At 40.7% G+C, this 105,059-nt stretch overlaps 1 protein-coding gene and 1 pseudogene across 1 annotated transcript; one reads left to right on the forward strand and one right to left on the reverse strand.

The window, feature by feature from the left end:
* Positions 1 to 5,451: 5,451 nt before the first annotated feature.
* ELOVL7 (ELOVL fatty acid elongase 7) lies at positions 5,452 to 82,332 on the forward strand. Its single transcript, XM_027520113.1, has 8 exons — positions 5,452 to 5,617; positions 54,020 to 54,098; positions 63,845 to 64,035; positions 67,514 to 67,594; positions 68,670 to 68,726; positions 71,469 to 71,574; positions 77,102 to 77,238; positions 79,488 to 82,332. The coding sequence occupies exons 2-8, from the start codon at positions 54,035 to 54,037 to the stop codon at positions 79,695 to 79,697; spliced, it is 846 nt and encodes a 281-aa protein (XP_027375914.1). The 5' UTR covers positions 5,452 to 5,617; positions 54,020 to 54,034; the 3' UTR covers positions 79,698 to 82,332.
* On the reverse strand, positions 33,421 to 33,706 carry LOC113878933 (annotated as a pseudogene).
* Positions 82,333 to 105,059: the final 22,727 nt, after the last annotated feature.

Consider the following 105,059-nt stretch of genomic DNA (forward strand, 5'->3'; position numbering starts at 1 on the left):
AACTTCCTGATGTTCAAGAGGGTTTTAGAAAAGGCAGAGGAACCAGAGATCAAATTGCCAACATCAGCTGGATCATCGAAAAAGCAAGAGAGTTCCAGAAAAACATCTCTTTCTGCTTTATTGACTATGCCAAAGCCTTTGACTGTGTGAATCACAATAAACTGTGGAAAATTCTGAAAGAGATGGGAATACCAGACCACCTGACCTGCCTCTTGAGAAACCTATATGCAGGTCAGGAAGCAACAGTTAGAACTGGACATGGAACAACAGACTGGTTCCAAATAGGAAAAGGAGTACGTCAAGGCTGTATATTGTCACCCTGCTTATTTAACTTCTATGAAGAGTACATCATGAGAAATGCTGGGCTGGATGAAGCACAAGCTGCAATCAAGATTGCTGGGAGAAATATCAATAACCTCAGATGTGCAGATGACAACACCCTTATGGCAGAAAGTGAAGAGGAACTCAAAAGCCTCTTGATGAAAGTGAAAGAGGAGAGTGAAAAAGTTGGCTTAAAGCTCAACACTCAGAACACTAAGATCATGGCATCTGGTCCCATCACTTCATGGGAAATAGTTGGGGAAACAGTGGAAACAGTGTCAGACTTTATTTTTGGGGGCTCCAGAATCACTGCAGATGGTGACTGCAGCCATGAAATTAAAAGACGCTTACTCCTTGGAAGGAAAGTTATGACCAACCTAGATAGCATATTCAAAAGCAGAGACGTTACTTTGCCAACAAAGGTCCATCTAGTCAAGGCTATGGATTTTCCAGTGGTCATGTATAGATGTGAGAGTTGGACTGTGAAGAAAGCTGAGCGCCGAAGAATTGATGCTTTTGAACTGTGGTGTTGGAGAAGACTCTTGAGAGTCCCTTGGACTGCAAGGAGATCCAACCAGTCCATTCTAAAGGAGATCAGTCCTTGGTGTTCTTTCAAAGGAATGATGCTAAAGCTGAAACTCCAGTACTTTGGCCACTTCATGCGAAGCGTTGACTCATTGGAAAAGACTCTGATGCTGGGAGGGATTGGGAGCAGGAGGAGAAGGGGATGACAGAGGATGAGATGGCTGGATGGCATCACCGACTCGATGGACATGAGTTTGTGTGGACTCCAGGAGTTGGTGATGGACAGGGAGGCCTGGCGTGCTGCGATTCATGGGGTCGCAAAGAGTCGGACACGACTGAGCAACTGAACTGAACTGAACTGAACCATCTCCTACCTTCCACAATCTCTGCCTGTAATTCTACCTTCCTTCTATTGCCTACTAGTAAATGTACATATTCATATCTAAGGCAAAGTTCCTATCCTGTGTACCAAGTTCCACTCCTCTCACATACTCAAGGGCATCACTACAACAATTGTCCTCTCTTTGCAGCATTATCAATTGTTCCTTGTCTACTAAAATTTTCCAAAATGTACAAATATATTTTAGCTGTCATCCACTGACTCAGTGGACATGAGTTTGAGCAAGCTCTGGGAGTTGGTGATGGACAGGGAAGCCTGGCATGCTGGAGTCCAGGGGGTCGCCAAGAGTCAGACACAACTGAGTGACTGGACTGAACATTTTAAAAAAGACTCCTTAGACTCAATTCTTCTTCCTGCCATTACCTCATTTCTTCTTTTTACCACAAAAAGCCTTGATAGAATTGTCTAAACTTGTTTTCTCCAATGTCCCTCTTCCCAGTCACTCTTTTAATTTTTAATTGTGTTTATTTATTTTTGTCTTTGTCCAACCCAGTCCAGTGTTCTTGCCTGAAGAATCCCAGGGACGGCGGAGCCTGGTGGGCTGCCGTCTATGGGGCCGCACAGAGTCGGACATGACTGAAGCGATTTAGCAGCAGCAGCAGTGCTGGGTCTTCGTTTCCAGTTGCTGTGAGCGGGAGCTACTCTCTTGTTACGGTGCCTGGACCTCTCACTGCGGTGGCTTCTCTTGTTGCAGAGCACAGGCCGTATGGTGCAGTGGGCTGCAGTAGTTGCGGATCTTGGGTGTGCAGGCTCAGTAGTTATGGTGCACAGACTTAGTTGCTCTGTGGTATGTGGGATCTTCCCGGACCCAGGATCAAACCTGTGTCTCCTGCAATGGCAGGTGGATTTTTGACCACTGAGCCACTAGGGAAGCCCTTCCCACTCACTCTTGAAACTCATCTCATTTGGGTTTTTGCTCCTTCTGTTCCTCCAGACCTGTTTTTTATCACAGTTAACCAATGACTTCTGTATTGCTAAATCAAGGAGCAATTTCTCATTCTCAGTTGATCACTTCCCCTATCTCAAAACACTTTCTTCCCCTGCTGTGACAAATGTATAGATTTTTTTTTAGCAAATAATCTTTCTTCTCACCATTCCGCTGTGGGTTGAATACATTCCCCACTCCCCTCTGATGTTGGATTTACCCATGTGCCCTACTCTAGCCAATGGAGTATTAACAAACTTGATGCGAGCAGTGTCCCCAGGAGCAAGCACGTTTTGGACTGGTTCTTGTACTCCAGTTATCTACCATGGGAAGATCTTTTCCCTGTGGCTACTGACTCTTCATTCTGGGCTCCAGAATTAACACACATGGAACAAACTGAAGCTAAATCTGCAACCTAAAGCAGAGCCATTCATCTAGGTCCACTGAACCTCAACCAGCCTGCTGACTTGCAGGCATTAGGTCAGGTATATTGCTATAAGCCATGGATTTTGAAGTGATTTGTTATGCAGAACTGTTGTGGCAATAGCTGACTCATACATTTGCCTGCCAGGAGACCACACTCTTCTGATTTTACTCCAGGCTGAGGACTGTTCCTTCTCACTTCTTACCGCTTAAAAGTGGGGTACCCCAGGATGAAGTCCTAAAATCTCTTCTCTAGTCCCCTTCGTGGTTCTCTTAGCCATTCTCAGACCATTATATATCATGTGAAAGCTGACTTCTCCCAAATTTATGTTGCCAGGCCAGACCTCTTTCTTGTACTCCAGATTGGTAGAAACAACTTCCTACTTGACACTTCCACTTGGATATCTAATAGGTGTCTTAAATCAGTCCCACAAACAGTTCCTGATGTCCCCCCTCCCAACAGTCTTCTCTCAGTCCCTCTTTTCTTAGTAAATAGCAGCTCTTTCCTTCCAGCTACAAACACCCTGGAGTCAACCTCGACCTCCCCCCGTCCTTCACACTGCATGTCAGCTCCTCTGGAAATCCTTTTGATATTACCTTCAGTATATATATGTATATGTATAACTATATATATATATATAGTTTTTCTGTTTTTGCCTTGTAGGATCTTAGTTCCCCAATCAGGGATTGGCCCTGGGCCCTTGGCAGTGAAAGGGTGGAGTCCTAACCACTGGACCACCAGGGAATTCCCTAGAATATATTTTAAAATTTTGATTCTCTCTAACCACTCTCAGTCAAGCCGGTCCAAGCCACCTTCCTTTCTCACCTGGATGTTGAAAGAGCCTCCTAATTACCAAATTGCCTCTACCGTTCCCAACCTGCTCCTGCCCTACTCTCAAAAGTGTTGTCTTAGTGCTCCCTCTAAAAACTTCAGTTACGTGATGTCACATATTTACTCAAAATGCTTCCCTTGACCCTTTGGCCTCATTTATTGAGGTTCAACCACTCTGGCATCCTTGCTATTCTGTGAACTTGATCATCCGATCCTCACTCCTGCCATTAGCCTCATAGTTCCCACTGTTTGGAATGCTGTTACCCAGATAGACACACAACCTTGCCACTTATCTGTTTACAATTTTGGCTCAAATGCCTCCTTCAACTGAGGACTTCCCTGGCCACTTTAACATTCCAACTCCCTGTCTCCAAAAGCCCGTATCTCTTTCCCTTCTTTATTTTTCTTGGCAGCACCGATCATAACATGACAGTTGTATTTCACTTGTTTATTTATCTGTGGTATGTCATCCCCAACTGGAATGATGCTAAGTGAGGGTAGATTCCACAAGAACAGAGAATTTTTGTTGTTGTTGTTATCTGTTGAATCTCCAGAGCCTGGAACTTAAAAGCACTGAATATATATGTTAAATGAATGAATCCACTTGATTTCTGCCTACTTGAAATTTCATAATTATACGTAGGTGTATGGATAGTGACAAACACAAAAGCAAATATTGTTAAGCAACTATCTCTAGTTCCCAGTAGCCACGTCTATTAAATGGCATGTTTTTATGATGAAAGCAAAGTTTATCTAAACAGAAGGAGAAATCTTTAGCTTCTCTACTACTTAATAACCTATTTTAACAAAGAATTCCAGGCTTCAGGATCACAATAATCAAGAAGCAAGAATATCTAAATGATTAATAATATTATTTTATTTCCCTTGCCTTTAGTTTCGCTGAAGCTGGGATTCTCTTAAATTTGAGCTTTCATGTTTGTTGCTCACCCCCTCCCCAGTGGCTACTATGAGGGCTCTCAATATTTTGTATAAAACCTTTAAAATCTCCTGTTGATGCAGTAGGATTAGGTGGTGGAAGGCCACATCTGTACCTGAGTGAAACATGCTTCTTCTCCCTCCCCTTCCTCCTGGGTAGTCTGGACCTTAAAACCACAGCAGAAACTCACAGACTATGTTTGTGAAGTGCAGGGGGTCAGGACTGCAGCCCCTCCTGCTACTTTCTGGCTTCTAGAAGACAACTCAATTTTCGTTCTTGAGTTTTTGCCTCCACAATCATTAACTTCTTAGGATTCTTATTTTACCTTCCAGATATTGATGCCAGGATTTCCAAACACGAGAGCGGTTAGGAGGATCAAGATCAGACACAAAGCAAGGCAACGCCTAACATTCATTCTCACCCCACCATTCAGGCCAACCCAGGATAAGGAGAAGTCAATGTGCTGGAGTGTGCTGGCTGCAGCAGCTGCGGTTACTAATCAGGACAAGAAAGTTAACTTGGATTATATACGATTTCCTCTTCATTGCTCTAATAGTCCCCTTCGCTCCCCAATATTTGCCGCAACTCTAGTTTTTAATAAGTAGGGGTGGGGCTGACCCGCACTGGGCCTCTCACGGCCATCGGGTCTGGTCACCATTTTAGGCAATGAATTAACCCTCCGAAAGAGCCTTTCCAGGAGCGAGAACTCCCTTTTTTTTCTACCACTCCGCCGCCAGCCTCATCCTCGGCCAGGTTTCCCTCATTTCAGATTTTTCTGCAACTTAATCCTGAGTCATGCTTGACAACAGTTTTCACATTATTTAAACCTTTATTATTTAAGCCTCGAGATGACCTCAGGTGATGACATCTGTGCTCAGAAAGAAATGCCCAGAGGTCAGAACCGATCTTGCCGAGCAACCCTCGGTCCCCGGTCCCAGCGGCGATGCGAGCGGCGGGGCGCCGAGCCGAGGCCGCGCGCACCTCCCAACGGGTCCTTCCCAGCGGGCAGCTCCTCCCCGCGCCCCCTCGCGGGTACCTGGCGGCCGCGGAGGGCGGGCAGGGGGCGGCGCTGCGCGGCGTCACGCGGCAGGGTGGGAGAGCGGGCAGGTGACACCCCGGCCGCCTCCGCCCCTTTCCCAGCTTAGTCGGCGGCCAAGGCAGCAGGGGCCGCTGTGAGGAGCTCCGCGTTCGCGCCGCCGCCCGCCGCCGCCCTCTGCTCGCGCGCCCAGGCGCTTCGGCTCCGCTCCTCGCGGGGTGAGTGCAGGGCTCCCAGCCGGGGGGCCGGGGCCTAACTTTTCCGGGGCGCAGAGGAGGAGAGATGGGGAGGAGAGGGAGATGACCCCAGGACGGGGGGATCGAGGGCAGCCTAGTGGAAGGAACTTGGGCGCGGCGCGCGAGGAGTGGGATCCGGGTCCGAAAGACTCGGGAGCCCGGCCAGGCCCTGCCTGGACTCTGGGGGGCGCTTCGGAAGTTGTGGCCGCGACGCCGGCGAGTGCCCAGGGTCAAAGCCCTTCCCGCCGGCGGGCGGGGCCGCGGAGCTCACCTGCGCCCTCCCTGGGAGCCCCCCAAACCCCCCCCATCACCCCGCCAGCATCGCACAGGGACGGTGGTCCCCGCCGTCCCTGGGTTTTGAGCCCTCCCCTGGCTTTCCCGGGGCACTGGGCCCCGCTGTTCCAGGCGGGAGGACAAAGGTGCTTGCTGGTGGGACGGGGAGGAAGAGAGACCTCCTCGACCTTGACCGCCGAGGTCATTTTCCCAGCTCCGGGATCTGGCCTTGCTCGCCACAGCCTACCCCTACCCCGCCTGCCCGAGCCCCTGTCTTTCCGCACCTCAGGGGTGCTTTTTGTGTGTCCTCGAGGCCAGAATTAACTCGGGGAGCTGCTCTTGCTTTTTGGCTCCCTGAACTGCATCCTGTCCCGGCAGCGGCTGCTGGCTGAGGAGAGTGATGAGTACAGAGCGGTAGAACAGGTCGTGCCGGAGATGGAAATCGGAAAGCCTGTTGTTTCATCTTCCGAGGTATCGTTGGTTAGAAAATGGGCCTTCCCCCCAATCAACCAGCGCTGATTCAAACTTACCGGATGCCAAGGGAGCGTTCTTTAGAGCTCCCTGGGGAAGGCTGGGACAGGAAGGATCTGGTCTCTACCCCTGTCCAGCTTGGGGAAAACAAGTCCCACAACGACTGAAGAATAGTTTTGGCGACCAAGCCTTTTTCCTCTTACTGATCTATTCCCTCGAAAAGCTTTTTCACTTAACCCTATATTCTCAGGTTACTCTTTCTCACTCTTACTGTTTCACTGCCTTGAAAGAGTCATCATACTTTTGATTGTCCCCAGTCTTCTTGCCCGTCACTTGACTGTTAATTCCCTTACGTTGTAGTTTTTGTTTCTACTGCTGGCTTGAAATTGTTCCCCTCTAGGTCACTGAGGATTAAAAAAAAATCCCCTCCACCCCCAGTGGCAGACATGTATTGAATGCTTCTTGGTCTGGCACTGTTCTAAGAACTTGTATCAAATCTGTTAATTCTTACAGCAGCCCTATGGAGTAAATAAATGAAAACATGATCCTTTTTCAGTTAAGGGAACTGAGACACAGGAACTTGCCCAAAGGCACACAAGTAGCAGGAGGAGATTCCAACTGAGATGCGAACTCAGGGGCTCTGGTCCAGGGCTGAGGCTGGTAACAACCTCTGTGGGTACCCACTCACCTAGAGTTCCTTTCTTTCTTCTCTGACTTTCCTGAAGTCCTGTGCTGTTTCATGCTTCACTGACCAGGCTCTCATTCTCTGGTTCCTTTTTTCCTTCTTGTGTAACTTGGTACTCATTTAGGTTTCCCTTTCATAGAATTTTGTTACTTAGGTTATCACTGCTACTTACTCGCCTTAAATTCTGTGGTTTCCATGGATCTTATTCAGTTTGAGTGTAGCATCTATCAGTGCATATTGTAATACAGCAAGTCCCCCTCATATGAAGGACCTTCCCGATTGTGAACTTTCAAAGGTGCAAGTGTGCATCTGGTTCCCGCAAGAAACAATCTGCGCCGTCAACATCAGGTGTGAATGAAATAGCAGCTTGCTCTCCATTTCCTTTTGCTGATGATACTTCAGTTCTATCATCTCCCATCTCTTCTCCCTCCTCCAGTCAGTGACTCTTCTTGCCTGTTCACTTGATGCCAGCCCATGTATGCCAGCTGTTGTACAACTGTACACATTTTCTTTGTGTTTTTTGTGTGTGTTTGTTTTTTATGTATTATTTGTGTGAGAAGTATTATAAACCTATTACAATATAGTACTAACTCTGTTGGACTTACAAACACTCTTGGAATAGAACTTGGTTGTTTGTAGGGGACTTACTGTATTTCATTTGGATTTGTCTTGCTTTATGCCAAAGCATTTCTAGTTAACACCAGTTATGTTAGCTTCCCTCCCCTTTATCATAGTCACCCAGGTGCAAAACTCAGAGGTTGTGTCTCAGATCACACTTTTCCCAATCTGAAACCTCTTTTCAGCTTTTACCTTGTCTCTTCCTTCTAGCCTTCCTCATTCTCACCTCTGTTCCCCTCTTCTCTTTACTAGTCTCCCTCTTCCCCACTCCTGAACATTTGTTTATCACTTATATCATTTTTTTGTTGTTGGTTAGCTTCTTTCATCAATAGTCATGGTCCATAGAAAGATTGTAAACAAAGTAAGGCTAACTTTTCAAGCCTTGCAACTAGTATCAGCTTGATAAATGGTTGCAGAATATGATACAAGATGAATTAAGGTAGCATATATTGGGTGGGTTGGATGATGATAGAAAACTTAAAAGTTTTTAAGCTGGGTTTTAGAGAATGTTAGGGAGTTTGTTTCAGTAAACATAGGGGAGCTGGCAGACAATGCGGAAGAAGAGGAGTTGGCCTCTGTCAGCTACATTGCTGAAACCCGCCTATCCCAGCTAAACATTCCACTTAGAAGTGTAATGAATAAGGACCATATCAACAGAGAATCATGAATCCTAACCTTATCCTAGCAAAATAAGATATGAAACCACAGTGAGTTACATGAAAACCCCAATTTTACTGACAAATATAACACATACATAAAAATGCAGAAAATATAAATGAAGAGATTACCACAGTAGATAATTTAGAAGTAGAATAACTGTCTTATTCTGACAGTAGATATGATAGTTGGATATTCTGAAGACAGGCTAAATGGGAATCTTTTCTCAAAACCTCTGTGTAAGGTGATGTGGGCATGGATTAATCCTGAAAGGCATTGTTGAAGAATAACTGGCTGTGCTTGGGGAGGTCTGAGGTGAGGAGAAAAGAAAACTGGAAGGTGTTAAAGTGGTGAGATTGGGGAGCCAAAAAGAGAATTTCTGCCCCCGAGCATGATTCTACCACAGTAAACATTTTGCCATTTTACCTTTGTCTCTCTCATTTTTTAAATACATATTTTCCTCTGTCATACTACATATAGAGTTTTAATATTTTATATTTTCCTTGTAATATATAGTAAGCATTTTTCTTATAATTTCTAAAACTCCTATTATTTGCATTTATCCCAATAATTATAATATGATTTCCTTAACTAATCCTCTGTTGTTGGATAGGTGTATTAGCAATAATTGTAAACAACTCACATTGCAGTAATGCTTACCTTTGCAGATATGTCATTGTACAAATTGGGATTTGTTTCTTTATGCTAGGCAATGGAATGTACATAAAAGAAAGCCTCTGTCTTCAGGTAATTACTATTTGAGTTGAAGAAATAAGACTTTTTCTAATCTGTTTAATTGTTTATTCTTCTTGGTGTGCTACATGTGCAAACATCAGCTTTAGAATATGGAAGAATTTTGGAGCCTTTGTATATATAGTTGGGTAAACTCTGGGAGTTGGTGATGGACAGGGAGGCCTGGCCTGCTGCGGTTCATGGAGTCGCAAAGAGTCGGACACGACTGAGCGACTTAACTGAACTGATATGTAGTAGCATGTTAAATTGAGAACTGATCTTGAATTTCAATAAAATACATCATAAAGCAGGGAAAGAAGCATCCCATAAACAAAATTGGACTCATCCAATTTGGACTACTCACATAATGAAAAATTGAACACCCATGCACTTTATAGGATCAGTCTTTTTTTAAAATTGAGGTTTTTAATTACTCCTAATTGATTTAGATAGGAGAAGGGGACGATAGAGGATGAGATGGTTGGACGGCATCACCAACTCAATGGACATGAGTTTGAGCAAGCTCTGGGAGTTGATGATGGACAGGGAAGCCTGGTGTGCTGCAGTCCATGGAGTCGCAAAGAGTCAGACACGACTGAGTGGCTGAATCAAACTGATTTAGATATATCAAAAGCACATGTTATTGCCTCGACAAGTAAAATTATCCTTTTTATTGGTGATAAATATGTCCAAAGAGATAGATATTTCCATTATTCAGATGAACTAAGTTACCATATAACATATAACTTGTAAGACTGCCTTGTTAAAGACAAATCTGCATCCACTTGGAGAAGCAGCCACAGGCCTTGACCACCAGCAGCCCAGCTCCTTTGTTTCCTCCAATATTAAGTATAGAGTCAAACTCAGCCAAAATTTGGGAATTGCAGAAGTTCAAATTCAGTAAACATCTGAGTGTCAGGTTTGCATCAGGCAAAGTGGTTGGCAGGATGCTGAAGCTCGTCCAGGTCTGTGTGGGTTCAAGGGAGGTAAATATAGTACAGTGTGAAAAACTGCGATTAACACAAACAGAGCATGGGGGAAGCCAAACGGGAAGGCAGGCAAAACTGCCCTTCTGAGCCGAAAGAAGGAACGCTGGAAGTAGAGAGGGGCTGAGGGCTGGAAGTCAAATTCAGGCTGTGGTGCATTCAGAGAACTGGAAACACTGGAAACATCACTGCAGAGCAGGGTGTGATAGGAGGTTGCTAAGCATGCTCGGCTTACTGAAGGCTGCGTTTCACCTAGTAAAAATTTTGGATTTTATCCTACAGGCAATGGGGGTGCTTTGGAGCCCTTTAAGAAGGGAAGGGACCTGTTCAGATCTGTATTTCGAAAGCACCCCTCTGCACTTGCAACTTCATCATTCTGGAACCTCTCCCTCTCCTGTGGAGCTTTATCTCTTTTCTCTATCTGACCCTGGAAAGGACAGCTCCCTTCACTGTTTACATGAGATATCTTGATTATGCTCAGTGTACACAATAATTTGGGAACAGAAAATGAGCTTGTGCCAACTGTTTATAGAATGCACACTCTTGCTAACGATTATGAGGGGAACAGTTTGGGCATCTTTTAGGTATCAGTCAATAGTTGCAGTCAGGCACTTTCTGTGCATTTTTCTCATGAATTGTCTGCAGACAGCAAGGTCTGCACCAGAATCCTTATAGCACACATGGGTGCAGAAAAGTGAAGAAAAGTGCTCAGGTGAAGAAGCAGAAAGTGTGCTCAGTAAGGGTCCAGGGTTACAAGTGTGCAGCCAGGATTTAAACCCAAGTATAGTTACAACATTCAGGCTCTTCCGCCTTAGTATACTAACTTTGTGGGTTGATTATTTAGAGGGTGTCTCTTAAGACACTAGAGTTCTGATATCCAACACTAGTTTTGTGAGGTTCCAAGTAGCTAAGATGGTAAAAAAAAAATCTGCCTGCAATGCTGGAGACCTTAGTTCGATCCCTGGGTCGGGAAGATCCTCTGGAGAAGGGAATGGCAACCCACTCAGTATTCTTGCCTGGAGAATCCCATGAACAGAGGAGCCTGGCGGGCTACAGTCCATGGGATCATAAAGAGTCAGACAGGACTGAGCGACTAATACTTAATAATACTTAAGGACAACCATAAACATAAACCTTATTTTAGACTTTTTAGGGTCAGTTGTAGAAATATGAGAACTAGAAAAAGAGGGTTTGGCAAGTTGTCCCTCATCTAAAAACAGCCCCCCGTTCCTTTGTCTCCTTCCTTTCCATCCCAAATTGTGGGATTTTTGTCTTAATAGCACATTTATGATGTATTTGTTTGCTTATTATAGTTACATGGCATAACACAGACAGATCAGAAGGAAAGGCTGCTTGTATCTCACGGGGTCTTACCCTTAGTCTGTCCAGGGCTTCTCTGCTCAGTCCTCTTCTTACCACTTCCTGCCTTCTTCTCTAGGCAGACAGTGCTGTGCTGGATCCTACAAGCCCAAAGATGTGTGTCTGAGAAGCAAACAAATGCTGACCTCACACATTAGACCCTCTGCTTTTATCCTGCAATTCGCTGCAAGGCATATTCTTATACCTTCAGTCTTTGAAAAATTTCTTTGAAATTCTAAGAAGTGAGACTTTAACCTGAAGAAAGAAAGAAAATAGAAATCACATTCTTAGGAAACCAATGTCAAGTGACTGCTTATAGAATAACTTATTCCTGAGCAAATGTGGAATTTAAAAAGTGAAGTGTAAGAACCACAACCTCCATTGTTCAAAGGGAGGAGCAAGGGGGTAATAGATATAATATTAAACATTAAGTATAGTCAATATTTTTACAGTTAAAAAATAGAAATATATTAGGTTGAACATATTCAGTTGACATTTCTCTAGGAAAAACCACTTGGATATTGGCAGTTACATATGATTCATCCTAATATGGGGCTTCCGAGGTGAAAATAGTGGTAAAGAGCCCGCCTGCCAATGCAGGAGACATAAGAGACAGGGGTTCGATCCCTGGGTCGGGAAGGTCCCATGGAGGAGGGCATGGCAACCCACTCCAGTATTCCTGCCTGGAGAATCCCATGGACAGAGGAGCCTGGAGAGCTACAGTCCATAGCGTCACAGAGTTGGACACGACTGAAGTGACTTAGCATGCACACATCCTAATATAATCTTCTTGACATCTAACTGGTTGACCCTATGAGCCCTTGTTCATTTCTCCGTAAAATACACCAAATGCTGCCCAGATATGATGAATATGGGCTTCGAGTAGCCTGTTCCCTGCTCCTACGACTGGGTCAGTGACTGTCTTTATTGCAAGCCTATTGATGTCAGTTACGCTTGTTATTATGATTAGGTAATTTAAATGTGTGTAAATCTATAAAAGTACAAAAGGAAAGAGTTTTATTCCTGTGAAGAGAATGTTGTGTTCTTTGGAAAGTTTCCTTTAAAGCGAGTAACTTAAAAAGTAGGCAGGAGAACTGTAAAGAATTGGAGAGATTTTGAAAGCTTGAGAGATAATATCCTAAGCTTGCTTTGCAATTTTTTTCTGTTTGTTTTCTTTTTGTTTTTTAGTTCTCCGTCCACATAGAACACTAAAAGTGAGAATTGTAGAAAATAAATTCTGACTATGGTTTATGTGAGAAAAATATTGGGCAGGAATTCTTCCTCAAGGGAAATCTTGAAACTACTTTGGAAAACTGGGAAATTAGTGCTTATTAATATGTCTTAAGGTAAAGTACATATTTATGGTATATATATAATTTTTTGATTCTTCAGTGTTTTTTTTGATTAATCAACCAGAACCAGTCAAAATTGCAGCAGTATTTTTATTTTAATTACAGCTGTTAGACTATAATCATTTATGCTGTTTCATAGTAGATTGTCAGAACCTTTGCCTCTGTAGGTATTTTATGCACCTCATTAATAAAAACAAGTGAAACTTTGCCATTTAGATTGTAAAAATCAGAGTACATGTAGATTTTTTTTCCTTTGCTTAGCATACCATACTAATGGTACATAGTCAACTCTACTTCTTATTTTAAATTAGGCTTTTAGTATCCATATAATATTTAAGCTTATTTTAATAATGTGAACCCATACATAGAACCTAGAGCTGGTTCCTACCTCCCTTAAATGACTTCCATAAAGATTGAAAGCAAAGATACAAAGTCTAGCGTTAGCTAGAATCAGTTAAACTTGATCAATTTCTTAGTGTTATTAAATTGGTAAGTTGAATTAGGCAAGGTATAATTTATTCTAGATTCAAATGTTTGTTATAGTGGTATGATAATTACTTTCTGAAACATTATAACAGGTTAGTGAAAAAAGACCAAACATAAAATGTGAAAAATAAAAATACATTTTCTAATAATAGTATTTATTGAACACTTGCTGTATGCCAGGCACTTTGCTAAATTCTAATGTGCCTTATCTTATTTAATCTTCACAGAAGCCCTACTAGGAGGATGGTAGTGTTTCTAGTGTATAGACAAGAAAACTGATGCATGTAGAAGTTGAGTGACTTGTCCAAGATCATGTGGTTAGACACAGCATCGGAAATCAGACCCAGTTCAGTCTGAGCTCCAATGCCCACATGCCCATGCTCTTACCACTTTATAATGTAAGTACTCTTAATCGGAATTTGAAGTATAGATTTTTTTTCTTTTTGTAAGCAGTTTATTTGAGAGGTGGTCCTAGGCAGTAATAGCAGGGACAGGGGAAGGGAGGCAGCCAGTACAAAGAGTGTCAATGAAGATGGTACTACCACTGCTGCGGGCGCCTAGGCCTCCTTCCCACTGGGACACTTCTCAGACTCATCTGTCCAAGCGGCAAAGAAGTGAAAACTTTGTTGGGACATGTGCATGTCTTTTAAAAGACACGTTAAAGTGTTTTGCACTTGGAAAGGACCTTAGAGATCCTTTAGATCAACTTCTTCTACAGATGAGGAAACCGAGGCCCAGCAAGTACAGGTCATTTGGCCAAGGCTGTGTGTGTGTGTTAGTCAGTCATCTCCAACTCTTTGTGACCACATGGACTGTAGCCCGCCAGGCTCCTCTGTCCATGGAAGTCTCCAGGCAAGAATACTGGAATGGTTGTCATTTCTTCCTCCAGGGGATCTTTCCGACCCAGGGATGAAACCTGGGTCTCCTGCACTGCAGGCAGATTCTTTACCATCAGAGCCACCAGGGAAGTCCAGTCAAGGCCATAAGCCTGTTTAAAATGTGGGACCAGAGTCATATATGTAAAAAACTAACTTATGGTTACCAGGGGGAAGAGTGGGAAGGTATAAACTGGGAGATTGGGATTGACGTATACACATTACTATATATAAAATAGATAACTAATAAGGACCTTACTGTATAGCACAGGGAACTCTGCTCAATAGTATGTAATGACCTATGTGGGAAAGAACCTTAAAATGAGTAGATACATGTATATGTATGACTAATTCGCTTTGCTGTATACCTGTAACTAATGCAACATTGTAAATCAACTACAATTTTAAAACAATTGTTTTTAATTAGGAAATGAAACAAAAATGGGGGACTAAAAATGAGTTCTCCTGATTAGAGTCTAAATGGTTTTCTGACTTGCTAATTATTTTGTCTTCATTAACCTTAACTCTGAATATGACTTCACTACTGAATCTGGTTTTTTAAGATTTTTTTGATGTGGACCATCTTAAAATTCTTTATTGAACTTGTTATTATATTGCTTCTGTTTTATGTTTTGTTTTTTTGGCCCAAAGGCATATGGGATCTTAGCTCCCAACCAGGAATCGTACACACATCCCCTGCATTGGGAGGCAAAGTCATAATCACCACCAGGGAAGTCCCACTACCGAATGCTTAAAGCCCCTAAATTGCCCCATCCATCCTTGTCTGTAAGTAACAGCATTAATTAGTCCTGTAGATTTTACTGTACATCATGACCCGGACAAGGATTGCGTTTCCCCTGTGTGATGAGTGGGACACACAAAGCAATGTGATGTTTCTCATTCTAAGGCCCATGAATTATAGAACCTAACCCTGAACCATGATTGAAAGTGTAAAAGAAGAAAAATGCATTATCTTAGCCAACACAGCTAAACCATCTGGCCCAGCCCATGCTAGCTCATCTAACAGCCCCCTAACACTCATTCTCTGTCCTTAGCCACAGTTCATCACCTTTAGGTGACTGCCTGAGAATCTCATGGCAGTAGCATCTGTGGGACTGGATGGGGTGAGGTCAGAGGAGAGTTGGTGCCCACTGCTTTTCTGGGCACCCCCTAAAAAATCTGTCAACCTGTAATCTTTCACTATTTCATCAGTAGACAGAGCAAGGATGGGTTGTTAACCATTTCCTTACTACCAAACAAGTAGGTGCTGCTGTTTTTCCTCCTTGTCCTTCTTTGCTTGTACATGCCATGAAAGAAATTCTTTGCATGCATAATCTTAGTTCTTAGTGTAACCCTGAGTGATGTGTATCTCAACTCAATTTTAGAGACAAAAATTTGAGACTCCAAGAAATTTAGGTGATTTCTGCTAAGGTCACTGCAGGGTGAGTGGCAGACCTGCATCTGTGCTTAGTCACCCAGTCATGTCCGACTCTTTGATCCCGTGGACTGTAGCCCACCAGGCTCCTCTGTCCATGGGGATTTTCCAGGCAAGAATACTGCAGTGGGTTGCCATGCCCTCCTCCAGGGGATCTTCCCAACCCAGGGATCAAACCCAGGTCTCTTGCATTGCAGGCAGATTCTTTACCATCTGAGCCACCAGGGAAGCCTGGACCTGGGTCTAGAATGCAGATATTCTGATTACATAGCCTGCCATTTATTCTGTGTGACCTTAGAATCTATTTCTTCCTCTTTAGTAAAGAATCATGGAGGATGGCAGATAATGTGCTTATGAAATAGGACAAAGTTTGTACGTGATAATATATAATTTACATTCCACATTAAAAAGAATATTTGAAATGCTCACAATACATATATTATGATTCAAGCACAGAAGGGGGAAATCTAGGTGATAGAATTATGATAATGGAACACTAAATTTTAACTACTAGCTGGGAGTAGATGAAAGAATAAGATGGTATTACCACAACTCTACTGGTTTGGTTTTTTAAAATGAAAGATCAGTTTTTAAGGTAATTTTTTCCTCCTAGAAATGAATTATAGGAGGAATTTATTTATCAAGTAGGTTCTTTTTTTTTTTTTCAAGTAGGTTCTTATGAAAAGCATCTTGAATCACTTCATGTAAATATAATGCTTTCAATAATAGTTTTGGTAAAGATGGGAAAATATTCTTTAATTAATATTGGTTCTTTATTTAAAGTTTATTTCCTTTTGGCCCAGCCATGTGGCGTGCGGCATCTTAGTTCCCGATCAGGGATCAAACCTGTGCCCCCAGCAGTGGAAGCATAGAATCTTAACCACTAGACCACTAGGAAAGTCCCATATATTAATATTGGCTCTTGATAACTAATTTATTGTGGACAATAATGAAGGTAAACTCTGAAGCATCTCTTCAGGTAAACTTTGAAGCATCTCTTCAAAGGCGTCAGGGTTAGGCTAATAAAGTTTTATTGTTCAGTTGCTAAGTCATGTCCAACTCTCTGCAGCCCCATGGACTGTAGCACACAGTGTTTCCCTGTCCTTCACCATCTCCCTGAGTTTGTTCAAACTCATGTCCATTGAGTTGCATGATGCCATCCAACCATCTCATCCTCTGTTGTCCTCTTCTCCTCCCTCCTTCAGTTTTCCCCAACATCAGGGTCTTTTCCAGTGAGTCAGTTCTTCCCATCAGATGGCCAAAATATTGGAGCTTCAGCATCAGTCCTTCCAATGAATATTCAGGATTGATTTCCTTTACATTGACTGGTTTGATCTCTCTGCAGTCCAAGGAACTTTGAAGAATGTTCTCCAGGACCACAGTTCGAAAGCATCAGTTCTTTGACGCTCAGCCTTCTTTATAGTCCAACTCTCACATCTGTACATGGCTACTGGAAAAACCATAGCTTTGACTATACGGACCTTTGTCAGCAAAGTGATGTCTTGACTTTTTAATACTTTGTCTAGGTTCGCCATAGCTTTCCTTCCAAGGAGCAATCATCTTTTAATTTCATGGCTGCAGCCACCATCTGCAGTGATTTTGGAGCTCAAGAAAATAAAATCTGTCACTGTTTCCATTGTTTCCCCATTTATATGCCATAAAGTGGTGAGACTGGATGCCATGATCTTATTTTTTGACTGTTGAGTTTTAAGCCAGCTTTTTCACTCTTCTCTTTCACCTTCATCAAGAGACTCTTTAGTTTCTCTTTGCTTTCTGCCATTAGGGTGGTATCATCTGCATATCTAAGATTTTCTCTTGGCAATCTTAGTTGTGATCCACACAGTCGAAGGCTTTCGCATAGTCAATGAAACAGAAGTAGATTTTTTTTGAAATTCTCTTGCTTTCTATCATCCAGTGGATGTTGGCAATTTGACCTCTGGTTCCTCTACCCTTTCTAAATCCAGCTTGTACAAGTGAAATTTCTCAGTTCATGTACTGCTGAAGCCTAGCTGGAAGGATTTTGAGCTTTACCTTGCTAGCATGTGAAATGAACGCAGTTGTACGGTAGTTTGAACATTCTTGTAGACTTCCCTGGTGACTCAGATGGTAAAGAATCTGCCTGCAGTGCAGGAGACCCAGGTTCAATCCTTGGGTCGGGAAGATCTCCTGGAGAAAGGAATGGCTACCCACTCCAGTGTTCTTGCCTGGGAAATCCCATGGACAGAGGAGACTGGTGGGCTACAGTCCTTGTGCTGCAGGCTATAGTCCAGGTGTCAGACACAACTGAGTGACTAACACTTTCACATCTGAACATTCTTTGGTATTGCCCTTCTCTGGGATTGGGATGAAAACTGACCTTTTCCAGTCCTTTGGCCACTGCTGAGTTTTCCAATTTGCTAGCATATTGAGTGCAGCACTCTAACAGTATCATCTTAGGATTTTCAATAGCTCAGCTGAAATTCCATTACCTCTACTAGCTTTGTTCGGAGCAATGCTTCCTAAGGCCCACTTGACTTCCCACTCTAGTATGTCTGGCTCTAGGTGAGTGACCACACCATTGTGGTTATCCCAGTTATTAAGACCGTTTTTGTGCAGTTCTTCTGTGTATTCTTGCCTCTTCTTCTTAATATCTTTTGCTTCAGTTAGATCCTTACAGTTTCTGTCCTTTTAACCATTCAACATCACAATAATCCAAGTCTATGCCCCAACCACAAATACTGAAGAAGCTGAAGTTGAATGGTTCTATGAAGACCTATAAGACCTTCTAGAACTAACACCAAAAAAGGAGTCCTTTTCATCATAGAGAATTGGAATGCAAAAGTAGGAAGTCAAGAGATACCTGGAGTACTAGGCACATTTGACCTTGGAGGACAAAATGAAGCAGGGCAAAGGCTAACAGAGCTTTGCCAAGAGAATGCACTGGTCATAGCAAACACTCTCTTCCAACAACACAGGAGTTGACTTTACACACAGACATCACCAGATGGTCAATACTGAAATCAGATTGGTTATATTCTTTGCAGCAGACAAGGGAGAAGGTCTGTACAGTCAGCAAAAACAAGACCTGGAGCTAACAGTGGCTCAGATCATGAGCTCCTTATTGCAAAATTCAAACTTAAATGAATTAAGTTTAGGTTCTTATAATGATTACAGTAACAACTCATGCTAAGTAAAGCAGGTTTTTTAGACCTAAGATTAGTCTAAGGATGGGCATTAGAGGGTTCATACCATCTCAAAAACATCAAATCTATGTAGGCATTGTTGTTTCTGGAGTGGTAGCCCACAGCACCATAGTCTCAAAGCCTATTGATTTAGGAGAGACATGAAATAAAATATATAAAATGCTTAATAAAGTTTCACTTATAAACATCTACAAGGATTAGCTTTTAATGTTAATGTTAGAATTAGGCATATAATGTTTTCACAAACTAACTGTGTAGAATTTATCCAAGTTGCAAGGACACAGCACTAACAGCGAGGCCTCTCAACAGAGATGACCTTCTTCCATGATAGTTTTCATTTCAGTTTTCCTGGTTCTCTAGGAAAAACGACTTCTGTTTTAAGTGGTAAATCAATATTCACTAGTTTATGAGATAAACCTTGACTATTTTCTGTGGGTTAGACACTGGAGATGTAGAAATCTGGAAGTCAACTCCCCTCCTCATTTCTTTCTATATCTCATGCTCACATCTGATTTAGCAGGCATCATGTCAGGTACGTCCCCAAAGTGTATCCTGAATCCATCTGTTTCAATAAACTCCTAATCCTGCTGCCTCCCTACCATCAATTCTCTACCAAGCAAGCAAGTTAATTTTTAAACACATAAATCAGATCATGTCACTGCTTTGCTTAAAAGCCTCTGATGAGAGTTTCAGTTTTATAAGATGCAAAGAGTTCCAAAGATGGATGGAGGTAATGGTTGCTCAACAATATGAATGTACTTAATACCACTGAACAATGCACTTAAAAATGGTTAGTTGGTAAATTTTATGTGTATTTTATTATTTATAATAAAATATAATCATACAACAACAACAACAAGTCTTTGATGGTTTCCCATTGTACCTAGAATAAAAACTCTGACTCTTTCACTGAGGGCTCAAGACCCTGTGTACTCATTTCTCCGAGTCATCCAGCACCAGTCTCCTCCTTGACTCTGCTTGCTATTACTCCAACATACTGTTTGTCCCTGCCTCTGGCCTTTGCCCTTGCCTTTGTCTCCTCCAGGACTCTTTGCTCCTCAGATCCTTTCAAATGTTCTAGAACTTTCTGACTCCCCTCCTAGTGTTGCTGTCTTCTGTCTCTGTTGACCCAATCATATCAGTCTGTCATGTTTCATTTCTTCATAACTTTTTTTGTTTAAGTTTGGATAATCTTTGTTTTGAGCTTCCCCGATGGCTCAGCGAGTAAAGAATCCACCTTCAATGCAGGAGACACAGGAGACGCGGGTTCAATTCCTGGGTTGGGAAGATTCCCTGGAGAAGGAAATGGCAATCCACTCCAGTATTCTTGCCTGGAAAATCTCATCGACAGAGGAGTCTGGTGGGCTACACTCCAAAGGGTCATAAACAGTTCAGTTCAGTCATTCAGTCCTGTCTGACTCTTTATGACCCCATGGACCACAGCACGCCAGGCTTCCCTCTCCATCACTGATTCTTGGAGTTTACTCAAACTCATGTCCATCGAGTCAGTGATGCCTTCCAACCATCTCACCCTCTGTTGAACCCTTCTTCTCCCACCTTCAATCTTTCCCAGCATCAGGGTCTTTTCAAATGAGTCAGTTAGGGTCTTTTCAAATGAGTCAATTCTTCACATCAGGTGGCCAAAGTATTGGAGTTTCAGCTTTAGCATCAGTCCTTCCAATGAATATTCAGGACTGATTTCCTTTAGGATGGACTGGTTGGATCTCCTTGCAGTGGAAGGGGCTCTCAAGAGTCTTCTTCAACACCACAGTTCAAAAGCATCAATTCTTTGGCGCTCAGCTTTCTTTATAGTCCTCACATCCATACATGACTAATGGAAAAACCATCACTTTGACTAGATGGACCTTTGTTGGCAAAGTAATGTCTCTGCTTTTTAAGATGCTGTCTAGGTTGGTCATAACTTTTCTTGCAAGGAGCAAGCGTCTTTTAATTTCATCACTGCAGTCACTATCTGCAGTGATTTTGGGGCCCCCCAAAATAAAGTCAGCCACTGTTTCCATTGTTTCCCCATCTATTTGGCATGAAGTGATGGGACCAGATTCCATGATCTTAGTTTTATGAATGCTGAGCTTTAAGCCAACTTTTTCACTCTCCTCTTTCATCAAGAGGCTCTTCAGTTCTTTGCTTTCTGCCATAAGGGTGGTGTCATCTGCATATCTGAGGTTACTAATATTCATTTCTGTGGAACACTGCAATCCTGGATTAGGCTGGATAAATTAATTGTAGGGGGATGACAGAGAATGAGATGGTTGGATGGTATTGCTCAAACATGAGTTTGAGCAATTCTGGGAGATGGTGAAGGACAGCAAAGCTTGGCATGCTGTAGTCCTTGGGGTTGCAAAGAATCGGAGACGACTTAGTGACTGAACAACAACAAAATCCAGAAATAGAAAGCACAATGATTTAATTTAATCTTACTGTTGGTTGCTTTCCTTATACACACTTCTTTTTGAGGACCATTTGTTTTTCTTCCTTTTATGGACTTATCTGTATATGTTGTGGGTGTGTGCTCTTATGTACATGTATGTTATAATACTTTTCCTATGTTCTGATTTGTAATGGGAAAGACCAGTACGGTTTTTGTTCTCTCCAGGAGTTGTTAATCCACATGACCTACCCACCTACTCGGGGTACCATCTCCCTTCCCTGATAAGACACCATACTCTATTCCCATCCCCAACCACACTGAAACTGTTACTGCTAATTCTGGCTTGTCTCAAAGATTTGAGGTCAGTTCATTTCCCACCCTTGCTCTCATGATTCTTGGTTACTGCCTAAAAGAGAAATGCCTTACTAGGCATCACAGCCTTTCTGTTGTCTCCTCCTGCTGTTAACCACACTTCCACTGTCTTTTCTTCATTGAAGCCCTCTTCCACTGTGTTCAAACTCTGTCATATACTCATTGCTATCACCTGCCAAAAATAACTGAGTCATGGCTCTTCCCCATCCCACTTTCACTTTCATCAAGAGGCTTTTTAGTTCCACTTCACTTTCTGCATATCTGAGGTTATTGATATTTCTCCCAGCAATCTTGATTCCAGCAAGTATCTGCAAGAGAATTCCACACTGTTGGGACGGTGGTTTCAGATGTTCTTGGAGTGTTCAAGAAAGGACCAGGAGCCCGGGGTGGCTGATGCCCTCTGTGTCAGAGGATAGGTGAGAAAAGGAGAGGTCGGAGAGGTAGTCAAGGCCGCTTAGGACCTTGGAGGCCATTATAGGAACTTTGACTCAGTGTGAGTGAGGTGGGAAGACATTGGGGTGTTTTAAGCAGAGAAGTGACGTAAGGGTTTTCATTTTATTTTGTTTTTTTCTTCGGTGTGTTAAGTATGTTGAAGAGGAACAAAGGTGAAATAAGGGAGACCAGCTGAGAAGCTATTGCAGTCATTCAGATAAGGGAGGACCACTGTTAAGTGAAGATCAAATTGCCAACATCCGCTGGATCTTCGAAAAAGCAAGAGAGTTCCAGAAAAACATCTCTTTCTGCTTTATTGACTATGCCAAAGCCTTTGACTGTGTGGATCACAATAAACTGTGGAAAATTCTGAAAGAGATGGGAATACCAGACCACCTGACCTGCCTCTTGAGAAATCTGTATGCAGGTCAGGAAGCAACAGGTAGAACTGGACATGGAACAACAGACTGGTTCCAAACAGGAAAAGGAGTACGTCAAGGCTGTATACTGTCACCCTGTTTATTTAACTTAAATGCAGAGTACATCATGAGAAACGCTGGGCTGGAAGAAGCACAAGCTGGAATCAAGACTGCCGGGAGAAATATCAATAACCTCAGATATGCAGAAAGTGAAGTGGAACTAAAAAGCCTCTTGATGAAAGTGAGAGTGAAAAAGTTGGCTTAAAACTCAACATTCAGAAAACGAAGATCATGACATCTGGTCCCATCACTTCATGGGAAATAGAAGGGGAAACAGTGGAAACAGTGTCAGACTTTATTTTTTTGGGCTCCAAAATCACTGCAGATGGTGATTGCAGCCATGAAATTAAAAGACTCTTACTCCTTGGAAGAAAAGTTATGACCAACCTATATAGCATATTGAAAAGCAGAGACATTAGTTTGTCAACAAAGGTCCGTCTAGTCAAGGCTATGGTTTTTCCAGTGGTCATGTATGGATGTGAGAGTTGGACTGTGAAGAAAGCTGAGCGCCGAAGAATTAATGCTTTTGAACTGTGGTGTTGGAGAAGACTCTTGAGAGTCCCTCGGACTGCAAGGAGATCAAACCAGTCCATTCTAAAGATCAGTTCTGGGTGTTCTTTGGAAGGAATGCTTCTAAAGCTGAAACTCCAGTACTTTGGCCACCTCATGTGAAGCATTGACTCATTGGAAAAGACTCTGATGCTGGGAGGGATTGGGGGCAGGAGGAGAAGGTGACAACAGAGGTTGAGATGGCTGGATGGCATCACTGACTCGATGGACGTGAGTCTGAGTGAACTCCGGGAGTTGGTGATGGACAGGGAGGCCTGGCGTGGTACGATTCTTGGGGTCGCAAGGAGTCAGACACGACTGAGTGACTGAACTGAACTGAACTAAACTGTTAAGTGAAAAGCGACTTGGATTCCAGAATTTATTTAGAAGGGTGTTGTCAGGATTTGCTAGTGGATTTGATGTAGGGGTAAGAGAAATGGAGGATTTTTTTTGTACTCTAAATTACTACGTGTTTGGATGGACTGGCCAGAATCCCAGTATCCTGCCATCGCCACATCTGAAGCAGACTACCTTTTCCATTTTCATATGCGAATAGAACACAGGGCTCCTTTTTTGATGCTTCCCTCTGCAGCTTTACTCTCTCCTGTTCTTAACCCACTTTGTCTATCATTGCCCCTCCTGAGTCTCACATGCTTTGGACTTTGACATCTGACTTGATTTGGCATCTCCCCATCAGCTATTGCTCTGGGAAACTTCAAAACCCTTTCAGAAGCCAACTTAGGAGTAGCCTTCTCAGAAAAGTTCATTGTCTGACCCAACTGTGATAAGTTCTACCACACTGAGACTGCCTGCTTTCATAGCCTATCTCTGGGACTTTTAACCTGGATATGTGCCAAGAAAAACATTATCAGTTCTAAAAGCCCTTCTTCAAACCGTAGTCTCTGGTTTATCGGCTCTCTTACACCTCCCCTTCTTTATTTTTCCCTTCCAGTGTTATTGAGATACAATTGACGTACATAAACTCTGTATAAGTTTACAGTATAATTATTTGACTTATACATCCTGAAATGATGACCTCAGTAAGTTTAGGGAGCTTTTCAGTGAACTTTAGTGAACTTTGCAGAACAAATCTGAAACTTGGGGGTGGGACTCCAGCATCGGTAGTTCTTAATGTTCTCCATCATCTCATAGTTACAAACTTAAAAAAATAAATTATTTTACCTTGTGATGAGAACTCTTAGGGTTTACTCTTGTGACAACTTTCCTATATATAAAACGTACAGCAGTGTTAACTATATTTATCATGTTGTTACATCCCTGATTCTTATCTATCTTATAACCAGATGTTTGTACCTTTGCTGCCTTTATCCAATACCCTCTCCTTACATCCCTTGCCTCTCAAGCCACAAATCTGATCTCTTTTTCTATGACTTTGTTTTTGAAATACAATTGACCTACAACACTATATTAGTTCCTGGTACAGCATAGTGATTTGGTATTTCCATACATTTCAAAATGATCACTGTGGTAAGTCTAGTTACCATCTATTATCATGTACAGATATTACATAATTACTGATGATTTTCCCCACACAGTACCTATCATACCCGTGACTCATTTATTTTGTAACTGTGAGTCAACCTCTTAACTTCCTTTACCTATTTCTCTCCTCCCCTCACCTGTCCTCCTGTACTCATAGTGTGCGTGCTAAGTCGCTTCAGTCATGTTCGACTCTTTGGAACCCTATGGACTGTAACCCACCAAGCTCCTCTGTCCCTGGGATTCTCCAGGCAAGAATACTGGAGTGGGTTGCCACGCCTTCCTCCAGGGGATCTTCCTGGCTCAGGGATCGAACCCACATCTCGTATGTCTCCTGAATTGGCAGGCGGGTTCTTTACCACTAGCACCACCTGAGTAGCCCTTTTACTCTCAGAAAGACCTTCATTTTCCCTTAGTCTCTCAGCTCTCTACTTCTGTGTTTGTCTGGCAAAACCCTAACTCCAAATTAACCCTATAGTCTTCTTCTGAACATATACCTAGGCAGCTGAACAGAATTGCAGAAAGCTGGGTAAAAAGGTAAATTGATACTCTATTAATGTATAGTTTCCAGACTCAGGTATACTCTGACCAACATTACTTAATCCTTTCACTCCGTGACTCTCAACCTTGGCTGCAAAACAGAATCTTCTTGGAACTTTAAAAAAATCTCAATACTTGGGCTGTCTAGGCCAATTCAGTCTGAAATTTCAGGGTGGATCTCCAGCACCAGGAGTTCTTAATGTCCTCTGGGTGATTCCAGTATGCAACTGAGATTGAGAAACACTGCTTTCAACTTGTCCTTGAAAGATTTTCATTTTCTACGCCACACAAAACCTCTTTCTTTCACTACCCTCCAAAACCTTCCTCCCTAACCCTGTTTTATCTTACTAATCAACCTCACCTCCTACCTTGCTAGAAAACTTGAAGGTTTTGTTGGTGAATCTTTCAATTTCTTGTCCCCATTTAGTCAACTGAACTTTTTAAGCAGTTTATTTATTTTTGGCTGTGTTGGGTCTTCGTTGCTGCACATGGACTTTCTCTAGCTGCGGCAAGTGGGGGGCTACTCTTCCTTGAGGTGCTCAGGCTTCTCATTGCTGTGGCTTCCCTTGTTGCAGAGCACAGGCTCTAGGCAGGCAGGCTTTAATAATGGTGGTGTACAGGCTTCAGTGTCCCGCAGCACATGGAATCTTCCCAGACCAGGGATCAAACCCATGTCCCCTGCATTGGCAAGTAGATTCTTAACCACTGGACCACCAGTGGGTAAGGACCACTAGGACCACTAGGAAGTCCTAGTCAGCTAAACTTTGAACTGGGGCATGGTTAGTGCCAGGCGTTGTGCTGGGCATTGGGCATAGAGTGGCGGGCAGGATCAGAACAGTCCAGGCCATCCTGGAGCTTTCAGTACAGTGCCACAGGCAGGCGGGTAAATTGTGACACGTGGTGAGGCAATCAGGTGTCACTGGAGCACACAGGAAAGGCCCTAATTTAAACTCGTGCCAGGAAGGCTGCTTCCCTGCATCAGCTCATCTATGACCTGTCCTCCTTTCTCTTGCCCTTCATGGAGGATGACCTGCCAGACTCACCATCATGCTGGCCTGTGTCTCCATCCCTTCTATTTCTCCTCCACACATTCCTTGGTTGTCCCTCCCTGTTTCTGTCTATTGTTTCTTCCTCTCACTGTAAAAATTCTTAAGGTTTTACCAGAATGATAAAGCTTGATCGTGCATCTCTTTCCTCTTCTCTAGCCTTCACAAGCTGTCCTTTTGGACTCTTCCTTTTTCATCTTCTTTGTGAGATTTCTTCCCTCAGCCTACCTGTTAAATGATGGTATTCTCCACAATTTTTCTCATTCATCCATAACTGATTTTAATCACCATCTAGACATGTGCTGTGTGCTAAATCACTTCAGTCGTGTCCAGCTCTTTGCGACCCCATGGACTGTAGCCTGCCGGGATCCTCTGTCCATGGGGATTCTCCAGGCAAGAATACTGGAGTGGATTGCTGTGCCCTTCTCCAGGGAATCTTCCCAACCCAGGGATTGAACCCATGTTTCTTACGTCGCCTGCATTGGTTGGTGGGTTCTTTATCCCTAGCACCACCTGGGAAGGAAAGCTTCCCAAATCTGTATCGATCTTCAGCCTTGACCTCCCTCCCGAGTGCCTGCAGCCATCTCGACCTGAATGTCCCACAGGCTTGTCACATTGGAATTTATTAATTCCCTATTCCTCTTTCTGTGTTCCTTATCTCCTCTGGTGACACTGTCATGCACATAGTCACCCCAACCAAACCAGTAAATTCCGTCACGCTACCCTATGTCTTTATTGTGTCTGGTGAACCACCAAGCCCTTCCTGCATTGCCTCATACATTTTCCTTGGCTTTGTTTCTACTACCGTGGCATGTCAACAGATCATCTCTGTCTTTGTTTAGGCCTTTCAGCATTTCTCACTTGGATGATTGCAATTAAATCCTAACTGGTCTCCCTGCCTTTAAGGCTCACACCCTGACATTCATCCTTCATCAGGTAGGTCACAACACTTTTTTGGGAGACATCCTTCAGAAGCTCCCTCTGCCTTTGTTAAGGCTGCACACTGTACTGAGAGGGTGCTTCTGGGGTGAGGGCGCGTCTTGAGGGTGGGGGTCTAGGGGATGGGGCTCCAGCAGAACCGTGTGGTTAAGTTCTTTTATGTCATTGTGCTTCAGCATAATATTTTGCCTTTTGAAAGCTTTCCATTGCCTGTGCACCACCTTTTCTTGCTCTTTCTCATTTGTACTTCTTCCTCAATGCATTCGTTATCCCAAAGTGCTCAGTTCCTGCCAATCATTAAGAAGTAGCTCAGATCTCATGTCTTTTAGGAGGTCTTCTTATCATTCACATCCTTATTAATTTATTCACTGAGATTCATGGGACATCTGCGTTGTCTCAGGCAGCCAACAACATCAAAAAAGGTGTAGAAGATGGGAGCGTACCTGGGTGTATTCGAGCAGTGCTCCTTAGATTATCTGTGGTGATAGACCAGTTGAGTTGTTCTTTGTTTTGGCTCTATCATGGAACAATAAGTGGTCCTGTTGCACATGATTAAAATGCAGTTTGCATCACATGTGACTCACCGGATTAATTCAACAACACCCAAACTGGTCTATACCTTGTTCAGCAAGTATCACATACTTAAATGTCACTGAATTGTCAAGCTGCCATAAACATTTCCAAATACTTGATTTCTGGACTAACCTTGGACCAGAATGGTAATAAACCATTCGGACATCAGCACCAGTCCACTGGCCAGCTTTGAGTAGCAATGTACTAGAGGGTTGGCTGTAGATGCTATGGTAGGAGAGAAGACAGTCACACCAGGGACTCAAAAGACTAGACAGAGTAGAGCTGCAAGGTGGGCAGAGCCCTGTTCAGTTCAGTTTAGTTGCTCAGTCGTGTCTGACTAATTGCAGCACACCAGGCCTCCCTGTCCATCACCAACTCCCGGAGTTCACTCAAACTCACATCCATTGAGTCGGGGATGCCATCCAGAGAAGGGCAAAAAAAAAATTTTTTTTAAGATATGCTCACCAGCTAGGTGAACAAGTCATTTTAGCCACAAGGAAAAATTGGAGCATAGAGAAAGGGAAGGTGGAGTAGGCTGGGACCACAAAGACTAGGATTGTTGTTTTTGTTCAGTTGCTAAGTCCTATCTGACTCTTTGCAATACCACGGACTGCAGCACAACAGCCTCCCCTATCCAGTGATGCTGATAAAGTGCTGCACTCAACATATCAGCACATTTGGAAAACTCAGCAGTGGCCGTAGGACTGGAAAAGGTCAGTTTTCATTCCCATTCCAAAGAAGGGCAATGCCAAAGAATGTTCAAACCACCGTACATTTGTACTCATTTCACATGCTGGTAAGTTTATGCTGAAAATCCATCAAGCTAGGATTCAGCAGTATGTGAACTGAGAACTTCCAGGTGTAAAAACTGGGTTTAGAAAAGGCAGTGGAACCAGAGATCAAAATTGCCAACGTCTACTGGATCATAGAAAAGGCAAGGGAATTCCAGAAAAGCGTCTACTTCTGCTTCATTGATTAAAGCCTTTGACTGTGTGGATCACAACAAACTGTGGATAATTCTTACAGAAATGAGAGTACCTGACCACCTTACCTGTCCCCTGAGAAACTTGTATGCAAGTCAAGAATACCAGTTAGAACCAGACTTGAAACAACTAATTGGTTCCTAATTGGGAAAGGAGTATGACAAGACTGTATGTTGCAACCCTTTATTTAACTTATATGCAGAGTACATCATGAGAAATGCCAGGCTGGATTAATGATAAGCTGGAATCAAGATTGGCGGGAGAAATGTCAATAACCTTAGATATGCAGATGATATCACTCTAATGGCAGAAGGTGAAGAAGAACTAAAGATCCCCTTGGTGAGGGTGAAAAGAGGAGAGTGGAAAAGCTGGCTTAAAACAACATTCAAAAAAGTAAGATCATGGCATCTTGTCCCATCACTTCATGGCAAATAAAAGGGGAAAAGGTGGAAACAGTGACAGATTTTCTTTTCTTGGGCTCCAAAATCACTGCAGACGGTGGCTGCAGGCATGAAATTAAAAGATTCTTGCTCCTTGGAAGGAAAGCTATGACAAACCTAGAGTATTAAAAAGCAGAGACATCACTTTGCTGACAAAGGTCCATCTAGTCAAATCTATGGGTTTTACCAGTAGTCATGTATGGAAATGAGAGGTGGACCATAGAGAAGGCTGAACTTCAAAGAATTGATGCTTTTGAATTATGGTGCTGAAGAAGACTCTTGAGAGTCTCTTGAACTGCAAGGAGATCAAACCAGTCAATCCTAAAAGAAATCCACCCTCAATATTCATTGGAAGAACTGATGCTGAAGCTGAAACTCCAGTAATTGGGCCATCTGATGTGAAGAGCTGACTCATTTGAAAAGACCCTGATGCTAGGAAAGATTGAAGGCAAAAGGAAAAGAGGATGACAGAGGATGAAATGTTTCAATAGCATCCCCGACTCAAGGACATGAATTTGAGCAAACTCCAGGCGATGGTGAAGGTAGCAGGAGCATAGTAAATGGGGGTGCTATAAGGTAAGTGATGAGGCTTCAGAGTCAGCAGGAGTTGATTTTATTCATTCAGCAAATACTTTCCAAGAATCAACTATGTACCAGATCCTTCCTAGGCACTGGAGACAGAAGCCAAGCAGAGACAGTTTTCTATCTAGTTTTCTATCTAGCTTAGGAGGGTCTCTAAGAGTAGACAGAGTTAGGCTTTAACTGCAAGCAGTCTTTGAAGCATTTTGAGCTGGAACGTGGCATAGTCAATTTAATCCTTGGGAAAATGACCCTGGTGAGTTGAAAGAAATGGATTTGGGGAAATGGATAGCTATTGAATCAGGAAAGTTAGTTTAGGGGTGGTTATAGTAATCAAGGGAAGAGATGATAAAGATCAGAAAGTAGCAGTCAGTGGTTTGGGGAAGAAGTGAAGGTGAGGGAAAGAGACGTATGAGAAAAATTATTGGAGTGATATAAATTAGTGGTCTTGAAGGGTCAGTTGAGTTTAGGATGGCTTTCAGTTTCTGACGATTAGGTTGCTGTTCAGTTGCTAAGTCATGTCCCACTCTTTTGTGACCCCATGGACTGTAGCCGCAAGGCTCCTCTGTCCATGGGATTTACCAGACAAGAATGTTAGAGTGAGTTGCCATTTCTTTCTTCAGGGTTTTTCCTGACCCAGGGTTAGAACCTGGGTCCTCTGCATTGGCAGGTAGTTTCTTTACTGCTGAGCCACCAGGGAAGCCAGATGATTAAGGCTGGTGGTCCAATTAATTCATTGGAAAAGGGTACAGTGAAGCACAAGCTGGAATCAAGATTGCTGGGGAAAATATCAATAACCTCAGATATGCAGATGACACCACCCTTATGACAGAGGATTGAGATGGTTGGATGGCATCACTGACTCAATGGACATGACTTTGAATAAACTCTGGGAGTTGATGATGGATGGGGAGGCCTGGCGTGCTGCAGTTCCTGGGGTCGCAAAGAGTTGGACACGACTGAGCGACTGAACTGAACTGTGGGTGCAAAGGAAGGGGAAGGGATTAGAGGAGTGGTAAGTACAACATCTGAGGACGTTATGCAGTTAGGTGCCTCTTCTCTGTGCTCCTACACTGTGTTGTGCTAACCTCTATCATAGAATTGTTTACTGGGTTTCTAAGCTTATAAACTCCTTGAGAACATGTACTTACTTTTCTGTCCTAAATGTTTGGCAGCGAGCCTAACATGAACAGGCTCCTCAAGTGGTTCTTTAGCTGAACAGAAAGGGAGAATCTTGATTTTCTATTGCTGCCATAACCAATCATCACACACTTAGTGAATTAAAGTAACAGAAAGTTACTATATATAGGTCTGTAGATCAGAAGTCCAGGTTGGTATGGCACATGGAACTGTGCTTAATATTATGTGGCAGGCTGGATACAAGGGGAGTTTTGGGGAGAATGGATATGTGTATATGTATGGCTGAGTCCCTTTGCTCTTCACCTGAAACTGTCACAACATTGTTAATTGACAATACCCCAATACAAAATTAAAAGGTTTTTAAAAATTAAAAAAAAAAGAAAGAAATCCAGGTTGGGAAGGGTAAATGATGTGCTCTGTGTTTTACAAGATGTTGGCCATCTTTGCTCTTATCAGAGGCCTCTAGAAAGAATCTGTTTCCCAGCTCATTCAGTTTGCTGGCAGAATTCAGTTCTTTGTGGCTGAAGGACTGAGGTCCCTGTGTTGACTGTCATCAAGGGCCACCTTAGCTCCTAGGGGAGCTCTTTCCAGTCCTTGAATGTGGGCCTCTACATTTGAGCACCACCCACAATTCACTGAATCCTTCTGCTTCCAGTCTCTGTCTTCCTTTCTTCTCCCAGTCAGACAGTTCTCTGCTTGAAAGGGCTCATGTGATTATATTGGGCCCACCTGGATAATCCACGATAATCTTCCTACTTTAAGGTCTCTAACCTTAATTCGATCTATAATAGAGTCCCTTTTCTATGTAACATAGTCGCAGATTCCAAGTCTAGGGCATGCACATTTCAGGGGAGGTGGTAACATTACTAACCCTATTAGTAATTATCCACCAAGTTGTGTGGCGATTAGGATCATGTTTCTTAATTATTTATTAATTCCAGCATATCCCATTTGTACAGGGGAGGACAATGAGATTGAGGCTGGCCCAGGTCAGAGGGAAACGGGAGCTGAGGGAGATGACAGTCCTTCAGTGTCTACTATTCCTTCCAGTCATCTGTCTTTTTATCTGTCCCATCCATCCATCCCATCCAGTCATCCTTTCAACCTGTCATTCATAAACATTTGAGTACCTGCTTTGTTATAAGAGTCTATGCTAGGTTGGAAAATGCAGGAGTGAGTGAACTACAAAGATAAATGACTCCTGATTTCTGTTAGCTTGTTTTCAGTATATTGATGTCTACATCAAATTTTCATTAGTTCATACCATGTACTGGTGAGTTTGGCTTGTCTTAATAAGTTTTCTTACCTGCTTTAGTGAATAATCTTTTTTTAACATGCTTTAGCTTCATATCTTATACCAAGGATTCAGTAAATTTGTGTGATTATGATCATTACTGCTTGGGTCATTCCCTTTTATGTGTGGCCATAAAATATAGGAAACATTAATAAATGTATATTTTTGCTGTTTTAATTTTTAACTTTATTAAAATGAGTAACCATTGTTACCAATTTCTTACCAATTTTTCCAGAGACAAGGAAGTATTTATGTTGTACATGGTAATAATTTTATTTTTAAGTGATTATTTCATTGAAGCTTAAAGGTACTTCATTCCTTCTTATATCTACATAGTATTTCCTGATATGAATATGCTAATTTTTAACAGGTCTCATATTGGCAGACATTTAGTTAGTTTCCACTTCTTTTGCTATTAAAAATTGTGAAAAATCTTCTACGTGTACCTTTCACAGTGTTAAATACATAACACCTGGAATATTGCATTGCAACAATTGCCAAATCACTCCCACAGAGGTTGTACCAGCTCAGATTCCTACCAGCAGTATACAAGGGTGTTTATTTCACTATATCTTGGTCAGCACAGTGTGTTATGAAACTTTATGGTCTTTACCAATTTGATAAATAAAAATGGCATTTCACTTTAAATTTGAACATCAGATTGCTGAGTAAGTGTGGACATCTTTTTTGCATATATTTTAGAGTTATTAACATTTCTATTTCTTTTTCTATAAACTATCCACATTTCTTATCCATTTCTCTGTTGGGTTGTTGGCTTTTTTCTTATTAATTTGCTGGCAACCTTTATGTATTAAGGAAACTAGCCATTTGGGAGATAAGCTGCATCTATTTTTCTTTCTGTTTGACTTGTCTTTTCTTTCCCTCCTCATGTTTATTTATTTGACTGTGACAGATCTTAGTTGTGGAGGTGGGATTTGTTGTTGTTGTTGTGGCATGCAGAGTCTTTAGTCAGTTGCAGCCTGTGGGATCTAGTTCCCTGACCAGGAATGGAAATTGGGCTCCCTGCATTGGGAGTGTGTAGTCTTAGCCACTGGACCAGCAGGGAAGTCCTTGTTTGACATGTCTTTTGATTTTGTATAACTTAGGCTTTGGACACACACACACATTTAATTTTAGGTGGGCTTCACATGTTTACAAACTGGACATGTCTGACTTCTTGACTTTGTGTCGTGGTTGGAAAGACCATTCCTCATTTCAGAATTATGAAAGAATTATCTCAGATTTCACAAAATGTTTTTTAAACTTTTTATTTTGAAATAGTTATAGAATCATAGGTAGTTGCAAAATTAGTATGGAAAGGTCCTTCACTCGGTTCCCCCCAGTCACCAGAAATTTTTATAGTTTCTTTTATTTTTTTGTATGCAAAACGTGCTTATGGGGATGGTTTCCCATTCATCTTGATACAGGGGAGTTTTAGTGCTGCTTCCGTCTGAAAGAGCATCCTTCTGTAGCCTTGCCTTTCCTCCTGTAGGCCGGCAGTGGACAGTAGAGCAGCCAACACACAAGACTACTGTTTGTGCATGGCTAAAGACAGTGGTGATTTTATAGCATCCTGGGCATTTTACATCCATGAAATAGGAATTGGGGCTCTGCACCAGGCGCTTCTTCTTGTGTTTCATCTTCTCTTCTGGAGAGGGATGAAGAAGATCCTTTTCGAGAGGCATGTTCTCGTGAGGAGGTCGTCACCGCTGGAAAAAGCAGTTTCATTTTTTAAATGTTTAAATTTTTTATTTCTCTGAAGTTTATTTTGGTATGAGATGTGGATTCCAATTTCTTTCCAATTGGTAACCCATTTGTCTAACATTATTTACTGTCATCTATATTTTCCCCAATAATTGAAAATGCATAGGGACTTCCCAGGTGGCTCAGTGGTAAAGAGTCTGCCTGACATTGCAGGAGACACAGGTTCGATCCTTGGTCCGGGAAGATCCCACATGACTTGGAGCAACTTGTGCACCACAAGTGTTGTGCCTATGCTCTAGAGACTGGAAGCCACAACTGCTGAGCTTCTGTAACACAATTATTGAGCCTATGCTTTACAACGAGTGAAGCCACCGCAATGAGAAGCCAACACACCATAACTAGAGAGTAGCCCCTGCTCGCGGCATCTAGAGGAAAGCCCGTGCAGCAACGAAGACCCAGCACAGCCAAAAATTAAAATTTAAATTTAAAAAATGCATCTGTCAATCATATGCTAAATTCCTGCATATACTGGTTAATTTTTTCAAATATTTAAAGTATCACAACCAGGGAATTCCCTGACCATCCAGTGGCTAAGGGGCTTCCCAGGTGGCGCTAGTGGTAAAGAATCTGCCTGTAAATGCAGGAGACATAAGAGATGCAGGTTCAATCCCTGGGTTGGGAAGATTCCCTGGAGGAAGGCATGGCAACCCACTGCAGTATTCTTGCCTGGAGAATCCCATGGACAGAGGAGCCTGGTGGGATCGCAAAGAGTTTGACATGGCTGAAGTGACTTAGCATGCATGCATGCCAGTGCTTAGGACTCCAGGCTTCCCTTGCCGAGGGTCCAGATTCAATTCCTTGTTGAGGAACTAAGATCCCACAAGCTGTGAAGCAAATAAATAAGTAAGGAAGTATCATAACATGAAGAGACACTAAACTCTCAGTGTATATTTCCCATGAGCTACATGTTGAGATGACCAGAGTTGACCTTGTTTCAAAATTATTCTGGTATAATTTGGCCTGTTGGTCTAGAATTAACTTTGTACTGTTGTGGGTGTGCTAGGATACAGGTAAATAATTCACTCCTTGGCCTCCAGGAGTTCATCTTAGCTTATTGATCCCAATCTGTTAAAGTAAGGCCTTTAGAATATGTAGTAATTAAGGTGAACCACACAATTAATCTCACAAAACCTTTCTGAGGGATGTATATTATCTCCATGTTGTAGATAGGAAATAGAGACTTAGAAAGATTAAAATTGCCCAGACCCAGGTCTAGAACAAGTGGGCAGAGCACAGACATGTTCTGGCCTTGTTATTAGCATTATCCCACACTGTGCTAGGACATGCCTCAGGCCTGCCGGAGATGTCTCTTTACTCCATCAGTCTAAGATAAAAACTGACATCACTTCTAGGCTGCAACATAACTCCATTGTTCCCTTTTGCCTTAGCAAACCTAAATCACCATTTTTAGTTCTTGCTTTCCAATGAAAAGGCTAAGCAAAGACAGATAACTTTTCCAAGGTTTTTCTGGTTTCACTCTGGTTTTCCTAAAGGAAAAACAAAATACTCATCTGCTTATTGAGTTATCTGAATTTAAGGAATAGATTTAGATAATTCTTAAATTATTTTCCAGTTCTGTGATTCAAGATACATGTTTTTTAACCTTGCTACTTGTTTTCCATAGTTTGCTGTGCCTATATAGGAGAGAGTGAACAAAAGCATTTAAAGAATGACAAGTATTTTTATGTGGGTTATTTAAAGGGAAAACATGCTAGAAATTCTTTAATCCAATTAAAATCACATCTGTTAGGGGAAGTCCCGTAGGCTGATTATTGTGTAATACAATAGCAGTCTTGATTTCAGTTCGTTACATTAGCTTGCTAGGATATATTTAAAGTTGTTCAGTCGCTAAGTTGTGTCTGACTCATTGGAGCCTCATGGACTGTAACACACCCATCTCCTATGCCCTCCACTATCTCCTGGAGTTTAATCACATTCATGTCCATTGAGTCAGTGATGCTGTCTAGCCATCTCATCCTCTGCTGTCCTCTTTTCCTTTTGCCTTCAGTCTTGCCCAGGTTCAGGATCTTTTCCAATGAGTTGACTCTTTGAATCAGGTGGCCAAAATATTGGAGCTTCAGCTTCAGCAACAGTCCTTCCGATGAATATTGAGGGTGGGTTTCCTTTAGGATTGACTGATTGGATCTCCTTGCAGTCCAAGGGACTCTCAAGAGTCTTTTCCAGCACCACTGTTTGAAAGCATCAATTCTTTGGCATTCAGTCCTCTTTATGGTCCAACTCTCACATCTGTACATGACTACTGGAAAAACCATAGCTTTGACTATATGGGCCTTTGTTGGCAAAGTGATGTCTTTGCTTCTTAATACGTTGGCTTTGCAGGTGGCACAAGTGGTAAAGAACCTGCCTGCCAATACCGGTTAGACTTAAGACACACAGGTTTGATCTCTGGGTTGGGAAGATCCCTGGAGGAGGAAATAGCAATTCATTCCAGTATTCTTGCCTGGAGAATCCCGTGAACAGAGGAGCCTGGTGGGCCATAGTTCATAGGGTCGCACAGAGTCGGACACGACTGAAGCGACTTGGCACGGTACAGGTTTGTCAGAGCTTTCCATCCAAGAAGCAAGGCTCTTTTAATTTCATGGCTGCAGTCACCATCCGCAGTGATTCTGGAGCCCAAGAAAAGGAAATTTGTCACTGCTTCCACTTTTTCCCCTTCTATTTGCCATGAAGTGCTGGGACCGGATGCCTTGATCTTAGTTTTTTAATGTTGGAGTTTCAAGCCAACTTTTTAAAGGCTGCCACTTAAAATTCTCTATGTGCTTTGAGTTCAAAGTTATCAGTTCACACACCCTATATGGTCCACTTAAAATTTCTGTTAGTTGCAGTGTAGTGCTTGAGATGCTTTTCATGGGATAGAGGTTTAAGGTGAAGTAAAGCAGGTGAGTCTCTAGCTCTGAAGTTTCCTTTTACTGTTAAGAATTATCACAGTAGCAAAGCAAGGTCTTCCAGATGATGAGAACTTCCAGAATGGCCCAGATGTCTTGGAAGTTGTGTCTGTGTGTGGTCTCTGTGGATGGTCCTCACACTGGCTAATTTCGATATCTAGATACAGAAGTCATTTCATGTATTTGGTAGCGGGGAGTATATTCTTAGGGTCTAGTGAGCCATACCCAAAGCTAGCCATACCCAAGAAACTGGTTCCTAAACTAGAATTCCAAGTCATTCATTTAAAATTGGTCATATATATAGACAAAACCAATATTGAGTAAATGTGCAAGTGGATAATCCTGCTCAGGAGATCCAGGTCTATGTGAGAAGATTGTTTGTTAAAATCAAAGTAAATATGTCCGATTCCATTCTCCTCTCTAGAGATGATTCTTTCTTTTAAATCCTTCATTCAGCACACCCTTCTCTGTAGGGCAGGGAAACCTAGTGAATGCTTTACCAACTGTGTTGTTGAGACTTTGAGGGGACCTCTGTTGTTCAGTTTGCATTCAGTTTTACATCACCTTCACTAATTTAAACAGAACTATCACAACCTGCAGGCATACATACCTTGGAGATATCAAACGTTTGGATCCAGACCACCCCAATAAAGTGAGTATGGAGATAAGGCACATGAATATTTTTTTTCCAGTCTATATCAAAATTAGGTAACATCAAAGATCACTGATCTCAGATCACTGTAAAAAAATACAATAATAAAATGCAAAAGTTTGAAATATTGCAAGAATTGCCAAAAGTGGCATAGAAACACAAGGTGGATCAACACTGTTGGAAAAATGGCGCCAACAGACTTGCTTAATGCGAGATTGCCACAAAACTGCTTTTTGTGAAAAACACAGTATCTGTGAAGCGAATAGAATATATGATGATGAGACAAGGTATACCTATATTTTGATGAACTGCTAAACTTTTTCCCACGGTGGCTGCACCATTTTACAATTCCAGTAACAATGTATGATTGTTCCTCTTCTTCCCTGGTTATTGTCTGTCTTTTTGATGATCACCATCCTAGTGGCTATAAAGTGGTTCTCTGGTCCACTTCCGAATCCCCAGGATAATCCTGGACCTGCTTATGGTCTTAGTAAATGTTGGTTGACCGGCTAAGTTTGTTTTGACATCTTGTGTCTCTTACCACACTGGAAAGCTGTGTGCTGCGGTGAATAGGCACGGACCAGAGTCCTGTTGAACTTTGAAAACCTGCTCTGTGACATAGTAACTGTGTGATTAGGGACAAGTCTCTTAAGCTTCAGTTTCCTTATCTGTGACATTAAGATTGTTGTTGTTGTTCAGTTCCTAAGTCATGTCCAACTCTTTGTGACCCTGTGGACTGTAGCCCTCCAAGTTTCTCTGTCCTCCACTATCTCCTGGAGTTTGCTTAAGTTCGTCGGTGATTGACGAATTTGCTTCAATTTGGCGAATTGACTTCACCATTGAGTCGGTGATGCTTTCTAACGGTCTCACGCTCTGGCTCCCCATTTAGATAATATCCTTTCCCTAGAGTTGATATGAGGGTTAAGTATTGAATAGATAATGTAGTGAGATCCCTAGCATAGGACTTGACCCAGAGCCCTTGATGAGTGGGGAATGTTATTCTCTTGGATAACATGGGTAGCAGCTTACCCTACTCCTGTGCCTCAAGAAATAGAAGCAACGGTTGATTTCAGATACACCTAATTGTACTGCTAGTGGTAAACTGGGTCAGCTCCCTTTCTTTCTTTATAAAATCTCCCTGCAAATCTACTCCCAGAATCTGTTAATACTTCTTCAGTTTTTGAGCAAAAACCACTGAGGTCTGGTGAGATAGTTGATTGTCATTTGTGGTTTTGCTTCTTCCTTGGGATTTTCTGCTTAAGCTTTAACCAACCCATTGCTAGATTTGCTTGCTTTTATTAACTCGTTGTTAAAACGGCATTCTTTTCAGAAGCACCGGTTTTAAACACTTTAATAAAAGCAGCTTTTTAATTGCAAAAAAACTGACTGGTAGAAAGGCATGAGGCCGGTTGGAAAAGTGCTGTGTTCTGAAAACCAAGGTCAGGGTTTCAAGCTGCTGCTGCTGCTAAGTCACTTCAGTCATGTCCGACTCTGTGCGACCCCATAGACGGCAGCCCACCAGGCTCCCCCATCCCTGGGATTCTCCAGGCAAGAACACTGGAGTGGGTTGCCATTTCCTTCTCCAATGCATGAAAGTGAAAAGTGAAAGTGAAGTCACTCAGTCGTGTCTGACTCTTAGTGACCCCATGAACTGCAGCCTACCAGGCTCCTCCATCCATGGGATTTTCCAGGCAAGAGTACTGGAGTGGGGTGCCATTGCCTTCAGGAAGAAGCCATAATTGTGGGATGGCAGGGAAATGCATATAGATAAGGACCCATGAAAAGCCTTTTCGAATTGCGCCTGTGAGTGAGGACACCTTTAAGCAAGAGAGACAGTTAACTGAGGACAGTCACACCCTTTAGTCCATGAAGCACCCTTTAGAGACAGTAGGATCCAGAATCTTCACCGTGATGAATTACAGTATGTCAGATCTATTCAGGAACAGTTCCTCTCTCTTATCATATGCCCAGCCCTTATTTTTTCCATTTGCCTTATGCTCCAGCATGGCCAGGGGCTTGTTGCTGTGGTTATTGATTTACCAACAGAGGCTTCAACCAGTTAAACTTTTCCCTATCACAACACATGTCTCATGATGAAAATTAAATGTACGCCAAATAATAAGTTTGGCTCTATTGTCAAATTTTTTGGCAAGGCTCGTTTTGCTACTCTGTGCTCTTCCCTTTCAAGTTTTTATTGTTTATATCTCTCATTTTTCCTTTTTTCTAGAACTTGTGTTACATTAACACTGAGATTAATTAAACAGAGAAGCATTCTCCAAAGAGAGCAAAGGAGAGCTACAGTCGTTCGAAGGGTAGGATGACAGTCATGACTGGGAAGGGATTTTACAGACTAATGAAAAGAGACTGCATTGTTACTGTCCTCAGCCTTCCAAGAACCCCATGAATGAGGTTTGACTGAGATGTAAGATCAACACACTTGATCTTAATGAGTCAAGGTTATATTCCTAAATTTTATTTGGAGGAATCACAAACTCTCCACCTCAGAATTAGCTAAAGCTAATTTAGCATACTGTATATATACTAAATATACTGTATATACTAAATATACATACTATACAATACATAACATTATTATTGTTTAGTTGCTCAGTTGTGTGCAGCCCCATGGACTGTAGCCCGCCAGGCTACATGGGATTTCCCAGGCAAGAATACTGGAGTGGGCTGCTATTTCCCTCTCCAGGGGATCTTCCCGACACAGGGATCAAACCTGCATTCCTGCACTGTAGGTGTTCTTTACCACTGAGCCATCTGGGAAGCCCAAATAATAATATTCTTCAGTTCAGTTCATCTCTCAGTTGTGTCTGACTCTTTGCGACCCCATGAACTGCAGCACGCCAGGCTTCCCTGTCCATCACCAACTCCCGGAGTCCACCCAAACCCATGTCCATCGAGTCGATGATGCCATCCAACCATCTCATCCTCTGCGTCCCCTTCTCCTCCTGCCCTCAATCTTTCCCAGCATCAGGGTCTTTTTCAATGAGTCAGCTCTTCGTATGAAGTGGCCAAAGTATTGGAGTTTCAGCTTCAACATCAGTCCTTCCAATGAACACCTAGGACTGATCTCCTTTAGGATGGACTGGTTGGATCTCCTTGCAGTCCAAGGGACTCTCAAGAGTCTTCTCCAACACCACAGTTCAAAAGCATCAATTCTTCAGTGCTCAGCTTTCTTTATAGTCCAACTCTCACATCCATACATGACCACTGGAAAAACCATATCCTGACTAGACAGACCTTTATTGGCAAGTAATGGCTCTGCTTTTTAATATGCTGTCTAGGTTGGTCATAACTTTCCTTCCAAGGAGTAAGCGTCTTTTAATTTCATGGCTGCAGTCACCATCTGCAGTGATTTTATAGCCCAGAAAAATAAAGTCAGGCAATGTTTCCACTGTTTCCCCATCTATCTGCCATGAAATGTTGGGACCGGATGCCGTGATCTTAGTTTTCTGAATGTTGAGCTTTAAGCCAACTTTTTCACTCCTCTTTCACTTTCATCAAGAGGCCTTTTAGTTCCTCTTCACTTTTTGCCATGAGGGTGGTGTCATCTGCATGTCTGAGGTTATTGATCTTTCTCCCGACAATCTTGATTCCTGCTTGTGCTTCCTCCAGGCCAGTGTTTCTCAAGATGTACTCTGCACACAAGTTAAATAAGCAGGGTGACAATATATAGCCTTGATGTACTCCTTTTCCTGTTTGGAACCAGTCTGTTGTTCCATGTCCAGTTCTAATTGTTGCTTCCTGACCTGCATATTGGTTTCGCAAGAGGCAGGTCAGGTGATCTGGTATTCCCATCTCTTTCAGAATTTTCCACAGTTTATTATGATCCACACAGTCAAAGGCTTTGGCATAGTCAATAAAGCAGAAAGAGATGTTTTTCTGGAACTCTCTTGCTTTTTCGATGATCCATCGGATGCTGGCAATTTGATCTCTGGTTCCTCTGCCTTTTTTAAAACCAGCTGGACATCTGGAAGTTCACGGTTCATGTATTGCTGAAGCCTGGCTTGGAGAATTTTGAGCATTAGTTTACTAGCATGTGAGATGAGTGCAATTGTGCGGTAGTATGGAGAAGGAAATGGCAACCCACTCCAGTATTCATGCCTGGAAAATCCGATGGACCGAGGAGCCTGGTGGGCTACAGTCGATGGGGTCGCAAAGAGTCAGACACGACTGAGCGACTTTTCTGCTTCTTCTTCTTCTCTTGAGCATTCTTTGGCATTGCCTTTCTTTGGGATTGGAATGAAAACTGACCTTTTCCAGTCCTGTGGCCACTGCTGAGTTTTCCAAATTTGCTGACATATTGAATGCAGTACTTTCACAGCATCATCTTTCAGGATTTGAAATAGCTCAACTGGAATCCCATCACCTCCACTAGCTTTGTTTGTAGTGATGCTTCCTAAGGCCCACTTGACTTCACATTTCAGGATGTCTGGCTTTAGGTCAGTGATCACACCATCGTGATTATCTGGGTCGTGAAGATCTTTTTTGTACAGTTCTTCTGTGTATTCTTGCCACCTCTTCTTAATATCTTCTGCTTCTGTTAGGTCCATACCATTTCTGTCCTTTATTGAGCCCATCTTTGCATGAAATGTTCCCTTGGTATCTCTAATTTTCTTGAAGAGATCTCTAGTCTTCCCCATTCTGTTGTTTTCCTCTATTTCTTTGCATTGATCACTGAGGAAGGCTTTCTTATCTCTTCTTGCTATTCTTTGGAACTCTGCATTCAGACGCTTATATCTTTCCTTTTCTCCTTTGCTTTTCGCTTCCCGTCTTTTCACAGCTGTTTGTAAGGCCTCCTCAGACAGCCATTTTGCTTTTTTGCATTTCTTTTCCATGGGGATGGTCTTGATCCCTGTCTCCTGTACAATGTCACGAACCTCTGTCCGTAGTTCATCAGGCACTCTATCAGATCTAGTCCCTTAAATCTATTTCTCACTTCCACTATATAGTTTTATATAATATATATATGTATATAGAATTATATAATATTTTTAAACATATATAATAGAAATATAGAATATATATATGTTATACTCTAACTTAAATGTTCATGTCTTCCTTTAAGCCATGAGAATTTCATTAAATGGTCACAATTCAAATGAGTGAAATACAAATAATTTTATTTCTAGAGTTAAATAGAGAAAAAAAGTACAATTGACCTTTAATGAAAATAACACTCCTCAAGTTTTTCAGAATCAAATCCCATTAAAGGAAATCTTTTGAGAGATCAAGTATAACATCTCAGAAAAAGGCAAAAGGCACAAGAAAATCCAATTAAACTGCAAGTAACTGAGAAGTTGACCTTGTCAATGAATTATTTACAGGTAAACATGCCTCATTTCCCTATACTTGAACTTAATTTGAAGTTGAGAACATTGGACCTTCCTGCTAGTCAGTGCAACAAAGTGTCAACATTAGCTCTGATCATTTACTTGATTGATTCATACCATGGACATTTATTTCTTGCCTTCCCTCCCCTGGTGTAGTTCTGTGTGAGATGTACATTTGTACATGACACCCCTCTTATTACTCCACAAGAACTTACTAGAGTTTTAAGTGATGCAAGATGTGTCTACAGATAAAATGTAGTGTGGTAACTACCTAACATAGAGGTACAGGTACAAGCAGGAGTGAGAAGCAAAATAATGGACAGCAGTGGGGCATGAGTGTCCAATCCACCAGACAGAAGACCCCCCGTGAAAACCGACCTGGCTGTCCCAATGCACCAGAGGCAGGTATCAGTACTGGTTATTATGCTGTGCTGTAGGACTGCATATAATGTGGATAATTCCACAATGGATTCAGCTAAATAATAATATATAAAGTGTTATCACTCAGTTGTATTTGACTCTTTGTGATCATAACAATTACAAGTGTGTGTCCAGCTCTGTACTGTCTATATTTATGGATTTATAGTGTGTAATCTGTATCATCAGAGACTGGCACAAGATAGTCCTAAATAGCAGACATGTAAGGGTCACTAGAAAGTCTTATATGGTATTGCAAAACATGCTTAACTTATCAATCATGTTTTTTTAAACAAACAAACAAACAAAAAATCAATATTAGTCTATCCTGAACACCCATCACCAGGATGAGCAGAGAGCACTTAGATGGGTAGGCTCCCTGTTGGAGCTTTGGTTCCTATTTGAAATGCCACTGAAGAGTGATCTCTTCAAATCACAATTTAAGCAGACATTGTTTCTCAAAGCCAACCCCTCTTTCTTCCTTGTGGGTTATCAAGTCTTCTGCCTTTTTCAGACTCATCCTTCCACCCTCAAGCCATTGTTGTTCAGTCACTAAGTCATGTCCAACTCTCTGCGATGCCATGAACTGCAGCACGCCAGGCTTCCCTGTCCTTTCCAACCATCTCATCCTCTGTTGCCCCCCTCTTCTCCTTCCCTCAATCTTTCCCAGCATCAGAGTCTTTTCCAGTGAGTCAACTCTTCACATCAGGTGGCCACAGTACTGGAGCTTCAGCTTCAGCATCAGTCCTTCCAATGATTATTCAGAGTTGATTTCCTTTAGAATTGACTGGTTTGATCTACTTTCTGTCCTAGGGACTCTTGAGTCTTCTCCAGCACCATAGCTGAAAGGCATCAATTCTTTGGTATTCAGCCTTCTTTATGGTCCAACTCTCACATCCATTCATGACTACTGAAAAAATCATAGCTTTAACTATACAGACCTTTGTTGGCAAAGTGATGTCTTTGTTTTTTAATAAGCTGTCTAGGTTTGTCATAGTTTTCCTTCCAAGTAGCAAGCATCTTAATTTCATGGCTACAGTCACCACTCAGGGTGATTTTAGAGCCCAAGAAAATAAAATCTGTCACTGCTTCCACTTTTTCCCCATCAATTTGCCATCAAGCGATGAGACCAGATGCCATGATCTAAGTGTTTTGAATATTGAGTTTTAAGCCAACTTTTTCACTTTCCTCTTTCCCCCTCGTCAAGAGGCTCCTTAGTTCCTCTTCACTCTCTACTATTAGAGTGGTGTCATCTGTATATCTGAGGTTGATGATACTTCTCCCAGCAATCTTGATTCCAGCTTGGGATTCATCCAGCCCAGCATTTCACATGATATACTCTACATTTCCTAGAGAACGAAATGGCAACCCACTCCAGTATTCTTGCCTGGAGAATCCCATGGACGGAGGAGCCTAGAGTCGGACACGACTGAGCAACTTCACTCACTTCACTCAATGGGCTTCCCTGGTGGCTCAGACGGTAAAGTGTCTGACTGCAATGTGGGAGACCTGGGTTCAATCCCTGGGTCGGGAATATCCCCTGGAAGAAGAAATGGCAACCCACTCCAGGACTCTTGCCTGGAGAATTCTATGGACAAAGGAGCCTGGTGGGCTACAGTCCATGGGGTCGCAAAGAGTCGGACACGACTAAGCCATTTCACTTTCACTTTCACTTTCACTCTACATATAAGTTAAATAAACAGGATGACACTATACAGCCTTGCCATACTCTTTTCCCGATTTGGAACCAGTGCATTGTTCCATTTCTGGTTCTGACTTTTGCTTCTTGACCTGCATACAGTTTTCACAGGAGACAGCCATGTGCTTCCCCAAATGTGCAGGGTGGGGATAAACACAATATCAATTACCCTTTAGAAACCACTACATGCCCAAACCTTTTTCAGTGCTTCATTTAAATATGGAAATGTGATACAGTTCTGGGAGGAGGTGTTTAAGGGGCCTCTGAGAGCATTGGAAAAGGTTTTAAGTCTCTTAAAAAGAGACACAAAGAAAAGACTCTTCTACTACTCTGGAAGAAGGTGTATGAGAATGTGATATTTGGAATGACGATCACCATCTTTTTCCACAAAAATGACAAAGTAGAAATGAACTAACTCAGAAGAAATTTTCCTACCTTTGGACTTCTTTTTCTATGTTTCTGTGTAACAGCTCTTACTGCTTAGCACTTCAAGTTGTGTTCTGTTATTTCCAAATGAAAGCATGATCCTTGATACTATAACATTCCCATTTGAAAAACAGAAATTAGGTGCTTAGTATCTTTGTTTGATATTTGTGTTGATCACTTTTGTTTGCCTAAAAGACAAGGCTTATATTCTAATTTTCTGTAAGTTACTAAGACCTAAGATGTAGCAATAATTTCTCTTTTCACAAATGCTTAAGAAACTTATTTCACCCTTGACACAGTTTAAATACTTTACATTTTGGGTGTATATGCTGACTCCAAGATGCTGCAGATTTCATATCTGTTGCAATTATTTTGAATCATCAGAGAAATTGTTTCCGTTGTTGATTGCACCTCCTGTTCTTCCCGTTCTTGACCCAGATATATTATCATATCCAAGTGACATGCATTATTGAATCTTTTATCATGAATCATGTGTATTTCTCATACTGTGGATATTGTCATGTCAGAGAACAGTTTGTGCAGTATAAAGAAGAAGCTCTTAAAAAAAAAAAGAAGTTCTCAGTGGGAGGGAGATTCAAGAGAAAGGGAGATATGTATATCTATGGCTGATTCATGTTGATGTATGGAAGAAACCAACACAATAGTATAAAGCAATTATCTTTCAATTAGAAAGAAATAAAAGGAAAAAAATTGTTCCCAAACCTGGCCCATCATCAGTGTCTCCCCAGACATACTAATCTTTCTCTAGGTGATTAGCAATCAACCAGGTCTGGCAACCGCTACTTTTAGGAGTAGAGGAGAGAGGAAGTTTGTACTGTCTGATCCCATACGTAAATGGTTTCAAACCTCTTTTGACAAAGTCAGCCATGTAAGAACAAAATCTCTCAGCAAGTTACAGAAAGCTTGTGTATCAAGTGAGTTGGAAGAAGGAGTCCTTTGGTCTCCATGTCCTCTGTCTACACGGCCATCCCCTGAGATGTCCAGGGTCCTTCAGGTCTTTGAGCACCAGTCCGTGTAGGTCTGCGTTGTTGCTAGCTACACGGCTCCGTCATTTTCTGCAGCTCTTCTGCAACACAGCCACGTCCACTGAGGGCACTCAGGAGACTTTATGCTGCCCTTTCACCTCATGGGAGACACTCTCCATGGCTGCCTAAGGCCATATCAGCCACCTGTTCCCCCTCTACCCAGGCAGCTGAGCCTGATCCCTCTCCTCTCTGTTTCCTTAATCCTACTTGGCACCTCACCAGGGCTTATTGCCCTTTTCTCTGAGATCAGCACGAGTTGCCTTCCCTCTGACTCTCCCCTTTCCCAAGCCTGAAACATGCTCTTCTGTGCTAGGAGGCATGGAAACTCCCAAGGTTTCCTTCCAGATCTCTTGTCTAGGCCCTTGAGTTCTTCTGTATGGCTATGTAACTAAGCTTTTATAACTCAGAATCTAGGATAAATCTTTCTGGTTTTTTGCCTTCTCTGTTGTGTTTCATTCCCAAGGTGATTTGCATAATCTAGCTGATTAAGGAAATGCCAAAGAGAAACACAAATGTATATATGAAACATAAAAATAAAACACAAAACCCTGTATGGTAAGTGTAAGGAGTATGATGTACTTTTCGCTTCTGCTCTGTGTGTGTTTATGTGTATATACGTATAATCGCAGTACACACAAGTATATGGTAATTAGCAAAATTGAAAATCTATCCTTTGAAATAATTTTTCACTGAGTCTGTTCACATTCTCGACTTACTTTATTTAAATTTGAAGTTATAATAGATGACGAAGGGAAAAAAGGATTTAAAATAATACGCTGAGGGCTTTCCTGGTGGTCCAGTGGTTCAGAATCTGGGATTCCCCCATGCAGGGCACAAGGGTTTGATCCCTGGTCCAGGAAGTTCCCACATGCCATGGAGCAAGTAAGCCCGTGTGCCACAACTGCTGAGCCCGTGAGCCACAACTGCTGAGCCTGTGTGCTACAACTGCTGAAGCGTACGCACCTAGAGCCCATGCTCTGCAACAAGAGAAGCCATTGCCATGCGGAGCCCGGGCACCACAACAAAGAGTAGCCCTTGCTTGCTGCAGCTAAAGAAAGCCCATGTGCAGCACCAAAGACCTAACATGGGCAAAAATAAATAAACAAATAAATCTTAAAAAAATACATGCTGGAAAATACACATCCCACATAGTCACCTCAGGCTACTATACATATATTCCACTAATATTACCATAGCCCTAAACATTTCTGGATTTGTTCCTTTGCAGTTTACAAACTATAAGTTGAAAATGTTAGTAAATTATGATTAATCCCACCTACTTCCCCCATTCCAACTCCACTTATCAAGACATAGCTCAGCTTGATCCACTGACTTTTGAAACTATTCTTAACTTTTGATTAGTTCTGGGCATGATTTTTAAAGCAGTAGACAAAGACTTTTCTCCCTTAGAGCCAATTAAATGAAATTCTGAAAAACTCTGATGTTGATTTGTAAAGAAAAGCTCAAAAACTGCTTTGAACAGCAGTACCACTGAAATGATATAATTACTGAAGTGATTACTCTGAAGCATTTTATTTCAATGAAAAAATATTGGTCAGTCAGTTCAGTTCAGTTGCTCAGTTGTGTCCGACTCTTTGCGACCCCATGAATCGCAGCATGCCAGGCCTCCCTGTCCATCACCAGCTCCCGGAGTTCACTCAGTTGTTCTCAACTAGGGATGGCCTTACATGCTAGGGGACATTTGGTAACTTCTAGAAACCTTTTTGATTGTCTCAGCTAGAGAAGGAGTGTTCTTGGCATTTGGTGAGTGGAGGCCAGGGTTGATGCTGAGAATCCTGCATTGCTCAGGACAACTCCCCATAACTTGTTTGGCAAAAATGTCAATAAAGCTGAGGTTGAAAAACCTGGTTTAAACAAACAAATGATCACTTTATAGTCTTTCTCACATTTTAATACACTTAAAATTTCTGATCGCCTTACCCCAGCTTCAGGTAGGTCAGTTTTGTTCTCACCCTGCTGCCCAATTTCCATTACAGACCTCCTTCTCTCCGCTTGTACCTTCCTACAGCTCATTTCAGTTTATGTGTCCCTGAGCAGGGTCTGCAGCTAGCCAGATCTGTTCTTGCAGATCTGATGTCTGACTTCTAAATCAGAGATCAGTAGGGAGCCCAGGGCTTCCCAAATATCAAAAAGAAAGGGAGAACCATATAGCCCTTCTGGGATGACAGGCATGCCCTGGGAAAGCCAGATGCTGACTTTACACTCCTTTCCCTCAGGGAGAGTGTCCCAGTATATTTTGCAGGATTTGGATAAATCCCAATACATGAAGGTTCATGTGGAAGTGGTTGGCAAAGGTTTTCAATTTATGGACTCCTGCCAAGTACTTCCCACCACAGGCAACCTTATGGTCACAGCCCTATCTGAATGAATTTCAGAAAGTCCTCAGCAGAGTGCTGCCTTCTGAATCCTATTGGCAGATCTCAAAGTGATCAGATCCCTCAAATTCATTATGTGTCCTGGTGTTAGTATATATGTGGCTTCAAAGAGTCTCCAGGTAAGCTCTTGGAGCAGGTACATATATCACATTTGAACCTGACATCTTTAATTTCAGGACTAAAGAAGCTAGTCTTTTTGCCTTTTCATACTGTTCATGAGGTTCTCAAGGCAAGAATACTGAAGTGGTTTGCCTTTCCCTTTTCCAGTAGACCACTGTTTTGTCAGAAATCCCCGCCACGACCCATTGTCTTGGGTGGCCCTGCATGGCATGGCTCATAGCTTCATTGAATTACACAAGGCTGTGATTTATGTGATCATTTTGGTTAGTTTTCTGTGATTGTGGTTTTCATTCGTGAGGCCATGGGGTTGTAGTTCTTGCTTCTTCTCTCTGCCCTCTGATGCATGAGGATAAGAGACTTGTGCAAGCTTCCTGATGGGAGGGCTGTGAGGAAAACTGATGCTTTTGAATTGTGGTGTTAGTGAAGATTCTTGAGAGTCCCTTGAACAGCACGGAGATCAAACCTGTCAATCCTAAAGGAAATCAATCCTAACTATTCATTGGAAGAACCAATGCTGAAGTTGACGCTCTGATACTTTGGCCCCCTGATGTGAAGAGCCAACTCATTGGAAAAGACCCTGATGCTGGGAAAGATTGAAGGCAGGAAGAGAAGGGGATGACAGAGGATGAGATGGTTGGGTGGCATCACCAACTCAATGGACATGAGTTTGCGCAAGCTCCAGGGTATAGTGAAAGACAGGGAGGCCTGGCGTGCTGCAGTCCATGGGGTTGCAGAGTCAGACATGACTTAGTGACTAAACAAAAACAAAGGAGCTAGTCTAGGCAGATTAAGTCTCTCCTTCACCAAATGATCCAGTCACGAAGTGATACTGTCCACTACAAAGAGTGAAATTCATGGTTTGTTGCAGGTGCTGGTCAATGAAATAGAAGCACCAGTTCCCCATCAGTGAGTTCCTGTTTACTCTCATCCTGACACATATATCCAAGGCCTTTGGAGAAGGGCTGAGCTCTGGCAAAGGAGGCTTTTTCTGTTCCCTGATAGCACCTGCCTGTCTTATCCACCCGTTATGGAGGTGTGGTCATCTGTCTACTGTTGCTGAGTTTTAAGTCTCTGCTTTACATGTATGAGAACCCTGACTATTCTGGCCTCTCCAGACCTGAAATTTTATGCCACTGAGTATTTTAAATCAGTTATTAAGGCCCTAGTTCTGCTATCAGCTAGAAGATATCTCTATACCTTCACCACATAAAATTTATTTCTCTCCTTCTGAACAGTACATTCACTAAAAAAATCAAAGGTCTGTATTAAAGGGCGGGTGAGGAGGGTGTCTGGGTTAGGAGGGGGAAGGTATGCCTGGCTGTAGTCTGGGGGTGCTGTATTTACAGGACAACTCAGGTTGCCCTCAATTCATTTACTAACAATTTTCTAGACTAGACCCAGCAATGTAATATTAGCACCGAGTCCATCACTGAGTCAGCTTATAAGGAAATTCTCAGCAGTTTATTTAGTTCCAACAGGCTAAAGGGATCAGGTTTTCTTTTCTTGCCCCATTTTTATACAATGATCCACGTTCCTTTTCCTCTGGTGGGTCCACAAGGGTTAAAGACTATTGGATAGCAGGTTATCTTCAAGCAAAGGATCAGTGAGAGTTCCACTCCAGTAAGCTTGAGCCACCAGGTCCCTTTTCTGTCTCTTCGGTCTTCCCTCACTTGGTGGGTATCTGCTTCTGCAAATTCCCCCTCACAGACCTTTCCAGTGTGAGTTACTCCTCTGATGACCTTCTCCCTCTTCCTCCATCTCAATCTTGCATAGTCTTTTAGATTAGAAAAACCAGCTCTGTTTGCTGCCTGTGAGTATTGCTGACCTGCATTAGACTGCTGTGGTCTCTTTGAGGCTTTGTGCTTTAATGAGGGCTGGGGAGAGGAGAAAGGCCTGAGTGGAATGAGTAGGGGAAGAAGAGGAGGCAGGGCTTGCCCAGAAAACAGCTTAATACTTAGAAATGTAAGTCCACCATTTGCCCTATAAAATTAGAATCCTTCACTCTGATTCTGAATAATTTAAACAGCGTTATTTTGGCAGTTTAATTAGGAGAATAGTGGCCCAAGGTATGTTACATCAGTGGTTAAGGTGAGCGGGAAAGGAGCTTTTATCAGGATCTAAAACACTTATATCAAAACCACTGAAAAACATCAAGGGAAGAATCATGTATAATTTGTGACATACCAGCTCTAAAAATGAAAGTAGTAGAGTTTTCTCTAGATCTGTTCCATACACTGCCATTCAACTTGGCCAGATGCTTTCCATTTAAATTTGTATAGCTTATCTCTACAAATGATAATATCTGATTTTGATTGAATGTTCATTTTTTATCAGATTCTGTGCTCTAAATTTCATATATATTATCATATAAGTTTCATGAATTTTATATATTAACTCATAAATTATTCCAAACAATTATTCTAAAACAATGAGTTGTTGTTTTTTAATCTTGTTAGGTTGTAAATTGCCATTTTTCAGATAAGGAGGTTGAACTTTAATTTTGCCCAGGGTCACACAGCTAGTCAGTGGTGGGATTCAAACCAAGGTCTTTGTGATCCCAAAGTTTCTGCTCCTACTCCCATATCATACGTTTGGTATAGACACAATCCACAGGAAAACTAGAGTCCAGGCTGACTCTGGCAAAATCCTGGCATCCCCGCAGCCAATCTTGAGTTTGAACTCAGCTTGAGGACACAGGATGTATCAGATCAGAGGTCATGCTGAGATACCATCCTGTATTTGGAGAGCTCCTCTGAAGTGTGCCAGGTGGTACAATGGTAAAGAATCCACCTGTCAAGGCAGGAAACATGGGTTCGATCCTTGGGTCAGGGAAGATCCCCTGGAGAAGGAAATGGCAACCCACGCCAGTATTCTTGCCTGGAGAATCCCATGGACAGAAGAGCCTGGCTGGCTACAGTCCACAGGGTTGCAAAGAGTTGGACAACTGAAGCAACTTAGCATGCCCTCTTTAATAGACATTTGGCTTGTCTCCAATCTTTTACTGACTGATACAATGAATAAGCTTGAATATATGTCATTGTGCATATGTGCATATATTTCTATAGGAGAAGTTTCTAGAAATAGGATTGTTGCCTTAAAAATGTGGGTTTATATACTAATTTGCACTGCCACCAGCAATATGTGAGTTTTCCACAATCCTTCCAACAGAGGGAACACACTTTTGGATTGTGGAAAACTCATACATTACTGGTGGCGGTGCAAATTTTGGCTAATCTGACTGATAAAATGTTTGGACTTTAACCCATCCAATGCAATAAAATGCAGTATTATAGATTTTTCTTACTATGGTTAAAGTTAAGCACTTTCTATATGCTTATGAGCTGTTTGCACTTCCATTTCTGTGAAATTTGTCTGCTTTATTCTTGGTTTATAGGTGTTTCCTTATCAGTTTCTAAGAATCCTTAATATATTAGGGAGAGTATCACTTGTTTGTATTATGAATTGAACATATTTCTTTCTCCTTGTCATTTGCCTTTTTCCTTTTTTCTTCTTGATTTTCATATGGTTAAATTTATTAGTCTTCTTTTATGTTTTATGAACTACTAAGTCAAATTTAAAAAGTTTTTTCCTACTCCAAGATTATAAAAGTGTTCTCCCTGTTGTCATCCAGGACTTTCATGGTTCTTTAAAATTTTTATTTAAATCTTTGATCTATTAATACTTGGAGTTTATTTTGGTTTATAGTATAATTTTTGTATCCCACTTTTTATTTTCAGATGACTCTCTAGTTGTATCACACCATTTACTCAACAACTGCTGGTAATTCAAGTGCCTACTGCTTTCAAGTGCACGTATATCATATACAATATGTCTTTTAAAAATATACATACATATTATATATATATAATATAAAATGGCTTTATCTTAGAGTACCAGAATAAAGTCTAAATTTTTCTGTTGCAGACCTAGAGGGTTTATTTTTTTGTAAAATATACATAATGTAAAATTTACCATTTTAACCATTTTAAGTAAAATTTCCCATTTTAACCATTTTTAACTTTAACCATATAAAGTTCAGTGGCACTAAGTATATTTGCATGCTTTGTACAACCATCACCACCATCTACCTTCAGAACTTTTTCGTCTTCCCACCATATGACTTGAAATCAAACATACTGGTCGTTTTATGATGTCCCATTCCTTTGTACGGTGTTGGCTGTTTTCAGAGATGTTAAAATTTGGGAAAGTGTATATCTTAGAATTTATGAAATATGGTACTAAATTCCCAAATGTTTTTGGTATGTTTCTTAGATGTTCTGTTCTGTGCCACTGTTTTGTTTCTTTATGTACTGCTGCTGCTGCTGCTGCTAAGTTGTGTCCGACTCTGTGCGACCCCATAGACGGCAGCCCACCAGGCTCCCCCGTCCCTGGGATTCTCCAGGCAAGAACACTGGAGTGGGTTGCCATTTCCTTCTTCAACGCCTGAAAGTGAAAAGTGAAAGTGAAGTTGCTCAGTTGTGTCCGGCTCTTAGTGACCCCATAGACTGCAGCCCACCAGGCTCCTCTGTCCATGGGATTTTCCAGGCAAGAGTACCAGAGTGGGGTGCCATTGCCTTCTCCCTTCATGTACCAATGTCACACTATTTTAATTACTAAAGATTCAAAATATCTTTTAATACACGATAGAGCTAGTTTCCCCTCATTGGTCTTCTTTTTCAGAAGACATCTTTTTCCATCTGTTTTTGTCTATCTGTCCAGATAAACTAGGCACCTTCTCTTTGGATCTTGTAGATCTTCTTTTCCTCCCTCTGTCTACCTCAGTTTCACTTAAGTTATATAAACTTGAATACAGAAGAACTTCTTACACCTGAAGATCAGCTAAAAGTTTGGATCAGAGTATCTTTTCTGAAAGTTTATCTTCTTGACTTGGTTCAACCTTGCCATGGAAGGCACAGTCCATTCCTGACCTATTTTGCTGCCATAAAAGGAAGATGGATGCTTCTATGACAGTTCTTAGAATCGCTTACCCCTTTTGTATCTGGTACATAGAATATCAGCCTTTTTAAGTGAATTCAGCATTGTCTTTATGATGAAAAGTCTTTTAAGTGATTACAGTTGCATCAGGGTTTACTGTGGTTCACTAATGCATTTACCCCCGGTAGGTTTGTTGTTTTGCCAGTTATTCCTATTAAATTTTTAGCATATTTAATATTGTATTACTAGGAACTTGGCTTTATTTGCATCTATAGATCATAAACCCATCTCTTTTTTTTGTTTGTTTGTCAGTAATTCCTGTGGAAAATGGCCTTCAGTGATCTTACATCGAGGACCGTGCGTCTTTATGATAATTGGATCAAAGATGCTGGTAAGTAACCAGATTTCCTAACTGTGGCTCATCCTTCCTTTTTTAAGTAACCAGATTTCCTAACTGTGGCTCATCCTTCCTTTTTTGGTTGTATTCTCGTACTTAATAGGATTTCATTGAAACAGAATGAGAGACTTAGCAACTTAACACTCCCTTACAGACACCCCATAAATTGATTTTTTAAAATTTTTATTTATTTGGCCACACCGGGTCTTAGTTGTAGCGTGTGAGATCTAGATCCCTGACCAGGAATCGAACCCAGGCACCCACATTGGGAATGAGGAGTCTTAGCCACTGGCCCACCAGGGAAATCCCCTTGATTTTTATTTTAATTAGTGAAGAAGTATCAAAAATTTCATTGAAGATATGTATAAAGATAGAGGTATTAATACATAGCTGATGTTCAATATGATGTTTGTAATTGTGAAAATAGCTTTATACCCAGGGAAAGGAATTGGTCCATGCATGGTGGTACATCATTCCAGCTCAGTAGCCATTAGAAGTGATTTTGGGGCACTGTGCTCTTAGGCTTGATTCTGCCCTAATGCTCTTAAGGGAAATAACAGTTATCACCAACAATGACTCTGTCCAGTAACTCTTGAGTGGGAAGGGCCACAGCCCCCAGGGGTATGTCAGAAAGCAGGGGCATTTGCTAGGGTAACCCCTGAGTAATTCTGAAATGCCCACCTTCTCCCATTGCCCATTAAAAAAAAATCAACATTGTTGAAAGGCATTTAATGCCATAGTGAGTGGTTTAAAATCATTAAATGCAAGCAGGTTATAGAAGACCACCTGTATTTCATACATGCATGCTCAGTGGCTCAGTCGTGTCCAGTTCTTTTGCAACCCCATGGACTGTAGCCTGCCAGGTTCCTCTGTCCATGGACTTTTCCAGGCAAGCATACTAGAATGGATTGCCATTTCGTATTCCATTTGTGTGGTAGGATTATGGGTAATTTCTATTTACTTTTCTGTGTCTGTCTACTAGATGTTTGGGGGTTTCGTGTTTTGTCTTTTATTTGTTTGTTTGGCCACAGTATGCGGTGTGAGAGATCTTAGTTCTCAGACCAGGAATTGAACCCTCACCTCCTGCAGTGCAAGTGTGAAGTCTTAACCACTAGACTGCAGGGAAGTCCCTGTCTAGATGTTGTTAAACCACATCAATATGTGTTGCTTCTATAACTGTTATAAAATGTTTTAAACAAACATTTATAACAAATGTTTTATAATACTTAAATGTTTTATAACAAAGGTAGCATTTTTATTTATTTATTTTTTTTCCCAGCCACACCAAAGGTAGCATTTTTAAAAGAATAGACAAGGAATCAGAACATTTCAGAGCTGAGATGGACTTAGATATCATCAAAGCTACCTTCTCATGTTGTTGTTCTTGTTCAATAGGGTCTGACACTTTGTGACCCCATAAACTGCAGCAAGCCAGGCTTCCCTGTCCTCCTCTAACTCCCAGAGTTTGCACAAACTCATGTCCATTGAGTCGGTGATGCCATCCAACCATCTCATCCTCTGTTGCCCCTTCTCCTCCTGCCTTCAGTCTTTCCCAGCATCAGAATCTTTTCCAGTGGGTGGGCTCTTCACATCAGGTGGTCAAAGTATTGGAGCTTCAGCTTCAGCATCAGTCCTGCCAATGAATATTCAGGGTTGATTTCCTTTAGGATTGACTGGTTTGATCTCCTTGCTGTCCAAGGGACTCTCAAGAGTCTTCTCCAACACCACAGTTTGATATGAAAAACTCTCATATCTGCACATGACTACTTGAAAAACCATAGCTTTGACTGTATGGACCTTCCCAACATCATGGTCATTTGTCAGCAGAAAGATCAGAACATATATTTTCTGGTTATGATTAGTACTCTGGTATTTCACATTTGAATTCCTTTCCACATATTCACCACCATCACCACTTTAGATTAGTTTGTTACCTATCAGTTAGAATCACATATTCACCAAATTCAGGAGGAAAAAGTGTCACCTCTTGCTACCTAGCACAGTTGAAATTATATTTCTGTTTACACTGATTTCAGCAAAGATACACTGTTTCATGGTTGCTATCTTTCTCAGTGGACTTCCTGGATGATTCAGTGGTGAAGAACCCACCTGTAATGCCAGAGACCCAGATTTGATCCCTGGGTTGGAAAGGTCCCCTGGAGAAGGAAGTGGCAACCCACTCCAGTATTCTTGCCTGGGAAATCCCAGTGAAAGAAGAGACGGGCAGGCTACAGCCCTTGGGGTCTCAAGAATCAGACACAATTTAGCAATTCAACAACAACAAATCTTTCTCAGTAGATTAAAAACCAATCTCATTTCACTGAAAAAGATGCTATAGTTTTGCCCCTGAAGAATGCAAAGGTTCTTAAAAGGATCCTAAAAAGGATCCCATAAATAGAGAAGTTTCACTCTGGTGAATGGAGATTGAAGGGAATTTTTATATATATATATTCAATTTTTTCTTATTTTTCAATTTACATAATGACACAGAGAATGTATAGATTTCTTTAAAGATTATCTTTCTCTGAAGATTTACAGTAGTTCTCATAAATTCAATATTTAATTTAAATACTATTTTTTGTCTGTTGTAATGGGTTTTATTTATTTATTTAAAAATATGAATATTTTCTTTTCAAGGTAGAGGTGTAACTGGCTACCTGAACTCTCATGATTTAACCTTGGGAACCAAGTAGATTTGGATAATTTTTTGAAATAGACATGTTTGGAAGAACGGATCACTTGCTATCCAACTCTTGCTACTCATTATCCCCATTGTAAGAACCCAAGACATTCAATTAATCAATATCCTAATTCAAGAGCCAAATGGATTTAGGTGATGATGAATATCTATATAGTGCTCTAAGTATAAAATGTTTTAAGATGAACTACTTCTGAATTCCACTTCTAATTTTATTCATGGGTCAACTCTTTATTTTTATTATGAATACTTACATTGAAAAGATTATGAATACTTACATTGACCTAGTATTAGGTCAGAAAAGGGAATGACAAAGGTGAGAAGTGGTTCAGGATAGACGAGGAAAGTCCTGGAAGCAGTGTTGCAAACAGCGTGGGGAGGATGAAAGGAAGAGGCAGGCGATGCTACTGATCTGAAGCTATGCTAATTTAAAGTCTTCAGGGAGGAGGGAAGGATGGAGATGTGTGGTGAAAAGACCTTGATTTAAGTTCTGCCACTATTGTGAACCAGCTCAGTGATCTTGCACAAATTATTTATTGTCTGTGAGCCTCAGTTTCCTTGTTAGCAAAGGAGAGTTGAGCCTGGTATCCCCCAGGTACCAGATAATACGCATGAAAGTGTTAGTCACTCAGTTGCGTCTGATGCTTTGTGACCCCATGGACTGTGTAGCCCACCAGGTTCCTCTGTCCATGGAATTGTCTAGGCAAGAATGCTGGGGTGGATTGCCATTGCCTAATACGCATGAAAGTGCTATGTTATTTAGGAAGTATCCCAACAGAAACAGTGGTGGTGGTTGATGACTTATAGCGCATTTCCATGTTCAAATACTTTTAATATAGCATATCTTTTTTTTTTTAAGTTTCTTCATTCTTTTTCCTGTTGAAATCTAGAAGGGTTAAAATGGTTTGTGTTGAGATATATATCTTTATGAGAACACTATTGGGTATAACAAGAGGGGTTTTTTTTGCTCTGTGTAGTGTGATATTGATCTCTGAGAACCATTAGGAATCATTTTTGGCCATGTTAGTTCTGTTTTACTTTGCCTATACTTCAAAGGGCTAAGGCCATGATCAAGTGCCAAGAATTTCAAGTGTATTCTTGGCTTTGGCCCTAATTCTGAATAGACTTTGGGAAACTTACTGATACTCATTGGCTTTCTGATTGTTAGAGAAGTAGGAGGCAGGCATAGTTATTTCATGTGGAAAATTCCACAGCTACAGAATTTTAAAATGGTTTAATTAATACTTAAGCTATAAGAGGATTTATAATGTTTTGATGTTTAAAAAGCAACTTTCCTTGTATTTGAATAGTAATGATTTTGACCTTTCAGACTCAGAGTGATCTTTTTGCAAGAAGACAGAAAATCTGCTGCCACTCTGAATCTCTAGTACTTCACAAAGTACCAGAGGTACATGTTTGTTTCTCCTTCCAGCTTCTTCATCTTATTGGCACTTAGAATTTTAAAGGGTGTACCCTTTGAGCTAGTACTGCTACTTAAGAAGAGAACACATTCTTAAAAGTGGTTGATGGAAAAGCTCATTAATATTCTATGTATGTGACCCTTATACTCCCCTGTACTCACTCTCCAGAATGCTCTTAGAAAAGTATTATGGGGCTAGTAATAAGTCAGAACGTCAGAGCTGAGGTCTGGACTCTCAGACAGCCTGCCCCTCCATCCTCTGCCTTTATCTGTTGGTAGTACTTAAACGCAGCTCTGATGCTGAATAGAAGGTACATGAAACTCTCCCTCCCTTATCAGCCTTTTGTCTCTAAAGAAAACAGAGCACACTTCACCCCAGAACCTTTTGCGATTTGTGAGATCATAGACTGAGGCAGAATTACCTTTATCGAGCCACCAGCCCCATCTGACTTGCAGATGTCTCATCAGTGGGAGCCCCCTGCCTCACATGAAAGTGGGCTCCCTATTTGGAAAGGTATCTGCCAAGAGAGAAGGCAGGAAAAATGAACAGTCATCAGAGTCATGGACATATTAAATGCTTTATTTGCTCAGTAGGGAGAGCTAATTTAAGCAAAGGAATAATCTGAGCAAAGCTTTACTTCTAGAAAGTAAATTTGGTCATTATATAGATGATAAGATGGTGGCAGATTGGATCAGGAGACAGAGAAACCACATAAAATTACCGCAGAGCACCTAGCAGTGGGGTACTGAGGGCCTCAGTGTTGCTGAAGGAAGCATTGAACTCCTGGTTTATAACTTTGATGGAACGTTCATCATGGTCATCGCAGCAGCTTATTTCAAAATATGAAGGCCTGGGGAATTCCTTGGAGGTCCAGTGGTTAGGACTCTGCTTCCACTGCAGGGGTACAAAACCAAGATCTGCTGAAATAATAGTAGCAATGCTTACTGAGCACTCAAGTTGTGCCAGGCTCCTTACTTGTAATAACTCACTGAATCCTCTCTGAGATACATGTTGTTTGGTGCCCAGTTCACAGATGAGGAAACTAAGCACAGAGAAGTCAAGTCAGTGACCCCAGGTCACATAATGAGTCCGTTGGAGGGCCAGGATCAGTGCAGGCTGAGAAAGGATTAAAAAGCTGGGTGAATTGTTCTGTTATTTGCTTTGAAAATAGTATGAAATTAAATGAACTAGCTTTTCCTCAAAGATAAGATTTTTTTAAAAATCTGTAGAACTTGAAAGGCACACTCAGGATTTTTTTTTTAAAAAGTATGTGCTTATAATGTTAAATTACAGGAAACATGATTTATTTAAATATTATTTTCTTTTGCTTCCTGAGCCAGCCCAGCATGCTTTTCCTGGCTTTTTGTTTTTCCTGCTGCTACCAGCGGAAGACCAGAAATATGGTATCATTTGATACCCCCATCTCACTACCCTCACTATCACACTACTGTCGCTGAACTAATAAAAGAATGAAATAAAATATCTCTAATTCAGAAATTCCTTTACTGACAAAAACAAAAACCGAAAACTAGTTTTCAACCATGCCTATGATACCCATTCATAACAGAAACATTTAAAATTTCTTAAAAAGAAAAATAAAAATCACCCATGTTGTCACCATCCAAAGGTAATAATGTTGACATTCTTCTAGAAGCCTTCTTTTTTTTTTTGTTTTTTAGAAGCCTTCTTTTAATACTGGTTTTATATGTTTATTTCATTGAAGATAAAAGCTAGACATATTAATATGGTTTATATTCATATATTTAAGGTTTGGATTACTCACTGATGGGGGAAAAAAATCCACCAAAGTTTTGGTCATTTCTAAAACCACAATGAGATATCACCTCACACTTGTCAGAATGGTACTATCAAAAAGAACAAAAGTAACAAATGTTGGTGAGAATGTGGAGAAAAGGGAACCCTCACGCACAGCTGGTGGGAATGTGAATTGGTGCAGCCACTACGGAAAACATAATGGAGGTTTCCCAAAACCGAAAAATAGAATTACTATATGACCCAGCAATTCTACTCCTGGATATATATCTGGGGGAAAAACAACAACACTAATTCAAAATGTACATGTTCACAGCAGGGTTATTTATAATTGCCAAGTTATGGAAATGACGTAAGTGCTCATCAACAGGTGAATGGATAAAGAAGATGTGGTATGTGCACACACACACACACACACACTGGAATGCTACTCAGCTATAAAAAAGAACACACTTTTGCCCCTTGCAGTAACATGGGTGAACTTTGAAGGCATCATGATAAGTGAAATGTCAGAGAAAGACAAATACTGTATGATATAACATATGTGGAATCTAAAAAATACAACAAGCTAGTGAGTATAACAAAAAAGAACCAGATTCACAGATACAGAGAACAAACTAGTGGTTACCAGTGAAGAGGAGAGAGAGGGGGAACATGGGGTGGGAGAGTCAGAGGTACAAATTACTCGGTGTAAGATCAACTGCAAAGATGTTTGTACAGCACAGGGGGTGTGGCCAGTATTTTGTAGTAATTGTAGATGGAGCTTAACCTTTAAAAATTGTGTTTTTAAAAAAGTGTGATCTGGTCCAATTCTGTCCTTTGGTCCCCAGTTCTGTGACAATTTTCCTTACTCAAACTTTCCTGGTGAGTTACTAGACTGTGGCTGGGGTTCCTTAGGGCCTTTCTAATTGCATACAGCACCCAGATATCCTGGGAAACTTGGTACAGGAAAGGCAGGGAATAAATCGAAGTACACAGGGAGGTATGCTGCCTGCATAGCTGATTTCACGGCTTTTCCTGTTCTAAAACGGTGACGTCTTACTACGAATTTTTTTTTTTTTTGAGACCTTTGTGTTCTTTGTGTTCCTGCGAATGTCTTTGAGCAACGTTTGTTGAACATTTGTTTCGCACACGATACTTCCTGAAATCGTTCCTGCTAGGAGCATCAGTCCAGGGGCACTTTTCAGCCCACATTGTCCTTTCCCTGTCTGCCACGTTTGTTACCTTGATTGCTTCCAGAAGTCCACTCTTCCTCTGGCTTAAGGATATCACACTCTTGTGGTTTTCCTTCTCCATTTTTGCCTAATCCTTCTCAGTCCTCAGTCCTCTCTCCTCCTTTGAATGTTGAGTCCTCCAGAGTTTGACTTTGGCCACTTGCTCTACTTACTCTACTCACTTTTCCTAAGACAGTATCTGAACAACAACAACAAAAAACTCAAGTGTTTTTCTTAACTTCCACCTCTCATTCCCCATGATTAAATGATTTATGAAATTTTATGTTTTCTACCTCCTTACTAGATGTCAAAATGATTGATCCTATTGATTTTCTCCTATCACTACCTAATTTTTAGTAGTTTCATTATGACTTCATTTTCACAAAGGGCTATCTTTCCTAAAGATAGGAACGCTCTGCATTCCACAGAGTGTTGTGGTGTTCCACAAGATGTTAAATAGTATTCTATTGATGCAAAAAATCAGGGCTCCATGGCCAAGTAAGTTTGAGGAATGCTGCATACCACCATTCTCACCTTGGCAATTCAAAACAAACATGAAGCACTAAGAAATTCTGCTGAAAAGTACTTTGTTTGCTTAACTTAGCATTTCTAGTAGACTTTTCCTACTTTTTGGGGTGGTAGTTTAGTCACTAAGTCTTGTTGCAACCCCATGGACTGTAGCCTGCCAGGCTTTTCTGTCCATGGGATTTCTCAGGCAAGAGTACTAGAGTGGCTTGCCAATTCCTGCTCCAGGGAATCTTTCTGACCCAGGAATCAAATCCAAATGTCTGCATTGCAGGCAAATTCTTTACCGCTGAATTTAAATAATTCTTTAATATCTTCCTTGTATCACATAGTTTGGGACATGCTTTGGTAGGATACAAGGTAAGGCACAAACTCATTTTTCTCCCAAGTAGTCAGTTTTCCTTTTCAATGAATTATCTCTCCCTTTCTTCTTGCTTATATGGCTTTCTTTATCATATATTAAATTCCTAAATATCTGAGGTCCACCTTAGAGCTGACTTTTAGCTTATTATTTTGAGATAAGAATTGATGCTTTTGAACTGTGGTGTTGGAGAAGACTCTTGAGAGTCCCTTGGACTGCAAGGAGATCCAACCAGTCCATTCTGAAGGAGATCAGCCCTGGGATTTCTTTGGAAGGAACGATGCTAAAGCTGAAACTCCAGTACTTTGGCCACCTCATGCGAAGAGTTGACTCATTGGAAAAGACTCTGATGCTGGGAGGGATTGTGGGCAGGTGAAGGGGACGACAGAGGATGAGATGGCTGGATGGCATCACTGACTCGATGGACGTGAGTCTGAGTGAACTCCGGGAGTTGGTGATGGACAGGGAGGCCTGGTGTGCTGTGATTCATGAGATTGCAAAGAGTTGGACACGACTGAGCGACTGAACTGAACTGAACTGAACTGAAGGCATCTGTCAGTTTTTTTGAAGGAAGCCCATTTGAGTGTAGAATAAATCATCTTTAATCACTACAGATATGCCCCAGTATATCTGAGTATCAAATGTGAGCTTTCCAGCAATAAAACTGAGGCCGAGTGAGTCATCAATCATGGAGTCTATTGAAGAAATTTTTGACTTGGATAAGAAGTCAGACTTGAAGGGATATTCAACTTTTTTTGGTAATTAGCTACATCATCAGCAGTCTCAATGGGCAAGGGCTGTATTCCCCCCACCGTCCTTTCCAATTAACAAGAGTGGTATTTAGCAACCTAGGGTTAAAGACTCAATTTTGAATCAGACACACTTGGAAATTTGTCCACACATATTTGCCTTTATAATATTCTGGCTTTGTGAAACAATTTTGTAAAATTACACCCAAGATTACACTTAAGATTATGAAATTAATCACATTTCACCTTGAGTTGCAGTTTTTTAATTAATCTAATTCTCATAGCCTGGAACTAGCAGTAATCATGTGAATTTCTTCTTTACATGATTGTGAGGCTAATACTGTTCTGTTTTTCTGTTTAAAATATCAGATGGGTTAGCCCACATTCTGGACACCTAGAACCCACAGTTCAGATACTTAAATGATGCTAAAGTCCCTTTCAATTGAATAATCCAGTACACAGAAGACCTTTCCCATTTTCTTGGGGAATGAAGAAAGTTAACAAACAGCAAACCAAAACATATTTATATACATGAAAGAATGTCTGGGTGGAGAAACTCTACTGTGTTACTAGTGGTTATAGATGGAGGATACAATTTTTCCATGGACTTGCTCCCCTGCGATGTGGTTTCTTGTTGGGTTCAGCTAATAGAGAGATAGGGAGGAGGGTGAGGCTAGGGTTTTGATTTCCCTGGCCCCTTGTTTGCAGGATTGCTGAATCCCTCCACTGAAGGACATGGCTCCTCACCAGAAGGGCTTCTCCACGTGACTCTTTCCTGAGTTCTGGTGACCAGTACCTCCCTTTGCCCCTTGAGCCTCACTGTTTCTATCTCTGTCCCAATCCCTCGTGATTTCCCTTGACACGAGCTGAAGATGGTAGTCATCACTGACCAAACAGTTCACTGACAGCATTAGGATCTAGGTGCTCACTTAAATGCTGGTTACTGTCAGTTACCACGGAGCTAAATGGCTGTGCACTTACATCTTGTTTTTCTCTTAGATCCTAGAGTTGAAGACTGGCTCCTCATGTCCTCACCTCTGCCACAAACCATCATCCTAGGATTCTATGTCTATTTTGTCACGTCCCTGGGACCAAAGCTCATGGAGAATCGAAAGCCTTTTGAACTCAAGAAAGTGATGATAACATACAATTTTTCCATAGTACTCTTTTCTGTGTATATGTTTTATGAGGCAAGTATCTTCAGTATTCCTAATGGGAGAATTTTACCTGAGTCTTTATGTTCGTCTGTCATGATGTTTCCTGATATGACTTTAAGGGTAACTCTCCAAGATTTAAGAAATTTCAGAAACTTAGCTCACTAGAGCAGATATTTGCACCCCTCCCCAAAAATATTGTTTTCTATAGACCAAATATTGAACTCCTTAAAGGATCTTGGTATAGTCTACCTTGCAGATAGTGAGAATTAACATTAAGTCCAGGGACTCACACACAGTTAACCATAAAAGATGATTGAATCCATAAATGTTCAACTTTAAGGAAACTCACAGCTGGAGAAATTAGATACACCCAAGACAGTGTATTGCCTGGAAAACTCCATGGATAGAGGAGCCTGGCAGGCTCCAGTCATGGGGTCACAAAAGAGGCGGACACGACTTAGTGACTAAACAGCAACAACAAAGATAGTGTAACTGCAAGTGGAGGACTGATATTTGAGTCCAGGTCTGTCTGACATCGGAGCTCATTCTGACTCTAATGAGTTGTCATCATCATGGTAGTAATTTGGGGTTCAGAATGTATACACACCCTGATGACCTGTTAGATGGTAGACTGTTTTGGTTTAGCTGAGTTTTGTGGGGAACAGAGAACTTAGACTTGTACAAGGCAATAGATGAGGGAAGCTGTCCCTTACCTGTCAAAGAGAGGTGGAGAATTTCCAGGACCACAAGCAGACTCATGAATTCTCTCTCTCTCCCTTCTGCTGATTATAAATCTCAGCTACGCTCCCTTCTCTGCTTTTCTGGGATTCCTTGCTTCTCTTTCAATGCTGGCTGGCTTCCTCCTCTTCTGCTCCTTATCCACTTCCTCTGCAGCACAGCCTGTGCTTCCCCATTACCAGGACCCGGGAGGACCTCGCATGGCCTCTCCAGCCTCTCCAGACCTCATGGCCTCTGCACATGCATCTCTCCAGCCTGATTCTTGCTGTGGATTCACCTGACTAGCTCACCTTAAATCTGCTCTGGCATCATTTCTCACAGGCCTTCCTGAAGTCTGAACTTACTTTGCTGCCTTCTACTTTATTTCCAGACTTAACTCACAGGTCACCTTACTGTCCTTTCGGAGCATAAGCAACTGAAAGGGAGGGAGTAATAGAATAGAGCTGGGGTGGGGGGTGCAGAAAAATACATGCTTTTGGCGAGTTATCAGAGATAGAATATAACCTACTATAGGACAGACCCAGAAGTACTAAGAACAGACCTGGAAGCCAGGAGACCAGGGACTAGTTAGTCCCAGTTACACTACTAACTAGCTACCTGATTTTGAACTAATCATTTTACTTCTGTGGGCCTCAGTTCTCTCATTATATAGAGTCAGGATTGACCTTGTCTCTCAGATCCCTTTATGCTCTGCTATCTAATTGTGTCATTGAATGTGGTGTCTCCAAATGTATACTCTGGAAGGAATCCAAGTATAACCAGTAAGTTTTGGTTTCAGCTTTAGAAATTACAACATAAAAGGTCTGAGAATGTTTGAATCTGAGAGTTTCTATCCCCTGTTAACCAGTAATACCTGAGTAACTTATATGCCAGTTTGGAGATTTATTACCTACCAAAGAGAAATGGTTACTCTTCCTTTGTGAAAGTCTAAAATATAGACATATATGTCAAAAGCTCTGCAGACTTTTGGAATGTTCTTAAATTTAATATCAGGAAAGCATTGAGTTCTGCTTTCTGTTTAATCAAAGGTTTTTGACAGCTGAGCAGTGTGTCAGTTCCAGGACACATTCACACATGGTTGATTGGGTGGAGCACAATTGCATTTGGTCTACATCCTCCACTAAGGATGTTAGGGCAAATGTGCACAAGGTGAAAGGAAGTACATCAGACTAAAGGAACCCACGTGCCTCATTTTATAGTGATGGCTCGAATGTGCTAGTTACTTGGCAAAAGTTGAGTAATAAAGAGAGACCAGCAAAGGCCCCACAGATGGTCACATCACAGAGCTTCTCCTATTCATCGCAGTGCTTATTTGGAGTAGGGAATCAGTCAACCTCATCTAAATGAAAGGAGTTAGCCTGTTACCTCAATCAGTCAGAAGTGAGTCTGAGTACGAGAGTATGAAGACTCTCACTGACAGATCAGGACTTTGTAAAACAGATTTAACTATTTCTGTACTTTCCTTTGTTCCTTCCTTTGAGAAAATTTATTGACTTGTCTTTGTAAGATATTTTTCTCATCCATGAAATATGTTTTTATGCTTTTCTGAATCTTAATTTTTAAGATTTCATAATTTACCAAGTTGATGGTGTTGATATTACAAGTCAAGCTAGGAGCTAGTTATCAAAAAAGGATAGTGTTTTTAAATACTATGGTCTAAGTGGTTTTTCTTTCTCCTTCATTTCTTTTCACCATTAAAATGTTATTCTGATTATGCCTCCTAAACTTTTGCCAAAAAAGTTAACTTACTGTAAAGTTGTCATTTCAGCTTTAATAATAATTAAAAGTACAGACTTAAAATGTAATGGAATAGAAAATGGTATAATCCTTATGCTGGGAAGGAAGACATCTTTCTTAGGGAAGATGCTGGCTTTTGTGAGAACAGGATGCCAGAGAAGAAACTGGTCATATTGTCAGAGCCCTAACTTAAGCCAACCATTTAATATAGATATTAATTTAAAATTAGAGCCCTTAGCTTTTCATTTTCAGATGCTGTTTTAAAAGGAGAACTTCCTACCACTAGACCAAAAGAATATCAATGTAATCTTTGAATTGTGGTCCAGACTTAACAATAGGCCTTTTCTTCTCACCACTGGCCTAAAGTCACTTCGTGGGTGTGTTGGAATTAAGGCTTGCCAGACTGTATTCTCTTGTTAATATTTTTGTCCCTTACTTGTTATGTGAATTCAAAGCAAAACTAATATGTGAGTCTTGTGTTTGGTCTGTCTGGATTTAAAAGCCATGGACTATCACTTCCTATTACATCCACTAACTGAAACAAGAAAAATCTAGTTGTTATAGACATTGGATGAGTACACTAAGAAGGTTGGTTTGCTCATTTATTTGTTGACTAATTGCAAAGATTTGAAATGATCAAAAAAGGCTGATTTCAGACTCAGTCACCCCTTTGAGAATACACAAACATGCACAGGCACAGAGATGTACATAAATAAAGTCAAATACTTACCAGTGTTTGCTGTTTAAACAAAACATTCCTGGTATTTTGTTCTCCAGTTTATTAGAATAATCATTCCAAGAAATAGTCATTTTAATTAGCACACAGTTTATATAAGTGTGACTTTACAACTTTTAAAACTCTTGATGCTTTGATATGAAGTGAGTTCCTGGTTTGTGATTGTTCTAGTCCACCTTTCCCTCTGCACTGACTGCTGAGTTAGCTGAAAATGTAATGAGGAGACGTGGCCAAAACTACCTTTGTTGTAGCTGTTGAGCAAGTACTTTTCTTCTGTGATATGCATGTGCTCTCTTACAGTTTATAATGTCTGGCTGGGGTACAGGCTATTCGTTTCGATGTGATATTGTTGACTATTCACAGTCGCCTACAGCACTGAGGGTAAGTTTCTTTTCAGAAAAAACTCTAAATCAGTGTTAAAACTTTGTGGACTCTATTTTTAAATACTGAATGTGAAATCAGAAGGAGTAAATGACTCAATTATCACATATGTGTTGAGTGAAAAAAGCTAAAAATTACAAGAAAAAAAATTCAGGTGTGGGGTTTTCTGTAAAATGCAAATTGGTGCTTTTCTTTTTGAATTTCTTGGATTTAAAAGTAAATTTGTACCTGGTTCCTCAAAAATGGAATTACCATATGATTCAACAATTCCACTTCTGGGTGTATACCTAGATGAATTGAAAGCGAGGATTCAAATGACACACATACCTATGTGAAATAGATAACTAGTGGGAAGTTGTGTAGGGCAGGGAGCTCAGCTCGGTACTCTGTGAAGCCTCAGATGGCTGGGATGAGGGTGTGGTGAGAGGGAGGTCCAAGAGAGAAAAGATACACATATACACATAGCTGACTGACTTCATTGTACAGCAGAAACTAACACAACATTGTGAAGCAATTATACTCCAATTTTTAAAAAAGATATTTGTACACCAGCTTTCACAGCATTCTTCACATTAGCCAAAAGACGGAAGTCAACACACATGTCCATCAACAGATGAATGGATGGATAAACTGATATATAGATACAATGGAATATTTTTCAGCCTTAACAGGAAGGAAATTCTGACACCTGATACAATGTGATTGAGCCTTGAGGACATTATGCTGAGTGAAATAATCTAGGCACAAAGGGACAAGAAATATTGTACGATTCTGTTTTATGAGGAACACAGAGTAGTCAAATTCAGAAACAGGAAGTAAAATGGTAGTTGTCGGTGGCTGGATTCCCAGGTGGGGACTTACTGTTTCATGGGTACAGAGTCAGTCCTATGAAAGGAAGAGCTTTATGGATAGTTGTACAAGAACGTGAAGGTACTTAATGCCACCAAACTATACACTTTAAAATGGTTGAGATGGTAAATTTTATGTAATGTAAATTTTGCCAAAATTAGAAAATATAAAGTTCTTTCCCATGTTAAAAAAAATAATGAATTCCTTTCTATGTGTGTTTCTGCAGATGGTACGCACCTGCTGGCTTTATTACTTCTCCAAATTTATTGAGCTATTAGATACTGTGAGTATATCATCACCACATTTGGTAAATGTTTGATGTTTCAATGAAAGTGATAAACTGTGAGGGTTCGGTTGTCTGATAACTTTGGTTATCTCTCTTCCTCAGGCAGACTCCTATTATCTATTATTTTTTATTATCATTTTAGAGAATAGATAGCATTAACTTATTTTTCAGTCTTTTGCAAATGCCAAAAGATTTTTTTGTGTATCTACCATCTGGTTAAGATAAGAATGTAACTGTCACATATACTACAAAACTGAGCATCTTTATCTAGATGGATGACGGTTGTTCTGTGAAGTAAGTTCAGGAAGCAAAGAACAGAGAATATGTTACCTCTGATTCTTTATATCAAAGCAGTGTGTCATCCACACTCCTTTAACAGGACACATGCTTCAAAATTCATAAAGTCACACTAGAATGTTGTTATCTCTGGGATATCAGTAATTTTGGTAATATCAAAACTATATCCAGCTGCCTTTCTGAAGTCTGTCTTATTGGGTCTTCTCCCTTCCTGAGGATCAACTCTGAGTGGCTCCTGCGAAAAGCAAGTGCCATGGATTAGGATCCATGATGAGAGGAGAAAACCTTGTACCTTTGTTTCCAGAAACAACAGAAAGCTGGCTATTATTGTATCTTTGTGGCATGTGGACCTTATTTATCTGTAATCCATTCTGGCCTAAGACTGCCAAGTGTGTTTTCTTCAGAATATATTCCACTACATCTCTAGTAGCAAATCTAAACATGCTTTACCTTCTCAGCTGGCTACACATAATATTAGAATTATTGATGTGTGTGTTAGTCGCTCAGTTGTGTCCGACTCTTTGTGACCCCACGGACTGTAGTTCAGCAGGCTCCTCTGTTCATGGAATTCTCCAGGCAGGAATACTGGAGTGGGTTACCATTCCCTTCTCCAGGGGATCTTCCCCACCCAGGAATCAAATCCTGTTTCCCCCACTGCAGGCAGATTCTTTACTGTCGAGCCACCAGGGAAGCCCTGAATTATTGATAGAAAGCAGAACTTAGTAAGCATAGAATCCAGGGGTTCTCAAATTTTAGCATGCATTAGAATCACCTGGCTGGGCTTCCCAGGTAGTCCTAGTGGTAAAGAATTCACCTGCCAATGCAGGAGATCAGAGATGTGGGTTTTGATCCCTGCGTGGGGAAAATCCTCTGGAGGAGGAAATGGCAACCCACTCCAGTATTCTTGCCTGGTAAATTCCACAGACGAAGAAGCCTGGTGGGCTACAATCCATGGGGTAGCAAAGAGTCGGGCACAACTGCGCATGTACGCACGCACGCACGCAATCACCCAGAGAACTCATTAAAAACACACATGCTTCAACCCCACCCTCAGAATTTCTGACTCAGTGGGTCTTAAATGGAGCTTAAGAGTTTGCATTTCTATCAAGTTCTCAAGTGAAGTTATTGCTGTTGGTCCAGGGTCCACACTTTAAGAACCCCCACTGTCGTCCATTGGTTCTCAACCCTATGGCACTGTAGACCTAATTGCCTTAGAAAACAAAAAGCTGGGCCCCACCCTAGAGATTTGGTGTCAAGATGGTCTGGAGTTACAGACCAGGCATGGTTATTTAAAAACAAAAGACAAACCTTCTTGGACCTAGTAATATGCAGACAGAGTTGAGAACCATTGATCTAGCCCAGAGGACTTAATCTGAAAAGAAGTGGAAGCCAGAAAGTTTTAAGGCTTACCCAGAGAAATGCCGCCACGGTCTGGGAGTAGGACCCCAGATTGCTCGTGTATGGCTTTTTCTGTTGCACTGCGTTGCCTTCCTCTACATGCATAAGCAAATGTGCTTTGACATCATTGTTCCTGCTTTGCGTGTTCTCAGTTTCAGCTTCCATAGGAAACTGGTGCTTCTCTGTGTCCTTCCCTGAACCACATTTCTCAAATACTCTTACGGATACTTTTGTTTCTGCCAGTCTGTTTAGTCCTGTACTTAGAAGTCTAACTTAGCTCTGGTTTTCTACATTTTGAATATTTTTGAACATTTAATTCTGCTGTTGAATATGTTTTTGAGAAGAAAAAAGTCCCGTCCCCCTGCCCCCAGCTTTCTTATTCTACCTCTTTGTTTATTATAGAAATTATAGAGTTTCTGACTAGATACGTTCAATCTGGATGAGGGCTTTAACACCCTTCTCACTTTTCCTAAGCTGCTTTGCTTTCGTTTCCACCTTACTTCCCTAATTAATTCTTCAAGTGTTTCCCTCTTCATCTTTCTTTAATAATAATTTGCTAACTTCTGATTTGCTGCAAGTCTTCTTTCAATTTGCTTGATCCTTTATCTAAATTGGTAGAATATGTTAGGGAGCAGTATAGAATTTCAGTCCTAGGACTTCAAAGTCTGCTTTTCCATATATTTCAAAGTCTGCATGGGTGGTGGTGGTGTTGTTTTTTTTAATTTGAACCAGTAACATTTTTTCAATAATTTTTGGTCATATCCTTCACTTTATATCTTTGATTTTTAAACACGGCATTCAGTATCTTTTCACCTTTTTATTGATTCTTCCGTGACTAGGCATCACACCTAAGTTCTCTTGTACTAATTATCTTTTGAGTTGCCTCTTAGAGAATCAGCTGCTTCTGTAGATTCTATAAGGCAACTCTTTCAAAGCACATTACAATATGGAATAGTAATAGTTTGCACTTGGCCGATATTTTTGTAACATTAGAAAATTATTGGATGATTTTATATGAACTTGATTTTCTTTAAATTATTTCAGATCTTTTTTATTCTGCGTAAGAAAAATAGTCAAGTGACTTTCCTGCATGTCTTCCATCATACCATCATGCCATGGACCTGGTGGTTTGGAGTCAAATTTGCTGCAGGTAGCCAAGGGAGAGTTGGGATTATGTGCTATAATTGGTTACATTTCTGTATGCTCTAAGCATAAATTCTATCTTTAAGTGTGATTTAAAAGAATCCTAAAACATCAAAGAATCACTTTGATCAAACTTCTGACTTTCATTAATTATCTGAAACATAAACACAGGACTCATAACTAGATCTTCCCCCACTCCCCAATACTCTTTAATATGTATGACCTTTGGGTATAGTCTTCTACTCATCCTTTAGTTGTTTTGCTTGGATTTTATTCGTTTCCTATATAATTCTATACATATTTTAAAATAAGTAATAAATGATAAAATGGTAAAATCCTTCATTTTATAGAAATATAGTTAGATAACTATTGCTTATATGTTTCCAGGAAGTTAGAATGCTTATCTCAAGTTCCATGTCTTCTTTGCTTTCAAATTTCCAAAAGCTGATACACCAACAACTCTTTAAAGATGTGTCAGATTACAATTGTCCCACCTTCCCTAAACATCCTACCATATTAAAGGATGCTTTGATTGTTTTTTAAGGTCAAAAATAGTTTAACTCAAAAGCTTGGCGAACAGATTCTTTAGTTGATTTTTATTTTAGGCTTCTGAACATCTAGAATATGAGAGAACAGGAAGGTAAGTACTTTTACCTATCATAAAGTTTTCAATAAGTGATATCCTCAAGGTTATAGTCTTATTAGCAAAAGTTGTCTGGGGGATTTATTTGTTCTAGTTTCTTCAATTTAAGAAGTCTTCCTGTAGGCTTGCAGGCCATTCTAGGCAAAGCTTTAACATTTCTATGGACAGCTTACCTCTATTGGGCACTCTGACTTTTAAGACTAAAGGAAAGAGAAACTACAATTGAGGAACTCTTGTTTGAGTTTTAGACTCTCTAGACATGGGGAGGAGGGTCGGGGGTGGAAATCTGCATGTCTCAGAGCATGAAGGGACATAGATAAGCCAGTGGCTAGAATAGGATGCCAGAACCTAGGGGAGCTGGAAGGGCTGGCCCTACTTTGACCCAAGGGCTTCAGATTTTCCAGTATGTAAAGTAGCTCCTTGCCAAAAATTGGCATTTATCTGTTGAAGACTTTTTTTTAAAGGAAATGTAGTTGTTTTTCTTATAATGTATATATATGAATTTAAAAATTTAACCCACATTATAACAAGTAGGTCTCATCTGAGTCCATTTCACAAATCGAATGTAGTTACATTATTTAATCTCCATTATTTTACTTTGCTTTCCATGCTTTTGTTTTCTCTTGCACGTATATTGCGCCTCTCAGTTCTTTTTACAGTGATATTTCTTGACACTATTTCTTTTGGCGGAAATTAGAAAATACCTAAACATCCAGTAATCGAATGGTTGTGATGTCTTGTGTTTATAATTGTGAAATGCAAATGATTTTGAGAAACATGTAGCTCCAACTCCTGTTAAGCAGCTTGGCTCCTAAATTTATCAGAAATAGATGGCTATTCTTACTATTCTATTTTTAAAGTATGCTAGACAAGGTGTTTTCACACTCTTCAGTTCCGTTCAGTTCAGTTCAGTTGCTCAGTCGTGTCCGACTCTTTGCGATCCCATGAATTGCAGCACGCCAGGCCTCCCTGTCCATCACCAACTCCCAGAGTTTACCCAAACTGGTGATGCCATCTAGCCATTTCATCCTCTGTCGTCCCCTTCTCCTCCTGCCCCCAATCCCTCCCAGCATCAGGGTCTTTTCCAATGAGTCAACTCTTTGCATGAGGTGGCCAAAGTACTGGAGTTTCAGCCTCAGCATCAGTCCTTCCAATGAACACCCAGGACTGGTCTCCTTTAGGATGGACTGGTTGGATCTCCTTGCAGTCCAAGGGACTCGCAAGAGTCTTCTCCAGCACCACAGTTCCAAAGCATCAATTCTTCAGCGCTCAGCTTTCTTCACAGTCCAACTCTCACATCCAAACATGACCACTGGAAAAATCATAGCCTTGACTAGATGAACCTTTGTTGGCAAAGTAATATCTCTGCTTTTTAATATGCTATCTAGGTTGGTCATAACTTTCCTTCCAAGGAGTAAGCATCTTTTAATTTCATGGCTGCGATCACAGAACTTATTTATTCAGATATCTTTCAAAAGACCAGATTATTCTATTCCAACACTGAAGAATAAGTATAAATTAAAAATAAATAGGAAGACAGTACCCCCAAATACAGTAATTAAGAGATACTGACACAAGGGGTCTCCCTTTCCTTCCTTATCCATCACTGTATTTTCTAAATTTTCTTGTTTGAATATCTGTTGATTCTATAGTGGACTAGCAAACACTTGAACAGCATACCTAATATCTGTTCACTGACAAATACAGCAACAAGAACAAGGGTGTTTCCAGAAATGTGGTGTGGTGTTGGCTTTCATTCCTAGAATAAAACTGTCCAGCTTTATCTGTCCTTTCAAAAACCAGAGCACAGCTGATCTCTATCTAGTATTTAATTTCCTGTTTGCCTATTGTACTCCTCCCTGGGATAATAGCAATCCAGTTTTTCTTTTGAATGTGATGAAAATATTTCTGTGGCAGGTTTTTATATTAATTATGTATATACTCCCTTTCAGAGATACGGAGAATTGTGATAATTACCCAGGTGGTTCCTTTATATTTTTTCCAAACCAAAGAAGTAAAATGTGATGGTACTAATTATAATTCATTTTTTGCAGAACTATTGTAAAGAAGAAAGCAAGCTTACAAAGTACTTTATAAGAAAAGTCTTCCAAAGGAGATATGAGAAGTATTACTAATTAAAATGTGATTGCTATGTGAACAAACATGAAAGTAACTCACCAGAAAACAATCACTACTAGAGAAAATAAGCAAGCTAATTTGATTTGATAGCTTATTTTAATCAGTAACCCTAACTATAAACACTCTTAGCTACACTATGGCCATGCTAAATTCCTGTCCATAGGAGCCTCATTTTAGGACATTCAAATGGTGAAAGTTTCTGAATGGAAAATAGAATCTGGTCTGATTCATTATCAAGCATGAAATAGATTTCCTGTGTATCTGTAATTGTGAGACAATGGATTTGAAAGGCAGCTGGCTTGTCCCCATTTAAGTAGCTTAACTCATAAACTCTTCTATTTTTAAATTACCCTAGAAAAGGTGTTTTTACACCACACTAATTTATTTATTTATGTTTCTTTTGGGAAAAAGACTAATCCAAATGTAAATAATAGAAGCTGGAAGTTTGTTAATAAGTTTCATTAGTTCAGTTTCTTCTTACTTGAAATTTGTGATAATGAAAGGATTAGCTGAAATTTGATTTATTCTATTCAGGAGAGGAAAGTTTATGAAATATAGTATAGCATGAAAAAGACTTTTCATATTTAAATATGAAATTTTAAAATATTTATTTTAAAACTACTTACTTTTAAGCAGTTTTAAATATTATTTAAAACAGGTTATTTTAAGGAGTACTTTGGCAATGGTAACATTTAGAAGTATCTAGCATTGTTGCAATTATGGATGATTTTTTTTAAAGTAATTATTTCTGCTATGAAGCAGTTTTTATGACATTTGTCCTTAGAAGATTGTAGTCAAAGTAATACATTTCAGTTTTGCTTTAAACTTTCTATAAATCACAGTGTTCATGAATTCAGTCCTTTGTCTAATGTAATTAGGCAAATTTGTGAGATTTTGTTTTATTTCTGAAATCAAAGAATATTAGAGTAAGTAAAATAGAATATTTTTAGAAAAATTTAAATTCCAAGTCAACATTACTAAGCTGAATCAGGCTGTATGTAAAGAATGAAGGTTCTTCTAAATTGTTCATCTTAGGAAGGAGACACTGGGGAAGAGTTTTGTTTCCTTCCCCACCATCTACTAATCACTTTGTTTCCCCTTTCCACTGTACTACTGATTCAGTTAGGGCTTCCCTGGTGGCTCAGCTGGTAGAGAATCTGCTTGCAATGTGAGAGACCTCGGTTTGATCCCAGGGTTGGGAAGATCCCCTAGAGAAGGGAAAGGCTACCCACTCCAGTGTTCTGGGCTAGAGAATTCCATGGACTGTATAGTCCATGGGGTCGCGAAGAGTCAGACATGACTGAGCGACTTTCACTTCATTTCACTGATTCAGTTAAAGACAATTGAAAGAATCTTGGCTTATATTTACTTCAGGGTCTTCTATCCTAACTTGCCTGGAAAATCCCATGGACGAAGGAGCCTAGTCTGCTGCAGTCCATGGGATCGCTCAGAGTCAGACATGACTGAGCAACCTCTCTTTCACTTTTCACTTTTATGCACTGGAGAAGGAAATGGCAACCCACTCCAGTGTTCTTGCCTGGAGAATCCCAGGGATGGGGGAGCCTGGAGGGGTGCTGCCTATGGGGTCGCACAGAGTCAGACACGACTGAAGCGACTTAGCAGCAGCAGCAGCAGCTTCTATCCTAAATCGAAGGTGATCAGTGGGAAATGTGGTAGGATTAGAAGAGGAAACCAAGATAGGAAGGCACAATTAATAATAGTCAAATGGAAACAGCATCAAAATGGTTTAACAATTAATAAATGTTTATTTTGGAAAAACAGTGATTGATTAAAACAAACTTAACATAGCTTACTTATGAAAGCCAGTGGTTCTACTGCCAAAATTTTGTGGCACTAAAAGTATTGAAAACTATTAAGAGTGAAAAAAAGTTAATTTGATTTTACACAATAATATGTAAGAAATGTATATATAGATTCTTAGTGGCTTAATCTGTAATAACTCAAATTGGAAACAACTCAAACATCTTTTGATTGGAGGGTGGATAAATACGTTGTGATGAATTCATATCAGGTAATACTACACAGCAATAAAAGGACAATTTATGTGGATGCATCTTAAAAACAGTATGTTGATTAAAAGAAGATAGCCACAAAGAATACATCCTGTATTAATTCTAAATTAACTACTTAATTAACAAAAGTAATTAATTCTAAATTAATTAACAATTAATTCTATTTATATGAAGTTTGTAATGGGCAAAACTAACAGTTGATGATGGAAGTCAGAATAAAAGTTACATTGGAAGGAGTATATTCATTAGAAGGGGCACATGGGAACTTTATGTGGCATTAGAAATGTCTTATATCTTGAATTTGGTGGTGGTAACATATTTTAAAAAATCATCAAGTTATACACTTAAGATTAGTGTACTTTGTGGCTTTATATGTTAATTCTTACTAAAAATGAATTTGATTACTATTATTTAGCAATATATTATATTTAAAAGGTAATTCCACTTAGTTTGTTAAGGTAGGTCCAAATCACAGGAAAATCTTAGTGTTAAGATAGAATAAATAAAGTCGTGCTAATTTATTTTCCAGGATTTTATTTTATATTTTACAAAATGAATGTAGTATCCAGCTCCCTCTAATTTTATAGATGTTTAATAATAATGATATTTCATATTTATTTTTCTTCCCACTAAAATTAAAGAAATATACTAAAAGTTCAGACCAAAATATATCTCATCTTAAGGAACAGTGCCCCTATTTTATGATATTTTTTTTCCAGGTGGTTTGGGAACATTCCATGCCTTTTTAAATACAGCTGTACATGTAGTCATGTATTCCTACTATGGACTGTGTGCACTGGGACCAGACTACCAGAAGTATCTGTGGTGGAAAAAGTATTTGACGTCATTACAACTTGTGAGTAGTTAATTTTCTTTAAAAGCAGATATGAAACTAAACTGGGAGTCACTTGACTTCTTTATGAATTAGGATATTAACGAAAGGGCAAAGTTTACACAAGATAGGAATATAAATTGCCTGGCCTCTAAGGCATCCCGGGTGGCACAGTGGTAAGGAATCCACCTGCCAATGCAGAAGATTCAAGAGACACGGGTTCCATCCCTGAGTAGGGAAGATCCCCTGGAGTAGGAAGTGGCAACCCACTCCAGTATTCTTGCCTGGGAAATCCCATGGACAGAGGAGCCCGGCAGGCTACAGTCCATGGGATCGCAGAGTCAGACATGACTGAGCACACACACATGCATGGCATACCATCATTCTTTATATCTTCCGTGAACTTTTGTCAGGAACTTTATTGAAAACAAAGTATATTTGGTAGCCAAGAGGCTCAGACAATTAAACTAGCATGTGTGTTTTTATACCATCTTTATATTATTTTATGCATTTATATGAGGAGGAAATGGTAGCCCACTGCAGTATTCTTGCCTGGAGAATTCCATGGACAGAGGATCCTGGCAGATTACAGTTCACAGGGTTGCAAAGAGTTGGACACAGCTGAGCAACTAACACATACACAACATGGATTTATATAAAATAAATTTATTTATGATCAAAATAATCTCAAAGTTATGTGAACCTCATTAGATATAATATTAAATTAGAAGTTAGAAATTCCATATGCTAGGTCTAAATGACCTTGAGGGAATGTAACTTTCATGAGCCTTCCTGTGTGCCTGCCTGCCTAGTCCTAACATTTACAAGTTTATCTTTCCTCCAGTTAGTAAAGTATTGTGGGAATTAAAGGTGTAGAGTGGCGCTGTAAAATACATGTTGACAAAAGTGACAGCACCCTAAATAACCAAACGGAAGGAAATTATTTTAAGTCCTGCTTGGAAATATTACAAAGTTCTGAAAATTATTCACAAGTCCTTTCTTTTTAAGCATTTTATGCAAATGGAAAGTAATATATGTTTATTGTAGAGAAATTAGAACATCTATACTGCATATAGAATTTGTCTTAGGCGTTTTTTATCACTTAACATACTCTTAAGTGTTGTAAAAACTTTTTAATAATATGGAAAAATACTTATATAGGGAAGATACATGCTGTTTATTATTTTTTCAAATGTGTTGATAATATTTACACAAACACACCTGCATAGAATGCTGAGGATGCTACTTTGACTTTCTAAAGTTTCATTTTCTCATCTGCAAAATGAGAGGAATAATTGTAGCTACAGCACAGAAATGTCTTAAAAGTTCCTTGAGATAGTGCAAGGAGAGTTGATGATGATAATAACAAGAATGATATAAAAATCATAACTATGGTTAGAATAGATTGTGGGTAATCATTATTTATTTTTATGTGTAGATTTTTTTTTTTTATATGTGTAGATTTTTAGTTTTCCAAAATTTCTACAGAACATGTGTTACCTTTTAGTCATGAGAAAAAAGATATCCAAAAAATCTGGACATTAGCCCAAAACATGTAATATGTTCTTTTAAGACTGTGCAGAACGTTCTGGGACACAGAGCCCTTGGTCATATGATGCTCTCTTACTGCTTGAAAATTCTCTGCTATAGCTGGCAGATAGGATATATTTTTGTCTACGACAGTGGAGGACTGCTGGCAAATATGAAGACTCAGTGATGCTGTGGTTCCAATAAAGTAAATGAATGGGTCTCTAATTAGAATGTTTTTATTCCCCGCCCCACCCCATCCTCAACTGAAATAGCCAGGTTAACAACAGGATGGAATGTTTGAAATCAAGCTGTCATAGAAAAATTAGGCCATAAGGTAGTGGCCCTGAGTGTATTTCTTCAGACAAGACCTCAAGTTGAGACTGACGGGTCTCTGAGTGTTAAAGCGCCGCTGCGCCGTTCTGCACGTGTGCGTGCTCAGTTGTGTCGGACTCTTTACGACCCCATGGACTGCAGCTGTACAGCTCCAGGGAATTTTCATAGCACTCCCTGGAGTCGTGTGCTTTGGCACCACTGAACAATGTTCCAAATTCCCATCTGCATTTTGACATTGTTCCACCTACTCTCACTCCCTTGGAGGCTAGATTGAAAGATAAAATTCCCTGTTCAACAGTGGCCTAGATGCGGTTGGAGAGTGTTTAAATATAAGCAAAGAATGTGTTAAATAATTGCTCCATTGTGACTCTTGGGAGCTTAACAGTACTTTCCATTCTTCTATCTGTTAGATCCAGTTCGTTCTTATCACCATCCACATCAGCCAGTTCTTTTTCATGGAGGATTGCAAGTACCAGTTTCCAGTCTTTCAGTACATCATTATGAGTTATGGCTGCATCTTCCTGCTGCTCTTTCTCCATTTTTGGTACCGTGCTTACACCAAAGGTCAGAGGCTACCCAAAACTGTGAAACATGGAATCTGCAAAAACAAAGATCACTAAAGTTCAAGTACAACATAAGTCTATGAAAAAGATTGATATCTTGTCTTCCTTGACAATCAAGAGATATTTCCATGTGCAGTGCATTTTGTATATTTTTCAAAACCAAAAGCTTGTATTTTTATGATAAGTTATTGGGGTTGCTGGTATTTGAGAGCCCAAAGCTCCCAGAGAACAGTCTTCTGATAATTAGAGCCTAAAGCAGCCAGTTTTTCAGCTGCTTTTAAACCTAAAGATCTTATTTAGCACATTTTTTAGATTGAAAGAAGGATGTGAAACAGTACAGTAATCTTCAAAGAAACCCAGTATACATGAAAAATATCATTTGATATTTTGAGCATGGGAAGAGATCCATGCAGTACAGAAGATTCCTTCTGCAGGGTCTGAAAACCTTTAACTATGGGCTCTGGCTTTGTTGCTTGTTGACTATATTCAGAAGACACTGTATTTACTCTAAACTTAACTTCCCATTCTAAAGAGCTAACGTGGTTTTGATAAGTTATCATTTAAAATCACTAAGTCATTTTTAATGAATCTCTTAAATAGCCGGCACCAGTTTTGCTTGTAAGACTTCCTCCCAACACTTTTGCTTGGTAAACTGTTTAAAGGTAACAATCCTTTAGGTTAGTACATTGATGTACTTGATACTAAGGTGGAGTTAATATTTTGAAAACAAGGTGATTTGTTCTGATGGCTTAATGAACACTTTACTGTTACTCTTTTGCACTGAACTTTGCATATTTCTGGGAAGCGGTGAATTTGGCCAGGGAAAAAATACATAGTTGTCTGTAGTATTGATGTAATGTCACTTTCTCATATGATCATGGTTTAAAGGATTATTTTGGTTAAATATATATTGGTTAGATGTGTAAGTGCTCATATCATTAGCACACATTAAATGATTTTATACATAGTTTTCCAGGGGTGGGTGAAGAGTGGCTTGTGAAGCAACTGGAAGCAAATGGTGGCACAGAGACTATCCAGGGAAGACTTGGTGATAGGGGTCTCTCATAAAGAGAGCGAGGGAGAGAGACTGTGTAACAGTTATTGTTATAGATTCACTACATGGAAAAATGTTTTCCAGAATTATGAATTAATTAACAGCCTAGAATTTTTCTTTTTACATATTTATGAGCTATATAATGAAGAACTGCAATGCATTTTGTATAGCTTTCATTTCTTTAAAATTGCTGCTTTCTAAAATTCTCTTGTTTTCACATTTTGTTGGGGAACCCAACTACTGATCAGTAGAGTTTCACCCAAGAAATAGCAATAGTTGGGCATTTCTGAATTTTTCCATATCGCTCTTTTACTTGTTATACTTGATTTTAAAAGGTTGCTTATGCTTGTGTCAGTGGAAGCAATCGGTACCCAGTCATTGTGTAACACATAATGATACTTATTGAACAACAAAGACTGAGTTTCTACCAACTATACATCCATAGAGTTAAGTGTCTCCCTCCTAATCCATTCATTTATACCATGGCCTTTTCTCTTCACATTCAGCAGGTTCGTAAGTTTATTTGCCTGTAGTGATTTCACTTTCTTGCAGTATGAAATGATGAAGGTTGGTAAAAGGAGAGATTACATTTAAAAATAAATAAATAATAACAGGAAAGCAAAGGTAGAAGAAACAGCAGCTCTAATTTATTTCTCTGTGAGAGTCTTAGGGTCTCCTTAAGTGTTTTCCTGTTTTGGCTCTTCAAATCCAGCCTAAGCTAAAGTGAAGAGGTATGGTAGATGCTGTTACACACACGCACAGTTCCCAAAGACCCCAGTCGGGTAAAGACCCAAAGGAAGCAAAACTAAACGAAGATAAAACAGGAGAGCTGGGTTCGATCCCTGGTTTGGGAAGATCCCCTGGAGAAGGGAATGGCAACCCACTCCAATATTCTTGCCTGGAGAATCCTATGAGAAGAGCCTGGTGGGCTACAATCCATGGGGTTGCAAAGAGTCGAACACGACTAAACGACTTTCACTCACTTGGTATCTTTGCATACTTTCTGCCTTGTACTGCACAACCTCCCCTCATCTTCCTGTAGCCTTTAAAATGATTGAGGTGCCTATGAACTAATAGCCACATGTGATGGAATCACACTGTACACTGTATGAATAGGAGTAGAGAGCTAGAATGTTACATGAAAAGAAATCACAGCTGGCAGAGGCAACCTCCATGTGAATGAACATCAGCAGATCAGAGTGCCACTGGATGCAGGACTGGGTGGGTATTGTTTTCTTAAATGGCTCTGTGGGTCACAGAAAGTTTCTGTTGGACTTCCATCCTGCTTTTCAAGACTTCCTTGCCTTTGGGTGTGCTTTGCTTACCTGACAAATAAAAAGGCCAGCTACAAAACCTGGCTTCTGATACAAAGCTGAATTCTTTAGAACCTATAGCTACATTATAAATAAATACAAATATAAAATTTTAAATATCTGTGGGACATTGCCTTTTTACAGTCTTAATTGAGAAGACTGCATTGTTACATAAATTATAAGATTATGAAGTTGCATTTCTTCAATTATCCCTTATTTCTGTTAACTACTTTAAAGACTGTGGAAAACTCTGTGGAAATTGTCAAAGTTTGGGTCTGATTTTCAGTGTGTGTATTATAATAATAAATTCGTGGTATTGCATGTCTATGTGTGTATGTTTTTCATTTTGGAATCTTAACTACGTATGTTTGCATGGAAAGATGGTGTTTTAATCTGCATATTCATTTAATCAAATCATTTCACACACTTGTTGTACCCTTGCTATGTTTAGAGCCCTGTGCTGGACACTGAAAGTGAAAGTGAAGTTGCTCAGTCGTGTCCGACTCTTTGCGACCCCATGAACTATAGTCTACCAGGCTCCTCCGTCCATGGGATTTTCTAGGCACGAGTACTGGAGTGGGTTGCCATTTCCTTCTCCATGGGATCTTCCTGACCCTGGGATCGAAGCTGGGTCTCCCACACTGTAGGCAGACGCTTTACTGTCTGAGCCACCAGGGAAGTCCTGGACATTAGAGTGTTACAAAATACAAAGATGCCTACCTACCACATGGGACTTTCCTGATGGACCGGTGGTTAAGACTCCACACTTCCACTGCATGGGGCACAGGTTCAATCCTTGGTTGGGGAACTAAGATCCCACATGCTGCACAACACAGCCTAACAAACAAAAATCAAAGATGCCTACCATGTAGTTGATACCCCCTGGAGCTTGCAGGATGTCAGAGAAGATTGTGTTACAGGGAAGTCTATGGTTGGTGTCATATGAGTAAAGGTTCTGGCACTTAGTAGCAGGGAAGGCTCCATGAAGGTATGTAAATGTGGGTCATGTACAGATTATCAAAATGGGAAGTGGGTTAGTGGAAAGAAATAACAAATCGAGGTCCAGAGGCAGGAAGTGTAGGAAATGGCCAGCAGACCAAATTAGAGCAAGGCATCCTCAGATATGCAGATGACAACACCCTTATGGCAGAAAGTGAAGAACTAAAGAGCCTTTTGATGAAAGTGAAAGAGGAGAGTGAAAAAGTTGGCTTAAAGCTCAACATTCAGAAAACTAAGATCAAGGCATCTGGTCCCATCACTTCATGGCAAATAGGTGGGGATACAATGGGAACAGTGAGAGACTTTATTTTTGGGGGTCTCCAAAATCACTGCAGATGGTGACTGCAGCCATGAAATTAAAAGACACTTGCTGCTTGGAAGGAAAGTTATGACCAACCTAGACAGCATATTAAAAAGTAGAGACATTATTTTGCCAACAAAGGTCCGTCTAGTCAAAGCTATATATAGTTTTTCCAGTAGTCAGGTATGGATGTGAGAGTTGGACTGTAAAGAAAGCTGAGTGCTGAAGAACTGATGCTTTTGAACTGTGGTATTGGAGGAGACTCTTGAGAGTCCCTTGGACAGCAAGGAGATCCAACCAGTCCATCCTAAAGAAAATCCGTCCTGAATATGCATTGGAAGTTCTGATGCTGAAGCTGAAACTCCAGTACTTTGGCCAACTGATGTGAAGAACTGACTCATTTGGGAAGACCCTGATGCTGGGAAAGTTTGAAGGTAGGAGAAGAAGGGGACAAAAGAGGTTGAAATGGTTGGATGGCATCACTGACTCAATGGACACAAGTTTGAGTAGGCTCCGGGAGTTGGTGATAGAGAGGGAAGCCTGGCGTGCTACAGTCCATGTGGTCGCAAAGAGTCGGACATGAATGAGTGACTGAACTGAACTAACTGGTGAGACTATGAAATAGCATAAGCACAGACTTACCAGATTTGAGTGGGGAGGAAAAGAAGATTGGTCCTTACCCAAGAGGTTGAGGACCCTTGGGTTATGATACTTCCACTCCAGAAGGTAAGTGTATTGTTGACTGGAGAGGAGATGAATGGGTGGGAGATGAGAACAGAAGTTTCTGTAGACATTTCTAGCAGATGCAATCACAATGAAACGCTTACAACACGTCCTGTTATACCAAGTTGCCCCAGAGAGAAGACCAGAGGGCTCTTTCTTTTAGTGGCTAACTGGGTGTGGTCATGGCTTTGACTGACAGCTGCCATCAGGTCAGGCTGCGCATGCATATATGATCCAACCAACAGCACCCTTATCATCTAAGTGAGCACCTATATTCAAGCTGCAGCATTTTAAAAATATCACTGTACTTTGCATATATTCTAAAGTCAGCAGGATTCAGTCCATTTAGGGAACAGCCTGGTTACTAAAGACAGAAGGTTTGGTACAAGGTATTATTGGCTACAAGTGTCCAGGCTGTTCAAGGGGACATTCTGTGCCCAGGTTGCTCACGGGGACTTACAACTTCAATAGGCCTGATGTATGCATCTGACTACCTGAACGTGCAAGCTCTGGATTCAGAGCTGCTGTCTTCTATCTTAAAAGCTGAATGAACGCTTGTCAGCATGTCTTCCACCTGCTTTGCATTGTCCTGTTCATGAATCTGTTTCTTTTTATTCTCGTGCCAAATATCCTACTTTGAGTCCAGATAGTTTTGCCCAGATGAGAGCATTATCCTTGGTCTTTTTGCATTTTTACCCATCATAAGAACTTTGTATCCAGCTAAGCCACTGTCATGGAGGGCAGCTGGGGGCAGGAGTTGAGAGCACTGACTCTGGAACCAGCCTCCTGGTCAGATCCTGGCTCTGATACTTAAAGCTGTATGACCCAGGTGACCTCTCTGAGTCTTAGTGTCCCCACTAAAAATAGGGACCTTGGTACTACTTCCTTCATCGGTTCAGTGTGGAGATTAGATAAGTTAATACAGGGAAAGCTTTTAGGGCAGCACCTTCCTTCCAGTTCAGGCCCCAAACCTCGAAGTCATCCTCGACTCCTCTCTCTCACTCAACAACAAAGGCTTCCTCTTAAAGTAGCAGCAGAATTTGACCACTTCTGGACCCTCATCATGTCGGCCTGTATTTTTAAAATAGTTTCCTCTCTGACTCACTGCTTTGGCCCATGTCTCCATACAATGCATTGTCTACACAGCACCCAATGTCATCTATTAGCAAATTGATGCACGTCACATTTTTACTCGAGACCCAGCAATGGCCTGTGATTTCACCCAGAGATGAAGCCAGAGTCTCCACGATGGTCTACAAGGCCTTCCATGGTCTGTCTCCACTGCCGTTGCCCCTCTGTCCTCATTTCCTATGACTCCCTACTCGGCTTCCTCTGGCCCAGACATGCTGGCTTCCTTGTGTTCACTGGCCTGTGCTAAGCACAGTCCCATCTTAGGCCCTAAAGTTTAGCTTTTGCATCTGCCTCAGGGTCACTTCTTCTTGGCCAAACCCTTCATTTCCCTCCAATCTTTGCTCAGATCATGCTTTCTCAATGAGGCAGGCCCTGTTTACCCTATTTTCTACTGCAACAAGCACCTCCCTTTGCCTTGTACTTTCTTTGTTCCATACAACTATTATTACCTTCTAACATGCCCTACAATGTGCTTAGTTATTATTTATATTGTTTGAAGGTGAAAAGTGAAAGTGTTAGTCGCTCAGTTGTGTCCAGCTCTTTGCAACCCCATGGACTATAGCCTGCTAGGCTCCTTTTGTCTATGGAATTCTCCAGGCAAGAATGCTAGAGTGGGTAGTCATTCCTTTCTTCAGGGGATCTTCCTAACCCAAGAACTGAACCAGGGTCTCCTGCAATGCAGACAGATTCTTTACCATCTGAGCCACCAGAGAAGCCCCCATTTATATTGTTTTTTTAGAATGTCTTTCTCATTAGAAAATAACCTTCTTGAGGGCAGACATTTTTGTCTGTTTTGTTCACTGCAAGTTCCTAGAAAAATGCTGGCGTATGACAGGAGCTCAAAAAATATGAGGTTCTCTTTCTCTGCTCATTCTTTTACTGACTTATTCATTCATCCAACAACAGTTTATTAAACTAGTATGTATCAGATTCTGTGCTGAACACTGAGCATAAAAAACAAGTCAAATAATAGCAATCCCCACAGAGATTTGCACTTGGGTAGAGGGAGACAAGTAGGCAAACAAGTCAAGTATCCCAGCGGAAAGTGATTTTTAATCTGCATGATGTAGTGACACAAAGGAGAGAGAATTTTCCCCGGCTGAGGGCAGGACTTCAGAAAAGGATTGAAAGAAGAAGTGGTATCAGCTGACTTGTGAAAGATGAGAGGCTGTTTGTCAAAGAGAAAATGAAGACAAGAGTGTGCCCAACAGGCAATTCCAGGTGAGAAAAGGAAAGAAACGGCCTGGCATGAGCTTAAGGGAGCTTTGTAAGGTGAATGCAGTGTTTCCGCTTCAAGGGTGCAGGCCCAGGCCCAAGACTGATTGGGAAGCAGGAAGGAGGAACATTGGTGAGTTGATTTTGGACATGTTGAGTTTGAGGGGCATCCCTCCATCTAATCTTTTCTTCAGCCACTAGTGTGATTAGTGGCTGTTTAGGCACTCTGTTTAGGCAATGAGATGAGGAGAGAAGAAGCAAGGGTGGTAGGTAAAGAAATGTGGGATTGAGGGAATTTTTTTTTAAAGAAGAAGAAGCATACACATGTTTATTTCCTCTAGGGATGGCTTGAGAAGAAGAGTGAAAAGTTGCATAAACACAGTGGGGAATGGATGCAGCCAGGGACAGAGGCAGATTTCAAATAATCCCCAGCCTCTAGCTGAGGAGAGCATACATTTGTAGTGGTCCCGATGCACATAATTGTGTTAGCCCATGATCGTGTGGGCACAGAGAGGCTTGCATTGACCAAGGTAGGGATTTGCAAGAAGGATGCAGCAGAACAAGGAAAGGAGAATATTAAGAATGACAGTAAGAGCAGATGAAGTGATGGAGGTGAGTGAAATCAGGATTCTCAAACAACAGTGGTGCTTACTAAGCTCCTTATGTGTCTCATGCAATTATATCCTCAGAACATCCCTACAAGATAGGTACAATAAGGAAAATACAGATAAAGAAATTAGCACTTACAACATCTAGGTAAATTGCCCAAGATCAGGCAGTTATTAAGTGGTAGAATGCCTGCATGCTCAGTCAGGTCTGACTTTGCAGTCACATGGACAGTAGCCTGCCAGGCCCCTGATGCCAGGCTCCTCTGTCCATGGAATTTTCCAGGCAAGAATACTGGAGCAGATTGCCATTTTCCTACTCCAGAGAATCTTTCTGACCCAGGAATCAAATATGTGTCTCTTGCATCTCCTGCATTGGCCACTGTGCCACCAGGGAAGCCCATAAGGTGGTAAAGCTGGTATCAACCCAAATCTGTTTGATTTCTTACTCCTACTCTTAAATCATCGTGCTATAGGGCTAGGAGGGGTTGATGGAATAAGGCTGTGAACTGATTTGTAAGTTCAACCAGGAATGATGAAACCCAAAATAACAGTTACTTTTGCGACCCCATGGACTATAGCCCACCAGGCTCCTCAGTCCATGGAATTTTCCAGGCAAGAGTACTGGAGTGGGTTGCCATTTCCTTCTCCAGGGGATCTTCCCAACCCAGGGATCAAACCCAGGTCTCCCATACTGCAGGCAGACGCTTTACTGTCTGAGCCACCAGGGAAGCCCAAATAAGATAGAAATTCTTTCTCATGTAAAGTTCCAGCCATATGCAGTCAGAGCCGAGTTGGTTGCAGTCGAGCATGAGACCTAGAAACTTTCTATCTGGTAGCTCTATCATATGTCACTTCCATTCCCATAGTTATCTCATGGTCCAAAATGGGTGTTGGAATTCCAGCCATTATTCATATACACATGTTTCAGCCAGTAGGAAGGAGGAAGAAGATAAGAGAAAGACTTGATCCCTCCATTTAAGGATGCATAGCAAAAGTGACCAGAGAAGGCGATGGCACCCCACTCTGGTACTCTTGCCTGGAAGATCCCATGGACAGAGGAGCCTGGTAGGCTGCAGTCCATGGGGTCACAAAGAGTTGGACACGACTGAGCGACTTCACTTTCACTTTTCACTTTCATGCATTGGAAAAGGCAATGGCAACCCACTCCAGTGTTCTTGCCTGGAGAATCCCAGGGACGAGGGAGCCTGGTGGGCTGCCATCTATGGGTTGCACAGAGTCGGACACGACTGTAGCGACTTAGCAGCAGCAGCAGCATTATGTATAGTAACACTTGACGATACCCCCTTGAGAGCTAAGCTTCTGCATAAATTATCTGGAATTATTCTGCTTGAGTAAGTTGCCTATTCTCTCCCATTTATTCATTCTCTCATTTATTCATAATCGTAGGGACTCATGAATATCTATTGTATACTTTGGGTGATAATCTAATACTACCTCATTTAATTTGTTGCTCAAATTCTTCCAGCTTTGGCCATTGGGAGCTCTCCCAGGTGGCTCCTGTGTCACTTGGACATATCTCTATGTCCTTACTGCCTGGCACTGCAAGATGCTCCAAACTTATCTTGCATATTTTCTGCCCTAGTCCTAGAATCTGCCAGTTCTCCAAGGGCCCTGGTTTCTTTGACTGGAGAATGGTGTTAGAGATCAAGACGTAGCACCAGGTGTGCTCATTACTACTGGGGTGTCATTGCTTCCAGACCCTCTCAGCTGACAAAGCAAGGAAGTATATGTATACACTAACCAGTTTATATGCATATGTCTATAAATGTTTCTATACGTAACATCTGTATCTATATGAAGATAAGCAAAGTTCATATTAATATCTTCAATTCTAATCCATTACTAAATGGATCACTCTAGCTTTGCCCCTTGCTTATCTGTAACTCCATGAGAAACCTGACTGCAGTATCTACCATGCATTTACTTAATAGTTCAGTTCTAGTATACATAGGTAACAGTTTCAGAACTGTTAACCCACAGCCCACTTAGTCAACTAGAGTTCCTTTTCTGTTTAATTTAGAAACTCTACTCATTCCCACAATTACTTAGATCAGCAGCGTTGCCCCTAATCCTCTTCAATGAGGTTGTTTCATATATTTGTAGTACAGTTAGATTATTTGGTCACATTCTACCTTCTATCTTGGAAGCCTCTCACCTTCTAAACAATTTTTAAAATGTTTTGCATCCCTTTAGGTTGACTCTTCGTGCTTTAAAAGTCTTTTGAGTTGTGACAAATATGTGGTGTCAGATATCCACCATTATCATGCAGGATAGTTTCGCTGCCCTAAAAAATCCTCTGTGTTTCACCAGTTCAACCTTTTCTCACTTCGAATCCCTGATATTCACTAATCTATTTACCATCTCTATCAGTTCAGTTCAGTTCAGTTCAGTTGCTCAGTCGTGTCCAACTCTTTGTGACCCCATGAATCGCAGCACGCCAGGCCTTCCTGTCCATCACCATCTCCCGGAGTTCACTCAAACTCCCGACCATCGATTCGGTGATGCCATCCAGCCATCTCATCCTCTGTTGTCCCCTTCTCCTCCTGCCCCCAATCCCTCCCAGCATCAGAGTCTTTTCCAATGAGTCAACTCTTCGCATGAGGTAGCTTTGCCTTTTTCAAAATGTCATATGAATAAAATCATGTGGTATGTAGCCTTTTCCAGATTAGATAGTTTCACTTAGAAATATGCATTTAAGATTCCCCCTTGTCTTTGTGTGGTTTGAGAGTGCATTGCTTTTTACTGCTCAATAATAATTCATTGTCTGCATGTACCACATTTCTTTATTCATTCACCTATTGAAAGGCATCTTTATTGCTTCCAGTGTGGGAAGATTATGAGTAAAGCTGCTATAAACATTCATATGCTGATTTTTGTGAGGAAGTAGGCTTTCACATCAGGTGAGTGAATGCCTAAGAGCACAATTATATAGTAAGACCATATGTTGCTTTGTAAAAAAACTGCCAAAATTTCTCCCAAAGTGGCTGTACCACTTTGCATTCCCACCAGCTATGAATGAGAGTTCCTGTGGTTCCACATTCTCTTCAGAATTTGCTAGATTCAGATTTTTGAGTTTTAGACGGTCTAATAAGTATATAGTGTTATCTCAGTGTTGTTTTATTATTAATTTCCACTTTCCTTATAACAGGTAATATTTCAGTTTAGTTCAGTCACTCAGTTGTGTCTGACTCTTTGAGTTTCCATGGACTGCAGCACCTCAGGCTTCTCTGTCCATCACCAGCTCCCGGAGCTGGCTCAAACTCATGTCCATCGAGTCAGTGATGCAATCCAACCATCTCATCCTCTATCGTCCCCTTCTCCTCTTGCCTCCAGTCTTTCTCAGCATCAGGGTCTTTTTCAATGAGTCAGTTCTTCACATCAGGTGGCCAAAGTATTGGAGCTTCAGCTTCAGCATCAGTCCTTCCAATGAATATTCAGGGTTGATTTCCTTTAGGATTGACTGGTTGGATCTTTTGCAGTCCAAGATAATATTTAGTATAATCAATTTCTTTTTGTTCCTCACATGGAATGCCTTCTGTTTTCTGATCTTTGCAAATTTCCACACATTATCCAGCCTTTGTTCAAGTGCTTTCTCATCTGTGAAATCTTTACAGGCCTTATGAGCCCTTATCATCACCTTTCTCATTTGACTTTCTATTGGCGTTAAGTGGAGTGACATCATGCTTGTATCTAACTTGGTCACATTCGGCTACAGATCCACAGTCTTTACCTGTGATTATGAAGCCCAAGCTTTTTAGTTTGCAGCAAATGTATTTGGAGGCCAAACCTGACTTGGGCAATGAGAAACCACCTTTTTATTCATCCGCACAGGGTGAATATTTATATATTTTACTGCAGATATATGGATGTGTTTGATTATGTAGTGCTGCCCGAAACTGTACTGTGATGTTAAATGATATACTGCTCATGTACCACATATTCTCCTTAAAAACATCCTAGGTTACATTTAGTAATCCTCAGTGGAGTGGCATTATTTAAATTGCAGGACAGGGGTGGGGAAGAAATGGATCTGAAGAGCTAAGAGATTCCTTAGGCTTCTGAGAGTAGGGGAAACCTTCACCTTCCTTTGATAGTATCTCTGGAGAGAAATGGCTGCAGGCCATCAGACAGGTCCAGAGAGAGCCTCATAAAGATTTCTGGGCTGTGAGGCTGATCCTAATGTAGAAAGGAGCTACTGAATCCTTGGGGAGAGGGAGAGAAGGTCAGTGGGCATCATGAGAGCCATCTCTAAGATCAGATGACAAAAATTATTCTCCCCTACCCAACCTTCCCATACCTTGAGAAAATCATGGAAAGAACTGAGGGTATGTTTTAATCTGTTAAATAGGACCAAACAGATAATAATAATAATAGTCAGGGTTAGAAATTAAGTTGGACTATAAAAAAACAGAAAAGGTTCTATTTCTTGAAGTCATGAGTTTGGGGGCTAAGAATCATCCATGATATTAAGAAGAAGTTACATCTAGTCCTCACAGAGAAGTTGATCCATGTTACTGAAATAAACTGCCTAAGGTCTCACATCTTAGATGTCCTTGAATCAGCATCCAAACCTGAGTACCCATTCACAGATCTGTGCAGTTTCTGGTTTCCATTAGTAGACATCCCTGTGGCATCATGTGGTCTGATTGCTTATGTTATGGTTCTGTTCCATCTATTTTCCCCACTTGTGTACTGTGTAACTCTCCAGCTTCCTTCTTTGTACCATTTTTCAAAGTTAAGCAAGATAAATGCTTTCCACAATTCTCTTACCCATTGTAAGAGTAATCACAGTTCCCGAGAGAGGAGCTCTAAGACTGTGATTTTTAAGAATATAAATCAATTTCATACCTATAGGCAAACTAGCCTAGTATGGCAATTCTTCATCTAAAATCTATTTCCTTTGACATTATTTACTTCTATCACTGGAAAGGACTTTTGCATAAAAGTGCAATATATTTTGTCCTCTTTTTGTTGAATCAAAAACAGTTACTTTAAAGGAGTAACATCTAAATTCTTTTCTTCTGCTATAGGAGAGAAGGGGACATCTGTTGTTGCTGGTTGGTGGTGATGGTGGTGGTCGTGGTCTGGGCGTTGGTGATGGTGGTGATGGTGTGGTGGTGTGGTGGTGATGGTGGAGTGGTATTGGTGTTGCTGGGTGATGGTAATGGTGGTGTTGGTGATGGTGATGGAATTGTGCTGTGTGATTTTTTTTAATATCTAGTGGCTTCCTTTGACACTTCATTGACTTTTCCAACTGCTTTTCTCTGGACTACTATTGACTTAGTTCAGTTCAGTTGCTCAGTCGTGTCCGACTCTTTGCGACCCCATGAATCGCAGCACGCCGGGTCTCCCTGTCCATCACCAACTCCCGGAGTTCACTCAGACTCACGTCCATCGAGTCAGTAATGCCATCCAGCCATCTCATCCTCTGTCGTCCCCTTCTCCTCCTGCCCCTAATCCTTCCCAGCATCAGAGTCTTTTCCAATAAGTCAGCTCTTCCCATGAGGTGGCCAAAGTACTGGAGTTTCAGCTTTAGCATCATTCCTTTGAAAGAACATCCAGGGCTGATCTCCTTCAGAATGGACTGGTTGGATCTCCTTGCAGTCCAAGGGACTCTCAAGAGTCTTCTCCAACACCACAGTTCAAAAGCATCAGTTCTTCGGTGCTCAGCTTTCTTCACAGTCCAACTCTCACATCCATACATGACCACTGGAAAAACCATAGCCTTGACTAGCTGGACCATTGTTGGCAAAGTAATGTCTCTGCTTTTGAATATGCTATCTAGGTTGGTCATAACTTTTCTTCCAAGGAGTAAGCGTCTTTTAGTTTCATGGCTGCAGTCACCATCTGCAGTGATTTTGGAGCCCAAGAAAATAAAGTCTGACACTATTTCCACTGTTTCCCCGTCTATTTCCCATGAAGTGATGGGACCAGATGCCATGATCTTCATTTTCTGAATGTTGAGTTTTAAGCCAACTTTTTCACTCTCCTCTTTCACCTTCATCAAGAGGCTTTTTAGTTCTTCTTCACTTTCTGCCATAAGGGTGGTGTCATCTGCATATCTGAGGTTATTGATATTTCTCCTGGCAATCTTGATTCCAGCTTGTGTTTCTTCCAGTCCGGTGTTTCTCATGATGTACTCTGCATATAAGTTAAATAAACAGGATGACAATATACAGCCTTGACGTACTCCTTTTCCTATTTGGAACCAGTCTGTTGTTCCATGTCCAGTTCTAACTGTTACTTCCTGACCTGCATACAAATTTCTCAAGAGGCAGGTCAGGTGGTCTGGTATTCCCATCTCTTTCAGAATTTTCCACAGTTTATTATGATCCATACAGTCAAAGGCTTTGGCATAGTCAATAAAGCAGAAGTAGATGTTTTTCTGGAACTTGCTTGCTTTTTTGATGATCCAGCGGATGTTGGCAATTTGGTCTCTGGTTCCTCTGCTGTTTCTAAAACCAGCTTGAACAACTGGAATACTGTAGACTAATTACACAGATTCTTGTTGGTCTTCCCTCCTGGGGTCAAACACATGAATCCCCAAAGTGAATGTTGCTATTATTTTTAGAATATTTTACCTGTGATTCACTATCACATAGTCATTTTTGTACAGTAGTCTTTCTTGCCATTTGTTAAAAGTTCTAACACTTCAGGGTTGTGACACCTGTACTACAATGAACTTGATCTTTGCCTGATTCATTGTTGTATGCCTGCATAGTTTTCCTTCTTTGTTTTCAGCTTTATTAAGGTATAAATAAGGTATAAAGGTATGCAACTTGATGTTTTCAATGCATTGTGGAATGTATAAATAAGGTATAAAGGTATGCAACTTGATGTTTTCAATACATTATGAAATCTATAAATAAGATATAAAGGTATGCAACTTGATGTTTTCAATACATTGTGAAATGTATAAATAAGGTATAAAGGTATGCATCTTGATGTTTTCATTACATTGTGAAATGATTAGCACAATCAATCTAATTAACATATCCATCACTTTATGTAGTTACCGTTTTCTTTTTTCTTCTTTCCTTCCTTCCTTCCTTCTTTCTTGCTTTTTTTCTGGTAAGAACATTTAAGACCTACTCTTTTAGCAAATATCAAGTATTTAATAACAGTATTGCTACTATAGTTACCACATAGTACGTTAGATATCCAGAACTTTTTCATCATGTGTTGCTGAAGCTTCGTGCCCTTTGCCAATATCTCCCCATTTTCCCCTCCCAACTAGCCCCAAGCATCCCCCATTCTAGTCTCTGCTTCTATGAGTTTGGCTACTTTAGGTACCTCATATTAGTGGAAGCATGCAGTATTTGACTTTGAGTCTGGTTTATTTCACCTAACATAGTATCTTCCATGCTCATTTATGTAGTCAATAATTTTTTCAAATGTGTCCTTGTAAGGGGTATATTTTTGTGGCTCTACATTCCCACCTGGCAAATATATATGACACAGTTTTTTAAAAATTAATTAATGTATTTTAATTGGAGGATATTTATTTGCAATGTTGTGTTGGTTTGTTGTACAATAAGAGTCAGTCATAACTACATATGTGACTCTTGAACCTTTCTCTTGAACCTCCCTCTGACCCATCCCTTACCTGAACACAATTTTTAATAACTGAAGATAATCTTGGATAATATGAAAAAGACATGGACTGCATTGATAAATAACTGTTTACTCTGATAACTGAGGTAATAAATGTGGCAGTGCTACTGTGGCTTATAAATAGATGGTGGATTTTTCAACACTATAAAATCTACATGTCAGATCTTTCCCCCTAATTAGTTGGTAATTGAATTACATATTGATTCTTCAGTTTCTCCTTTCCTTATTTTTATAATTGTTTGAAAAATGGAAAAGATTGTTAGAATAAGACAGAAATGTGTAGTTTATGTGTTTAGAGGCAGTGGAGGAAAGAAGGGTCTGTGTATCTGTAACTGGGAAGCCTTCGAGGAGAAGAGCAGAAGGACGAGTCCATAATGATTTGATTGTTAAAATGTCATTTTTTTTACAATGTTTACAATATGAAACTTCAATGCTTAATTAATTGTACCCTTGCAGTTCCTGTAGAAAGTAAATAATTTTATTCTAGTTTACAGAATTAGAAAGAAGAAGCAGCTTGGTTATTTCCATTGTTTTTTTCCTCCTAATTCTTTTCAAATACATTGTTTTTCCCAGTCTAATTTAAAAGATAGTAAAAGCAATAAGTAGAAAATGTGGAAAACACAAAAAGTACAATTATAAAATGAAAAATCTACTTATATTCCCCTCCATCCAAAGAGGTCCACTGTTAACATTTTTATATAAATTTTGGATAAGTACTGGCAAATAATGCTATGTAAACAACCTCAACATCTCAGTGGTTTACAACAACTAATATTGATTTTGCAACTCATGGGTCTGTGGGTTGGTTGGGTTGATTTTGGCTGGACTCAGTTAGGCCAGGCTATCCGCATCAGGTCAGGGCTGAGTCCATCTCATGTGACTTATTTTGGGCCCCAGCTTAAGACACAGCACAAAATTTTTCAGTAAAATGATATGAAGAGGGTATAAGCTAGGCTGATAAAGAGTGGGTAGGGCTACAGATGAAACAGCATTGGCCATAAGTTGCTAATTACTGAAACTGGGTTTGCTACACTATTCTCTCCATTCTTTCATATGTTAAAATTTTTACATAATAAGGAGTTAAATTTGTATCCAAATACTGTTTTTACTATTAGAAAATTCTTTAATCCCAATCCCTTAAGCCTGCATACCATATTATTAGTAGTAGTAGTATTGTTAATACTTTGTAACAAATACTGTGTGTCTAACCTATAATCCTGTAATGGTCAACAGTTGATCTTAAGATCCTTCCAAAGGTCCATCAATTTTTATTGACACTCCAGACTTGTTGTATTTGTTTGGTTCAGTGTGTTTTCAATAATAGATCCAGATAAAACTGGAAAATCTCTTAATAATGAGCATACCAGGATCACCACTCTCTCTCCTGCCCCTGGGAGGAATAATCAAATCAATTCCAAAGCAGTTCTACTGTTTTTTCATTTATAGACCATCTGTCATCCTATGTATTTTCTACAGATTCCCAGGGTTTATCAGCATTATAACCAGCCATTCCATTCTTCTGTTAAACCCCAAGAGGACTCCTGGGGACTGACCAAAAGGGGGCTCTACTAATCCTGCCCAGCTCTGTCCTCTCCTGCATTTAATAAAATAAGTCCTCATTGAGGGGCTGGCTCATCACACTCTCTTCTAGACTGAGGTTCTGGGAAGCTCACAGCCACTAGGAAAAAATCTCCTTTTTCCCACATGGAGAATCATACAGGACATCCTCTTTGTCATCTAACATTATTGTAAAGATCCCATCAGTTCAGTTCAGTTCAGTCGCTCAGTCATGTCCGACTCTTTGCGACCCCATGAATCGCAGCACGCCAGGCCTCCCTGTCCATCACCAACTCCCGGAGTTTACTCAGACCCATGTCCATCGAGTCAGTGATGCCATCCAGCCATCTCATCCTCTGTCGTCCCCTTCTCCTCCTGCCCCCAATCCCTCCCAGCATCAGAGTCTTTTCCAATGAGTCAACTCTTTGCATGAGGTGGCCAAAGTACTGGAGTTTCAGCTTTAGCATCATTACTTCCAAAGAAATCCCAGGGCTGATCTCCTTCAGAATGGACTGGTTGGATCTCCTTGCAGTCCAAGGGACTCTCAAGAGTCTTCTTCAATACCACAGTTCAAAAGCATCAATTCTTCGGCGCTCAGCCTTCTTTACAGTCCAACTCTCACATCCATACCTGACCACAGGAAAAACCATAGCCTTGACTAGCCGGACCATTGTTGGCAAAGTAATGTCTCTGCTTTTGAATATGCTATCTAGGTTGGTCATAACTTTCCTTCCAATAGGATATTTCCACTGATGGGAAACTCACCCATTAGACCAAAAATAGTCTATCTCCACAGCCTATCAGGGTTTTCACCCATAAGGATAATCTCTCTGTGGAATGAAGACAGCATTCTTAGAAAGTGACTGCTAGCTGAAGAGTCTGTGTTCTCTGATTTTTAGGCACCTATAACTACACTAATTCTTCTATTAGATGCGGTGAATCAATAGTCAACCAGTAGTTCAAATTATTTTCTTTGTAGCACTAGTAATTTAACTGTTTGGTTGGGTTATCTACTGTTCCTCAACAAATGATCCCAAAACAAATATATGTATATATACATATATGCTTGCCTGCCTACCTGCTAAGTCACTTCAGTCATGTTTGACTCTTTGTGACCCTATGGACTGTAGCCCACCAGGCTCCTCTGTCCATGGAATTCTCCAGGCAAGAATACTGGAGTGGGTTGCCATGCCCTCCTCCAGGGGCCATGGATCTTCCCAACCCAAGGACTGAACTCCCATCTCCTGCATTGCAGGCAGATTCTTTACTACTGAGCTACTGGGGAAGCCTATATATATGTTGTAAATAATGCTGCTGTGAATATTGAGGTCATGCATCTTTTTGAATTAAGAGTTTTCTCCACACATATTTCATATATATATATATATATATATATATATATATATATATATATTTGGCAAATGATCCCAAAGACAGTGACAGTGGCATTGAAAGACAAAGGTCCACAGGTTTTTTGGATCAGGAATTTAGACAGGACACAGCATATATTGTTCATTTCCCTTCCATGATGACTGGGGCCTCTTGTTCTGAAGATTCAGAAGGTGAGGAATGTCTTGAAAGGCTGAGGGCTGAAATCATCTGGAGGCTTCTTTATCTACACGTCTGGCTCCTGGGCTGAAATGTCCCCAAGGCTGGGCTCTGCTGTGCTGTCAGCCAGCACCAACACTTAGCCTCTCCCAAGCTTGGCTTTTCACAGCATGGAGGCTGGGTTTCTGGAGTGAGGACCCAGTAAAGGAACTTCTGTAGAGTGAGTGGTCCAAGAAAACTGAGGGGAACTGAATGGCCTTTTAGGACCCAGTTCCAGAAGCCGTATGGAATCACTTCTGTCATACTCTATCTGCTTCAACGGTCACAAGCCCCCTGGATTCACTGGGGAGACCCACCTCTTTAGGGGAGGTGCTTCAGTGCATTTGAGGGCTTGTTTCCAAACCACCATATAGCTTCAGACTCCAGTAGGAGTCTGTGCCATCGGCGTTCCCCTGGTAAGGTGCTTTGCTCCCAGTATGATAACCGACAGGTAATGCAGAGCAGACTATTGTCTAGCATCACAGTATGGACAGAGTGCTTCATATTCTTGCTTTTCCAAAATTGTTTCCCAGCATTCTTATCTCTAAAACAAAATATGTGCTGTAACCATATCATTTGTGTTTTTGGAGATTTTAATGGGCTCAGTTCATCTCTGTACCTTCTGTGGAGCATTCCAAATATATCATTGGTTTCAGAGTTAGGGAAGGCAGTGTTTCCTTTGGCTGTCTAGCTTCCATTTTCCTGTGTTCAGTAGATAAACCAGTTGGGGTTACAGTCTGTACAGGACAGAACAGAGTGTCTTTGACACCCCTCCAGCTGAAGTAGCTGAATGAAGCCCCTTCAACTGTGTCCTCATCAGGTAGAAGTAGCCAGTGAACTATGCAGGCTCCTGCTCTTGTCTCCACAATACCAGATACCAACCCTTTCACATTTCATGTTGGCTACTTCTCTTTCATCCCTGCCCACCTTCCTGTGCCTATCCTTTGGTCACTTTTCTATTAACTAATCTCTTTGCATTTTTTAAAACAGCTATTTACATAGCAATCCTATATTTCCTCATTTTAAAATGGAACATTTTAAAGCATTTTTGTTTTTTCTTTCATTTATATTTTTCTGTATCTCTAATTTTTGCAATAAATATGTATACTTAAATAAACACACCCTCATTTATTTTAAAAAAACAAACAGGAAATAATGAAGGTTGGTAAATTGGAGGTATTGAAATCCTTTTGCAGCTGAAATGGAGAAAAGTTTGGTAGGTCCTCAAAAAATTAAAAATAGAATTACCATCGTTGTTGTTATTCAGTAGCTAAATAGTGTACAACTCTTTACAACCCCATGAACAGCAGCATGCCAGGTTTCCCTGTTTTTCACTATCTCCCAGATTCTGATCAAGCTCACGTGCATTGAGTCAATGATGCCATCCAACCATCCTATCCTCTGTCACCCTCTTTTCCTCTTGCCCTCAGTCTTTCCCAGCTTCAGGGTCTTTTCCAACGAGTCAGCTCTTTGTATCAGGAGGCCAAAGTATTGGAGCTTCAGCTCCAGCACCAGTTCTTTCAGCGAATATTTAGGGTTGATTTCCTTTAGGATTGACTGGTTTGATCTTGCCACATGACCCAGCAATTCCACCTTTGGGTATATATACAAAAGAATTGAAAGCATGGTCTCAAAGAGGTGTTTGTATACTCATGTTCATAGTAATCTTTTTTTAATTCCCTTTTTATTGACTGATTGAAGTATAGTTAATTTACCATGTTGTGTTAATTTCTGCTGTACAGCAAAGTGACTCAGTTATACACATATATAAATTAATTTTTATATTCTTTTCCATTATGATTTATTCCAGGAAATTAGATATATTCCCTTTGCTATACAGTAAGGCCTTGTTGTTTATCCGTTCTATATATAAAAGCTTACATCTGCTAACCCCAACATCCCACTTCATCCTTCCCCCAATTCATTCCACTTTGGCAACCACAAGTCAGTTCTCTTTTATAGCATTCTTTACACTAGCCAAAAGATGGAAGCTTCACGGGAGTGTGTAATTTCCTCGGGTTTGTCTCACCACAGCAAAGATTTGAAATGGTGGACCAGTGTTACAGCTCTGTAACAGCTCAGAGTTTTATTCCACAAGCAAAATACACCCTAGAGGCATGAGTGTGGGCCAGCCCCAAAGGAGAGGCCTCAATCTGTCTTGGCTTCCTCTTTTTATACGTTTTGTCTCCTCCCCCCTGAGCCTGCCCTATGCAAATTGGGCTAGCCAAGAAAGGGGTTGTGTTTGTTTCGCCTGAAGTTCTCACTCTGTTCTCCAGATTTTCTTTTGTTCCTTTTTTGTGGGCTTTTCTCTTTCTTTGTCTTTTAGCCACTGCCATTTTGGACTCCTTTTTCCTATTCTAACTACCTAACAGAAGCAACTCAAGTGTCCCTCAAAGGATGAATGGGTAAGCAAACTGTGGCATATACATGCAATGGAATATTATTCAGCCTTAAAAAGGAAGACTTCTTAAGACTTCGCTGGTGGGGAAGTGGTTAAGACTCTGTGCTTCCAATGCAAAGGGTACGAGTTTCATCTGTGGTTGGAGAAGTAAAATTGAACTAAGATCCCACATGCCATGCAGTGCAGTTGAGGGCGGGGGAAGAAGGAAATTCTGTCGGCATGTTACAACTTTAAAGACATTTTGATGAGTAAAATAAGCCAGACACAAAAAGACAAATACTGCGTGACTCCACTTACATGAGGTACATAGAGTAGTCAACTTCATAGAGATGAAAGTAGAGGTGGTTGCCAGGGGCTGGGGGGAAGAGAGGAGCAGGGAGTTTAATTGGTACAGAGTTTCAATTTCACCAGAATTAGTTCTGGAGACTGGTTCCACAACAATGAGAATGTACTTAACACTACTTGAACCGTAGACTTGAAAATGGTTAAGATGGTAACGTTATGTTGCTCCTTCCTCTTTGCATTACTATGTCAATCAGATTTGCTGTCAGTTCTGCTAGCATTGTAGAAAGAGTTGGAAAGCTTAAAAAAAAATTTAGAGCATCTCCACATGCCTCACAAATTATACATAGTTTTAAGGAATCATTCAGGTTATTCTCTGAACTCTCAGTGCTTCATTTATGAGGGCAAAAAGGCAGATCCTTTGAAGTAAGGAAATGGTGACATTCAGCCCTGTGCTCAGACACTTCCCTCCCTAACCCTCTCACCCATCTTTTCCTCCTCCTAGCAAAACAGTCAAACAAGTTTCCAGCTGTTATCCTTTTCTTTCCCTTCCTCCAGAGACCTCTACCCTGCCTTGTAGGCTTTTAGAGCATGTTTGTTTATTGGCTTTGTGTATCTGTGTGTTCCTAAACTCCCACCATTATCAACTCCAATTTCACTTCTGTGTTTCCCTTCTCAAATAAAAGAGGAATTTCTGTTTTCCCTTATCAAAGAAAAAAGGGGAACAGATAGAGTAGGGGCTGCATCCAGGGTTGGGTTGGGCTCAAGGAGGAGCTCAATAACTCGATTTCTTATTGTCTGTCGAAATCTTTAAAATGGGCCACAAAATGGGCATGTGCTGCTGCTAAGTCACTTCAGTCGTGTCCGACTCTGTGCGACCCCATAGATGGCAGCCCATCAGGCTCTGCCGTCCCTGGGATTCTCCAGGCAAGAACACTGGAGTGGGTTGCCATTACCTTTTCCAATGCATGAAAGTGAAAAGTGAAAGTGAAGTCGCTCAGTCGTGTCCGACTCTTTGTGACCCCATGGACTGCAGCCCACCAGGCATGTGCTAGGTTTAGGGAAAGGGAGTGCCAGTGAGGTTTCACAGCTACCACCCTGGTACATGTTACTTGTCAGCTCTCTGTGCATGATTGCAAAGAGCCTCTCAGCTGGAGTGCTGATGTGTGCCCTTGACTCAGCCAGTCTTTTTTGCATTTGTCAATATTCATTTTAAAATATAGATCAAATATTGTCTCTTTCCTGCTTGAGCCCTTCGATGGCTTTCAGTTACCTGGAAGATAAAAAGTGAAACCCTGAACATGCTTTCAAGGTCCTGCAGAGTCAGCATCTGCCCAGCTGACCAGCTACCCTACAGCTCCTTACCCTAGCCGGGTCATTAAAAAAAGACCCTGATGCTGGGAAAGATTGAAGGCTGGAGGAGAAGGGGGCAACAGAGGATGAGATGGTTGGATGGCATCACCAACTCGATGAACATGAGTTTGAGCAAACTCCAGGAAACAGTGAAGGACGGGGAAGCGTGGCGTGCTACAGTCCATGGGGCTGCCAACAGTAGAACAAAACTTAGCGACTAAACAACAACAATGACTGAACAAAGATTTCAGCATTTTTTTGGTTTCTCAGATATTCCGAGTTCCTCTCTTTATCTCTAGATAAAGAGATAAAGTCTGGAAACTGCTAGATCCACTACTCCCTTACTGCCCCGAACACACACAAAATCCTCTTTCCTTTGAACTGAGTAACTCCTATTTTTTTGTCTTTTTTTTTTTTTTCTGTATCACACCATGTGGGATCTTAGTTCTGCAACTAGTGGTGGAACCCACGCCCCCTGCAGTGGAAGCAGAGTCTTAACCATTGGACGGCTGGGGAAGTCCCTCATTTCCTATTTTAAGGGAAACTTTCCCAACCCAGAATATATCAGACTCCCTGATGTGCCTAGAACTCAGCGCGCCTATTTTTTAGAGCACTTACAGTGTTTTTAATTAAATGTTTATATAATCTTCTGATTCATATGTGCTTTTTTCACTAGACTGTAACCGCAGGAAGGCCATGACTCTGTTTGTCTTGCTTCAAATTTTAATCCTGGGTTCTTAGCACAGTGTAAGTATTCGAAAAATATCCGTTGACTCAATATAGTAATGTAACGATAAGTTGTGAGCCTATTCTATATTACACTGGGTCAGGCATTGAGGGGTAGAGGAGTTAATAATAGCACCTATTTTTAACCTACATGAGTTTAGAACAAACCTGGAAATAGACGCAAGATTCAGGCAGACAAAGATAAAAAAAATTTCATTGTTTGTATCAAAGAGAAAAGGCATAATAAATACCATTTCGAATTAAAGGCAATAGGTGCTCCTTGGAGAAATGGTCAACTCCGGGTCTGGAGAAGCAAATATATCTGATGAGCTTAAAATATCTTGTAGCAGAAAATAAAGACACCATTTAAAAACTAATGGGGACATATGGAAACAATACAAGAGCTGGTTTCAAAAAGACAATGACAGTAATGGGTCATAATTCATTAAATAAACAAGGAATCCATGAGTCCATAATTAAATCACTCTGTGGAGGTGGGACCCAGGCATCAGGAGTTTGTGAAGCTCCTCAGGTGATTCCAATGTTCAGACAAGCTTGAGAACTGCTGCTATAAGAAGTCTCTCCTTGGAGAAATATGATTAGGTAAGGAATAAGTATTCAGTGTCAACGTTAGTCAGGGAATGCCCCCAGGTTGTGCTAGGATGCAAGCTCAGAAGGAACAAAAGCTCCTAGAGGCTTCAGAAAATAAAGACCGAGAGCCCCTCCTCACAGCCTTTCAGCTCCTACCCAACTGTAGTGTCTGACCTTGGCCACAGTATTCCAGAACTTTCTCATTAGTTCTAGTAGCTATTTTATGGCCCTCATAGAATTTTCTACGTAGGTTATCAAGTTGTCTGTAAGTAAAGATGGTTTTACTGTCTAAGTCATGGTCCCCAACCTCAATGAGTTCTCAATCCAAGGTGAAAAAACTTACATACATATAATAATTGTAATACAATTAAGTAGAACCATACAGATAACAGTGAAATTATTTAGAAGGAAATATCTGGAGTTGGTTGAAGTTATCGGAAAGGCAGCTAAAAAACTGAGAGAATCGTCAAGAACAACAACAAAAAAGTGATGGACAAAGGAAGGACTGCTGAATTATCCAAAATGATTGCAGTGACTTGTTAGAGGAAATGCTTCTCGGCATTTTACCTAGAAAGATCCAGCTACTGTTGGGGAAATGCTAATTAAGTCTCTTGTATTAAAGCTGACTTTGGAAATTAAACAACAACAAAGTCATACATCTTCTGTTCCATTGATCTGCATCTATCCATTCAACAGTGTCACAAGCTCTTGTTTCTATGTACATAATAAACCTCTTTCCACTTGTTAAAAAAAAGAAAAAAGATGGTTTTATTTTTTCCAATTTGGATGCTTTTTCCTTTTCTTCCCTCATTGTGCTAGCTAGAACCTCCAGTACAGTGTTGGATAGAAATGGTAAAAGCAGACATCTTTGTCTTGTTCCTGATCTTAGAGAGCAAGTATTTGGTCTTTCATTAGGTATGACATTACCCGAGGATTTTCATAGATTGTTATTAAGTTGAGGAAGCTCCCTTGTATTCTCTAGTTCGTTGAGAGCTTTTTTTAAAACTCAGAAATGGATATTGTCAAACACTTTTTCAATTTTTTTATTTTCTCTTATCTTAAATAAACACTTTTAAAAATAGAAATTACACACATAACAAGAGTAGAGAGAACAGGAATAAAGAACTCTCATGTACTCATTATCCAGCTTGTTAGAAATGGAAATTTTCAGGCCCCAGGAAAGTTCTACAGAATTAGGAACTTTTGGGGGTTAGACACAGTAATCTGCATTTTCACAAGTCCTCCAGGTGATTCTGATCCATGCCCTTAAGGACTGAGTCTTTTAAAAGATAACTATCATACAATACAGTTTTAAACTCTAATTCTCGATTATCTTCAAATATCTCTTCAATATTCCATCTTCCAATTGTCCCACAATTGTATTTAAACATTTTTAGTTTAAAAAATTTTTAAAGTAGGTTGAATTATGATCTAAATAACACCCACATGCTGTGATTAGTTTCATTTGTCTCAGATGTCTTATGGGTTCTCCCTCTACTCTCCACCTACCTTCTTCCTTGTAATTGCAAATAGCTGGTCACTCACAGATTCTCCCATGTTCCAAATATTACCAGTTGCAACCCCACACCTCATTATTTTTCTATCCTCTGCATTTCCTGAAAATCAGTAAGTGCGTGATAGAAAATGAGGTATGGTCAGGTTCAGTTTCAATTTGGGGGGCAAGAATCCTTAGCAGATGAAGCTGTGGTCCTTATCGCTAAAACTTGATTCTAACTATTTGCCCTGCAGCTCTGTAGCTATTCCAGGTTCTGCCTCAAACCTCCTGTCTCATTTGAGGTATACCTCCCCTGTTCCCATCTCCTTGGGCTCTGTACTTTTCCAGGCTCAGTTGAGAAATCTGACTCTCCTTACAACCTTTGTCTAACATTTCTTTAGGATATTTCTGATAACTTTATCATCATGCAAAGATGAACATGTAAGAA

Source organism: Bos indicus x Bos taurus, chromosome 20 (genome assembly GCF_003369695.1).
Source record: "Bos indicus x Bos taurus breed Angus x Brahman F1 hybrid chromosome 20, Bos_hybrid_MaternalHap_v2.0, whole genome shotgun sequence".
NCBI classification, from domain to species: domain Eukaryota; kingdom Metazoa; phylum Chordata; class Mammalia; order Artiodactyla; family Bovidae; genus Bos; species Bos indicus x Bos taurus.

Bases quoted from the DNA above. Each gene is read 5' to 3' on its own strand.
- ELOVL7 (XM_027520113.1), top strand. From the start codon at position 54,035: ATGGCCTTCAGTGATCTTACATCGAGGACCGTGCGTCTTTATGATAAT. The intron at 64,036-67,513 runs GCAAGTATCTTC...GCTCTCTTACAG, and splicing joins CTGTGTATATGTTTTATGAG to TTTATAATGTCTGGCTGGGG. The intron at 77,239-79,487 runs GTGAGTAGTTAA...TCTATCTGTTAG, and splicing joins ATTTGACGTCATTACAACTT to ATCCAGTTCGTTCTTATCAC.